This window comes from Engystomops pustulosus, chromosome 5 (assembly GCF_040894005.1).
Source record: "Engystomops pustulosus chromosome 5, aEngPut4.maternal, whole genome shotgun sequence".
Taxonomy (NCBI): Eukaryota; Metazoa; Chordata; class Amphibia; order Anura; family Leptodactylidae; genus Engystomops; species Engystomops pustulosus.
Genome location: NC_092415.1, coordinates 199,167,337 through 199,311,515, shown reverse-complemented (window position 1 = coordinate 199,311,515; position 144,179 = coordinate 199,167,337). Strand labels below are relative to the sequence as shown.

Sequence of the window (144,179 nt, the reverse complement as noted above, 5' to 3'; positions counted from 1 at the left end):
GCTGGCAGGATTCAGGGCTCCATAGCTGGCAGGATTAAGGGCTCCATAGCTGGCAGGGTTCAGGGCTCCATAGCTGGCAGGATTCAGGGTTCCATAGCTGGCAGGATTAAGGGCTCCATAGCTGTCAGGGTTCAGGGCTCCATAGCTGGCAGGATTCAGGGCTCCATAGCTGGCAGGATTCAGGGCTCCATAGCTGGCAGGATTCAGGGCTCCATAGCTGGCAGGATTAAGGGCTCCATAGCTGGCAGGGTTCAGGGCTCCATAGCTGGCAGGATTCAGGGTTCCATAGCTTGCAGGATTCAGGGCTCCATAGCTGGCAGGATTCAGGGCTCCATAGCTCGCAGGATTCAGCGTTCCAGACCTGGCAGGGTTCAGGGCTCCATAGCTGGCAGGATTCAGGGCTCCATAGCTGGCAGGATTCAGGGCTCCATAGCTCGCAGGATTCAGGGTTCCAGACCTGGCAGGATTCAGGGCTCCATAGCTGGCAGGATTCAGGGCTCCATAGCTGGCAGGATTCAGGGCTCCATAGCTGGCAGGATTCAGGGCTCCATAGCTGGCAGGATTCAGGGCTCCATAGCTGGCAGGGTTCAGGGCTCCCGCAGGCTTCAGGGCTCCATAGCTGGCAGGATTCAGGGTTCCAGACCTGGCAGGGTTCAGGGCTCCATAGCTGGCAGGGTTCAGGGCTCCATAGCTGGCAGGATTCAGGGCTCCATAGCTGGCAGGATTCAGGGCTCCATAGCTGGCAGGATTCAGGGTTCCAGACCTGGCAGGGTTCAGGGCTCCATAGCTGGCAGGGTTCAGGGCTCCATAGCTGGCAGGATTCAGGGCTCCATAGCTGGCAGGATTCAGGGCTCCATAGCTGGCAGGGTTCAGGGCTCCATAGCTGGCAGGATTCAGGGTTCCATAGCTGGCAGGATTCAGGGTTCCAGACCTGGCAGGGTTCAGGGCTCCATAGCTGGCAGGATTCAGGGCTCCATAGCTGGCAGGATTCAGGGCTCCATAGCTGGCAGGGTTCAGGGCTCCCGTAGGATTCAGGGCTCCATAGCTGGCAGGATTCAGGGTTCCATAGCTGGCAGGATTCAGGGCTCCATAGCTGGCAGGATTCAGGGCTCCATAGCTGGCAGGATTCAGGGCTCCATAGCTGGCCGGATTAAGGGCTCCATAGCTGCCAGGGTTCAGGGCTCCATAGCTGGCAGGATTCAGGGCTCCATAGCTGGCAGGATTCAGGGCTCCATAGCTGTCAGGATTCGGGGCTCCATAGCTGGAAGGGTTCAGGGCTCCCGCAGGATTCAGGGCTCCATAGCTGGCAGGATTCAGGGCTCCATAGCTGGCAGGATTCAGGGCTCCATAGCTGGCAGGATTCAGGGCTCCATAGCTGGCAGGATTCAGGGCTCCATAGCTGGCAGGATTCAGGGTTCCAGACCTGGCAGGGTTCAGGGCTCCATAGCTGGCAGGGTTCAGGGCTCCATAGCTGGCAGGATTCAGGGCTCCATAGCTGTCCGGGTTCAGGGCTCCATAGCTGGCAGGGTTCAGGGCTCCATAGCTGGCAGGGTTCAGGGCTCCATAGCTGGCAGGATTCAGGGCTCCATAGCTGGCAGGATTCAGGGCTCCATAGCTGTCCGGATTCAGGGCTCCATAGCTGGCAGGGTTCAGGGCTCCATAGCTGGCAGGGTTCAGGGCTCCATAGCTGGCAGGATTCAGGGCTCCATAGCTGGCAGGGTTCAGGGCTCCATAGCTGGCAGGATTCAGGGCTCCATAGCTGGCAAGAGTCAGGGCTCCATAGCTGGCAGGATTCAGGGCTCCATAGCTGGCAGGGTTCAGGGCTCCATAGCTGGCAGGATTCAGGGCTCCATAGCTGGCAGGATTCAGGGCTCCATAGCTGGCAGGATTCAGGGCTCCATAGCTGGCAGGATTCAGGGCTCCATAGCTGGCAGGATTCAGGGCTCCCACAGGATTCAGGGTTCCAGACCTGGCAGGGTTCAGGGCTCCATAGCTGGCAGGATTCAGGGCTCCATAGCTGGCAGGATTCAGGGCTCCATAGCTGGCAGGATTCAGGGCTCCATAGCTGGCAGGGTTCAGGGCTCCATAGCTGGCAGGATTCAGGGCTCCATAGCTGGCAGGATTCAGGGCTCCATAGCTGACAGGATTCAGGGCTCCATAGCTGGCAGGATTCAGGGCTCCATAGCTGGCAGGATTAAGGGCTCCATAGCTGGCAGGGTTTAGGGCTCCATAGCTGGCAGGATTCAGGGCTCCATAGCTGGCAGGGTTCAGGGCTCCATAGCTGGCAGGATTCAGGGTTCCATAGCTGGCAGGATTAAGGGCTCCATAGCTGGCAGGGTTCAGGGCTCCATAGCTGGCAGGATTCAGGGCTCCATAGCTGGCAGGATTCAGGGCTCCATAGCTGGCAGGATTCAGGGCTCCATAGCTGGCAGGATTAAGGGCTCCATAGCTGGCAGGGTTCAGGGCTCCATAGCTGGCAGGATTCAGGGTTCCATAGCTTGCAGGATTCAGGGCTCCATAGCTGGCAGGATTCAGGGCTCCATAGCTCGCAGGATTCAGCGTTCCAGACCTGGCAGGGTTCAGGGCTCCATAGCTGGCAGGATTCAGGGCTCCATAGCTGGCAGGATTCAGGGCTCCATAGCTGGCAGGATTCAGGGTTCCAGACCTGGCAGGATTCAGGGCTCCATAGCTGGCAGGATTCAGGGCTCCATAGCTGGCAGGATTCAGGGCTCCATAGCTGGCAGGATTCAGGGCTCCATAGCTGGCAGGATTCAGGGCTCCATAGCTGGCAGGGTTCAGGGCTCCCGCAGGCTTCAGGGCTCCATAGCTGGCAGGATTCAGGGTTCCAGACCTGGCAGGGTTCAGGGCTCCATAGCTGGCAGGGTTCAGGGCTCCATAGCTGGCAGGATTCAGGGCTCCATAGCTGGCAGGATTCAGGGCTCCATAGCTGGCAGGATTCAGGGTTCCAGACCTGGCAGGGTTCAGGGCTCCATAGCTGGCAGGGTTCAGGGCTCCATAGCTGGCAGGATTCAGGGCTCCATAGCTGGCAGGATTCAGGGCTCCATAGCTGGCAGGGTTCAGGGCTCCATAGCTGGCAGGATTCAGGGTTCCATAGCTGGCAGGATTCAGGGTTCCAGACCTGGCAGGGTTCAGGGCTCCATAGCTGGCAGGATTCAGGGCTCCATAGCTGGCAGGATTCAGGGCTCCATAGCTGGCAGGGTTCAGGGCTCCCGTAGGATTCAGGGCTCCATAGCTGGCAGGATTCAGGGTTCCATAGCTGGCAGGATTCAGGGCTCCATAGCTGGCAGGATTCAGGGCTCCATAGCTGGCAGGATTCAGGGCTCCATAGCTGGCCGGATTAAGGGCTCCATAGCTGCCAGGGTTCAGGGCTCCATAGCTGGCAGGATTCAGGGCTCCATAGCTGGCAGGATTCAGGGCTCCATAGCTGTCAGGATTCGGGGCTCCATAGCTGGAAGGGTTCAGGGCTCCCGCAGGATTCAGGGCTCCATAGCTGGCAGGATTCAGGGCTCCATAGCTGGCAGGATTCAGGGCTCCATAGCTGGCAGGATTCAGGGCTCCATAGCTGGCAGGGTTCAGGGCTCCATAGCTGGCAGGGTTCAGGGCTCCATAGCTGGCAGGATTCAGGGCTCCATAGCTGTCCGGGTTCAGGGCTCCATAGCTGGCAGGGTTCAGGGCTCCATAGCTGGCAGGGTTCAGGGCTCCATAGCTGGCAGGATTCAGGGCTCCATAGCTGGCAGGATTCAGGGCTCCATAGCTGTCCCGATTCAGGGCTCCATAGCTGGCAGGGTTCAGGGCTCCATAGCTGGCAGGGTTCAGGGCTCCATAGCTGGCAGGATTCAGGGCTCCATAGCTGGCAGGGTTCAGGGCTCCATAGCTGGCAGGATTCAGGGCTCCATAGCTGGCAAGAGTCAGGGCTCCATAGCTGGCAGGATTCAGGGCTCCATAGCTGGCAGGGTTCAGGGCTCCATAGCTGGCAGGATTCAGGGCTCCATAGCTGGCAGGATTCAGGGCTCCATAGCTGGCAGGATTCAGGGCTCCATAGCTGGCAGGATTCAGGGCTCCATAGCTGGCAGGATTCAGGGCTCCATAGCTGGCAGGATTAAGGGCTCCATAGCTGGCAGGGTTCAGGGCTCCATAGCTGGCAGGATTCAGGGCTCCATAGCTGGCAGGATTCAAGGCTCCATAGCTGGCAGGGTTCAGGGCTCCATAGCTGGCAGGGTTCAGGGCTCCATAGCTGGCAGGATTCAGGGCTCCATAGCTGGCAGGATTCAGGGCTCCATAGCTGGCAGGATTAAGGGCTCCATAGCTGGCAGGGTTCAGGGCTCCATAGCTGGAAGGATTCAGGGTTCCATAGCTGGCAGGATTAAGGGCTCCATAGCTGGCAGGGTTCAGGGCTCCATAGCTGGCAGGATTCAGGGCTCCATAGCTGGCAGGATTCAGGGCTCCATAGCTGGCAGGATTCAGGGCTCCATAGCTGGCAGTATTAAGGGCTCCATAGCTGGCAGGGTTCAGGGCTCCATAGCTGGCAGGATTCAGGGTTCCATAGCTTGCAGGATTCAGGGCTCCATAGCTGGCAGGATTCAGGGCTCCATAGCTCGCAGGATTCAGCGTTCCAGACCTGGCAGGGTTCAGGGCTCCATAGCTGGCCGGATTCAGGGCTCCATAGCTGGCAGGATTCAGGGCTCCATAGCTCGCAGGATTCAGGGGTTCCAGACCTGGCAGGATTCAGGGCTCCATAGCTGGCAGGATTCAGGGCTCCATAGCTGGCAGGATTCAGGGCTCCATAGCTGGCAGGATTCAGGGCTCCATAGCTGGCAGGATTCAGGGCTCCATAGCTGGCAGGGTTCAGGGCTCCCGCAGGCTTCAGGGCTCCATAGCTGGCAGGATTCAGGGTTCCAGACCTGGCAGGGTTCAGGGCTCCATAGCTGGCAGGGTTCAGGGTTCCATAGCTGGCAGGATTCAGGGCTCCATAGCTGGCAGGATTCAGGGCTCCATAGCTGGCAGGATTCAGGGCTCCATAGCTGGCAGGGTTCAGGGTTCCATAGCTGGCAGGATTCAGGGCTCCATAGCTGGCAGGATTCAGGGCTCCATAGCTGGCAGGATTCAGGGCTCCATAGCTGGCAGGGTTCAGGGCTCCATAGCTGGCAGGATTCAGGGTTCCATAGCTGGCAGGATTCAGGGTTCCAGACCTGGCAGGGTTCAGGGCTCCATAGCTGGCAGGATTCAGGGCTCCATAGCTGGCAGGATTCAGGGCTCCATAGCTGGCCGGATTAAGGGCTCCATAGCTGCCAGGGTTCAGGGCTCCATAGCTGGCAGGATTCAGGGCTCCATAGCTGGCAGGATTCAGGGCTCCATAGCTGTCAGGATTCGGGGCTCCATAGCTGGAAGGGTTCAGGGCTCCCGCAGGATTCAGGGCTCCATAGCTGGCAGGATTCAGGGCTCCATAGCTGGCAGGATTCAGGGCTCCATAGCTGGCAGGATTCAGGGCTCCATAGCTGGCAGGATTCAGGGCTCCATAGCTGGCAGGGTTCAGGGCTCCATAGCTGGCAGGGTTCAGGGCTCCATAGCTGGCAGGATTCAGGGCTCCATAGCTGTCCGGATTCAGGGCTCCATAGCTGGCAGGGTTCAGGGCTCCATAGCTGGCAGGGTTCAGGGCTCCATAGCTGGCAGGGTTCAGGGCTCCATAGCTGGCAGGATTCAGGGCTCCATAGCTGGCAGGATTCAGGGCTCCTTAGCTGGCAGGGTTCAGGGCTCCCGCAGGATTCAGGGTTCCAGACCTGGCAGGGTTCAGGGCTCCATAGCTGACAGGATTCAGGGCTCCATAGCTGGCAGGATTCAGGGCTCCATAGCTGGCAGGATTCAGGGCTCCATAGCTGGCAGGGTCCAGGGCTCCATAGCTGGCAGGATTCAGGGCTCCATAGCTGGCAGGATTCAGGGCTCCATAGCTGGCAGGATTCAGGGCTCCATAGCTGGCAGGATTCAGGGCTCCATAGCTGGCAGGATTCAGGGCTCCATAGCTGGCAGGATTCAGGGCTCCATAGCTGGCAGGATTCAGGGCTCCATAGCTGGCAGGATTCAGGGCTCCATAGCTGGCAGGGTTCAGGGCTCCATAGCTGGCAGGATTCAGGGCTCCATAGCTGGCAGGATTCAGGGCTCCATAGCTGGCAGGGTTCAAGGCTCCATAGCTGGCAGGGTTCAGGGCTCCATAGCTGGCAGGATTCAGGGCTCCATAGCTGGCAGGATTCAGGGCTCCATAGCTGGCAGGATTCAGGGCTCCATAGCTGGCAGGATTCAGGGCTCCATAGCTGGCAGGGTTCAGGGCTCCATAGCTGGCAGGATTCAGGGTTCCATAGCTGGCAGGATTAAGGGCTCCATAGCTGGCAGGGTTCAGGGCTCCATAGCTGGCAGGATTCAGGGCTCCATAGCTGGCAGGATTCAGGGCTCCATAGCTGGCAGGATTCAGGGCTCCATAGCTGGCAGGATTAAGGGCTCCATAGCTGGCAGGGTTCAGGGCTCCATAGCTGGCAGGATTCAGGGTTCCATAGCTTGCAGGATTCAGGGCTCCATAGCTGGCAGGATTCAGGGCTCCATAGCTCGCAGGATTCAGCGTTACAGACCTGGCAGGGTTCAGGGCTCCATAGCTGGCCGGATTCAGGGCTCCATAGCTGGCAGGATTCAGGGCTCCATAGCTCGCAGGATTCAGGGGTTCCAGACCTGGCAGGATTCAGGGCTCCATAGCTGGCAGGATTCAGGGCTCCATAGCTGGCAGGATTCAGGGCTCCATAGCTGGCAGGATTCAGGGCTCCATAGCTGGCAGGATTCAGGGCTCCATAGCTGGCAGGGTTCAGGGCTCCCGCAGGCTTCAGGGCTCCATAGCTGGCAGGATTCAGGGTTCCAGACCTGGCAGGGTTCAGGGCTCCATAGCTGGCAGGGTTCAGGGCTCCATAGCTGGCAGGGTTCAGGGCTCCATAGCTGGCAGGATTCAGGGCTCCATAGCTGGCAGGATTCAGGGCTCCATAGCTGGCAGGATTCAGGGCTCCATAGCTGGCAGGATTCAGGGTTCCAGACCTGGCAGGGTTCAGGGCTCCATAGCTAGCAGGGTTCAGGGCTCCATAGCTGGCAGGATTCAGGGCTCCATAGCTGGCAGGATTCAGGGCTCCATAGCTGGCAGGATTCAGGGCTCCATAGCTGGCAGGATTCAGGGCTCCATAGCTGGCAGGATTCAGGGCTCCATAGCTGGCAGGGTTCAGGGCTCCATAGCTGGCAGGATTCAGGGCTCCATAGCTGGCAGGATTCAGGGCTCCATAGCTGGCAGGGTTCAAGGCTCCATAGCTGGCAGGGTTCAGGGCTCCATAGCTGGCAGGATTCAGGGCTCCATAGCTGGCAGGATTCAGGGCTCCATAGCTGGCAGGATTCAGGGCTCCATAGCTGGCAGGATTCAGGGCTCCATAGCTGGCAGGGTTCAGGGCTCCATAGCTGGCAGGATTCAGGGTTCCATAGCTGGCAGGATTAAGGGCTCCATAGCTGGCAGGGTTCAGGGCTCCATAGCTGGCAGGATTCAGGGCTCCATAGCTGGCAGGATTCAGGGCTCCATAGCTGGCAGGATTCAGGGCTCCATAGCTGGCAGGATTAAGGGCTCCATAGCTGGCAGGGTTCAGGGCTCCATAGCTGGCAGGATTCAGGGTTCCATAGCTTGCAGGATTCAGGGCTCCATAGCTGGCAGGATTCAGGGCTCCATAGCTCGCAGGATTCAGCGTTACAGACCTGGCAGGGTTCAGGGCTCCATAGCTGGCCGGATTCAGGGCTCCATAGCTGGCAGGATTCAGGGCTCCATAGCTCGCAGGATTCAGGGGTTCCAGACCTGGCAGGATTCAGGGCTCCATAGCTGGCAGGATTCAGGGCTCCATAGCTGGCAGGATTCAGGGCTCCATAGCTGGCAGGATTCAGGGCTCCATAGCTGGCAGGGTTCAGGGCTCCCGCAGGCTTCAGGGCTCCATAGCTGGCAGGATTCAGGGTTCCAGACCTGGCAGGGTTCAGGGCTCCATAGCTGGCAGGGTTCAGGGCTCCATAGCTGGCAGGATTCAGGGCTCCATAGCTGGCAGGATTCAGGGCTCCATAGCTGGCAGGATTCAGGGCTCCATAGCTGGCAGGATTCAGGGCTCCATAGCTGGCAGGATTCAGGGTTCCAGACCTGGCAGGGTTCAGGGCTCCATAGCTAGCAGGGTTCAGGGCTCCATAGCTGGCAGGATTCAGGGCTCCATAGCTGGCAGGATTCAGGGCTCCATAGCTGGCAGGATTCAGGGCTCCATAGCTGGCAGGATTCAGGGCTCCATAGCTGGCAGGATTCAGGGCTCCATAGCTGGCAGGATTCAGGGCTCCATAGCTGGCAGGATTCAGGGTTCCAGACCTGGCAGGGTTCAGGGCTCCATAGCTGGCAGGATTCAGGGCTCCATAGCTGGCAGGATTCAGGGCTCCATAGCTGGCAGGGTTCAGGGCTCCATAGCTGGCAGGATTAAGGGCTCCATAGCTGGCAGGGTTCAGGGCTCCATAGCTGGCAGGATTCAGGGCTCCATAGCTGGCAGGATTCAGGGCTCCATAGCTGGCAGGATTCAGGGCTCCATAGCTGGCAGGATTCAGGGTTCCAGACCTGGCAGGGTTCAGGGCTCCATAGCTAGCAGGGTTCAGGGCTCCATAGCTGGCAGGATTCAGGGCTCCATAGCTGGCAGGATTCAGGGCTCCATAGCTGGCAGGATTCAGGGCTCCATAGCTGGCAGGATTCAGGGCTCCATAGCTGGCAGGATTCAGGGCTCCATAGCTGGCAGGATTCAGGGCTCCATAGCTGGCAGGATTCAGGGTTCCAGACCTGGCAGGGTTCAGGGCTCCATAGCTGGCAGGATTCAGGGCTCCATAGCTGGCAGGATTCAGGGCTCCATAGCTGGCAGGGTTCAGGGCTCCATAGCTGGCAGGGTTCAGGGCTCCATAGCTGGCAGGATTAAGGGCTCCATAGCTGGCAGGGTTCAGGGCTCCATAGCTGGCAGGATTCAGGGCTCCATAGCTGGCAGGATTCAGGGCTCCATAGCTGGCAGGATTCAGGGCTCCATAGCTGGCAGGATTCAGGGCTCCATAGCTGGCAGGATTCAGGGCTCCATAGCTGGCAGGATTCAGGGCTCCATAGCTGGCAGATTCAGGGCTCCCCCAGGCTTCAGGGCTCCATAGCTGGCAGGATTCAGGGTTCCAGACCTGGCAGGGTTCAGGGCTCCATAGCTGGCAGGATTCAGGGCTCCATAGCTGGCAGGATTCAGGGCTCCATAGCTGGCAGATTCAGGGCTCCCCCAGGCTTCAGGGCTCCATAGCTGGCAGGATTCAGGGTTCCAGACCTGGCAGGATTCAGGGCTCCATAGCTGGCAGGGTTCAGGGCTCCATAGCTGGCAGGATTCAGGGTTCCATAGCTGGCAGGATTCAGGGTTCCAGACCTGGCAGGGTTCAGGGCTCCATAGCTGGCAGGATTCAGGGCTCCATAGCTGGCAGGATTCAGGGCTCCATAGCTGGCAGGGTTCAGGGCTCCCACAGGATTCAGGGCTCCATAGCTGGCAGGATTCAGGGTTCCAGACCTGGCAGGATTCAGGGCTCCATAGCTGGCAGGATTCAGGGCTCCATAGCTGGCAGGATTCAGGGCTCCATAGCTGGCCGGATTAAGGGCTCCATAGCTGCCAGGGTTCAGGGCTCCATAGCTGGCAGGATTCAGGGCTCCATAGCTGGCAGGATTCAGGGCTCCATAGCTGTCAGGATTCGGGGCTCCATAGCTGGAAGGGTTCAGGGCTCCCGCAGGATTCAGGGCTCCATAGCTGGCAGGATTCAGGGCTCCATAGCTGGCAGGATTCAGGGCTCCCACAGGATTCAGGGTTCCAGACCTGGCAGGGTTCAGGGCTCCATAGCTGGCAGGGATCAGGGCTCCATAGCTGGCAGGATTCAGGGCTCCATAGCTGGCAGGATTCAGGGCTCCATAGCTGGCAGGATTCAGGGCTCCATAGGTGGCAGGATTCAGGGCTCCATAGCTGGCAGGATTCAGGGCTCCATAGCTGGCAGGATTAAGGGCTCCATAGCTGGCAGGGTTCAGGGCTCCATAGCTGGCAGGATTCAGGGTTCCATAGCTTGCAGGATTAAGGGCTCCATAGCTGGCAGGATTCAGGGCTCCATAGCTGGCAGGATTCAGGGCTCCATAGCTGGCAGGATTCAGGGCTCCATAGCTGGCCGGATTAAGGGCTCCATAGCTGCCAGGGTTCAGGGCTCCATAGCTGGCAGGATTCAGGGCTCCATAGCTGGCAGGATTCAGGGCTCCATAGCTGTCAGGATTCGGGGCTCCATAGCTGGAAGGGTTCAGGGCTCCCGCAGGATTCAGGGCTCCATAGCTGGCAGGATTCAGGGCTCCATAGCTGGCAGGATTCAGGGCTCCATAGCTGGCAGGATTCAGGGCTCCATAGCTGGCAGGGTTCAGGGCTCCATAGCTGGCAGGGTTCAGGGCTCCATAGCTGGCAGGATTCAGGGCTCCATAGCTGTCCGGGTTCAGGGCTCCATAGCTGGCAGGGTTCAGGGCTCCATAGCTGGCAGGGTTCAGGGCTCCATAGCTGGCAGGGTTCAGGGCTCCATAGCTGGCAGGATTCAGGGCTCCATAGCTGTCCGGATTCAGGGCTCCATAGCTGTCCGGATTCAGGGCTCCATAGCTGGCAGGGTTCAGGGCTCCATAGCTGGCAGGGTTCAGGGCTCCATAGCTGGCAGGATTCAGGGCTCCATAGCTGGCAGGGTTCAGGGCTCCATAGCTGGCAGGATTCAGGGCTCCATAGCTGGCAAGAGTCAGGGCTCAATAGCTGGCAGGATTCAGGGCTCCATAGCTGGCAGGGTTCAGGGCTCCATAGCTGGCAGGATTCAGGACTCCATAGCTGGCAGGATTCAGGGCTCCATAGCTGGCAGGATTCAGGGCTCCATAGCTGGCAGGATTCAGGGCTCCATAGCTGGCAGGATTCAGGGCTCCATAGCTGGCAGGATTCAGGGCTCCATAGCTGGCAGGATTAAGGGCTCCATAGCTGGCAGGGTTCAGGGCTCCATAGCTGGCAGGATTCAGGGCTCCATAGCTGGCAGGATTCAAGGCTCCATAGCTGGCAGGGTTCAGGGCTCCATAGCTGGCAGGGTTCAGGGCTCCATAGCTGGCAGGATTCAGGGCTCCATAGCTGGCAGGATTCAGGGCTCCATAGCTGGCAGGATTCAGGGCTCCATAGCTGGCAGGATTAAGGGCTCCATAGCTGGCAGGGTTCAGGGCTCCATAGCTGGAAGGATTCAGGGTTCCATAGCTGGCAGGATTAAGGGCTCCATAGCTGGCAGGGTTCAGGGCTCCATAGCTGGCAGGATTCAGGGCTCCATAGCTGGCAGGATTCAGGGCTCCATAGCTGGCAGGATTCAGGGCTCCATAGCTGGCAGGATTAAGGGCTCCATAGCTGGCAGGGTTCAGGGCTCCATAGCTGGCAGGATTCAGGGTTCCATAGCTTGCAGGATTCAGGGCTCCATAGCTGGCAGGATTCAGGGCTCCATAGCTCGCAGGATTCAGCGTTCCAGACCTGGCAGGGTTCAGGGCTCCATAGCTGGCCGGATTCAGGGCTCCATAGCTGGCAGGATTCAGGGCTCCATAGCTCGCAGGATTCAGGGGTTCCAGACCTGGCAGGATTCAGGGCTCCATAGCTGGCAGGATTCAGGGCTCCATAGCTGGCAGGATTCAGGGCTCCATAGCTGGCAGGATTCAGGGCTCCATAGCTGGCAGGATTCAGGGCTCCATAGCTGGCAGGGTTCAGGGCTCCCGCAGGCTTCAGGGCTCCATAGCTGGCAGGATTCAGGGTTCCAGACCTGGCAGGGTTCAGGGCTCCATAGCTGGCAGGGTTCAGGGTTCCATAGCTGGCAGGATTCAGGGCTCCATAGCTGGCAGGATTCAGGGCTCCATAGCTGGCAGGATTCAGGGCTCCATAGCTGGCAGGGTTCAGGGTTCCATAGCTGGCAGGATTCAGGGCTCCATAGCTGGCAGGATTCAGGGCTCCATAGCTGGCAGGATTCAGGGCTCCATAGCTGGCAGGGTTCAGGGCTCCATAGCTGGCAGGATTCAGGGTTCCATAGCTGGCAGGATTCAGGGTTCCAGACCTGGCAGGGTTCAGGGCTCCATAGCTGGCAGGATTCAGGGCTCCATAGCTGGCAGGATTCAGGGCTCCATAGCTGGCCGGATTAAGGGCTCCATAGCTGCCAGGGTTCAGGGCTCCATAGCTGGCAGGATTCAGGGCTCCATAGCTGGCAGGATTAAGGGCTCCATAGCTGTCAGGATTCGGGGCTCCATAGCTGGAAGGGTTCAGGGCTCCCGCAGGATTCAGGGCTCCATAGCTGGCAGGATTCAGGGCTCCATAGCTGGCAGGATTCAGGGCTCCATAGCTGGCAGGATTCAGGGCTCCATAGCTGGCAGGATTCAGGGCTCCATAGCTGGCAGGGTTCAGGGCTCCATAGCTGGCAGGGTTCAGGGCTCCATAGCTGGCAGGATTCAGGGCTCCATAGCTGTCCGGATTCAGGGCTCCATAGCTGGCAGGGTTCAGGGCTCCATAGCTGGCAGGGTTCAGGGCTCCATAGCTGGCAGGGTTCAGGGCTCCATAGCTGGCAGGATTCAGGGCTCCATAGCTGGCAGGATTCAGGGCTCCTTAGCTGGCAGGGTTCAGGGCTCCCGCAGGATTCAGGGTTCCAGACCTGGCAGGGTTCAGGGCTCCATAGCTGACAGGATTCAGGGCTCCATAGCTGGCAGGATTCAGGGCTCCATAGCTGGCAGGATTCAGGGCTCCATAGCTGGCAGGGTCCAGGGCTCCATAGCTGGCAGGATTCAGGGCTCCATAGCTGGCAGGATTCAGGGCTCCATAGCTGGCAGGATTCAGGGCTCCATAGCTGGCAGGATTCAGGGCTCCATAGCTGGCAGGATTCAGGGCTCCATAGCTGGCAGGATTCAGGGCTCCATAGCTGGCAGGATTCAGGGCTCCATAGCTGGCAGGGTTCAGGGCTCCATAGCTGGCAGGATTCAGGGCTCCATAGCTGGCAGGATTCAGGGCTCCATAGCTGGCAGGGTTCAAGGCTCCATAGCTGGCAGGGTTCAGGGCTCCATAGCTGGCAGGATTCAGGGCTCCATAGCTGGCAGGATTCAGGGCTCCATAGCTGGCAGGATTCAGGGCTCCATAGCTGGCAGGATTCAGGGCTCCATAGCTGGCAGGGTTCAGGGCTCCATAGCTGGCAGGATTCAGGGTTCCATAGCTGGCAGGATTAAGGGCTCCATAGCTGGCAGGGTTCAGGGCTCCATAGCTGGCAGGATTCAGGGCTCCATAGCTGGCAGGATTCAGGGCTCCATAGCTGGCAGGATTCAGGGCTCCATAGCTGGCAGGATTAAGGGCTCCATAGCTGGCAGGGTTCAGGGCTCCATAGCTGGCAGGATTCAGGGTTCCATAGCTTGCAGGATTCAGGGCTCCATAGCTGGCAGGATTCAGGGCTCCATAGCTCGCAGGATTCAGCGTTACAGACCTGGCAGGGTTCAGGGCTCCATAGCTGGCCGGATTCAGGGCTCCATAGCTGGCAGGATTCAGGGCTCCATAGCTCGCAGGATTCAGGGGTTCCAGACCTGGCAGGATTCAGGGCTCCATAGCTGGCAGGATTCAGGGCTCCATAGCTGGCAGGATTCAGGGCTCCATAGCTGGCAGGATTCAGGGCTCCATAGCTGGCAGGATTCAGGGCTCCATAGCTGGCAGGGTTCAGGGCTCCCGCAGGCTTCAGGGCTCCATAGCTGGCAGGATTCAGGGTTCCAGACCTGGCAGGGTTCAGGGCTCCATAGCTGGCAGGGTTCAGGGCTCCATAGCTGGCAGGATTCAGGGCTCCATAGCTGGCAGGATTCAGGGCTCCATAGCTGGCAGGATTCAGGGCTCCATAGCTGGCAGGATTCAGGGCTCCATAGCTGGCAGGATTCAGGGTTCCAGACCTGGCAGGGTTCAGGGCTCCATAGCTAGCAGGGTTCAGGGCTCCATAGCTGGCAGGATTCAGGGCTCCATAGCTGGCAGGATTCAGGGCTCCATAGCTGGCAGGATTCAGGGCTCCATAGCTGGCAGGATTCAGGGCTCCATAGCTGGCAGGATTCAGGGCTCCATAGCTGGCAGGGTTCAGGGCTCCATAGCTGGCAGGATTCAGGGCTCCATAGCTGGCAGGATTCAGGGCTCCATAGCTGGCAGGGTTCAAGGCTCCATAGCTGGCAGGGTTCAGGGCTCCATAGCTGGCAGGATTCAGGGCTCCATAGCTGGCAGGATTCAGGGCTCCATAGCTGGCAGGATTCAGGGCTCCATAGCTGGCAGGATTCAGGGCTCCATAGCTGGCAGGGTTCAGGGCTCCATAGCTGGCAGGATTCAGGGTTCCATAGCTGGCAGGATTAAGGGCTCCATAGCTGGCAGGGTTCAGGGCTCCATAGCTGGCAGGATTCAGGGCTCCATAGCTGGCAGGATTCAGGGCTCCATAGCTGGCAGGATTCAGGGCTCCATAGCTGGCAGGATTAAGGGCTCCATAGCTGGCAGGGTTCAGGGCTCCATAGCTGGCAGGATTCAGGGTTCCATAGCTTGCAGGATTCAGGGCTCCATAGCTGGCAGGATTCAGGGCTCCATAGCTCGCAGGATTCAGCGTTACAGACCTGGCAGGGTTCAGGGCTCCATAGCTGGCCGGATTCAGGGCTCCATAGCTGGCAGGATTCAGGGCTCCATAGCTCGCAGGATTCAGGGGTTCCAGACCTGGCAGGATTCAGGGCTCCATAGCTGGCAGGATTCAGGGCTCCATAGCTGGCAGGATTCAGGGCTCCATAGCTGGCAGGATTCAGGGCTCCATAGCTGGCAGGATTCAGGGCTCCATAGCTGGCAGGGTTCAGGGCTCCCGCAGGCTTCAGGGCTCCATAGCTGGCAGGGTTCAGGGCTCCATAGCTGGCAGGATTCAGGGCTCCATAGCTGGCAGGATTCAGGGCTCCATAGCTGGCAGGATTCAGGGCTCCATAGCTGGCAGGATTCAGGGCTCCATAGCTGGCAGGATTCAGGGTTCCAGACCTGGCAGGGTTCAGGGCTCCATAGCTAGCAGGGTTCAGGGCTCCATAGCTGGAAGAATTCAGGGCTCCATAGCTGGCAGGATTCAGGGCTCCATAGCTGGCAGGATTCAGGGTTCCAGACCTGGCAGGGTTCAGGGCTCCATAGCTGGCAGGATTCAGGGCTCCATAGCTGGCAGGATTCAGGGCTCCATAGCTGGCAGGGTTCAGGGCTCCATAGCTGGCAGGATTAAGGGCTCCATAGCTGGCAGGGTTCAGGGCTCCATAGCTGGCAGGATTCAGGGCTCCATAGCTGGCAGGATTCAGGGCTCCATAGCTGGCAGGATTCAGGGCTCCATAGCTGGCAGGATTAAGGGCTCCATAGCTGGCAGGGTTCAGGGCTCCATAGCTGGCAGGATTCAGGGTTCCATAGCTTGCAGGATTCAGGGCTCCATAGCTGGCAGGATTCAGGGCTCCATAGCTCGCAGGATTCAGCGTTACAGACCTGGCAGGGTTCAGGGCTCCATAGCTGGCCGGATTCAGGGCTCCATAGCTGGCAGGATTCAGGGCTCCATAGCTCGCAGGATTCAGGGGTTCCAGACCTGGCAGGATTCAGGGCTCCATAGCTGGCAGGATTCAGGGCTCCATAGCTGGCAGGATTCAGGGCTCCATAGCTGGCAGGATTCAGGGCTCCATAGCTGGCAGGGTTCAGGGCTCCCGCAGGCTTCAGGGCTCCATAGCTGGCAGGATTCAGGGTTCCAGACCTGGCAGGGTTCAGGGCTCCATAGCTGGCAGGGTTCAGGGCTCCATAGCTGGCAGGATTCAGGGCTCCATAGCTGGCAGGATTCAGGGCTCCATAGCTGGCAGGATTCAGGGCTCCATAGCTGGCAGGATTCAGGGCTCCATAGCTGGCAGGATTCAGGGTTCCAGACCTGGCAGGGTTCAGGGCTCCATAGCTAGCAGGGTTCAGGGCTCCATAGCTGGCAGGATTCAGGGCTCCATAGCTGGCAGGATTCAGGGCTCCATAGCTGGCAGGATTCAGGGCTCCATAGCTGGCAGGATTCAGGGCTCCATAGCTGGCAGGATTCAGGGCTCCATAGCTGGCAGGGTTCAGGGCTCCATAGCTGGCAGGATTCAGGGCTCCATAGCTGGCAGGATTCAGGGCTCCATAGCTGGCAGGGTTCAAGGCTCCATAGCTGGCAGGGTTCAGGGCTCCATAGCTGGCAGGATTCAGGGCTCCATAGCTGGCAGGATTCAGGGCTCCATAGCTGGCAGGATTCAGGGCTCCATAGCTGGCAGGATTCAGGGCTCCATAGCTGGCAGGGTTCAGGGCTCCATAGCTGGCAGGATTCAGGGTTCCATAGCTGGCAGGATTAAGGGCTCCATAGCTGGCAGGGTTCAGGGCTCCATAGCTGGCAGGATTCAGGGCTCCATAGCTGGCAGGATTCAGGGCTCCATAGCTGGCAGGATTCAGGGCTCCATAGCTGGCAGGATTAAGGGCTCCATAGCTGGCAGGGTTCAGGGCTCCATAGCTGGCAGGATTCAGGGTTCCATAGCTTGCAGGATTCAGGGCTCCATAGCTGGCAGGATTCAGGGCTCCATAGCTCGCAGGATTCAGCGTTACAGACCTGGCAGGGTTCAGGGCTCCATAGCTGGCCGGATTCAGGGCTCCATAGCTGGCAGGATTCAGGGCTCCATAGCTCGCAGGATTCAGGGGTTCCAGACCTGGCAGGATTCAGGGCTCCATAGCTGGCAGGATTCAGGGCTCCATAGCTGGCAGGATTCAGGGCTCCATAGCTGGCAGGATTCAGGGCTCCATAGCTGGCAGGATTCAGGGCTCCATAGCTGGCAGGGTTCAGGGCTCCCGCAGGCTTCAGGGCTCCATAGCTGGCAGGGTTCAGGGCTCCATAGCTGGCAGGATTCAGGGCTCCATAGCTGGCAGGATTCAGGGCTCCATAGCTGGCAGGATTCAGGGCTCCATAGCTGGCAGGATTCAGGGCTCCATAGCTGGCAGGATTCAGGGTTCCAGACCTGGCAGGGTTCAGGGCTCCATAGCTAGCAGGGTTCAGGGCTCCATAGCTGGCAGGATTCAGGGCTCCATAGCTGGCAGGATTCAGGGCTCCATAGCTGGCAGGATTCAGGGTTCCAGACCTGGCAGGGTTCAGGGCTCCATAGCTGGCAGGATTCAGGGCTCCATAGCTGGCAGGATTCAGGGCTCCATAGCTGGCAGGGTTCAGGGCTCCATAGCTGGCAGGATTAAGGGCTCCATAGCTGGCAGGGTTCAGGGCTCCATAGCTGGCAGGATTCAGGGCTCCATAGCTGGCAGGATTCAGGGCTCCATAGCTGGCAGGATTCAGGGCTCCATAGCTGGCAGGATTCAGGGTTCCAGACCTGGCAGGGTTCAGGGCTCCATAGCTGGCAGGATTCAGGGCTCCATAGCTGGCAGGATTCAGGGCTCCATAGCTGGCAGGGTTCAGGGCTCCATAGCTGGCAGGATTAAGGGCTCCATAGCTGGCAGGGTTCAGGGCTCCATAGCTGGCAGGATTCAGGGCTCCATAGCTGGCAGGATTCAGGGCTCCATAGCTGGCAGGATTCAGGGCTCCATAGCTGGCAGGATTCAGGGCTCCATAGCTGGCAGGATTCAGGGCTCCATAGCTGGCAGGATTCAGGGCTCCATAGCTGGCAGATTCAGGGCTCCCCCAGGCTTCAGGGCTCCATAGCTGGCAGGATTCAGGGTTCCAGACCTGGCAGGGTTCAGGGCTCCATAGCTGGCAGGATTCAGGGCTCCATAGCTGGCAGGATTCAGGGCTCCATAGCTGGCAGATTCAGGGCTCCCCCAGGCTTCAGGGCTCCATAGCTGGCAGGATTCAGGGTTCCAGACCTGGCAGGATTCAGGGCTCCATAGCTGGCAGGGTTCAGGGCTCCATAGCTGGCAGGATTCAGGGTTCCATAGCTGGCAGGATTCAGGGTTCCAGACCTGGCAGGGTTCAGGGCTCCATAGCTGGCAGGATTCAGGGCTCCATAGCTGGCAGGATTCAGGGCTCCATAGCTGGCAGGGTTCAGGGCTCCCACAGGATTCAGGGCTCCATAGCTGGCAGGATTCAGGGTTCCAGACCTGGCAGGATTCAGGGCTCCATAGCTGGCAGGATTCAGGGCTCCATAGCTGGCAGGATTCAGGGCTCCATAGCTGGCCGGATTAAGGGCTCCATAGCTGCCAGGGTTCAGGGCTCCATAGCTGGCAGGATTCAGGGCTCCATAGCTGGCAGGATTCAGGGCTCCATAGCTGTCAGGATTCGGGGCTCCATAGCTGGAAGGGTTCAGGGCTCCCGCAGGATTCAGGGCTCCATAGCTGGCAGGATTCAGGGCTCCATAGCTGGCAGGATTCAGGGCTCCCACAGGATTCAGGGTTCCAGACCTGGCAGGGTTCAGGGCTCCATAGCTGGCAGGATTCAGGGCTCCATAGCTGGCAGGATTCAGGGCTCCATAGCTGGCAGGGTTCAGGGCTCCATAGCTGGCAGGATTCAGGGCTCCATAGCTGGCAGGATTCAGGGCTCCATAGCTGGCAGGATTCAGGGCTCCATAGCTGGCAGGATTCAGGGCTCCATAGCTGGCAGGATTAAGGGCTCCATAGCTGGCAGGTTTCAGGGCTCCATAGCTGGCAGGATTCAGGGTTCCATAGCTGGCAGGATTCAGGGCTCCATAGCTGGCAGGATTCAGGGCTCCATAGCTCGCAGGATTCAGCGTTCCAGACCTGGCAGGGTTCAGGGCTCCATAGCTGGCAGGATTCAGGGCTCCGTAGCTGGCAGGATTCAGGGCTCCATAGCTCGCAGGATTCAGGGTTCCAGACCTGGCAGGATTCAGGGCTCCATAGCTGGCAGGATTCAGGGCTCCATAGCTGGCAGGATTCAGGGCTCCATAGCTGGCAGGATTCAGGGCTCCATAGCTGGCAGGATTCAGGGCTCCATAGCTGGCAGGGTTCAGGGCTCCCGCAGGCTTCAGGGCTCCATAGCTGGCAGGATTCAGGGTTCCAGACCTGGCAGGGTTCAGGGCTCCATAGCTGGCAGGGTTCAGGGCTCCATAGCTGGCAGGATTCAGGGCTCCATAGCTGGCAGGATTCAGGGTTTCAGACCTGGCAGGGTTCAGGGCTCCATAGCTGGCAGGGTTCAGGGCTCCATAGCTGGCAGGATTCAGGGCTCCATAGCTGGCAGGATTCAGGGCTCCATAGCTGGCAGGATTCAGGGCTCCATAGCTGGCAGGATTCAGGGCTCCATAGCTGGCAGATTCAGGGCTCCCCCAGGCTTCAGGGCTCCATAGCTGGCAGGATTCAGGGTTCCAGACCTGGCAGGGTTCAGGGCTCCATAGCTGGCAGGGTTCAGGGCTCCATAGCTGGCAGGATTCAGGGCTCCATAGCTGGCAGGATTCAGGGCTCCATAGCTGGCAGGATTCAGGGTTCCAGACCTGGCAGTGTTCAGGGCTCCATAGCTGGCATGGTTCAGGGCTCCATAGCTGGCAGGATTCAGGTCTCCATAGCTGGCAGGATTCAGGGCTCCATAGCTGGCAGGATTCAGGGCTCCATAGCTGGCAGGATTCAGGGCTCCATAGCTGGCAGGATTCAGGGCTCCATAGCTGGCAGGATTCAGGGTTCCATAGCTGGCAGGATTCAGGGCTCCATAGCTGGCAGGATTCAGGGCTCCATAGCTGGCAGGATTCAGGGCTCCATAGCTGGCAGGATTCAGGGCTCCATAGCTGGCAGGATTCAGGGTTCCAGACCTGGCAGGGTTCAGGGCTCCATAGCTGGCAGGGTTCAGGGCTCCATAGCTGGCAGGATTCAGGGCTCCATAGCTGGCAGGATTCAGGGCTCCATAGCTGGCAGGATTCAGGGCTCCATAGCTGGCAGGATTCAGGGCTCCATAGCTGGCAGGATTCAGGGCTCCATAGCTGGCAGGATTCAGGGCTCCATAGCTGGCAGGATTCAGGGCTCCATAGCTGGCAGGATTCAGGGCTCCATAGCTGGCAGGATTCAGGGCTCCATAGCTGGCAGGCTTAATGGTGCCAGACAATGGCAGGGTTCAGGCTTTCAGAGCTGGTAGGGTTCAGGGTTCCAGCGCTCCAAGAGTTCAGGGTTCCAGACCTGCCAGGGTTCAGGGTTCCAGAGTTTAGGGATCCAGAGCTGGTAAGATTCAAGTAAGAAGAATACAAGCTGGAATACCCCATGTCCTAGAAGTGCCTTATTAGGTCAAGGCTCACTAGGGTACATTCATCATGTGCCGGGGCACAGTGATAAAGCCGCACTACCAAGCCGGATACATCTGGAGGCTTAGACCTCATGATCTATCCGCGAATGCACCAAAACATTTAGCGGTGAAAGTTTGCTGTTGTTTTGAAAGTGCGCAGGCACGGGGCAGGAACGCGGGAGCCTCACATACAGATAGTCACCATCTGTATGTGGCCCCTGGTCTAATATATCCCTGCTGTATTTATATACATAACATGGAATAAGCAGCAGGATCAACATCTTTATCACCTGAGGTTTATTATGTCCGGCAGCTTCTGCTTATTCACATATTATGTTACTAGGTTGTTTGTGTTGTTCATCAGGAAACTGGTAAATAGATATTATTACTGATAGAGAAGTCATCACATCATGTATAATGGCTGGAAAATGAGACTATCCGGGTGTTATACTGGAGAGAGATTATTGTTGTTATAAATGTGAGAACAGATCAGTACAGAATAAAAATACTGATAGTTATAAACCACCTTCTGCTTATGTATAGTTATATCTAACCAAATAACAGAGTCACATACATGACATTACTTATCCTGTACTGATCCTGAGTTACATCCTGTATTATACTCCAGAGCAGCACTCACTATTCTGCTGCTGGTGCAGTCACTGTGTACATACATGACATTACTTACCCTGTACTGATCCTGAGTTACATCCTGTATTATACTCCAGAGCTGCACTCACTATTCTGCTGCTGGTGCAGTCACTGTGTACATACATGACATTACTTATCCTGTACTGATCCTGAGTTACATCCTGTATTATACCCCAGAGCTGCACTCACTATTCTGCTGCTGGTGCAGTCACTGTGTACATACATGACATTACTTATCCTGTACTGATCCTGAGTTACATCCTGTATTATACCCCAGAGCTGCACTCACTATTCTGCTGCTGGTGCAGTCACTGTGTACATACATGACATTACTTATCCTGTACTGATCCTGAGTTACATCCTGTATTATACTCCAGAGCAGCACTCACTATTCTGCTGCTGGTGCAGTCACTGTGTACATACATGACATTACTTATCCTGTACTGATCCTGAGTTACATCCTGTATTATACCCCAGAGCTGCACTCACTATTCTGCTGCTGGTGCAGTCACTGTGTACATACATGACATTACTTACCCTGTACTGATCCTGAGTTACATCCTCTATTATACTCCAGAGCAGCACTCACTATTCTGTAGTTTCATGTCTCAGTCCAATACCGCCTTAGTGGTTACCCTTTTCTAAAGTTTTAGGGGCTCGTCATGATGTTACAAAGATGCTTTTGTAAGATTTGTTATATTCTATTATTGCATTTGTAAAAATAGTATGTGCCTCGTATCCAAGTAACTGCTTGCAATGAACAGCCGCTGGATACATGACGAAGAATCATCCAAGCAATGAATTATTACGGGAGTTCAATATAAATTAAACCTGTTCTGATGAATAATATCTCACCAGCTTCATCTGACCTTGTCGGAGCGTTACCTGGAACACAATGTATTCTTCTTGTGTTACGTGGGACGGGACCTCTCACAATGTAACGCACAGCATGATCCCGCAGATTACGTTTTTATAGAACATCTGTAATTTATACTTTATTTCATGTAAATCAAAAAATATCAAGGTAACATTTTCAAGTAAGTCTTTTTCAGTTCCTCCTCAAAAACCTATTTGTGGTGGTTTTTAGAAGATATGGGTAGGGACGGAGTGGACCAGCAGAGGATCCTCCAGGCTGCAAGATAGTAATGGTCTCTACAAATGCAGCAAAAAGGTTCCCAATGTGGAGGTCACTTGGTTTTAATTTTTCTGGTTGGGCCCCAGAAGTGTTTTACAAGGTGGTCCCAAGGAACTCCAGTCCAGCACTGGACTCTATTTTTGGGACACCTACTATGTAAGGCCAAGTCTGTCTATAGGTCAAGCACCCGGTGGAGTTTATCCTTCTCTATCGTCATTGGTCATCACTTTCTTGTGTTTTATTATACAGTTTTATTTTTGTGTAAGGTGTTTTTCTTTTCCCCCATTTTTGGCAGCAGATACATGGCCACCGTTTCAGATAATTGACTGATGGCACCATGTTACTGGAGACCATGGGGCAGATTTACTTACCCGGTCCATTCGCGATCCAGCGGAGCTGGATCCAGTGTTCTCTGCGGTGAATTTGGGTCAGGACGAGATTCACTAAGACAGTTACTCCGACATCCACCAGGTGTCGCTGCTGCGCTGAAGAGCATCGGAACGCACTGGAGTTCACCGAGCCATCCTGGATGATGGTAAGCGCATTTTTTTCTTAAATGCAGCGTTTTTTCCGAAACCGTCAGATTTTTTTACGGCCACGCCCCCCGATTTCCGTCGCATGCATGTGTCCGCCGATGCGCCACAATCAGATCGCATGCGCCAAAATCCCAGGGCAATACAGGGAAAATCGGTGCAAAACGGAAAAATTCGGTTAACCCGTTGCAAAAAGGCAAATCGGGACCTTAGTAAATGACCCCCCATGGCTGTGGTTTCCTCATGCCAGGTCTTGGCATCAAATGTTTAGCTACAGCGTTTTAGGGTTGGTTTCTAAAATCTCTATATAAAGACAGGTTCTGGCTCTGACATGGTAAGAGTTGGGCAGGTGCCTGTAAGGTACAGTTGAGGTTGAGGTTTTATAGGGTAGAGAAGACGCAACAACAGTGGACTTTACCAACACAGGGACAGAGATTCTTCTTGATGTACACAGTGAGGAGGGTGTTAAAGGGGTTGTCCAAGAGTTATGAAAATAAACTAAAGGTGGCTGCTTAAAAAAATAAAGATCTACTTACCTTCCGGTGCCCTCCGGTGTGCTGTGCTGCTATTGCTCCGGTCCGGGTGCCATGTAAACAAACATGGCCGCCGGAGCAGCTCTGGATTCAGCTTCCGGTCGGCCGTGGCCGGGCACACCTATCCGTCCCTATACACAGCATTGTGAATGCGGGCCGGAAGGTTGCCGGGTCCAGCTGAAAGCTAAGTCCATCGCTGCACCGGCGGCCATGTTTGTTTACATGGCGCCCGGACCGGAGCGACAGCAGCGCGGGACACCGGAAGGTAAGTAGATCTTTATTTTTTTAAGCAGCCCCCTCCGGCCACCTTTCGTTTAGTTTCATAACTCTCGGACAACCCCTTTAATGGAATTTGTTGTCACATTGGCCTAAGACAAAAAGGCCATCTCGACTAAGACAGTTTCATGTGGTGTGGAGTACCATGCCTTGCTATCCCTATTATCGAAACCTACAACCACCCACCCCCCCCAGGGGTCCCTCAACAATCAACTGTAATCTACGAGGAAAGCTAATATCAAGTGTTTAGTTTCCCTGCGGTGCCCCCACAGGGCATACTAAGCATTACATGTTGTTTATTCATATCAATGGGTTGTCCAGGTCTCCCTGAACCTCTTCGTAACCACTATACACTCAGACATAAGTTATCGACTCTTAATATTAGAAAACTCTATTAAGCAGGTTTCATAAGACTTGTAAGTATGAATATTAAGTTATGGTACATGTACTGGGTGAACGGTGCACCATTATGTATTACAACCTCTTCGTGGTGACTGATGTCATGTCCTTCAGTCCAGATGGAGATACCTCCAGTACAGAGGCCCCATTAATAAAATAACTGGGAGAGAGTCTAAAACCCACAGGTCTGATATTGATGGCCAGTGTCGGACTGGCCCACCAGAATACCAGAGGATCCTCCGGTGGGCCCTGGCTCAACCCAATACTGAACCCCAGAGGTCCATCAGAAAACAATACAATTTGGAGGCTGCTAGAGTATATTTCCTGGGGGATAATGAAGAGAGGGCCCCCAGATTGATTTTCTCTGGTGAGCCTAAGGAAACCCAGTCCGACACTGGTGATGGCAAACCTTTTAGCGACCAAAACTACAACCAAAACCCACTTATTTATCTCAAAGTGCCAACATGGAAATTTAAGCAGTAACATATTCACAGCTTTCAATCGTATTAGCATCCTGAGGACACCAATACAGTAGAAACAAGGAGTACAAATTCAGGGTCCCCTGAAGAGGAAGTATTGTCAGGTCTGGAGAAGGAGCTACAACGATAATCCGCCTTTGTCTGCACCTCTCCACTCCTCCTGAAGTCCCAGGCAGGACTGTCGCTTCAAAATAGGATTGTATCAGCATCCTGAGGACACCAATACAGTAGAAACAAGGAGTAAAAAATTCAGGGTCCCCTGAACAGGAAGTATTGTCAGGTCTGGAGAAGGAGCTACAATGATAATCCGGCTTTGTCCGCACCTCTCCACTCCTCCTGAAGTCCCAGGCAGGACTGTCGCTTCAAAATCAGTGCCAGCCCCGATCGCGGGTGTTTGCATGTCGATCGCCGCCGGCAATGCTGTCACCGGCTTCAAAAAGATGGTGGTGCATGGGCCGCCATCTTGCCTAGGATCGTCGCTCCCCGTGACGTCGTCAGGGAGCGGTGATCTGTTGCCATGACAGCTTCGTGGCTCATGGAATATTAAATACCGTCACTATGAAGTGCAATTAACTACGCAAAAAATAAACCGTCACAGAGCTAGTTATGTGGAAAAATTTAAAAGTTTTTTGAAGGTGGTGAGTGAAAAATGGAAGTGAAAAAACTAAAAAGGGCCAAGTCGTTAAGGGGTTAAGTCAAATTTCCTTAATAGGTTGAGTGACCCCAAAAAAGAGATATGAGTTTGAAATGACTCAAAAATGGTGACCTCATTGTTTGATGTCTTTCGCAAACTGTTATATTTTTTTTTTATGCCATGTTTTTTTTTTAATGGAGGGCAACTAAAGCGCATGCGCAGATGAACTGAGGTAAATAACACTTCAATCTATCGCGTACGACATATACGGACAGGATCCTTTTAGATCTTCACCAGAAACTCACTAGTCCTACACCACAGCAGTCTATGGACATGCTGCAGGTATACAGGCCCGAAAGTTGTTGACAGGTTCCGTTTTAGACAAAATCCTGAGGTAAAAATTCTTTGTTTTTGCCCAATTTTTACTTTTTTATACAATATCATAGTATTTGAACATTGATGTAATAGAGGAAGCCTCCGAAAACCTCAGAAAACTTCCTACTCGGGAGTAAGTCATTTCCATAAGACGCGGTCTCGGCCCTCACACTCCGCAGCTGTCTCCGTGATTACAATATTTTACATAAGAATTTATTTGCATAGTTTATCTTTTTTTTTTCCCTCTAAAGGAGCCGAATAACAATGACCGAGAGTAGTGACAAGAAAATAATGGATAATTACCACTGGGAAAGAAAAAAAGACAAAAAATATAATGCGATGTCGGGGAGCACGATAATTGATAATTCATAAAAACAGTAATATTTTATGTTGTCATTATGAGGCGTAGCGGGGCGGCGGTACACCAGGCTTCCCCCCGCAGGAACAGAAGTGGCGTACAATACCATAATATTCCAATAATGTGGGCTGTGTGGAAGTTTCTTTTAAAGGGGTTGTCCACTATGAGCTGAAGAAACTTCCTCCTTTAATTCTGCATTTTCTTTTAACAACGGTATGAAAGGTGATAAATGGGTGGTCCAGGACCCTAACATCTGATCTGGGAGGGGGATTCCCCACTGATCGGCTATTGTCGATCAAATGAACTACGCATATTCCATGGCTTATAATGACCAAAGAATCTACGGGGTTTATCACACACAATGGGGGTCATTTACTAAGGGCCCGATTCGCGTTTTCCCGACGTGTTACCCGAATATTTCCGATTAGCGCCGATTTTCCCTGTATTGCCCCGGGATTTTGGCGCACGCGATCGGATTGTGGCGCATCGGTGCTGGCATGCACGCGATGGAAATCGGGGGGCCTTGGCCGAACGAAAACCCGACGGATTCGGAAAAACCACCGCATTTAAAAAAAAAAAAAGTGTTTTGCGAAACTTGCACTTACCTTCACCAGGTATAGGCCGGTGAACTTGAGTGCATTTCGGCGGACTTCAGCGCAGCAGCACCACCTGGTGGACGTCGGAGGAACTACCTTAGTGAATCCCGGCCGGACCCGAATCCACCGCAGAGAACGTGCCGCTGGATCGCGAATGGACCGGGTAAGTAAATCTGCCCCAATCTGAGTAATTTACAGTCTTTTAAGATTCCATTGCTTGTCAGCGATGTCAGAGTGTCCTGAGCCTGATTTCCCCCAATATGTGTAGGGTGGACATCAGGAAAGGGTTAAATTGCTTGGAACAAGGGGTTATCTGGATACGTTTGCTTTAAAGAGAACCGGTTAAACTAACCCATACTAACCAAACATATACTTGAAAACTGCTTTTTATGTCAGTGCAACTATCCCTATATTGTTCCTCTCCATGCCTGTAAAGATCCACAGTCCATGGAACAAATAAGCCTATGTAAGTTTGATCTTCGTCTTTTCTTGGAGATGAAAAGGGGTGTTCCCATTACAGGAAATTAATGTTATTGGTTGTATTATAAAAAGTTATACAATTTCCAAATATACTTTCTGTATCATTTCCTCACAGTTTTCTAGATCTCCGCTTGCTGTCATTCTATAGAAAGCTTCTATGTTTACTTCTAGTGGACAGAAATCTCTCCATGGTCACACAGGTGCACAGCTCGTTAGCATCACTGAGAGTAATCAGAGCTGTGTGATATAACGAGCCGTGCACCTGTGTGACCATGGTCAGATTTCTGTCCACTAGAAGTAAACATAGAAGCTTCCTATACAATGACAGCAAGCAGAGATCTAAAAAACCGTGAGAAATTGATACAGAAAGTATATTGGAATATTGTATAACTTTTTATTGTACAACCAATAACATTTATTTGCTATACTGGGAATACCCCTTTAAAAATCTTCTGCTTTCTCTTCCGCTACATCATGTAAACTATGTACAAATAGTTTTCCCCCAGGGGATCAATAAAGTTGTATCGTATCATATTGTATCATTCCAAGGAATGAGAGAAGACGCTTGTGTGTGTCTCACTGAAGAGAATTCCTGAGGGAGGGGGAATGAGGTAGCAGAGCCGAGTTGGCTCAGCTGAAGAGATAACATTCTCCTTCCTGAAGGTGCAGCTGAGCTGGAAGAACATGGATTTGCATAGATGTTTAATCAACATTATAAATGAATTATGGAACTTTACAAGCATGGGGAGGAACAATATAGGGATAGTTGTAGTTTTCAAAGATATGTTTGTTAGTGTGGGCTAATTTAAATCACAGGTTCCCTATAAGTGATTGATCGGTATTGGTGCACTGTCACACCCCGTGATCAGTGGGCTTTCTGGGCCAATCAAAACCTAGGGAATAGATATTTATTGAACCCACTTGAATATGAAAAACTTTCTCTTGTATTACAATAGATATATAAAGAATGCTGGTTGTTTAGGGGTTAATAAAGCGATTCGCTATATATTTGCTTTGCTGTAACTTTCCACTTTCACAGACAAACTTCTACCACGCAGTGACGCACCACTGAGCACCCCCCCCCTTCTCCCGTCGCCATCCTTATCGCAACCATCCTATAAAAATAGTAAAAAAAAAAAAAAAAGAAAAAATTACATTCTATCAAATCTGCGGTAAAGAGACAGATCAAAGCCGGGAATAACAATGGGCTCTCGCGCAGCCGGCTCACTCCCCACATCCAAAGATCTGAGACTGTAGGACACTTCAGCGCCATAAACACATTATACAGTCATTTAAATTCTCGGATTCCAAAAAAAACCCCGTAAATCGCAGCACCGGCCGCGGCAGATGAAAGGAAGCGCAGCCCCTGCTTCTCCATTCCATGGACCCCCCACCCATAACATTCATCGCATTTTATTTCCAAAGCGTCTGCGTTGCGGTGTATAAACATTCATATATGGAGGGGGTCGAGGAAGAGCCGGAGTGAGACCCTATTAATAGAGGACGTTGTAATTGCGATGTGTTTACCGTGTACGGTGCCGTCCATTATCTTATTCAAGTGGTGGGAGAACTTTCCGAGGGGTCATCAGTTCAATGACATCACTGGAAACATTGGTAGTTTTTTCACAGCCTATTCAGTTTTCGCTAATTATATGATAATGAACAACATCGGCGACAATGTAATCGTAAAGATTAGAATTAATTAAAGGGGCTGTCCAGTTATAGCAAGTTAGGCCCTTTCCACAGTTTTTTGGGGGTTTTACGTAGAGAAAACATTGCTACATAGAAAGTTTTCATTTTATAAGCCACTCCCATTATCCCGCCCCCTAATCAACATATTACCCGCCCCTAACCCTCCTCCTATGGTGTACCAATATCTTATAAACCCCACCTTACACCATGCCGCAAAAGTGATCCCCAAAAAGTACAAAGCTCCTCTTACTTTGACACCCACCCTGTATAATGCCCCCTTCCTGTGGCCCCGATGATCCTTCCTGTCTAGGGATCAGCAGACCCAATAGTCGGGTTCGACCCGGACATATTGCTGGATTGGCGGCCGAACAGCCAATCTGGCAAATTGATGCTATTAGCAACTAGCTATGACTAAAATAGACTGGTAGGACGCCCCGTTGCCAATCATAGCCATGGCTAGCTGCTAGGGGACACTCATTGGCCAATCATAGCCATGGCTAGTTGCTAGGGAACACCCGCTGGCCAATCATAGCCATAACTAACAGCTATGGGCGTCATTTTGCCAGAATGACTGTTTGGCCGCCAATCCTGCAATATGTCCGAATCAGTCAGCCGAACCCGATCATTGGGTCCACTCATCTCTGATCCTGCCCTCATGCCACACCCCCACTTACACACCCCCACTTAATGTGATCCATCAACTTAATTAGCCAATCACTATCACCTAATAATGAACCCCAGATGGAGATGATTCCATATACAGACGGTCCCCTACGTAAGAACACCCGATTTAAAAAAGACCCCTAGTTAAAGACGGACCCCTCTGCCCCCTGTGACCTCTGGTGAAGTCTCTGGGTGTTACTATAGTCCCAGACTGCAATGATCAGCTGTAAGGTGTCTGCAATGAAGTTTTATTGATAATCCTTGGTCCCATTACAGCAAAAAATTTTGTCACTGGGGCAAAAAATATTTTTGTCTGGAACTGCAATTATAAAACATACATATTCGACTTACATACAAATTCAACTTAAGTACAAATCTATGGAACCTTTCTTGTACGTAACCCAGGAAACTGCCTGTATAGGGAAACCTGGTAGTAGGTGTTTAACCTCCCTACAGCTCCCCCGCAGGGGAATTTAGGTATTACAACAAGAACATTCTATGGGTTATGTGTAAAATGTAGGACAGGACCTTCAGAGCAAAAGATATACTTTACAGCTACCAATCCGGCCAAGAAATGAAGATCCCCATATGATATCTCTAGACGGGGAACATATAATAGTCGCTAGTAGTACAGGCACAAATTGATGGGTTTAATGGAATGTCTATAAGCCTTTTCCAATATCCTTCACTTTCCTCTTCATTTATCACAGGTCAGTAACATTTACACAAATCTCTTCTGTATTCTACAAGGATTAACTGGACTACACAGGAAAATACAACTATTACACCCACCAAAGAGGAGAGGATATAATATTATAGTAGTTATATTCTTGTACATAGGGGGCAGTATTATAGTAGTTATATTCTTGTACATAGGGGGCAGTATTATAGTAGTTATATTCTTGTACATAGGGGGCAGTATTATAGTAGTTATATTCTTGTACATAGGGGGTAGTATTATAGTAGTTATATTCTTGTACATAGGGGGCATTATTATAGTAGTTATATTCCTGTACATAGGGGGCAGTATTATAGTAGTTATATTCTTGTACATAGGGGCAGTATTATAGTAGTTATATTCTTGTACATAGGGGGCAGTATTATAGTAGTTATATTCCTGTACATAGAGGGCAGTATTATAGTAGTTATATTCCTGTACATAGGGGGCAGTATTATAGTAGTTATATTCTTGTACATAGGGGGCAGTATTATAGTAGTTATATTCTTGTACATAGGAGGCAGTATTATAGTAGTTATATTCTTGTACATAGGGGGCAGTATTATAGTAGTTATATTCCTATACATAGGGGGCAGTATTATAGTAGTTATATTCCTGTACATAGAGGGCAGTATTATAGTAGTTATATTCCTGTACATAGGGGGCAGTATTATAGTAGTTATATTCTTGTACATAGGGAGCAGTATTATAGTAGTTATATTCTTGTACATAGGGGCAGTATTATAGTAGTTATATTCCTGTACATAGAGGGCAGTATTATAGTAGTTATATTCCTGTACATAGGGGGCAGTATTATAGTAGTTATATTCTTGTACATAGGGAGCAGTATTATAGTAGTTATATTCTTGTACATAGGGGGCAGTATTATAGTAGTTATATTCTTGTACATAGGGAGCAGTATTATAGTAGTTATATTCTTGTACATAGGGGTCAGTATTATAGTAGTTATATTCTTGTACATAGGGGGCAGTATTATAGTAGTTATATTCCTGTACATAGGGGGCAGTATTATAGTAGTTATATTCTTGTACATAGGGGCAGTATTATAGTAGTTATATTCTTGTACATAGGGAGCAGTATTATAGTAGTTATATTCTTGTACATAGGGGGCAGTATTATAGTAGTTATATTCTTGTACATAGGGGGCAGTATTATAGTAGTTATATTCTTGTACATAGGGGGCAGTATTATAGTAGTTATATTCTTGTACATAGGGGGCAGTATTATAGTAGTTATATTCTTGTACATAGGGGGCAGTATTATAGTAGTTATATTCTTGTACATAGGGGGCAGTATTATATTAGTTATATTCTTGTACATAGGGGGCAGTATTATAGTAGTTATATTCTTATACATAGGGGGCAGTATTATAGTAGTTATATTCCTGTACATAGGGGGCAGTATTATAGTAGTTATATTCCTGTACATAGGGGGCAGTATTATAGTAGTTATATTCTTGTACATAGGGGCAGTATTATAGTAGTTATCTTCTTGTACATAGGGGGCAGTATTATAGTAGTTATATTCCTGTACATAGGGGCAGTATTATAGTAGTTATATTCTTGTACATAGGGGGCAGTATTATAGTAGTTATATTCTTGTACATAAGGGGCAGTATTATAGTAGTTATATTCCTGTACATAGGGGGCAGTATTATAGTAGTTATATTCCTTTACATAGGGGGCACTATCATAGTATTTTTATTATATAATACACAGATGCCCTTTTGGAATTTTTATTAGTTAAAATCTAGTTAAAACCTACCTCCACTAGCAGCAAATTCAGTTCTTTTAAAATTTTAAAAAAAATCTAGAGCTCTATAACCTAATCTGTAATATAATGCTAAATTTTATAAAGTATCAGCACCGTATAAATGTAATAACTCAGACAGAATTCTAGATTTACAACTGTCAGTAAGAAAGAGACATGAGAAATGAGAGGGAAGGAGATTTGGGAGATGTATAGACCTAGAGGGAGTGAAAAGGATTAGTGGAGTCGGATACATGTTTTATGAATGTGGGAGGCCCCGAGACAGGATTATAATCTTGTGATAAATGACTCTTCACCCGCCTGAAGTTGTTTCAGCTTTACACATGGAGGATTGTATATGATCAGCCATGACACTAAATCGGAAGGATCTGAGACTGTGACAAGGGACGAAATCGGAAAGGGGGGTCAAGGCACAGAGGGGTCAGAGCGCCCATGCTGACCCCTGACCACTGCTGGCTATGATAGAAAGGTGTCAGGACACACAGGACATGGCAGCTCGCTGTGTATGGGAGGTGTAGTCACAGAGGGGTCAGAGCACCCATGCTGACCCCTGACCACTGCCGGCTATGATAGAAAGGTGTCAGGACACAGGACATGGCAGCTCGCTGTGTATGGGGGGTGTAGTCACAGAAAGGTCGGAGCGCCCATGCTGACCACTGACCACTGCTGGCTATGATAGAAAGGTGTCAGGACACACAGGACATGGCAGCTCGCTGTGTATGGGGGGTGTAGTCACAGAGGGGTCAGAGCGCCCATGCTAACCCCTGACCACTGCTGGCTATGATAGAAAGGTGTCAGGACACACAGGACATGGCAGCTCACTGTGTATGGGGGTGTAGTCACAGAGGGGTCAGAGCACCCATGCTGACCCCTGACCACTGCCGGCTATGATAGAAAGGTGTCAGGACACAGGACATGGCAGCTCGCTGTGTATGGGGGGTGTAGTCACAGAAAGGTCGGAGCGCCCATGCTGACCACTGACCACTGCTGGCTATGATAGAAAGGTGTCAGGACACACAGGACATGGCAGCTCGCTGTGTATGGGGGGTGTAGTCACAGAGGGGTCAGAGCGCCCATGCTAACCCCTGACCACTGCTGGCTATGATAGAAAGGTGTCAGGACACACAGGACATGGCAGCTCGCTGTGTATGGGGGTGTAGTCACAGAGAGGTCAGAGTGCCCATGCTGACCCCTGACCACTGCTGGCTATGATAGAAAGGTGTCAGGACACACAGGACATGGCAGCTCGCTGTGTATGGGGGGTGTAGTCACAGAGGGGTCAAAGCTCCCATGCTGAACCCTGACCACTGCTGGCTATGATAGAAAGGTGTCAGGACACACAGGACATGGCAGCTCCCTGTGTATAGGGGGTGTAGTCACAGAGAGATCAGAGCGCCCATGCTGACCCCTGACCACTGCTGGCTATGATAGAAAGGTGTCAGGACACACAGGACATGGCAGCTCGCTGTGTATGGGGGTGTAGTCACAGAGGGGTCAGAGCGCCCATGCTGACCCCTGACCACTGCTGGCTATGATAGAAAGGTGTCAGGACACACAGGACATGGCAGCTCGCTGTGTATGGGGGGTGTAGTCACAGAGGGGTTAGAGCGCCCATGCTGACCCCTGACCACTGCTGGCTATGATAGAAAGGTGTCAGGACACACAGGACATGGCAGCTCGCTGTGTATGGGGGGTGTAATCACAGAGGGGTCACAGCACCCATGCTGACCCCTGACCACTGCTGGCTATGATAGAAAGGTGTCAGGACACACAGGACATGGCAGCTCGCTGTGCATGGGGGTGTAGTCACAGAGGGGTCAGAGCGCCCATGCTGACACCTGACCACTGCTGGCTGTGACAGAAAGGTGTCAGGACACACAGGACATGGCAGTTCGCTGTGTATGGGGGTGTAGTCACAGAGGGGTCAGAGCGCCCATGCTGACCCCTGACCACTGCTGGCTATGATAGAAAGGTGTCAGGACACACAGGACATGGCAGCTCGCTGTGTATCGGGGTGTAGTCACAGAGGGGTCAGAGCGCCCATGCTGACACCTGACCACTGCTGGCTGTGATAGAAAGGTGTCAGGACACACAGGACATGGCAGCTCGCTGTGTATGGGGGATGTAGTCACAGAAGGGTCAGAGCGCCCATGCTGACCCCTGACCACTGCTGGCTATGATAGAAAGGTGTCAGGACACAGGACATGGCAGCTCGCTGTGTATGGGGGGTGTAGTCACAGAGGGGTGAGAGCACCCATGCTGACCCCTGACCACTGCTGGCTATGATAGAAAGGTGTCAGGACACACAGGACATGGCAGCTCGCTGTGTATGGGGGGTGTAGTCACAGAGGGGTCAGAGCGCCCATGCTGACCCCTGACCACTGCTGGCTATAATAGAAAGGTGTCAGGACACACAGGACATGGCAGCTCGCTGTGTATGTGGGGTGTAGTCACAGAGGGGTCAGAGCGCCCATGCTGACCCTTGACCACTGCTGGCTATGATAGAAAGGTGTCAGGACACAGGACATGGCAGCTCGCTGTGTATGGGGGGTGTAGTCACAGAGGGGTGAGAGCACCCATGCTGACCCCTGACCACTGCTGGCTATGATAGAAAGGTGTCAGGACACACAGGACATGGCAGCTCGCTGTGTATGGGGGGTGTAGTCACAGAGGGGTCAGAGCGCCCATGCTGACCCCTGACCACTGCTGGCTATAATAGAAAGGTGTCAGGACACACAGGACATGGCAGCTCGCTGTGTATGGGGGTGTAGTCACAGAGGGGTCAGAGCACCCATGCTGACCCCTGACCACTGCTGGCTATGATAGAAAGGTGTCAGGACACAGGACATGGCAGCTCGCTGTGTATGGGGAGTGTAGTCAAAGAGAGGTCAGAGCACCCATGCTGACCCCTGACCACTGCTGGCTATGATAGAAAGGTGTCAGGACACACAGGACATGGCAGCTCGCTGTGTATGGGGGTGTAGTCACAGAGGGGTCAGAGCGCCCATGCTGACCCCTGACCACTGCTGGCTATGAAAGAAAGGTGTCAGGACACACAGGACATGGCAGCTCGCTGTGTATGGGGAGTGTAGTCACAGAGAGGTCAGAGCACCCATGCTGACCCCTGACCCCTGCTGGCTATGATAGAAAGGTGTCAGGACACAGGACATGGCAGCTCGCTGTGTATGGGGGGTGTAGTCACAGAGGGGTGAGAGCACCCATGCTGACCCCTGACCACTGCTGGCTATGATAGAAAGGTGTCAGGACACACAGGACATGGCAGCTCGCTGTGTATGGGGGGTGTAGTCACAGAGGGGTCAGAGCGCCCATGCTGACCCCTGACCACTGCTGGCTATAATAGAAAGGTGTCAGGACACACAGGACATGGCAGCTCGCTGTGTATGGGGGTGTAGTCACAGAGGGGTCAGAGCGCCCATGCTGACCCCTGACCACTGCTGGCTATGATAGAAAGGTGTCAGGACACAGGACATGGCAGCTCGCTGTGTATGGGGGATGTAGTCACAGAGGGGTCAGAGCGCCCATGCTGACCCCTCACCACTGCTGGCTATGATAGAAAGGTGTCAGGACACACAGGACATGGCAGCTCGCTGTGTATGGGGTGTTAAGGAGGTCGCACTGGTTTCGGACGCCATCTTGACTACTGTCCGCCATCTTAGATACAGCGGCCACCTTGGGGGGGGGGGTATGCTTCCCTCTTAGAAGCTATAGGGTTAAATGTTTTAATTCAGCTATTTTTCTCATTTAAACTGTTGTTTGCCTTTTCACAATATCCTTGGCATTTCTTACCGTCCTTCGGGCCTCTGTATTCTTGTTATTTATTTTGGTTATGAAGAAGCTTCTAGGAGCCATTGTGTAGATAAGCATGGCTGTAAACAAGGCCTAGTCATTTTTCTCAGAATGTGCTGGTACAAAAGCATAATGGCCAATAGGATCTAGGTATCTTATCAACACCCCAAATGCTGATCTTCATGTGTTAAAATATAGCTGTATCTGTTTGAAATAAACAGTTTGATTTGAGTGCATTGGAAGACCGACTGTGTTTTTCATTTTACTCTGTCAGCTCGCTGCCGGCAGCTATCTCATCCTCCCACAAAGGGTTAATTAGGACTCACCTTACAAAAGTCAAGAGGGCTGTTGGGGCCCTGCATAAAAATCCCTAACAATATTTGGCGTGTCCCTGGTTGGGCTTAGAAGTAAACAACAACACCGAGACAGCCTCCGTGAAGTGTCCCCGCCGGCTCGGTGAACAGAACTGACCAGAGCGCTCTCAGGGTAAGAGATTAATTTTTTCTTGTCTACCTTGATATGTCACTTCTGGTTCACTGGTTGGACGGACCGGGTAAGACTGTCTCTGTGTTATGTATTTGCCACTGTTGTTCACTGTAACCTAAGCTCAGAGTTTTTGGCAAAGAACCACTTTGTAAGGTGATGGACAGAGACTGGACAGTGACGGATGGTCAGACAGTCTGTGGTGTTAGCTGAAGCTGTGAGACGGGAAGGAGTAACCCTTAGATGTCTGCAATGCTACAGTGGGAGAGTGGGAGATATTCTGTTGTGATGATCATAGTGTCTAGTACTGTTTGACTGGTGCCAATAGGGTTACCCATAGAGGTATAGAGCTCAATTTGTGCACGTGCAGCGGAGACCCGCTCTGATCAAGTGTGTGTTTAGCTTTCTTTTTTTTTGGGAGTCTGAACAGCCTCGTGGGACTGTAAGAACTAGTAGTGACTTAGTAAAGAGTCGGTAAGAGAGTGGACTTGGTGTAGTCGGTGAAAGAGTAGTGACAGGTCAGAGTTGACTTGGTGTAGAGTCCTCTGTGGAAGTCTGGTATCTAGTTTCTTTGGGGTCAGTAAATCGAGGTGTTGGCATTCGCTGTGTCTGTGGGGACAAGTTTGGTTGTGTTGCAGTAGTAGGCATTTATGATGAGTTGTGAATTGGAATTGAGCCAAGTGCATTGCAGACAAAAAGATGTAGGTAGACAGAAGATTGGCATGATGTAAGTAGACAAAAGGTTGTTGAGTTAAGTAGAACTGATGGAAAAGTGCAAGTTGACATGATCGGACATAAGGGCTGGTAGTTTTGTGTTGAAATGAAAAGTAGTATTGAAGGTTTTGGGATGTGTCAGATGATCTGATGATTGTACAAGTGAGAAAACTTTGGAAACAGACACTTAGAGCCTCTGACTGACGGACGGACCAGGACAGAGTGACAGGGATCCTTCAGAGTGCCCAATGAAGAAAGAGACGGGCGATAAGGGACATTTCAAAGTTTTTGATGTGGAAAGAATTTGAGAAAAAGAGATTTTATTATATTTTCCTTGGAGTGAAAAATGGCCCCTGTAATCCAGACTCCACCCCTGTATCTGGTGGTTAGAGAAGATGACACGCCCTGCCATCCTTCAGTGGCGGCCATCTTAAGTCAGTTTATTTTTCAGTGGCGGCCATCTTAAGTCAGTTTATTTTTCAGTGGCGGCCATTTTAAGTTATATTCCCTTCAAGTCGATGAAAGTTGATTGCTGTTGGCAGCCATAAAGGCTGGTTGTGGGGCTTTGTAGGATAACAGCTGACCATGCTTGGGGCATCTGCTAGGGGTCTGCTAGTGAGGGATGGAGGTTGTTTGAGTATTATTAAAATTTATTGATCCTGACAATTAGAGAAAATTTACTATGAAAAAGTGTTACAATGTCTCCGGCACCTGCTTTCTGGCATTTAAGGGGTTAACAAAAGGGTGGGGGCTGTTGGAGCTGCGTTTTGTTTTGTAAAGGACTGACATGTAAGTCTAAGGACTTGCCTGAATGCTGTGTCTGTCTTATGTGACCTTGATGTTCACGGAAAACTGAATTTCTCCATATTGAGTTGCTTGAAATCTGTGTCCTGTTATCTCGTGGTTTACAGGCTAGTGAGAACATTTACATTTGGGAGGGGTAGATCGCTGCGTTTGGACTTCTCCCTGACAATCTAGGAAGGACTTGAAGAAATTTATTTGGTTGTGGAACAGGGATACAGTATGATGTGATGTCCTCCTGTGTACCCCATGAACAGACTAAGCAAGAACAAGCCCCCCAACTGTATTACAGAGCCTATGACTGACTTTTGTTCCTTTTTGATTAAAAACCATCTTAAGTGTACCTGGATTTTATTGAGACGTTGGAGTCTGGCCAGAACTTTATAGGTAGCACAGAACACTGGGCTGGAGATGTGGTGGAGGGACTCTGACATTGACGTTCAGAGGGAATAGAGGATGTTTCACAGACCACGCCAAAGTGAGATTGACAACATCTCCGGAAGTCTCAACCGACCAACCCAAGTGGGCGTTGCGGGGAGGAGACATTACTGTAGTGAGTGGCGGAGACGGCCCCGACAGGGCAAGACAAGGGGGGTGGTTACGAACAAGAATGTTAGCGAGAACAGTCCCCCTTCTGAACAGCCCCCCCACACAGAGTTATCGCCTTTCATTGTAGAACTCTCCCCTGCTGGTCCGATGATGATTTTAGCCCATTCCCGGTCAAGAAAAGACTCAGAAAGAGCAGCCGGATACATGTAGGATGGTCCATGACCTCTAAGCTGCCAATGAGTGTACTGAAGCCCAGTGGTCCCTAGCCCAAACTGGCAGCAGTCCCTGAGAGTGACATATTATTCACTGTTATTGATTTGGCAAATGTTTTCCTCTCTGTGCCCCTACATGAGGATTACCAGGACCTATTTGCCTTTACCAGTTCAGTATTCCAGTATACCTGATGTAGATTTCCACAAGGGGGGGTAAAACTCACCCAGCCAGTACCCCATGGCCCTACAGGGAGTAGACTGGCAGACTAGCCCCTTACTGAATGTTCTGCTTTCCAGTATGTGGATGACCTACTGTTTTTGTTTGCCAGGATGCATTTATTGACCTTATGTGTTTTCTGTTCCAGAAGGGTTGCAAAGTTCCCAGAGACAAGCTCCAGTACTGCCAGGAGAAGGTGGTCTTCCTAGTCCACTGCTTCTCAGCCACAGGCAGATACCTGGCAGAGGGAAGAAAGCTGGCAGTCCAGAATGTGCCCCTGCCCTGAGGCCCCAAGCCTCTTCACATGTTTCTAGGACTGGCCAGCTCCTGCAGCCTGGGATAAGGTCTGCTGCCTCCAGCCTGATGCTGCCCCTCTATGACTGCATTGCCTCTTCCCCATTTGCCCTTAGTCAGGAGGCAATTGATGCATTCCATAGCCCTAAGCTGGCAAGTCTGCCCCGGCCCTAGGCACATGCCACTGAGCCAGACCTTTTATTTTATTTTGCACTGAGTATCTAGGTCAAGCCCCAGGTGTCCTAGCCCAGGAACGTGGTGGCCTCCCCAGTGACCTACTCTTAGGCCCGGTTAGACTCAGTCGTGTGGGGAGCCCCTCATGTGTTAGTAGCTGCAGCCAGCAATCTGCTCAGCAAGGCCAGTAAGCTGATCCTAGACCCTAGATCACTCAGTTACTGTGCAAACCCCACATACCTTGCACAGTGTCCTCACCCAAATACAGCCCAAGCATCTGAGCAAAGGGCAGACAGCTCAGACTCCAGTGTGCACTCCTGATGCCCCAGGATACACTGATAAGGTGCACAGCTCTGAATCCTTCATTCTATCACCAGTCTTCCAGGATTCAGAGGGGGGGAGAGAAGGGTGATTAACCCAGATGTTGAGTTTTTTCTCATAGATGGCTCCAGGTCTGCAGGAGAAGACAGACGGTTCTATGCTGGATATACAGTGGTCAGTGGTGCACATGAGGTAGTACAAGCAGAACCACTCCCTCCACACAGGTCAGCGCAGGAGGTGAAGTGATGGCACTCAGGGAAGTGCTACAGCTGGTGGAAGGTAAAAGGGCAAATATCTATACTCAAGGTATAGTCCTGGGGTCTAAACACGACTATGAACCCATATGGAAGGCTAGAGATTTCCTCACCTCTGCAGGGACCCCCTTTAAGCATGGCACGCTGGTTAAAGAGCTCATGGATGCTCTCTTACTTCCACAAGAGGTGAGGATAATAAAAGTTAAACCACACAGAATTTGGTAACTCCACAAGCCAAGGGCAAGTATGTGGCTGACGGGATGGCGAAGGCAGCTGCACAGATGGAGCCCGGAGACTGTCCTGAAGTCTCAGCGGTGAGTTCTGAGCTAAAAGTTTGATCCACAGGTGTTCCAGTCCCTGGTGGCCCGAGAGTCATCAGAAGTGAAGGAAGAGTGGAGGAAAGCTGGAACCCAGATTCCGATGGGACCTGGATGCTGGGAGAGAGGGTGTGCCTGCCAGGAGCCCTGCACCCGACAGTAAGTCAAGTATCCCACGGACACACACACATATCCAAAATGGCCATGCTAGTGCTCATAAGCCGCAAGTGGTTTGCCCGGGCATTACTACCCGTCACTAGACTAGTGAAAGCCTTTATAGTCTGTGCCCGCCACAACCCGGGTAAGGTGGTAAAGACCCCACAGAAGGTGACACCCAAGCTGCTGTATCCCTTCCAAAGACTGCAGATGGATTTTATCCAGCTACCAAAAAGTGGTACGTAGGAGTACGTGCCTGTGTGCATTGATCTCTTTCCAGGGTGGCCAGAAGCTTCTCCCATGACCAAGGCTACTGCCAGAGCTGCAGCCAAGAAGTTGGTGAGTGAGATTTTTCTGCAGGTTTGGACTTCCAGAGACCATAGAGTCCGGTGGCAGAGCCCACTTCACTAGACAGGTAAAGACCTGAAACCTTGTCCCTCCTGGGTGTAGAACAGGCCCTGAACACCCCTTAGCATCCCCAAGTTAGTGGTGGGATTGAAAGACTAAACTGCACTCTTAAGTTAGAGATCCAGAAGGCCATGGAAGAAACAGGGAAACCATGGCGCGAGTGCTTTCCTGCTGACCACTATTCAGTTAGGACCACACCCAACAGAAAGATGGGATTGTCCCCCTTTGAAGTACCTTTAGGCTGTGCACCCAGACTAGCCCCTACTTCCCACAGACCCTATAACTGATGGCAGGAAACCAGGTGGAACATGTCACACAGCTGAGCCAGGCCTTGAAAAAGGTCCGCAAAAGTGTTTCTGATTCCTTTTTCAGATGCAGACAGAGACCTCAGGACGCATAACCTGAAGCCTGGAGACTACGGGTGGTGAAGAGACACCAAAGAGAGAGTCTGGAGCCTCGCTACGATGGTCCTTTCCAAGTCCTGCTGACCAGTGCCACGTTTGTGAAGCTAGAGGGAAGTCAGCACGCTTCCACGCTTTCCATGCTTTCTATTGTAAACTTACTTCTTGCTAGCTGGTCTCTTCTGACTGACTGTATGCTCAGGGACACCCCAACCATGACTATCACTGTATCTATAGGGCTGACCAGGATGCCTCCAGGGTAGGAGACTTTACCTACGGTTGGTGCAACAAGACAATGACCTTCTTTAACACTGACAGCACAGGTAGCCCTGTATTAGCAGTGTCTGATGTGTACTGGATTTGTGGGGATAGGAGAGTCAGGTCAGGCCTAGAGGCTGGGAAGGTGAGTGCACGGTGATAACACTTGTGTATTCCTTCCTCGTGATCCCCAGGGATAAGGTTGATCAGACACATAAGAAAAGGTGGAGAATCCCAAAGGATTCTGGAGGTCTGAGAGAAGCACCTAGATGACAACGTTTATATAGATACAGTGGGAGCACCAAGGGGGGTCCCAGATGAGTACAAGGCCCACAATCAGATATGGACAGGTATTCCCCATGACTAGAGTCCATTATTTCCCAGATAGCTATGAGCAAAGATGTTGGTTGGGTAACTGTTTTTTATTGTAATCAACAGAGATTTGTGAATTATATCGGAGATGCTTCCCAGAACCGCATGGCTTTGGACATGACCCTTGCTGAGAAGGGAGGAGTCTGTAAGATGGTGGGAGTGGCTTGTCGCATATACATCCCAGATGACATCGCCCCCTATGGATCCATTACCCATGCTCGTGAAAAGATTGAAGGACTGTCCAGGGAACTCAAGAGAAACTCTGGGGTGGACACTTTGTCCTTCACTTTGTGGTTGGGGGATTGGAAGGGTTTCCTTTAAGTGGGGGTAATATTGGGGATTGTGATTTTGCTCTTGTCACTTATTGCGCGTTGTGTAGTCCCCCTCATCAAGTCCACCATGTCCCAGATGGCCGTCCAAGCGGTAAGAACCACGACAGGAGAAGTGCCCGGAGCGGAGGATGATGCTGCCTGTTTAAAAACCTATGGACTATGAGAACTCAGTGATGTGATTTGAGTGTGCAGACCTTTAACCCTTTTAGTGACTGGCCTCTGGGGGATCTGGTGAAGAGTTAACAAGTCCAGCAGGTACGGGCTTAGCCTACCTGTATGTACCTGGAGCTTGAGGAGGTCGCTTTGAGAGGTTGTAGGTCTGCAGTCTCAAACAAGGGGGGAATTGTTAAGGAGGTCGCACTGGTTTCGGACGCCATCTTGACTACTGTCCGCCATCTTAGATACAGCGGCCACCTTGGGGGGGGGGTATGCTTCCCTCTTAGAAGCTATAGGGTTAAATGTTTTAATTCAGCTATTTTTCTCATTTAAACTGTTGTTTGCCTTTTCACAATATCCTTGGCATTTCTTACCGTCCTTCGGGCCTCTGTATTCTTGTTATTTATTTTGGTTATGAAGAAGCTTCTAGGAGCCATTGTGTAGATAAGCATGGCTGTAAACAAGGCCTAGTCATTTTTCTCAGAATGTGCTGGTACAAAAGCATAATGGCCAATAGGATCTAGGTATCTTATCAACACCCCAAATGCTGATCTTCATGTGTTAAAATATAGCTGTATCTGTTTGAAATAAACAGTTTGATTTGAGTGCATTGGAAGACCGACTGTGTTTTTCATTTTACTCTGTCAGCTCGCTGCCGGCAGCTATCTCATCCTCCCACAAAGGGTTAATTAGGACTCACCTTACAAAAGTCAAGAGGGCTGTTGGGGCCCTGCATAAAAATCCCTAACAGGGGGATGTAGTCACAGAGGGGTCAGAGCGCCCATGCTGACCCCTGACCACTGCTGGCTATGATAGAAAGGTGTCAGGACACAGGACATGGCAGCTCGCTGTGTATGGGGGGTGTAGTCACAGAGAGGTCAGAGCGCCCATGCTGACCCCTGCTGGCTATGATAGAAAGGTGTCAGGACACACAGGACATGGCAGCTCGCTGTGTATGGGGGGCAGGTGTAGTCACAGAGGGGTCAGAGCGCCCATGCTGACCGTTGACCACTGCTGGCTATGATAGAAAGGTGTCAGGACACACAGGACATGGCAGCTCGCTGTGTATGGGGGCTGTAGTCACAGAGGGGTCAGATTGCCCATGCTGACCCCTGACCACTGCTGGCTATGATAGAAAGGTGTCAGGACACACAGGACATGGCAGCTCGCTGTGTATGGGGGGGTGTAGTCACAGAGGGGTCAGAGCGCCCATGCTGACCCCTGACCACTGCTGGCTATGATAGAAAGGTGTCAGGACACACAGGACATGGCAGCTCGCTGTGTATGGGGGGTGTAGTCACAGAGGGATCAGAGCGCCCATGCTGACCCCTGACCACTACTGGCTATGATAGAAAGGTGTCAGGACACACAGGACATGGCAGCTCGCTGTGTATGGGGGGTGTAGTCACAGAGGGGTCAGAGCGCCCATGCTGACCCCTGACCACTGCTGGCTATGATAGAAAGGTGTCAGGACACACAGGACATGGCAGCTCGCTGTGTATGGGGGGTGTAGTCTCAGAGGGGTCAGAGCGCCCATGCTGACCCCTGACCACTGCTGGCTATGATAGAAAGGTGTCAGGATACACAGGACATGGCAGCTCGCTGTGTATGGGGGGTTTAGTCATAGAGCGGTCAGAGTGCCCATGCTGACCCCTGACCACTGCTGGCTATGATAGAAAGGTGTCAGGACACACAGGACATGGCAGCTCGCTGTGTATGGGGGATGTAGTCACAGATGGGTCAGAGCACCCATGCTGACCCCTGACCACTGCTGGCTATGATAGAAAGGTGTCAGGACACACAGGACATGGCAGCTCGCTGTGTATGGGGGGTGTAGTCACAGAGAGGTCAGAGCGCCCATGCTGACCCCTGACCACTGCTGGCTATGATAGAAAGGTGTCAGGACACACAGGACATGGCAGCTCGCTGTGTATGGGGGGTGTAGTCACAGAGGGATCAGAGCACCCATGCTGACCCCTGACCACTGCTGGCTATGAAAGAAAGGTGTCAGGACACAGGACATGGCAGCTCGCTGTGTATGGGGGGTGTAGTCACAGAGGGATCAGAGCGCCCATGCTGACCCCTGACCACTGCTGGCTATGATAGAAAGGTGTCAGGACACACAGGACATGGCAGCTCGCTGTGTATGGGGGGTGTAGTCACAGAGGGGTCAGAGCGCCCATGCTGACCCCTGACCACTGCTGGCTATGATAGAAAGGTGTCAGGACACACAGGACATGGCAGCTCGCTGTGTATGGGGGGTGTAGTCACAGAGGGGTCAGAGCACCCATGCTGACCCCTGACCACTACTGGCTATGATAGAAAGGTGTCAGGACACACAGGACATGGCAGCTCGCTGTGTATGGGGGGTGTAGTCACAGAGAGGTCAGAGCGCCCATGCTGACCCCTGACCACTGCTGGCTATGATAGAAAGGTGTCAGGACACAGGACATGGCAGCTCGCTGTGTATGGGGGGTGTAGTCACAGAGGGGTCAGAGCGCCCATGCTGACCCCTGACCACTGCTGGCTATGATAGAAAGGTGTCAGGACACAGGACATGGCAGCTCGCTGTGTATGGGGGGGGTGTAGTCACAGAGGGGTCAGAGCGCCCATGCTGACCCCTGACCACTGCTGGCTATGATAGAAAGGTGTCAGGACACACAGGACATGGCAGCTCGCTGTGTATGGGGGGTTTAGTCATAGAGCGGTCAGAGTGCCCATGCTGACCCCTGACCACTGCTGGCTATGATAGAAAGGTGTCAGGACACACAGGACATGGCAGCTCGCTGTGTATGGGGGGTATAGTCACAGAGGGGTCAGAGCGCCCATGCTGACCCCTGACCACTGCTGGCTATGATAGAAAGGTGTCAGGACACACAGGACATGGCAGCTCGCTGTGTATGGGGGGTTTAGTCACAGAGAGGTCAGAGCGCCCATGCTGACCCCTGACCACTGCTGGCTATGATAGAAAGGTGTCAGGACACACAGGACATGGCAGCTCGCTGTGTATGGGGGGTGTAGTCACAGAGGGGTCAGAGCGCCCATGCTGACCCCTGACCACTGCTGGCTATGATAGAAAGGTGTCAGCACACAGGACATGGCAGCTCGCTGTGTATGGGGGGTGTAGTCACAGAGGGATCAGAGCACCCATGCTGACCCCTGACCACTGCTGGCTATGAAAGAAAGGTGTCAGCACACAGGACATGGCAGCTCGCTGTGTATGGGGGGTGTAGTCACAGAGTGGTCAGAGCGCCCATGCTGACCCCTGACCACTGCATGACATACATTACATGGAATATTATGGGGTGCAGGTCCTAATGTGGCTCTGTAAATGGAAAAATTAAAAAAGCTGTGGCTTTTGAAGCGCAGTTGGTAAAAACCCAGTCTTCGAGGAGTTACATAAGTGATTGGAGCACCGGCTTCGGGAGGAGCTTTAGTCCCCCTGTTCCACTAATCCCCAGTGTTACCTGTATTCAAAGCCTCAGTGCTCTGTAGCTTAATAGGACAACCCCTTGAAGGCACAGTTGGCAAGTTAATTGCATATCCGTTGGAAATTACTGGAACTCCCCTTTAAGATGCACTAGAGGGAAATAGCACACACATAGTATTCACACACACAATATATTCATAATATAGTCATAGAGCTAATAACACAAACGACTAGCGAGGTATTATGACCCCTCCGGCGCCCCGTACACAGCCGGTTCCGCTACTCTCTGGAGTCCTGTACACGTAATCACTGTGTGTTGGCAGTGACAGCAGCGGAGGATCCGCACCGCCAGCATGGACCGGGGAGGGATGAAGCACCGGGAAGGCCGCCCGGAGATGAGCGGTTACAGCGTGTACGAGGAGGAGAACGAAAGACTGACCGAGAGCCTGCGGATGAAAGCCAGCGCGCTGAAATCTGTGAGTATAAAACTGAGCCGCCCGGGCCTCCGTACCTCAGAGCAGCTGGAAGCCTCCGGATGGACTACAAATCCCGTCATGCATCTGTGCTTACTCTGAATGTTATAAGAGGCGCAAGCATGATGGGAATTGTAGTTTTTATCACTTTCTCTTCGGTTTATTATTATTTTTGGTTAGTGGAGGTGTAAATCACAGAGTTATGTAAATGTGGAACCTCATACAGGCCCAGCAAGTGCTGCAGGCCTTAAAGGGGATGTCCATTTGGGCTAAATGTTGTTTCGCTGGCTAAAATTTAGGCAAAATATCCATGTCACTTATTAAGGATCAGCAATGCTGTCGCTATAGGCAACTACTGCCCCAGAGGCCCAATTATGGGGCCTACAATTTAGAAGTACACTAAGCCTTAATATAAAGGGGTGAGACCTATAGATGTAGCAGAGTATGTAGCGTAGAGGTTATAGTCTGTGGGGTGTCGTCAGATGGACTGTGGGGGGCAGTAAGTATATACCGAGTATATCTTACAGACCGTTTACATATACCCGGTATATACTTACTTACTGCTCCCTACCGGTCCATCTGGTGATCTAATATCAGATGAGCCAGGGGTAAGTAATGTAGCTGTAGCAGGGCTGAGTATGTAATGGAGTAGTAGACATAGTTAAGAATTGTCAGAAGAGGTGGTAGTAAGGTAGATGTAGCAGTGCTGAGTATGTAGTGTAGTTGTAGCAGTCAGGAAAGTATAATAAAATCAAAAAAGGGGGTCGGTAACTTGGATATAGCAGAGCCGAGTATGTAGTATAGTAGTAGTCGGGTGTATACTGGGATAAGCAGGAGAGGAGCTGAGCTGGGTGTATGATATAGGAGCAGTAGTCTGGTTACTTATTCTATAATCCATGTACATCTGATGTCAAACTTGCACATTGCTGCTTCCTGACAACTGGGAGGGGCCTCTCTGGCCATTGCCCCTCACTGATAACATGGGTGCTCGGCCATAGTCCTGTGTGCAGAACTCAGTCACTATTGATCAGTCTCGTTTAGCTATTCCCTTTCCACCGTTGTGTCTCACCTGCACCAAGCATGCGTGTACATAGAGAGGCCTGAGGGAATAACCCTAGTATATTAGCAATGACTCAGGGTGACATCTCCTATTCTGCAAGACACATATCTACCATGTAAATAATTGAATTAAAGGAATCCTTCATGTGGGTCCTAAAAACAGGTCTCAGCCTTATAACCACTTACCATTGGATGATATAACTCCGGGGGAATCATTTTACGCTGTAAAAATTTTTAAATACCGATCGCTTGCACTTCCATATGCACTTGTAAACGCAGCACTAGCGCCACGTGTGACTGCGTCCTTAGGATTCTGGTGTAATCACAACCAAAGGCACCGCTTATTCTGGAAAGACTGCGCCGATACACTGTAACGAACCCTGCAGCTGTGTCGGAATGACGTGGTTTGGGATCCGTTCCTTAGGGCGCGTTCACATGTGTTGTTTTGAATTTGTTTTTAAACGCATTGGAAACACAAGTTGGAGACGTTAGGCTGAAGCGCGTGCGTTCGGTAATGAGCACCACATGTCCTGCATGTAAGTTAAAGAAAACATTGGGGGCTCATTCCAAAAACGCAAGCATTTTGGTTGAAACCCACTTCGGTTTTGGATGCGTTTTAAAAAGGCATCCAAAGTGCCACACGTGAACCTACCCGAAAATAACAGATTCCTTTCAATCACAGCAAGCAGATATCTTGGAACAAAAGACGTTTATTTATGTCCTCATTGAAATTGACCCTTAAAAAAATCCCTTTTAAAGGGAACCTGTCATCACGAAGGGCATTTTTTCAGTAATGGCAGGTTCCAAAAGGGCAAGTAATGCTTCATATAAATCATGTTTTGGGTAGTCCTTAAAGTGTTTCATTTCTTTACAATCCTTTAGTTTATCTTACCTAGCTCCCTGCCAGAATCCTGCACTGTGTCCCGGGGGGAGAGGCACTTAAAATGTAAATAGTCGTCTGCAGGGGGAGGGAGGAGGAGAGAGAGGATGTGGGAGGGGTTGAAGGGGAGTGAGGAGCAATGCTGAAGGGAGGAGGGATGCAATGGACCAGACGATTATTTAGATTTGAAGTCCCCCCCCCCCACGGACTCAGCACAGGATGCTGGTGGGGAGCCAGGTAAGATAAACTAAAGGATTGTAAAGAAGTAAAACAATGAAACAACTACCCAAAACATGATTTATATTGAGCATTTCATGCCCTTATGCATCCTGTCATCTTTGAAAAATTCCCTTCTTGATGACAGGTTCCCTTTAACTTCTTTGTGGCTGATACACTTGTAAGATTTGTAATAGACACAAGAAAGAAGAGATATATAAATATGAAATTTCTGAGAACAAAAAATTTGGGAAAAAAGTGGGAAAGATATAAATAGATACTTATCATGTGGATCCTATTATGTTATTGTGGATATTAAAAAAAAAATTTTACAAGTTTTTCCTTTATTAATTTTAAATAAATTTACTGGAATTTTTTTTTTTCTATAGCTTTCGATCGATATTGGGACTGAAGTAAAATACCACAATAAACTCCTCAACGAAATGGTGAGTAGAAGCTGCCAGCAGGGGGCGACTTCATCAGTCTGTGATAGGTGACCCCTCAGGAAATGTTTGACTCTTAAAGGGCACCTGTCGCCAGAGTCACTAATAAGCCGAATAACAAGTTCCCATAGCCCTGTGCTAACTTGTGCCCACACTGTTTTTAGCTAAAAAAAAAATGCATATTTCCTATCCCTAGAAAATGAAGTTTGTAAGCCCACCTGGCACCACTGCGTGAAGAATGGTGTGTGCTATTCATGCAAGGCAGTGCTTCTCTCACCTTATGTCTGCTCCAACCCCCTTTCCTCCTGCTGCGTAAAAGCAGAGGATCACTCATAAGTCCAAAGGAGAGGGAGAAGGGACTTACCTGCAGGCATGAGGTGAGAGAAACACTGCTTTATATGGATAGCATACACCCTTGGGAAAACCTGCTCCCTTACACAGGGTGCCAGGTATGCTTACAAACTTCATTTTCTGGAGATAGGGACTATGCATTTTTAGCTAAAAACAGTGTGGGAATAAGTTAGTATAGAGCTATGGGAACTTGTTATTAGGCTTATTAGTTATACTGCCCCCCACTATAATACTGCCCCATATGTACAAGAATATAACTACTATAATACTGCCTCCTATGTACAAGAGTATAACTACTATAATACTGCCTCCTATGTACAAGAATATAACTACTATAATACTGCCCCTATGTACAAGAATATAACTACTATAATACTGCCCCCTATGTACAGGAATATAACTACTATAATACTGCCCCCTATGTACAAGAATATAACTACTATAATACTGCCCCCTATGTACAGGAATATAACTACTATAATACTGCTCCCTATGTACAAGAATATAACTACTATAATACTGCCCCCTATGTACAAGAATATAACTACTATAATACTGCCCCCTATGTACAGGAATATAACTACTATAATACTGCCCCCTATGTACAAGAATATAACTACTATAATACTGCCCCCTATGTACAGGTATATAACTACTATAATACTGCCTCCTATGTACAAGAATATAACTACTATAATACTGCCTCCTATGTACAGAAATATAACTACTATAATACTACCCCCTATGTACAAGAATATAACTACTATAATACTGCCCCCTATGTACAAGAATATAACTACTATAATACTGCCCCCTATGTACAAGAATATAACTACTATAATACTGTCCCCTATGTACAGGAATATAACTACTATAATACTGCCCCCTATGTACAGGAATATAACTACTATAATACTGCCCCTATGTACAAGAATATAACTACTATAATACTGCCCCCTATGTACAGGAATATAACTACTATAATACTGCCCCCTATGTACAAGAATATAACTACCATAATACTGTTCCCTATGTACAGGAATATAACTACTATAATACTGCCCCCTATGTACAAGAATATAACTACTATAATACTGCCCCCTATGTACAAGAATATAACTACTATAATGCTGCCCCCTATGTACAAGAATATAACTACTATAATACTGCCCCCTATGTACAAGAATATAACTACTATAATACTGCCCCCTATGTACAGGAATATAACTACTATAATACTGCTCCCTATGTACAAGAATATAACTACTATAATGCTGCCCCCTATGTACAAGAATATAACTACTATAATACTGCCCCCTATGTACAAGAATATAACTACTATAATACTGCCCCCTATGTACAGGAATATAACTACTATAATACTGCCCCCTATGTACAGGAATATAACTACTATAATACTGCCCCCTATGTACAGGAATATAACTACTATAATACTGCCCCCTATGTACAAGAATATAACTACTATAATACTGCCCCCTATGTACAGGAATATAACTACTATAATACTGCCCCCTATGTACAAGAATATAACTACTATAATACTGCCCCCTATGTACAAGAATATAACTACTATAATACTGCCCCCTATGTACAAGAATATAACTACTATAATACTGCCCCATATGCACAAGAATATAACTACTATAATACTGCCCCCTATGTATAAGAATATAACTACTATTGTGTTGTTGGTGTTATTACCTATTACAGTATATAGGACATTATTAGTTTCTCTGTGTATTGTACTTTCTTTGTCTTTATTACATCTATATCATTATTTATTTTAGGACTCTGATTTTGACTCCACCGGTGGTCTCCTGGGGTCTACGATGGGCAGGCTGAAGGCTCTCTCCAGGGGCAGTCAGGCCAAGCTGTTCCTCTATATGATGCTCTTTGCCTGTTTTGTCTTCTTTGTCATCTATTGGTTTGTGAAGCTCAGGTGATGGGACTCGTGTTCTCTTTTTTTGTTTTATATTGTGACGCAATTCTCAAAAATAATCCATTACTTTGTGATGCGGTGGTCTGCGGTCTCCCAGGACATGCTGGGGGTTGCAGTATCGCCTCAGATCGGAGCCTGGAGCACTGGTAGAGGGCCATGTCCTCCTATACATTTTGTTGAGACTGTGAGACTCTTCCCATCCGGCCACCAGTGATCCGCGGCTTTCATGTCCCTCGACATTCATTCCAATAAATCCATAGGCGTAGGATGATGAAAGCGGCAACTCCCAGACGAAGAGTTAATGATCCGAGAAGATCCATGGAGGAACGTTCTCTGTTAATCATTTTCTAATTATGAGAACGTCGCGTCGCGGAGGATTCATCCTTATGGAAGGAAGTGCACAATCTCCGGGCTCGGATGCGTCCAATTCCTCTCCCGCTCCATGTGGAATTGACATTGTCGAAAGATCTCAAATTCTTTGGTAGTAAATAAAACTTTTTGAATGGACATTAAACGGCACTTTTAATTTATCTGTGAGATGTGTGGTCATTTCATGTGGGGACATGTAGTGTCATCAGATTGTGCCTTACCTTAAAGGGATCACCTGGGGGTAGTGGTAAAGAGGAAAGCTTGTCCAACTTTAGTTCCCTCTTTTTATGGGGCACTCCTTATTGGTTCGGGAAGGTCTCGAGGTCATGTTCCCGCCATGTTGGTCAGGAATGTCTCATGGTCCTGGTCATGGTCCTGCCATGGGGGTCGGGAAGGTCTGGTGGCCATGGTCCCCGCCATGTTGGTTGGGAAGGTCTGGTGGCCATGGTCCCCGCCATGTTGGTCGGGAAGGTCTGGTGGCCATGGTCCTGCCATGTTGGTCGGGAAGGTCTGGTGGCCATGGTCGCGCCATGCTGGTCAGGAAGGTCTGGTGGCCATGGTAGCGCCATGCTGGTCGGGAAGGTCTGGTGGCCATGGTCCCGCCATGCTGGTCGGGAAGGTCTGGTGGCCATGGTCCCGCCATGTTGGTCGGGAAGGTCTGGTGGCCATGGTCGCGCCATGCTGGTCGGGAAGGTCTGGTGGCCATGGTCCTGCCATGTTGGTCGGGAAGGTCTGGTGGCCATGGTCGCGCCATGCTGGTCGGGAAGGTCTGGTGGCCATGGTCCCCGCCATGCTGCTCGGGAAGGTCTGGTGGCCATGGTCCCGCCATGTTGGTCGGGAAGGTCTGGTGGCCATGGTCCCGCCATGTTGGTCGGGAAGGTCTGGTGGCCATGGTCCCGCCATGTTGGTCGGGAAGGTCTGGTGGCCATGGTCCCGTCATGTTGGTCAGGAACGTCTGGTGGCCATGGTCCCGTCATGTTGGTCAGGAACGTCTGGTGGCCATGGTCCCGCCATGTTGGTCAGGAACGTCTGGTGGCCATGGTCCCGCCATGTTGGTCAGGAACGTCTGGTGGCCATGGTCCCGCCATGTTGGTCAGGAACGTCTGGTGGCCATGGTCCCGCCATGCCCAATTGCTCAGGTTAGGCCACTGAGGGTAAACACAGCCCAAGACTGGAAAATCCCTTTAATGTAATACAGTAAGTCCATATTGGACAAACAAACACATTCTATAGTTGGGATCAGTCATCAATATGTTTGACCCATGAGACTGTAAACCTGATCAGTAGGATGATGATTAACCCCTTCACTGATGTGTGAATGGTAAGGGGTCCAACTTGTGGGTCTAAAGGGATGAGCGACTGCACTGCAGGACCCAACCTCAGTACTACAGCTCAGCCCTACAATGTTGTGGGTACCACCTTTAAGAGGACCTCCCTCCATCTATTCCACATTTAATAGGCGCACCTTCACCGATTCTGGCGTTGTTGGCGTAATGGGGTGCGCCTCATGTGGGTATGTAATATTATGTCTAGATGTTAGATCTGTCTTGTATCAGTTGTAGTCAGTGACCACCGAGCAGACAGCGCCATTCTCTGTGTAGTGGCTGAGCAGAGTCACTGCAGTTTTGCTGCTCTGACCTGCAGTACCCTGCTCTGACCACCGCACTGGGAACAGCGCTGTCTGCTTCCTGTTCTGATATCAATTACATATCCTTAGAATGGTCCTCAATATTTTTGGCCCTGAAAACCCCTTTATGTATTTGAAATGTTCTCTGAAATAGGACCCCCCCCCCCCATTAAATCTCATTATACTGCATATTCTGGTAAATTATAAAGTTTATTAAAGGAATCTGAATCCAGGGACATTACTCATAGATCCAGGCACCGGGACTGTGATAATCATCTTATATTTGTTATCCATGACCTCCTTCCTTCTAAAATCAACTTTTATAATTATGCTAATGAGGCAGAAGGACTGTAGATTCAAAGGCTGAAACACTGTGTAGGGGCACTTCCCCCTCACACTGTGTAATATTATGCGCAGTGTAACAGCCTCTGCAGCAACAGCATGGAGGGCCTCGGGTAACACCCCCTAGAGCCCATCTGGTCATTAGCATATTTTTATAAGTTGATTTTAGAAGGAAGGAGGCCATGGATAGCAAATATAAGAAGATACCACAGTCCCGGTGCCTGGATCTATGAGTAATGTCCCTGGTTTATCATTGATTCTGATGGGAGATTACCTTTAAGTTCTGGGGGTGGGGGGGTCCCTATATAAAGGAAAATTCTCCCGTTTCCTGTTTCCTCCACATATTGCCAGTATTTCAGAAACCAGTCTCTCGGGACCTAAACTTTTTGCAGTAAATAATGTGATTTTTGGGTAATTAGAGCATTTTTTTTTTTGGCCTTTTCCCCTCCTCGCCCCTCCCCCCCGCCCGGTGCTGGTGCCGGCGGCAGATGGTTCTTCTCTGATCGGGGCTTCTGTATCAGCAGGGACCGTATATAATAAGCTCCATGCTGGTCGAGGATAATTGGTCTCCATATAATTAGGGAAGGTAACGCCATTCATGCGCGACGTGGATTTCCCGATCAACAAACTTACCGCGCACTGAGAACAGAAATGTAGCAAAGCGCTTGAGGGAACCTGTCACCAGAATTCATCTCATTAACCCCTTAATGACCGCTCTGTTTTTTTACCTTGCCGGGCCCAGCGCTCTGCTCCTGACCCTGCTGTGCAATGTTATCACATCTCTGGATAACACATCTCTGAACCTGGGTGTTTAACCCCTTACACACCGAAGTCAAACATGGCCCACGGTATCTAAGGGGTGCAAAGTGAGTGAGTTCCCTCTGCACCTATTGGTAACCTGCAGCATCTATAGGCTTATGATGTCATACTGCAGCCTGGGGTCTTCTAAAGGACCCCCGGGCCACCTGTGTTAAATTTTTATTAGCCCAGGCCTGACGCTAACAATATATCGCACTGCATTGTACAAGAGATCAAAAGATGTCATGTTAGGGTCTAATTGTGAGACAAAGTAATACAAAAAATGTAAAAAAAAAAAAGCCTTTAAAAAAAAACACAAAAACACCCAAGAATCAACCCCCCTTTTAAAAAACAAAATTGAAATAATAAAATCGCACATTTTGTGGTTTCGTACCTGAACCAACCCAGGACAGAAATTTATGATAGTATTTATTCCGTATGACAAAGAACCTTAAAAAAAAATCTTAATTTGCCCTTCATTTTCCTTCCTATATTAATTTTTTTTATCATCCATCACACAAAAAATTTACATTAAACTCAATCAAAAAGCTTTATGAACCCCAAGTGTGTACGAATAAAAAAAAATTGAGTTTTTTTTTCAAAAAATAAGCCAAATTGACCAAAAAAAAAACAAAACTACATTTCGTACCCCAAAAAAAAGGACCCCTCATTAAGCTTTAGGGATCGAAAAATTTTTAAAAAGTTATATCTTGTAAAAGGCATCCACAAAAAAAAAAAGAGGAGGAATATCCTGGGGAAAAACAAGCAGCCCCCTGGTTACAGCTTGTGGACTTCCTTTGCACCTGAGCAGGGGTGGGACTTTTACTACTGCATCTTCCATTAGCTCCACCCCCGCTTATTTTCCATTATATTGGACTGGCTATCCATACACAAAGCATAACCATTAGCGGGAGGAAACACAGCTGCAATTTCTTCTAAGTATCTTTGAAAAAGTCGAGTCAATTAAAGACACACCTAGTGCGCCATTTATCACCGCGCCATCACTCGCTACGTAAATGGGAGATTGCCCCCCTGTAAATGCTCTGAGATGATGGTCTTGTGTCTGGAAATGAAGATAAATATCCATACAAGGTTTTGTTTAGTGTTCCTTTCCAGGGGCTGGAGCAGGAAGCTTCTCTTAAAGGGAAAGTCCTATCCGGGCACTGCCTTTCCATGTGTCCTAAAATGGCATCTGACCCCTGAGACTCTGGAACACATCCGGCCACTGAATATATAGTAATACACACACCTGGGGGTTTGCTAGAGAAGCTTACAGCTGTTTAGCTCACAGAGTATTGTCTAGATTGGATACAATTGTCTGCAATTCTGAGAGCAGGACTAGCCATGAACAAGTATGTTACATTGTATCAGTCTGGAGTCCAGGCCGTGGAGCTTACAGAGCATTGTCTAGATTCGATACTGTTGCCATGAACATGTGTGTTACAATGTATGAGTCTAGAGTCAGGACTGTGCAGCTTACAGAGCATTGTCTAGATTGGATATACTTCTCGGCTCATAGCAGGACTCGCTATGAACAAGTTTGTTACATTGTATCAGTCTGGAGTCCAGGCTGTGGAGCTCACAGAGCATTGTCTACACTGGGTACAATTGTTTCCACTTCTCGGCTGAGAGCAGGACGCTCTTTTTCCCGAGTTGACAGTCTTATCCAGTGTAGAAAATGCTTTGTGAGCTAAACACATCAGCAGCGGTACCTCCTAAGTCCAGGTTTTTTTTTTAGCTCACAGAGCATTGTCTAAGCTGGATACAATTGTCTCTACTTCTGAGTGCAGGAAATTATGTAGAGAATTACTAACAAGAGTCTTTGCATTCACTGACAGCACTGACACTGAAAATATTAAAAATGATTGAAACTGAAAGCGGAAGATGTATACACCCTGGAGTAAAAGGCACCAAAGAGTCACATAAAATTCTGAAATCTTTAACCTCCTCCCAATGCAATACATGCAGGTTTACAGGGTGTAGCATAGGTAATCGATAGCAGATTGGGGTGAGGCACATATCACTCAATTTCATAAATACAGATTAGACTGGTAAGAACAGCTCCATTCTCTGTTTAGTGGTTGAACTGTGCTACTGCGCCTCAGCTCCTTATATGAAAATGATGGAAAATCCCTTTAATCCGTAGCTTATCATACGGTAGTAATATATAGGGGGGGGGGCGTTATACACATTGATTACTTTACCAAACTTTTGTATCTTGGGGTCCTACAACACTCCCTTCCCGTTAATGACCCCCAGGGCTGTGGTAGTTGTCGCCCTCCTCGGTTAATAAGCAATGTACAGGCTGCGGTTATACTAGGATATATTCTGCGGTCACGCAGCCTCCGCAGGAGCCATTACCAGCTGATTGAATGTCTGGGTAAGGAGACCCCAGCGGATACTACCGAAAAGGCTTTGATGCCATAACTCTGATTGAATGGTCTCCCCGGCCCACCCCGACCTCCTCCAACCACTGAGCCCATTTATTCTCAGACAATGTTCTCTTTTATGCTGTGTAAACAGCGGCGGAGATTGAGCTGATGCTAAAACCTCTGTGTCGTGGCAGTGAATTGTTCTGTGACTGCGTTCCGGGGGTTAGATATTAGTTACAGCGATGAACGTAGAGAATATGCTCCATAACTTCATGATCAACTTGTGTCTGTATGTACATGGTCCCTTTAAGGGTGAAAAACATGAGTAGGCGCTACCTGAGGCAAGCGTCTCAAGGGAGTGTATGCAAGATAAACACATATCATGGGAATAACATGAGAGATCAACTGAAAAGTACACAAAAGAGGAACAGAAGGACGGGAAGTGGGGTATATGCTAGAGAAAATAATATCATGGGGCAAACACAGAAGAAGAGAACCCCCCGAGGCAGGAGTAAAGGGCAGAGGGAGGGGCAGGGGTAAGCACAGAAAGGTTGTATCTTAGAGGCAGATCCCTTTAAAGGGGTTTTCCCACAAAGAAAAGTTAGGCCCTATCCCGTGGAGAGGGCCTAACTTGCTAATCAGTGGGGTCTCCGTACAGAGACCCCCACAGATGTCAAAAACGGGAGGGTATAGGCAAGTCTAACTTAGCAGGATCATAACTGGGCAGACCCATAAAGGAGGGTATCCAAGGCCTAAGAAGGGGGACCAGTGTCAGACTGAGGTTTTTTGAGACCACCGGATAAAATTTTTACACCCTTTATCATCCCACTGGTAAAAAGTTGCCACCAGGGCCCACCGGAGGACCCTCTGATGCTCCGGTGGGACAGTCCGACACTGGGTACACCAATGGTGGAAGTAGAAGGTTGAGCAGATTTAAGACTTATAGCGGGCGCATAAAAAGGAAACATACCGTATATACTCGGGTATAAGACGAGTTTTTCAGCACAAAAAATGTGCTGAAAATCCTCAACTCGGCTTATACACGAGTCAATAGCGAGCCCAGCACTTAAAAAAAATAAATTAAAAAATTATATACTCACCCTCCGGTGGCCCCGATGTCCGCGCTGCTCCTCTTTTGTCTTCTATCTTCTTCTGTCTTCCTCAGGGCACCTCCATGTTTCCTGGGCGGCAGGCGCATAGTGTGAAGCGGCTGCTGCAGACGTCACACTATGCGACGGCCGGGAGAAGGACATGGCGGCGCCCTGCGGAAGACAGAAGAAGATAGAAGACAGAAGAGGAGCAGTGCGGATATCGGGGCCACCGGAGGGTGAGTATATAAGGTTTTTTTTGGTTTTTTTTTTACTGCTGGGCTGGCTGTATACTTAAGGGGGAGTCTGTAATTAATGCATTTCCCACCCTCGGCTTATACTTGAGTCAAAAGGTTTTCCCAGTTTTTGGTGGCAAAATACTCAGGTCGGCTTATACTGGGGCAGGCTGGGCTGGCTGTATACATAAGGGGGCAGGCTGGGCTGGCTGTATACATAAGGGGGCAGGCTGGGCTGGCTGTATACATAAGGGGGCAGGCTGGGCTGGCTGTATACATAAGGGGGCAGGCTGGGCTGGCTGTATACATAAGGGGGCAGGCTGGGCTGGCTGTATACATAAGGGGGCAGGCTGGGCTGGCTGTATACATAAGGGGGCAGGCTGGGCTGGCTGTATACATAAGGGGGCAGGCTGGGCTGGCTTTATACATAAGGGGGCAGGCTGGGCTGGCTGTATACATAAGGGGGCAGGCTGGGCTGGCTGTATACATAAGGGGGCAGGCTGGGCTGGCTGTATACATAAGGGGGCAGGCTGGGCTGGCTGTATACATAAGGGGGCAGGCTGGGCTGGCTGTATACATAAGGGGGCAGGCTGGGCTGGCTGTATACTTAAGGGGGCAGGCTGGGCTGGCTGTATACATAAGGGGGCAGGCTGGGCTGGCTGTATACATAAGGGGGCAGGCTGGGCTGGCTGTATACATAAGGGGGCAGGCTGGGCTGGCTGTATACATAAGGGGGCAGGCTGGGCTGGCTGTATACATAAGGGGGCAGGCTGGGCTGGCTGTATACATAAGGGGGCAGGCTGGGCTGGCTGTATACTTAAGGGGGCAGGCTGGGCTGGCTGTATACATAAGGGGGCAGGCTGGGCTGGCTGTATACATAAGGGGGCAGGCTGGGCTGGCTGTATACATAAGGGGGCAGGCTGGGCTGGCTGTATACATAAGGGGGCAGGCTGGGCTGGCTGTATACATAAGGGGGCAGGCTGGGCTGGCTGTATACATAAGGGGGCAGGCTGGGCTGGCTGTATACATAAGGGGGCAGGCTGGGCTGGCTGTATACATAAGGGGGCAGGCTGGGCTGGCTGTATACATAAGGGGGCAGGCTGGGCTGGCTGTATACATAAGGGGGCAGGCTGGGCTGGCTGTATACATAAGGGGGCAGGCTGGGCTGGCTGTATACATAAGGGGGCAGGCTGGGCTGGCTGTATACATAAGGGGGCAGGCTGGGCTGGCTGTATACATAAGGGGGCAGGCTGGGCTGGCTGTATACATAAGGGGGCAGGCTGGGCTGGCTGTATACATAAGGGGGCAGGCTGGGCTGGCTGTATACTTAAGGGGGAGTCTGTAATTAATGCATTTCCCACCCTCGGCTTATACTTGAGTCAAAAGGTTTTCCCAGTTTTTGGTGGCAAAATACTCAGGTCGGCTTATACTCAAGTATATACAGTATTTGGGCAAGGCAGAAAAGAAACTGGCACAGAAGGAGAAGGTTCAGAAGGGGATGGTTTAAGAGGCTGGCCACTATTACAATACTTTTCTAGTTTAAGTGGAGGACCCTAATATGGTCACCCATATGGTACTTACCCTGGTGAAGCTTATGTAAAGCCACTGGGACTGGTGGGTCATTGGGACTTCCTGTGCTGGAGTGGGAGTGGTTATGATGGGGGGAAGTGCAGACATTAATGACTGTATGACCCCTCCCTTTGCTGGAAGCGAGCAGGACATGGGATGTCACAGGAAGTTCCGAGTCCTGCTGCCCAGTGATCACAGGACCCACAAGTTCCAGCAGCTTTACACAAGCTTTACTAAGTGACTACTTTATGGTCTACCTACCCTAGTAAAGGGTGGCCAACCCCTTTAATATCCAAGACAATCACAGAATAGACCAATCCCACATAACTATATAAATAAAGAATTATTATTATAATATACAGAAAGGTGGGAAGTACTTAGGGTGGGCACAAGAGGTAGTATATCTAAAGACAAATACATGGGGCAGGCACATAGGGTAGTATAACTAAGAGAGGTGCATAACAAGGACACCCCTGAGGCAGGTCCAAAAGGGGGCAGACCTGGGGCAAGCGGAAACGGTCACCCAACCGGAACTGACACAATGGGGCACATTTACTTACCCGGTCCATTCCCGTTCCAGCAGGCGGCTTCTCGGACGAGCGTTCGGGTTTTCCGGCGATTCATGAAGGTCCTGCGCCCGATGTCCACCAGGTGTCGCTGCTGCGCCAAGGTCCGCCAAGTTGCGTCGGAGTTCACTGATCTCTTCCTGGTGCATGTGAGTATGGCCAGTGCGACCATTTTTTGGTTTTAAATGCGGCGGTTTTTCCGAATCCGTCGGGTTTTTGTTCGGCCACACCCCCGATTTCCGTTGCATGCATGCCAGCGCCGATGCGCCACAATCTGATCGTGTGCGCCAAAAACCCGGGGCAACTCATGGAAAAGCGGCGCAAATCGGAAATATTTGGGTAACACGTCAGGAAAACGCGAACGGGGCCCTTAGTAAATGACCCCCAATAATGCCCACCTCCAGCAAGTTTGAGATTTTCTAAATGGTGTAGTACCTCACCTCTCCTGCGGAGGCACTGCAGTTATATCACACCGTTACTGATCTGCTTACGGTTCTGCCATTATTATAACAAATACAAATGATCTTCAATTCATGGATGACAACTTTTACTATCAATCTGTTAACTTATTCGAGAAATCAGATAAAAACATTCAAACATTTTTTGAAAAAGTCATCAATTATTCAAATATTTCCAAAAATTAACCGAAAACAAGTTCTTCTAGGATAAATCGTTGTAGTGCAAATCCTTCTGGAATCTTCATTCACCAATTATTGTTATTTTTTTTAACCCAATCTCTATTATTAGGACGGAGAATGATGGGACGTAGGACAAATATTTGCATTTCCTTCCGACCCGGACGCCTGTTATTCCATTAGTCTTTGATTGTGACCCAGTTTTTTATAATTCTACATTTTATTTTCCTTCTGGAAGGAGGTTAATGGGATTGGACGGATCTACTTTTTACTTGGAAGTGTTCCCATATATTTGCATATAATGGCGAGCATGACCTCGTCCGCCCCGGCTCCGATAGACAGCAGCCTGGAGTCTCTGCGGGAAAAGAAAATATACAAATATCAGGGGGTCGATCAGGAATGTGGTGACAGCACAAGTCATAAAATAATCAGCAAAAAAAAAAAGGAAATTACAAACTATTTTTCATTCCAAATAACATTTGTTAGTTTCCTGACTGCAGGTTCTTTGTAAATGTCAAGACAAAGAGGAGAAAACAGAGAAAGGGGAGGAGGGGGATGGAGCTGCAGTCTCTCTGCCTCAGTGATGTGTACAATACAGGCTGCTAGGGGGAGGATTGAAGAGCGCAGAGAGGCAGTTGATTGGTCAGCACTTATCTGACATCACACCAGGAGGAGCCCGCCCACAAAGTACAACTACAGTGTTATCAGTGTGTTGGGGGTATTCCACGAGAAAGGGGGTTATTACACAGTATGGACTCACATGGACTCTTTATATGATATGAAAGTTTGGAAGTATGTGGCTCTTTCTCCTTCTCTATAACAGATAGGACACTATGTACAATCTACTCAGCTCCACTTGCTCTATAACATGCTGCCTGCAGATATGACACTATGTACAATCTGCTCAGCTCCTCCTGCTCTATAACATGCTGCCTGCAGATAGGACACTATAAAATCTGCTCAGCTCCTACTGCTCTATAACATGCTGCATGCAGATATGACACTATGTACAATCTGCTCAGCTCCTCCTGCTCTATAACAAGCTGCTTTCAGATAGGACACTATGTACAATCTGCTCAGCTCTTCCTGCTGTATAACATGCTGCCTGCAGCTAGGACACTATGTACAATCTGCTCAGCTCTTCCTGCTGTATAACATGCTGCCTGCAGACAGGACACTATGTACAATCTGCACAGCTCCTTCTGCTCTATAACATGCTGCCTGCAGACAGGACACTATGTACAATCTGCACAGCTCCTCCTGCTTTATAACATGCTGCCTGCAGAGAGAACACTATGTACAATCTGCACAGCTCCTCCTGCTCTATAACATGCTTTCAGCAGATAGGACACTATGTACAATCAGCTCAGCTCCTCCTGCTCTATAACATGCTGCCTGCAGATAGGACACTGTATAATGTGCTTAGGATATAAATATAAATATGAAGCTGTTATCCACCACATCTAGGGGGCGCTGTACAGTCAATCCACCTGTGCAGGACCAGGGCTGATATCACACGGTGTAGTAGACAGATGCTCTCATTATAAAACCGTCACTTTACATTTAGAAGAATATTAATTTTATGTCCCGCTGCTCCACAAGCCAAACATCACATCATCCGGGTCTGCCCGAGGTCAGGGCATTCCGGAAATGTACAAAATGTGAAAAGAACATTCAATTATTGGAAAACAAGAGGAATCCAAGTCTCCTGACCTCATCCGCATGTCCAGTGATACAACCCAATGAATGAGCCGCTTCATAATTGGCTCATGCACTGATGATGCCCAATGATTCCGGTGTCGGAAGAGGCATCGGAATTCCCAGGTTGCATAAAACAGGTTCACAATGTGTCACAGCCAAGAGGTGGAATCCAAGTCATTTACAGTCAAAAGGATAGAAAAATATTTGTAGACTGAAGCATGAAGAAGGACCCCCGGGGTGGCGAGGTAGGAGGGGAATGGAGGAGGCCGTGCCAGGCACATGGTATACGGAGCCATCCTGGAATGTGTGAGGAGATGGAAAACCCGAGCGATATCAGAACTCGTGAGATTGTGCAACTGGCATCCGACCAGGGAATGTCTCCTTCACGTTTATAGAGGATCGGTCATGATGTAGAGGCTAAAGTCATAAATTATACCCCTGCCCGCATGCACACATCTAACAGTACCATCATTACTGTATTAAAGGGGAGCTCTGTAGTGGACAGTCCCTGCTTAGTAGAGACATAGGCCCACATTTATCAAAACTAGTGCAGTCTGTAATATGTGCAGTTGCCTGTAGAGTGTGCAGGGGGCACCAGATTCCTGTTATATGTTGCATGTCCTTGATGAATCTGGCGCCCCCTGCACTGCTCCAATGCACCATTTTTTTTTCTGGTGCTGTTTCTTTATGCTTTAGAATGGTGGCATGTGATCCAACTGTGCACCGGAATGCCCCTTTAAGTGCACATTCTTGTCGGAGACCGTGCAGCTGTGACACATATCGATGCAAACACTTCTTATATACATGCGCAAGCAGTTTGCACGTTCTTTCTAGAGCAAAGTCCGACAGAAAACTGGTGCAAACACTTATAAAGTGTTTGCACCGGTTTTGTGGGCCAGATTCCACTCATCAATCGGGTGTAATCTATAGGGAAACCTGGCAATAAGGGTTTCATTTCCCTGCAGCGCCACCACAGGTGAAATAAGGTATTGCACCATGTCCGGGTGTGTTGCACGTTAGGAGATGAGCAGACCTGATAGTCGAGTTTGGTGACCTGACCCAGACATGTTGCCGGATTGGTGTCACCCTTGCCAATCACAGCCTTGACTAGTTGCTAGGGCGTCGATTTGCTGGATTGATTGTGGTGTCACCAATTCGGTAATATGTCCGGACGCTGAACCCAACCAACGGGCCCGCTCATCTCTAGGCATCTAGTAACCCAAAAATCCCTAACATGCTATATGAACATCAGTGTGAGGACAAACCTCAGTGCAGAAGGGGAATGGCCAAAAACCAAAGTTAAGTCCATCAAATGTTCCTTTAAGAGAATGACATACATAATATTATTTTCACTAATCAAAATATCGGTAATAAACGAGTATGAGACCAGGTACCAATGGACTAACCTGTAAAAGCGACTGACGAGAACTTCGTTTGTGAATCCCATCCCCCCCCAGAACTGGAGGCAGCTGTCACTCAGCTCTCTCACCAGGCGCCCGGCCTTTAGCTTGGCCATGGAGGCTAATCTGGTAACGTCATTGCCTTCAACATACAATCCTATAGGGAAAAAAACACATTAAACTCTCTGGAAGAAAGAAGGCCGGGTGTTCCCACAGTAATTATTCTCTGGGGGTCTCTATAAGGAGTCCCTGCTGCCCACGTGTAGCCACACAGCGACATTTAGGTAGAATAGAAACGGAGTCCATCATAATGTTTCCATCAAAGTCTACGGCACTGGTAGAAAAAGATGGCTCAATGCATGACGCTGTCCATGGGTTGGGGTGGATTTGGCATTTTGGGGGCCACCAACCTTATGTCGTGCCCCCCTCAAATGCTAAACTCTGCCCCTGTGATACAGTACTGCCAACACCGCTCTTCTGACTTCCACTCATTATCTCATCTATTCTGCTGCTCTTAGGCCCGGGCCACCTGTCCGCTCTTAGGCCCGGGCCACCTGTCCGCTCTTAGGCCAGGGCCACCTGTCCGCTCTTAGGCCAGGGCCACCTGTCCACTCAGAGGTCAGGACAGACCTCCACAGTTGAAATCAAGAAGCAATAAAATTCTACAAAAGTGTAGCCCCACTAATATTGTGCAGACACTGAACCAGCAGGGATAGGGGCAAAGTAATACAGGCTGCATGTCATAGGAAACCAACAGAAATGTGGAGAAACCTAGAGGGGAATTCCTTTAGGGAGGAGTATGGTGACACATAGTAGGACCTACCTACGGTGCGATGCAGCAGGGACCGCAGAAGCTCCACCTCGGTGCTCAGCTCCGCCAGGCGGAAGTGCACAATCTGGTTGTTCAGCAGCGGCTGATTGAAGATTTTCCTTTCATTTGTGTATTTGATGGTTTCTTGTATGATGTTTTCCATGGGAGTCAAAACTAAGAGTCAATAAGGACGGTTAAGAAAAAAGGGTTAACATAATGTTCTCCAGAAATCCCGCTGGCAGCTCGACCTGTGCCAGAAGGGACAGAATCATCACACACTGTATACAGTACATAACCTTTAGAGATTCAGGGAACAGCCACGGAAAGAACAAAAACAGCCTGAAGTGTCCAAAAATGGGGAAATATTAATGAAAATGAAGGCAAAAAAAGATTTAGCACCGAGCAGGAACCATAAGTACATTGTGTGCAGATTGTTGTAGAGGATAAGAACTCTCCAGCTGTCACTTTTGGGGTAAGTCTGGACCGGTCTCCATTGATTTCCTACTTTCCTCCCTGGTAACAATACACAGAAGACGTAAGAAGTCGGAGTAATAATTATAAAAAATTGTTTGGTTTTTAAGCTATAAACAAGAAAACAATAAAAACAGAAAATTCCCACAAAGTATCATTCAGAATTTGTATACTGGATGATAGCGGGTGCATAAATTGTGCTTCTCTGGCTTCATTGTGGTCACAGCAGGTAACGTCTTTCACAGCCTCATTTTTAAAGGATCTTTCAGCAACTCTAATTCTTTGCCTCCTTTAATAGTCACCACTCCTCTGATGTCTGAGCAGTTGGAATTTTTTCTCTAGCCTTCACCATTCTTGAGTTTCTTCTTAGTTTCACCACCCGATTTATCAATCTGGCTCTCAATTGGGCGGTTCTGGGGTGGAGCAGATAGTCTGGCACCACCCACTTATAAAAGGGTGTCGAGTAAGCTTATTTGTACTGATTTCTCAGGAACGGTGAGGGCTAGAGAAAAAATTCCAACTGCGTCGGAATCAGTGGAGCGGTAACTATTAAAGGAGATCTAAAGTTATCTGGTGCAGGATCAAGTACAGGTTCCCCCTGCTTGGAGATCCCAGAAGAAGAAAACCCCTGGTGTTACATCTAAGCTAGGATATAAAGACCTGTGGTGAAAAGACATGGTAGCCATCAAGGGGTTAAAAAATTGGATATTAAGAGACCATTTTAGAGAAGAAAATAGAAGAAACCAGGAAAAAAAAACATAAAAAAAATAGTTGAAAGATTATTGTGAAGGGTTAATCATTATCTGGGGTTGGGTTGGGGGCATCCATCTGCAGCACAATGAGAATAAAACATGTCACCTCCAGCCTCCGCTGTGTACCGGATCGGTAGCTCTCACGGGAGGCGCAGCCCTGGCTCGCTGTGACGCGGGGCCCTTTAAGACTTCTTACTACTTCATAACTTTCCTACTTAGATCCGACAGATATTCCCCGGACGCCGACTGCTCAGAGGATCCACGGACGTCACTGCTCCTATTATTATCCCACCTGGAAGAGGAGGCGTCTCACGTCCATCGCCTCCGGGGGCCACATTTAGTATTTCTGGGACTCTAAGCAAAGCCATATCCGAGGGCCCCTATGAATACACCGCCCTGTTCTGAACCGTTCCCTTATGTGGCGTAGCATTAACCCCTTAGCCCTTTCCCGCTTTCGCATTTTCAGTTATTGAGAATGGAAAAAAAAAATCTTGAATCTTGAATCTGATCATTTGGAGGGTTTTTCAGTTTTTTCCATTCATCGTATGGGATAATTATTTGTCATATGTAACAACTGATAAATAATAATCCTGACATTACAACTGGTCGCTTGCTCAAGTGATTTTTTAATGGCGTTATCAATGTGTGCAACGTTTCGGCCCCCTTGAGTCCTTTGTCAAGCACTGACTGCCACTGGCAAGGGAAAGCGAGCAAAGGGGTGTGAAGAGCGTAAGGTGAAGAGCACAAATGTCCTTAGGAATCATCTTCATCAGCGCTCTTCACACCCCTTTGCTCGCTTTCCCTTGCCAGTGGCAGTCAGTGCTTGACAAAGGCCTAAAGGGGGCCGAAACGTTGCACACATTCATACCGCCATATAAACTCACTTGAACAAGCGACCAGTTGGAGTGCCAGGATTATTATTTATTTGTATAGATGGGGTTGGATCCCTATACTTGGCACCCACAAAAGGAGTGCGACCAAGATATTGATATATGTAGCAACTGATCAGCACCCAAGATGGCGGCACCCATGATTGGCTCTGAAAAGGTTAACACCCATGATCGTTGCACACACTGATTGCAGAAGTAGTGGCGGGTGTCTGTTGTTAAATAGAGAAGACACCAACCATGTATGGAGATGAGCGATCTCCATGCAGGGTTAATGACCATGAGCCACACAACCTACATGTGCTTTTAAAAGTTAAATTACATTGGGGTCCCAAGGATGTCAGAGTGGGGCCCCCTTACTTATTGTGGCCTAACCTGGTTTCAACTAAAGGCTTACTTGAAATCATCAATCATCAACTGAAAAGATTTAATTGATAGACTCCTATTTTTCAGCAGCCACCACTAGAGGGAGTTATGGAGCTCCCAGAATACAATCAGTGTATACAATATAATCTTAACGGAATATCCCAGAGATTTTAATGTATCCTTCATAGTATCATAGTTTATACGGTTGAAAAAAGATACATGTCCATCAAGTTCAACCAAGGAAGGGATTGGATGAGGATCCTTGATCCACAGGAGAGGGAATTCATTCCGGCTCCACCCCCACTTTTTTTAAACACTGCGCCCCCCCCCCCCTCCAAAAAAAAATGAAGTGATTGATATTTCCCGCTAACCAACAGTGTATCTCCAATCCTTGCTGATCACACCATTCTGTGGGGTAAACACTTAGACTACATTGGGATTACTCTCCGGGCCCCCAAGCAATTTCATGGGTTGCATTATGGGTAAATCCACTCCTGATCACGCCCAAAATATGATAACATTTAACAAGCTTTATCTCTTTACCATAGGATAGGGTCCCCGACCTGGAATCTACAACTTACATGCTGGGAGTTGTAGTTTCCCAGCAGTGGGAGTCATGTATAATAATCTCCACTTACCGTTCGCCACCCCCCACATCCTCTCCTCCTGGAACTGCAGCATCTGGTAGATGAAGCCCATTCCCTCCTCGCCGATCAGATATTTACTGGGCACCCTGACATCCTCGAAAAATATCTGAGCCGTGTCCGACGACTTCATGCCCATTTTGTCGATTTTCTTTGTGACATGAACACCTGGAAAGTACGGAGAGATTGGAATGAGTTAATTCCTGCTCATTGAATGGCACCAACCTATAGGGAAGTGCTGTACACACATTGGATGAATAAGTTAAAGCGAGAGGAGCGGTTCAGGTTCTTCAAGCGCTGTACATATTATAGTGGCCACACCTGGTATCGCAGCCCTTTCCAATTCAAATGGGCTGCAGAAAGTCCATGTGACCGGTGGGTGCAACCCCTTTAACTAAAGGGTTACTGGAAATCATCAGTCATCATTATCCATCATCAATCACTCCTCATCCATCATCAATCACTCATCATCCATCATCAATCACTCATCATCCATCATCAATCACTCATCATCCATCATCAATCACTCCTCATCCATCATCAATCACTCATCATCCATCATCAATCACTCATCATCCATCATCAATCACTCATCATCCATCATCAATCACTCATCTATTCAAAAGTTGAAGCAAAAGTTTCTTAAAGTTATGAAATTCTGTTTTTCTGCAACCACCACTAGGTGGAGTGCTGGAGCTCCCTGCATACAATCGGCGTATACAATATGTGCTTAAAGGAGTATTCCACAAATTTAATTTTATCCCTGATCCAGTGGAAAGGGAACAAATAACTGATCCACCTATCAGGAAAATATATTTTTTTTGTAAACACCCTGCAAAATTAAAGTGAAGGGAATTTACCACTGCTTGCTGATCATTGGGTGACCCCCTCCCCCATTACACCATTATTTTGGGTAATGGGGGGTATGAGCACCTCCAATAGCTCAAAATCACCTGCATAGACATTGCGGCTCCCTCTAGTGGTGACTGTGCACAGTCAGAATTATACAGTTTATTTCCATGTCTGCAGAAAAGTCAGAAAAGTAGAATTTTAAGACCTAAATTGGACATGATCTCATATAAAGATCTGAATGAACCATTGTCTTGTAGTGTTTGCTCGCCCCCCATGTGCGTATCTATATACTATTACTCAATGTAGTACATTACTGCACAATGCGTCATCATGGAATAAGCTGGCAGAGTAGAGATGAGACGTGGATACGTGGATCAGGAGATAATCCAGATTCTGGGAATCTATAGGCAGGATGGTCATGTGACCACCAGGATCGGTGCCAGATCAGTAACCTGTTATATATGAGTCACTATGAGTCACGCCATCAGTGGTGGTGAGACGAGGGAATACAATGTGGCACTGACCATACAACAAGCCTCTCCTGTTACCTGCAGATTGTGGTTGGGGGTTCAAGGCAGCAGCACATTATGAATGATCCCTTTAACTGCGGCTCATATGGCTCAGTGTATATAAATGGGTCATACAATATACTACTTTTTATCACTAGTCAGTCATTATCTTGTACTTTCAGATGATTCATTCCTCACTATTATAGAGATGGAGCTCTGCCTGCATTGCCTTCCTGCAGGGTCAACCAGAACAGGAGGAGCTGCAGAGGGATCAATGGAAACACCGGACATGGATTTCAGGACTACCACAGACTTCCCCAGACAATGCAGGTCAAGGGTCGGTAACTTATTAACAAACTTTGCATAAATCAGTAGTAGACATGATCACATAATAGTGGGGATTGTGTCTTCCTTTGCTGAATTCCCTCTTGCTAGCTACAAGACGATAGCTCATTGAGAAGTCACTTTACATAGAAGCCTATGGAGAGGGAAGGGGGAGAGTGAGTTAAAGCGGCTAAGTCTCCATCCAACTGCTCAAAGAGAACGGAAATTTCTAGAAAATAATTACTTTAACCAGTTTTACTTCTCAGGTCAGGGACAGATTAAGGTTGGTGGAGGCCCCTGGGTGCAAAATTTGGGGGGTGGGGCACTGCATGTAGCCCAGACAGTGGTACACATTACTAAACTATTCTAAACTTTCTCCTACTTACATGTTATACTAGCTGCTGGCGCAGTGGCAGTGGTGTTAGGCTAGCTGCTGGTACCGTGGCAGTGGTGTAAGGCTAGCTGCTGGCGCAGTGGCAGTGGTGTAAGGCTGCAATTGAGTACGGCTGGGGGGACACCCTCTCACTGAGTCACTTCCACAGCTTGGAGGCAGATGCACGTGCGGCACGGTGGCACTGCTGCTACACATCACTCCCAGAGACAGTGACATTGCAGGCCCCCTATAAGTAGAGTGGTGGGGGCCCTGGGGTGCGCACCCCTGGAGCCCTCCCAAACATCCTGATCCTGACACAAATTGGACTAATGATATCTGCAATGTTTGTTCAAAGGTTAGGTACACTGTAATGATAACACCGACTCCAGTATACAATGGATTCCAAAATTAGAGCAGGTAAGTAAATGTGCCCTTATGTGACTGTCCTGATGGCAGAAACGGGCCCGTAGTTCTCCCCAGGAATAAGAGTGCGACTGAAAGGACCCAAAACCAATGCGGTTGGACCTCACTCATTTACAAGATACCAGATCTCCACTAGATCACAGGAAATCACCGGATCCCCCTTTATATACAGATTATTTCTAATAGAAAGATGACACAGAACACAAGAGTCCACATCTCCTGCAAGGATGAACTTACCGGGGGTCTTCATGGGGAGACAGATCAGCGATTTATTTTTGTGCGAGGGTCCAGCACTTGTGTTTGTGAGAAGACACATCCAGTCGGCTTGGCAGCCATTAGTGATCCACATCTTGCTCCCATTTATGATATAATCGTCCCCCTTCCTTTCAGCCTTGGTCTTAATACCTTCAGGAGAACGAAGATGATTTGTATCAACATATCACATTTACTGATAGACAAGATCACAGTCTGATCCATTCTAGGCAATGCTCTGTGAGCCAGACACATCAGCAGCAGCTGCAGTAGCAAAGCTAGTTTGTTACATTGTACAGTATGAGTCTGAGGTCCAGGCTGCTGAGCTCACAGAGCATTTTCTACACTGAATACAATCATCTCCAATTCTTGACAATACTCTGTGAGCTGGACTCCAGACCGATACATTGTAGTACCCTGTACAGAGCTAGTTCTGCTCTTACCCAATACAATAGTATCCAGTCTAGACAATGCTCTGTGAGCTGGACTCCAGACCGATACATTGTAGTAACCCTGTACAGAGCTAGTTCTACTCTCAGCTGAGAAGTGGAGACAATTGTATCCAGTCCGGACAATGCTCTGTGCGCTGCTGGTCTTCTGACTGATACAGGCTCCCCAATCTATACATAGCAATGTACTGGTTGGCTAGAATGTATCAGTCTGGAGTCCAGGTAGTTTAGCTCGCAGAGCATTGTCTACACTGGAAGCAATTGTATTAGATGAGAGCAGGTCTGGCTATGTTGTGGTTAGTTATAATGTATCGGTCTAGAGTCCAGGTAGTTTAGCTCACAGAGCATTGTTTAGACTGGATACAATTGTATTGGATTAGAGCAGGTCTTGCTATGTTGTGGTTAGTTATAATGTATCTAGAGTCCAGGTAGTTTAGCTCACAGAGCATTGTCTGCACTGGATACACTTGTATACAATGTGTATCTGGTTACTGCAGTATTCTCTACTGTTCCACCCGGTTAGTAGCTTCATGGACACCAGTCACCCATCGATGATGACGATGATTTCTAGCGCATTTTCTGTGAATTTACTAGAAACATTGCTGCCTTTCATAAGCATTGCTACTTCATTACCTACTTGCTACATCAGATCCTGCTCCGCTCTCACTGACTCCCAGACAGGCCACTACATCTCCAGCTATGGTTGGTGCCAAGAACTGACGCTTCAATTCATCGCTGCCAAACCTTCAAGAAAGGAAACAAGATAATATAAACAAGATAAATCAGGGATAATAAACATAGTCATCTCAAAGGACTAAGATATCATAGTGAGCTGCTAATGTAAACTGTCATGTCTCAGGACACAATGGGGCTCATTTACTAAGGGTCCGAATCGCTCATTTCCGTTGGGTTTCCCGAATTCTTCCGCTTTGCACTGAATTCCGCCAGGATTTTAGCGCACGCGATTGGATTTCGCGGCAATCCCACCGGCTTTCACGCGACAGAAATGGGGGGGGCGTGGACAACCCGACAGATTCGGAAAAACCGCGGAGTTTAAAAAGCGATTTGTGTGGCAAGATCAAGCACTCACATGCACCAGGAAGAAGCAGGTGAACTCCGGCGGACCTTGGCGCAGCAGCAACACCTGCAGGAACTCGAGCGCGCGATCTTCGTGAATCCTCGTCGGAGAGCGCGCCGCTGGATCGCGACTGAAGCAGGTAAGTAAATGAGCCCCAACGGGGTCCAAATGCCGCACTTTCGTCAAGTTTCCCGAATATTTCCGTTTTGCCAGGGGATTTTGGCACACGCAATCTGATTGCGTCGCATCGGCGCCAGCATCGGCATCGGGGGCCATGGCCGTTGGACAACCCGACGGAATCGGACAAATTGCGGAATTTAAAAAAGGATATGTGTCGCAAGATCAAGCACTCACATGCACCAGGAAGAAGAAGATGAACTCCGGCGGACCTCAGCGCAGCAGTGACACATGCAGGAACTCGGACGCACAACGTTTGTTCCATTTTTAGAGAAAATGAACCACAGGCACTTTATAAAGGAGCTGCCATATAATGTACCTACTACACAGAGGCACAGCGCTTGGTGGTACAACAGTTAATAAAGTTGCAGAGTAACAAAGTCACAGCTTTACCATAGAGTTACTTTGCTCTACCACACTACAATTTCGTTACAATGTAACAGTGAGAACCTCGCTCCGTGCACGTTTTCTTACAGATTAGAAGAAAAAAAGGTACAAATTATTCCGTCGCGTATTATCCGCACCCTTGATTTTTTTTTTTTGCATAAGCAAAAACAGGGAAAGAAGTAATTTTCACTTACTCGGCGGTGTCATTGGTATTATGCAAATTACATTGCAGATCTGACCTTTAAAATAAGTGAAGGGACGGATAACGTCTAAATTAGCGGATCAGACTTGTCAGCTCTTTCCCGGAGACCTACATTGCAGGGATGGAGCCGGTGGGGGAGGGGGAGTCATCCTGTGTATCTGCTCCGAACATCTTCAATTTATTTTCACATTCCGGGTTTCTTTTGCGGCTCGTGAATTAGCTGGTCACACGGACAAAAGAGCAGAACTATTATCCCGCGTCGCTTTCGGAGCTTATTAACGAGCCTGGAATGTTATTATGTCGCTCACAACAATGTGCAGGCCGGATCTTGTAATGAAAGCCTCGCAGCGCCGGGGAAGAAGTTTACAGAATATAAACTTTGCAGGAGGGTGATTGTACACCGAGAGATGTATTAAAGGGGTTGTCCAGACTACACAGCCAGACTGCTGTTATAGGGGGAGGTCCAGACTACACAGCCAGACTGCTGTTATAGGGGGAGGTCCAGACTACACAGCCAGACTGCTGTTATAGGGGGAGGTCCAGACTACACAGCCAGACTGCTGTTATAGGGGGAGGTCCAGACTACACAGCCAGACTGCTGTTATAGGGGGAGGTCCAGGCTGCACAGCCAGACTGCTGTTATAGGGGGAGGTCCAGACTACACAGCCAGACTGCTGTTATAGGGGGAGGTCCAGACTACACAGCCAGACTGCTGTTATAGGGGGAGGTCCAGACTACACAGCCAGACTGCTGTTATAGGGGGAGGTCCAGACTACACAGCCAGACTGCTGTTATAGGGGGAGGTCCAGACTACACAGCCAGACTGCTGTTATAGGGGGGGTCCAGACTACACAGCCAGACTGCTGTTATAGGGGGAGGTCCAGACTACACAGCCAGACTGCTGTTATAGGGGGAGGTCCAGACTACACAGCCAGACTGCTGTTATAGGGGGAGGTCCAGACTACACAGCCAGACTGCTGTTATAGGGGGAGGTCCAGACTACACAGCCAGACTGCTGTTATAGGGGGAGGACCAGACTACACAGCCAGACTGCTGTTATAGGGGTTGTCCAGACTACACAGCCAGACTGCTGTTATAGGGGGAGGTCCAGACTACACAGCCAGACTGCTGTTATAGGGATAGGTCCAGACTACACAGCCAGACTGCTGTTATAGGGGAAAGTCCAGACTACACAGCCAGACTGCTGTTATAGGGGAAAGTCCAGACTACACAGCCAGACTGCTGTTATAGGGGGAAGGTCCAGACTACACAGCCAGACTGCCTTTATAGGGGGAGGTCAAGACTATAGAGCCAGACTGCTGTTATAGATTAGGGTCCAGACTACACAGCCAGACTGCTGTTATAGGGGAAAGTCCAGACTACACAGCCAGACTGCTGTTATAGGGGAAAGTCCAGACTACACAGCCAGACTGCTGTTATAGGGGGAGGTCCAGACTACACAGCCAGACTGCTGTTATAGGGGGAAGGTCCAGACTACACAGCCAGACTGCTATTATAGGGGGAGGACCAGACTACACAGCCAGACTGCTGTTATAGGGGAAAGTCCAGACTACACAGCCAGACTGCTGTTATAGGGGAAAGTCCAGACTACACAGCCAGACTGCTGTTATAGGGGGAGGTCCAGACTACACAGCCAGACTGCCTTTATAGGGGGAGGTCAAGACTATAGAGCCAGACTGCTGTTATAGATTAGGGTCCAGACTACACAGCCAGACTGCTGTTATAGGGGAAAGTCCAGACTACACAGCCAGACTGCTGTTATAGGGGAAAGTCCAGACTACACAGCCAGACTGCTGTTATAGGGGGAGGTCCAGACTACACAGCCAGACTGCTGTTATAGGGGGAAGGTCCAGACTACACAGCCAGACTGCTATTATAGGGGGAGGACCAGACTACACAGCCAGAGTGCTGTTATAGGGGAAGGTCCAGACTACACAGCCAGACTGCTGTTATAGGGGGAAGGTCCAGACTACACAGCCAGACTGCTGTTATAGGGGGAGGTCCAGACTACACAGCCAGACTGCTGTTATAGGGGGAGGTCCAGACTACACAGCCAGACTGCTGTTATAGGGGGAGGTCCAGACTACACAGCCAGACAGCTGTTATAGGGGGAAGGTCCAGACTACACAGCCAGACAGCTGTTATAGGGGAAGGTCCAGACTACACAGCCAGACTGCTGTAATAGGGGGAGGTCCAGACTACACAGCCAGACTGCTGTTATAGGGAGATGACCAGACTACACAGCCAGACTGCTGTTATAGGGGGAGGTCCAGACTACACAGCCAGACTGCTGTTATAGGGGTTGTCCAGACTACACAGCCAGACTGCTGTTATAGGGGGAGGTCCAGACTACACAGCCAGACCCCTGTTATAGTTGAAGAAGCAGACGGAGTAACCAGACTACACAAACACATTTTTAAACAGCTAAGGTTATAGTCCAAAACAACAATCTCAGCCCCATCCATTGCTCAGCTATAAAGTTGATCATTTATAATGTGTTGGAGATAAGTTGCGGACCAGTCGGTTTGGGTTTCCCTTTAAATGTGAATAATGTAACAGAATAATAGTGCAGTGTCTGGTCAATATGTTATCCAGGGTCTAATAGAGAGTAATTGTAGGAGGATTGTGAGGAGTCTTCATAACCCCAGCAACACAGAAACCAAGCAATCTCTTTAATGAAGCAAAACAATCTCTGCACTTACATCATTAGTCATTTGGCTGTTGCGGCCGTCTCCCCCGAGCCGGCTTTATAGAGCGCCATTACTGGGGGAGACTAGCGGCCTGGCATCAATCCCAAACCATAGACTTGATTGATTTCTTTGGAAACCCAAAAGCAAGCGCTGATATATGAGCAGCCACAGCAATGGTTTTAATGATTCAATAAATGAGCCGAATAAAAGTCCTGATCTGATAAGGATCATCCCACTACTCAACACACAAGAGGTGGAATATGTCTTCAAGATGCTACGTGTAAGGATGGGCTTGTGGTCCTAAGAGTTTTTAGTGTCAAATGAGATGTGGTGGCGAGTAGTGGCCACAGGTTCCAGGTGGTCAATTATGTAATATGTCCATAGGGGCTAGAGGTATATGGCGGCCAATTGTGTAACCGATAATCATGGTGGCCAGTGATACATGGTGGTCAATTATGTGATCGGTTCCCGGTGGCTAGATCAATCTGTGGTCATTGATGTTCTCTGTGTAGAGGTACATGCTCAATAATGTAAATAATGTTCCTAGTGACCAGAGGTACCCGATGGTCAATTATATAATCAGTGTCGTTGGTGGCCAGAGGTACTTGGTGGTCAATGATCTACTCAATGTTCCTGCTGGCTATAGGTACCTGGTGCTCAATGGTGTATTCCATTCTTGTTGGCTAGAGGTACCTGAAAGTCAGTGATGAATTCCGTGTTCCTGATGGCCAGAGCACCTGGTGGTCAACGATCTAATCAATGTTCTTGGTGGCTAGAGGTACCTAGTGCTCAATGATGTAATCTGTTCTTGGTGGACAGGGGTACCTGGTGGTCAATGATCTAAATCAATGTTCTTGGTGGCTAGAATTACCTAGTGCTCAATGATGTAGTCTCTTCCTGGTGGCCAGAGGTACCTGGTGGTCAATGATGTAATCAATGTTACTGGTGGTCAGTGATATAATCAGTGTTCTTGGTGGCTACGAGTCCCTGGTTGTTAAAGAGCCAATTCGGGCTCCTGCCGGTTAGATGTACCTGCCATGTTGGACACGAAAGTGATCAATGTTCCTTGTGGGCAGTCTTATAATCCATGTTCTTTCTGATTATTGATGTAATAATGAATGTCCTTCATTGTGGTGGTAAAAGTTATCTGATGGTTAATAATGTAATCTATGTTTATGGTACATGGGTACCCGATAGGTAAGTGATAAAATCTATTTTCTTGGTAACCAGTGTTCAGTGGTATAATCAATGTTCTTGGTGATCGGTGGTACCTGGTGGTCAATGATCCAATTGATTTCACTGGTGGCCATAGCCAACTGGTGGTCATTGATCTAATCAATGTTCCTGGTGGGCAACAATGCAATCATTCCTATTGTTCACCAATGGTACCTAGGGGTTAGTGATGTGATCAATATTCTTGGTGACCAATGGTTCTTTATGGATACTGTTATAGTCATATCTAGTTCTTGGTGGTCCACCCAGAGATACATGATAGCCAATAAATCCATCAAGGTTCCTTGGGCCAGAGTTGCCTGGTGGTCAATAATATAATAAATATTCCTGGTTTCCAGAGGTGGTCCATGTAAATCTTACAATCTCTCATATTTTGTAGTAGATGATCCATGCATCCATCCAAACTACTCCTTACAGTTTCTGTATCGAGTTGTGATGAAGACAGTGGCCATTAATATCTGGAGGTAAGTGACACATCCCATGTGAGGCTCAGATAAATTTCCACAGGTTCTGGCAACACAATGAAGAATAGAACTGATCGGCGTCACTTCTAATGTTGGCAAACCAGGTATCAACGAAGGGAGGACAATGACAAGTATGTATTACTGTAGTTACTCCTTCCAAATCACTTTGTATGAGACTGTACGTTACCTGGTGAGAGCCGGAGTGGCCATGTCAGACTGAACTCCTATGGCCATGGGTATCCCACCACAGTTTATATTCCCAAGTTCTTCTGCGATAGCAATGCTATAGGAGAAGTCCAATCCCATCCCACCATATTCTGAAAAACACAAAAGTGAAAGTAATGAGCACATACAAGTATTTCTCACAATAACAAAACCTCGATGTCCAACCCGAGTCATTCCAGTCTAGCACTTTTTGTGTTTCCTAAAGATGAAAAACACTATTTAGTGTTACAAGATGTGACTTGAAGTGTCTTGAGTCTGCTTGGTGGTTACATGGTTAGTCACCTTGTCGACCCAAAATATGGTGGGTCACCTTCAGTGGGGAATAGATTGAACCTAAAGTCTCCTCCTGCTTGGGCTTCCAGTGAATTTGTGAGGAAGCGTAAAAGAAAGTGTTCCACTTCCCTACAGCACCCCCGCAGGGGAAAAGACGAATTACACAGTGTCCATTCAAACCCAAAGATTGACTGAGTAACACAGGACAGGTCCTATAGAGAGATATGGGAAAGCATGCAAATGAATCCAAACCAGCAGACACATCCACCTGAGAGCAGCTGTCTTGGAGCTCTTGTCTCTCATCAGTACAGGGAAGGGTTGGTTGGACGCAAAGCCTTAGGAGAAGGGTGGGGGGAATATTTCCTCAATAACCAGCCACTGCAGTGTATGGTAGATTATTCTTCAGGCAATGCCCCATGGAAAAACATGCTGCCTGCGGATAGGACACTATGTAAGATCTGCTCACCTCATCAGGCCCTATAACATGCTGCCTGCAGATAGAACACTATGTACAATCTGCTCACCTCATCAGGCCCTATAACATGCTGCCTGCAGATAGAACACTATGTACAATCTGCTCACCTCATCAGGCCCTATAACATGCTGCCTGCAGATAGGACACTATATACAATCTGCTCAGACCCTCCTGCTCTATAACATGCTCCCTGCAGATAGGACACTATGTACAATCTGCTCAGCTCCTCCTGCTCTATAACATGCTGCCTGCAGATAGGACACTATGTACAATCTGCTCACCTCATCAGGCCCTATAACATGCTGCCTGCAGATAGGACACTATATACAATCTGCTCAGACCCTCCTGCTCTATAACATGCTCCCTGCAGATAGGACACTATGTACAATCTGCTCAGCTGCACCTGCTCTATAACATGCTGCCTGCAGATAGGACACTATGTACAATCTGCTCAGCTCCTCCTGCTCTATAACATGCTGCCTGCAGATAGGACACTATGTACAATCTGCTCAGCTCCTCCTGCTCTATAACATGCTCCCTGCAGATAGGACACTATGTACAATCTGCTCAGCTGCACCTGCTCTATAACATGCTGCCTGCAGATAGGACACTATGGGGCAGATTTACTTACCTGGTCCATTCGCGATCCAGCCGCACGTCGTCCGACGTTGATTTGGAGCTTGCCAGGATTCACTAAGGTCGTGCGCTCGATATCCACTAAGTGTCGCTGCTGCGCTGAAGTCCGCCGGAGTTCACCTCCTCCGTCTCGGTGTATGTGAGTTCTATTCTTGCGTAACAAATTTTTTTTTTTTATTCCACAGTTCTTCAGAATCTGTCAGGTTTTCCGACGGCCACAGCCTCCAATTTCTGTCACATGAAAGCCGGCGCCGATGCGCCACAATCCGATCGCGTGCGCCAAGGTAGGTAGGTAGCTGAGTTGGTGGTCACTGAAGGAATACAGGAAGAGCGGTAATTATTGTTTAAGATGATGTAAATTATTTTATGTATATGTAGACGTTATATGTTATTATATGTTGTATATATTGTGGCGAACACCATTTCCCCATGTGGGATTATCAAAGTTTTATTATATTATATTATTATATTTTATTATATTATTACATTATTATATTATATTATTATATTATTATTTGGACTCCATTTCCAGCTGACTTTCTCCATGTCGCTTTTAGCACCGAATAATTACACAGATCCAAAACCCACTCCGCAGACGATAGGAGAGAGAAGGGGTCGTGACATTTTTGGAGAAAGTCTCGAGTCAGGAAAAGTGGAGTGTGCGGAGCTGGACGTCCCCGGTCCCTTTCTAATCATCAGCTCGTAGATTGGGGTCGGGTCAGGGAGCTCCGGAGACTTTGGAGAATTTTCTGCTGGAATCAGCGATGCACCTGCTGCCCGGAGCCGCGGACATGACCGGACATGACAGATTGTCAAACCTCCAGATATTTAATTAGCAATTTTTGATACGTGAAATTACAGAGAGACGAGAAGATGACTAACTATTCCTACGCATCAGGGGGGAGTAATAATTGAGAGAAGAACGAATGGGATTAACCCTTGTGTATCCAAATTCTTGTGGGACAGTAAGAAGCAGTTACTCTATCCAACCGATTCCAGATCTGCGCTCATCGATTAACCATTTATGAGACCCATAGTGGGAAGAACCTCCCTCCGAAATGTTCTGTCTTCAATGGAGATGACATTGAGCTGAGATCATAAGTTGTACATCATTGGTCTCAACCTACACTCACCGGCCACTTTATTAGGCACACCATGCTAGTAACGGGTTGGACCCCCTTTTGCCTTCAGAACTGCCTCAATTCTTTGTGGCATAGATACAACAAGGTGCTGGAAGCTCCTCAGAGATTTTGCTCCATATTGACATGATGGCATCACACAGTTGCCGCAGATTTGTCGGCTGCACATCCATGATGCGAATCTCCCGTTCCACCACATCCCAAAGATGCTCTATTGGATTGGGATCTGGTGACTGTGGAGGCCATTTGTGTCCAGTGACCTCATTGTCATGTTCAAGAAACCAGTCTGAGATGATTCCAGCTTTATGACATGGCGCATTATCCTGCTGAAAGTAGCCATCAGATGTTACAGGGTACATTGTGCTCATAAAGGGATGGACATGGGCAGCAACAATACTCAGGTAGGCTGTGGCGTTGTACCAAGGGGCCCAAAGAGTGCCAAGAAAATATTCCCCACACCATGACACCACCACCACCAGCCTGACCTGCTGATACAAGGCAGGATGGATCCATGCTTTCATGTTGTTGACGCCAAATTCTGACCCTACCATCCGAATGTCGCAGCAGAAATTGAGACTCATCAGAACAGGCAACGTTTTTCCAATCTTCTACTGTCCAATTTCGATGAGCTTGTGCAAATTGTAGCCTCAGTTTCCTGTTCTTAGCTGAAAGGAGTGGCACCCGGTGTGCTCTTCTGCTGCTGTAGCCCATCTGCCTCAAAGTTGGACGTACTGTGCGTTCAGAGATGCTCTTCTGCCTACCTTGGTAGTAACGGGTGGCGATTTGAGTCACTGTTGCCTTTCTATCAGCTCGAACCAGTCTGCCCATTCTCCTCTGACCTCTGGCATCAACAAGGCATTTCCGCCCACAGAACTGCCGCTCAATGGATGTTTTTTCTTTTTCGGACCATTCTCTGTAAACCCTAGAGATGGTTGTGCGTGAAAATCCCAGTAGATCAGCAGTTTCTGAAATACTCAGACCAGCCCTTCTGGCACCAACAACCATGCCACGTTCAAAGGCCACAAATCACCTTTCTTCCCCATACTGATGCTGGGAGAACTGCAGGAGATTGTCTTGACCATGTCTACATGCCTAAATGCACTGAGTTGCCACCATGTGATTGGCTGATTAGAAATTAAGTGTTAACGAGCAGTTGGACAGGTGTACCTAATAAAGTGGCCGGTGAGTGTATGCGTCAGTATCTACTGAAGGCCTAGCATGATATTCAGAGGAGAGACCCTTCTCTATGATATCTATATTACGGTATCTAACAGGACACATAAGCCGACCACAATCCTTCATGGGCCGGAGCAATGATATTTTCATGGATGGTATTTCTACATTTTTCACACATACAACTAGTGACAGGTTCCTATAGAGCCCCATTACCTATATGCCACCATTTCTTTAGCCAAAAGTTGGTTCCTTACATCCCTACAAAATCAACTTTGTTATCTTATCTGGCATCAGGAGAAGGGGAGTCTAACAGCTCCTCCTCGTGTCACATGCCTCCCTATCACCATTCAGGACTTTATGTCATGTGACCAGGGTGATGTCATCCAAGGTCCTTTACCTACTAACTTTTGCCAAATCTACTCCATGTATGTATCTGCCACCATGGACCACAGCAGCCTCCATGGACCTCTATTCCATCCCATCCTTCATGGAGGCTGCTGTGATTTCATGTGATCAGATACATACATGAGGTAGATTCTGCAAATGTTACTGTTAATGTTGGGTAAAGGACATTAGATGATATCACCCTGATCACATGGGAAGGAGTAGAAGAGATTGAGGATGGGTGAATACATCCCTTCTGACTTGCCGCTGGAATCTGGCTGTATGTCAGGTAAGATAAAGTTCATTTTATGGGGATGTGAGGCAATCAATTTTAGCTAAAAGAAGGGTGTCAGTTAGTTAATAGGGTTCTATGGGAACCTATTACTCGTTGTTTTTGTGAAAAATGTGGTTACAGGTTCACTTCAATCAGTGTCGGACTGACCCACCAGAGAATTGGAGGATCTTCAGTGGGCCAAGGATATAACCCAATTCTGAACCCCAGAGGTTTAGCAGAAATCTATGAAATTTGTAGGCTACTAGGGTCTATTACCGAGAGGGTGGCAGAGGCTGGGCCCCCAAATGATTATATCTGTTCGGCCCAATGAACCCCAACACGATACTGTACCAGAAGTCACATAGCTCCAAGAGTGACTGAGGAAATCAGTGATAACAACGTCACAACAACTGTGATCATGATGTCATCACCCAAAAAGGAGCAGATACCAACGCTGAAACGGGGGAGATTGAAACGTGATATATTCCCATTTATTTTATAAAAATATGCTATATTTATAGGGAAAATATTTGCCCAAATATCCTATTAAGCCAATACAGGCAGTTACGTACATGATAAGTTCTGTAGGTTTGTCCTTAAGTTGAATTTGTATGTAAGTCGGAACTGTATATTTTATCATTGTAATCCCAGCCAAAATTTTTTGGGTTTCTGTGACAATTGGATTTTAAAAATGTTGGGTTGTCATAAGAACCAGGATTAACACTAAAGCTTCATTACAGACGCCTGTGATAACTGTTATAGCTGTTTATTGTAGCCTAAGGATAAGGTACAGTAAATTACCAACATCCAGAGGTCCGTCTGTAACTAGGGGTCGTCTGTAAGTCGGGTGTTCTTAAGTAGGGGGCCACACTTCTTTTGTTTTCAAGTTGAGCCAGAAACTTCTAATGTTCTAGGAAATGTTGTCCGTGGACCATTTGTGTGTGACAAGGACACAGCGTGATGTACAACACACGGAGATTCTCTTCTTTATGAAAGGCTTTTTTTAGCTTTGAGGAAAATACAATGTCAGAATATTATCACCGAACCTCCTCGAGATTGTTGCCGGAGATAAAGCAGCTGCTCAGATGCCGCTGAATGTCTTTCCCTCGACGTCTAATCCCATAGAAATGGATTTCGGAGATTTCCTAACAGCTGCACAATCGGCAATTTTACCAAGTTTGGATGAAAATAAGATCATTTTTCAATCACGCCGCAAAAACACACATTGCCGCGGAATCGGGAAAATGTCATTTGACAAATGTCACCTACAGAAAAGATATCTAAAAAAAATAACCCCACTCACATCAATCTTATTGTATATGAAATTCAGAATTTAAAGGGACACTCCAGCTCCAAAGTACAAATGTTACTATTCATAGCAATGTACTGGAGACCCAGTGTTCTCCTTATTAAAGTGTCCATTGAAGGTCCCGACTAGAACTGTCCTTCACGGTGCCCCAAAAATATAATATTCCTGCACAATGTGCCCCTGCACTGTGTCACTGAGTAAAGTAAACTTACTCTACATTGTACCCATCAGTAAGGATGAGGTTCAGGTTCGAGGTCGTCTGAACCAAATTCAGCTCTGGGTCGGGTATGGAACCCGAATGCTCACCCACACCATTAAAGTTATCCCCTATCCAATGGCGTAACTTAAAGCTGATGGGCCCCAGTGCAAAGTCTGTGCCAGGCCCCCGACTATAATGTATGGTTTGTAGTACTAGTCTTCTCATATGGGAAAGTGACACCATAAGGGCCCCCTAAACCTCTTGGGCCCAGTTGCGACCGCACCCTCTGCACCCCCTCAAGTTACGCCCCTGCCCCTATCCACGGGATATTGCCTAACTTGCTGATCAGTGGGGGCCTCAGTCCTTATACCCCCACTGATCGTGAAAACGAGGGGTCCGATGGGGTCCCACGTACCTCGGTTGGACCCCTCGCCGCTCCTCAGACTCTATGGTAGTGATGGAAATTGCCGAGTGTCGCGCTCACCGATCTCCGTCAGATCCATAGAGATGAATGGAGCAGAACAATCATGTGCGGCCGTCTGGTCCATTAATCGGACGTGGGGTCCGACGGAACCTTTGTTTTTGGGATCTGTGGGGATAACAGCACTGAGACCCCCACTGATCAGCAAGTTAGGCCCTATCCTGTGGATGGGGCCTAACTTTTTTTCGTGGGAAAACCCCTTTAAGACTCGACCGAGAGTGTTATATAGTTACATATAGATGTAAAAAAAGACACATGTCCATCGAGCTCTAGTAGAGACCTACTTACACTTTAAAGGGCACCTACCACCCCGATTCTACCTATAAAGGTAGAAGGGGTGGTAGGTGGATGGATGGGACATGAGGATAGCCCTTTTTTGGGCTAATCCTCACGTCCCGGGCGTCTTTTACAAAACTTTCTTACATCTATATGCAAATTTTTTTATGTGGCTACTGGGGCGTGGAGTAGCCGGACATGAGGCTACTAGTCGCGGCTACTCCACGCTCCAGTAGCCTTGTTACTCCGCCTACCAGATAATCCTGGTAGCTGCGCGCCCTCGTCCGGGTCCCCTGCGTTCTGCTGCGCGCCGAAGATTTCCTGGTAGGCGGAGTAACGCGGCTACTCCACGCCTAGTAGCCTAATGTCCGGCTACTCCACGCCCCAGTAGCCGCATAAAAAAATTTGCATATAGATGTAATAAAGTTTTGTAAAAGACACCCGGGACGTGAGGATTAGCCCAAAAAAGGCTATCCTCACGTCCCATCCATCCACCTACCACCCCCTTCTACCTTTATAGGTAGAATCGGGGTGGTAGGTTCCCTTTAAATGCCACTAGCAAAACCAATGGTGGTACCTATCACGGCTGTTACCGTTTGGGGGTGAACCCGAACTTCAGGGACCCAAACTTTGCATTATCTGCAGAAATATGCTGTCAGAAATGGTAACAAACTGATTAGAATCCTACGGTTTTGTATTCAAATCTCCTTTACCGATCTCCACGTCTCCATAGTAACAGACTACAAACAAACTCCCTGCAGTCTGATCATGTAGTCATCCTCTCTTCATAGTGGTAGTGTAAGATATAGGAGCAGATGGAGATAAAGATGCATCTGACAATGTGATTCTCAAAGTAAAAAAAGTATGTGCCCCCCCGCGCTCCGGTCATGATATTACAGTCTAGGATTGTGCGTTATGGGTCGTGCAGAGATTATTTAGTTCCCCAGACACGAGTATGCTATAGCGCGCCCGTCCTTTCTGTACAGATACATTTCTATTATCGCTGCTTCACACGTTACATCTTCTCTTCGGGGATTTGGCGCTGTAGATAACGCGGATGAAAGTGGAAAGGTACAAGAAGAGTGATGACCAGACGACAGGCGGCGGCGCCGCCCCCTCGCCACCGCACTAAATCACACAAAGCAGGTAACACCGGCCGCTACACGAAGGCAAATGGATTTTCCCATCATGCGCTAAACATAATAAAGCAAAATCCCGGCTCCGCCAACTCCACAAAATCAATTTCTTCCTCACTGATGGAACGTTTTATGAGTAAATCACACGCTAGAAGAATGAAGCAAACGCCTTTCGGGGGACACTAACTGTGTAAATCGTGTCCATTAACCGAGGAGCAAGGAGTATTTGCAAAAAAAAAAAAAAAGTTCTGAAGAATTTTTCAGCTTAAAATCTTAAAGGAAAGCAATTTTAAAGCAAATTATTATACAATACCAGTGCGGCTGTAACTCAGGTGTCCAGAAGTTATGGTATTGCAGCTTACATATCTATCTGTCTATCTATCTCATATCTATCTATCTATCTCCTATCTAATGTCTATATCTAATATCTATCTATCTATCTATCTATCTCATATCTATCTCATATCTATCTATCCATCCATCTAATATCTATATCTAATATCTATCTCTATCTCCTATCTAATGTCTATATCTAATGTCTATATCTCATATCTATCTATTTCATATCTATCTATATCTAATATCTATCTCATATCTATCTATCTATCTATCTCTATATCTATCTATATCATATCTATCTATCTATCATATATCCATCTCATATCTATCTATCCATCCTCCTTGCACTATTTCTGATCATTCAGAACAGGGCACCAAGCTATGCAAATTTTTGGTGCTGCTGTGCTGGTGGAGGGGCTTCTGGCAGAATCAGTCTCCTTCCACCTCTGGCAGCTAATAATACTTCTCATGTAGGAGGAGCCTTCTAAGCTATTCTGAAATAGGCTGCAGAAAATCTGCTCCTGTCCTAACAAGCAGGGCAAGCTGCCATTTCTATTGGCTACACAGAAGTGGTCCTGGGAAGGGACAAAGCACGGGTTTCTTCCAGCATTAATTAAGGAATTTGTTGGTTATATATAAGAAAATTTACTAAGCTTTGTACATTACCCTAATAGGGTTACTCATATTGTAGTTACTCTGGAAAACTTTGTACTTCCGCAACAAGTATCCCTGGGCCACATGACCAGCCAACAGCTGCGGTCGAGACTTCCTGGAATGACCCAGGGGTCCGGGGCTCATTACTGAATACATGACCCTTCTGTAAATACCATAAACATGTCGCTGAAGGGACGTGACCCCTGACACGAGGGAAGTCCACAGGACAATGGACTTCACAGGAGGATCGGAAAGAGGCAGAAGGGAGAAGATTACCATCGTAAGTAAATTCAGATTGGTGGCAGCCAAATACTTGGCACCTCCATAAATCAGCAGTAGAGATAGAGAGAAGGTCAGGTTCAGGTCAGGCCACTTGACCTGGACATATGGACATCATCTGGCCAACCATAGCCATGACTTGTGGCTAGGGGGGGCTTCAATTTGCCGGATTGGCCAAGTGACCAAACTTGACCATCGGGTTGGCTGGTCTCTAATGAGCAGACAATGCACAGTGAATGAAACAGGAAGCAGACAGCGCACGTCTCTGTGTAGTGGCTGAGCCAAGTAATAGCGGCTTATCCTCCCATCCATGTGAAAAGGTGCTGATTTGCAGTAACCTGGTCTGAGTTGCCTCTTGACCTGTGTGGGTGCCAGTTGCCGGTCCCCCACCAATCTGATAAGGACGACCCATTGGAACTCATTTACTAAGGGTCCGAATTGCGCATTTTCATTGGGTTTCCCGCCGATTTCCGATTTGCACAGAATTGCCCTGGGATTTTGCCGCACGTGATCAGAGTATGTCGCATCGGTGCCGTTTTTCACGTGACAGAAATCAGGGGGCGTGGCCGTCGGACAACCCGATGGATTCGGAAAAACCACAGAATTTAAAAAAGAATTTGTGTCGCAAGATCAGCACTTACATGCCCCAGGAAGAAGAAGGTGAACTCCGGCGGACCTCGGCACAGCAGCGACACCTGCTGGATATAGGGCGCACGGACCTTAGTGAATCCCAGCAGACCCGAATCAGAGTCGGACAACGCGCCGCGGGATCACGACTGGACCGGGTAAGTAAATGTACCCCATTGTTTAGTTCTGAAAACCCCCTTTAATTTTTAGGCAATCTCTATAAAAATTTGTGCGTGAACAGAAGTTCAGCTCTTTGGACGGCTAATTGGAGTCTCCATAATCCTGCGAGTTGTGAGTTTCTGATTTTTTCCTGACTCAGTTTTTCTCTTGTCATTTTTGACCTTTCACTTATCATTGTTGTGAAGAACAGATAATGACGGCAATCACCGGCATCAAGTCAGCTAGAAAATCCAGGCGGCAGCGAGTCAGGCGTCAATTACATAATTCTGTGAGACAACCACAAGGCAATTATCGCCCCCAAATTAAGGTTTGATTTTTATTTTTTCAGGATTTTTTTTTTTTCTAAAGGTGATCTTTACACCTCATTGTACTCGTCTGTAATTTATGGGCAATTTGAGATAATTGTTACATCAAACCTTGTTGCGATGTTGACTCGTTTATGGTAAATTTATGCTGCGAAATCAAATTTTCGATAGGAAGCAAGTTGTGCTCTGGATTAAGGGGTTTTTGGAGAGAAAGGGGTGGGGTAGGGGCAGATTTTAGGCAGAAGTAGAGGAAAAACATACAGATATTAACTCACGCGTTTCAAGTGGGGGCTCTCCAGTCTTGAGGACTTCCAATCCCGTTTGATGGGAAGCAACAATGTAACGTTCATTGTGATGTGACATCCGAGCCTTCTCCTACGTGAATGACCAGGGATTGGCTGAGCCTTCACTTGTACAATAATGTATGACAAGACCACCTCCTTTCCGAGGAGTCCAGAATAAGAGGATATTTCTTCTTCTCCTTTTTATACAACCCTCAGATTTTATGTCAAAAAATCTGAGAAAACCCCTTTAAAGCTTATAAATAACTCTGTTTTTCAAACAGAATACCAAATTTAGCAAAAAAATGAAAAATTCTGGCTTTCTGAATCCAACACTAGAGGGAGCTCTGGAGCTCACTGCATACTGTTTATCTATTGAACTTAAAGAACATCTATCATCAGATCAAAGATTGTAAACCCAGCACACTGACATACTGGTGCGCGCCCCCTCTGGCATGATCTGTTCTTCTTTTAGCTTCTTATGCCCTGGTTTTTACAAAAAAACGACTTTTAGAATTATGTAAATGAGCCTGAGGTTCTCCAGGCTCCATAGGAGTTAAATGGAGCCCCTCGGCTCATTTACATAATTTTATGTAAATTATGTAACAGCATAAGAAGCTAAACGAAGAGCAGAGGGGCCGCGCACCAGTATGTCAGTGTGCTGGGTGTACAATCCTTAATCTAGTGATACTTAACAATAACTCTGTATGCAGGTAATTCCTAAGCTCCTCCTAGTGGTCACTGGTGGCACACGGAATTCGGTCTTATTCAACAAATGTGGATTTGCATTTCAGATTCATAAAAAAAAAAAACAGTGCAGGTTGATACACATATAACTAAAAAAAAAAGAAATAAAAACAGAGTAATGCAAAAAGTACAAATTGTACCTTACATGACGCGACACAATGATCTCATTGTAAACAGAACACGAACAGATGTTAGTCTGCTTTGGGCCAATAAACAAAACAAAAGGATAAACCAAAAATCACAGAAACATTTTTGCAAATTTAGAGATTCAAACTTTCCATTCAGGTTCGGGTGCCAATTTGACATATTAACGCCCCTAGCAACTAGCCATGGCTTTAATTGGCCAGGAGTGTCTCCATGGTAACAGACTACAGGTTGATCTTGTGTAGTCAGATCTTGTAGTCACATTGGATCATACATACAGTTGGCTGACAAAAAAAAAAAATGAAAAGAGGGTATTGGGGAATCTTAAGATAGGAACAGAGAAGATAGAACTGTAAAATAGAAGATTTACAGTTTGAGAAATTCCACAATATCCTGCGGGAAAAATCTGATATCAATATAAATTCTAGATCAGTGATATCGCAAGGGATCATGGGATGAGCTGTGAACCACTTACATTTTTGTTCATTACAGGCAGTTACATACAAGATAGGGTCCATAGGTTTGTTCTCAAGTCGAATTTGTATGTAAGACGAAACTGTATATTTTATCATTTTAGATCCAGACAAAAAAAATTAAAAAATTTTTGCCCCAGTGACAATTGGAGTTTCAAAATTTTGGGCTGTAATGGGACCAAGGATTATCAATAAAGTACAAGGTATAAAGACTATAGTAACATCCAGGGAGGTCACCAGAGGTCACATGGGGCAGAGGGGTCCGTCTGTAAGTCGGGTGTCCATAAGTAGTGGACCGTCTGTATTTTACAGTAAAAAAATTTTGTAAAAAATTCAGTGTTCTGTGACTTTAAGAAACTATTGTATGAGTAAATATCTTCAATGTGCTCATGCAGTGGATCTCCACAATCCCCCCCTGAATATTGTCTCACTCTCCGCTCCCCGATGCGCCGGTCCGGGTTGTATAATGCGGCTTGTCATCTCTCATACTCCTAAGCCTCGGAGGACTCAACGAGACGAGCGAACAATATTTTTGGCTCACGTTCCTGACAGCTGGATGGTGATGTAATATTTCAAAATGCCCAACATCAGGAAGTATATTCCTACTTTATACCTGTGTTTTATCTTTAGGATATTTCTTTTTCGTGAAGCTCGTTCCTTCGTTTTTTATTTTGTTCGTGGCTTTAGATTTTTATTTTTTTATAGTTATACTTTTTTACAGGTTTTATTAGGTTAATATTATTTTTTGCATTTTTTTTTACATTTCAACTATTTAGATTCTATTTAGTATTTTTATTTTTTTTGCACATTTTCTATTTTGGTTTATTTTTTCACATTTTTGATTAATTACCCATATATACTCGAGTATAAGCCGACCCATGTATAAGCCGAGGCCCCTAATTTTACCACAAAAACCTGGTAAAACCTATATTTTCTTTACTTGAGTATAAGCCGAGTTTGGGTTTTCAGCACATTTTTTTTAAACTGAAAAACTAGGCTTATACTCGAGTATATATGGAATTTATATTCTATTTAGTATTTTTTTGCACATTTTCTGTTTTGGTTTATTTTTTTACATTTTCGATTAATTAAGACTTTTTTGTTTTGGTTTAATTTTTTATTTTTAATGTGTCTAGTTTCCTTTTTTATTAGTCTTGTGTCAACTTTTTTTTAATTTATATCGATCGTTTTTCTACTGGGCAACAATTTAAAATTTTTCGTTTTTGGTTTTTATTGTTTGATTATTTTTTAACTATTTCTTTTCTGTTTGTGTTATTTTTTTATGTTTTTTTTTTATGTTTTCTTGTGTATAGAGGGGGGCTGGAATTCTTTGCATTTTCACATGCTCGCAGATGTTTCCTTTGATCAGTAAATGTTCTAACATTGTACAAAAATATTTGGAGCATAAAGGAAAGCTGATACACAACAAGTCACTGACACTTGACAGGAGAAAATAACAGGCTCGCAGAACAAAAGATGAGCTCGTCCACGGGCCAAGAAAAACGAAACCGGATAGATTTGAGCAAAAGCAGGAACAACATATTTCTCTCATTACAGGATGGCTGGGGAACAGATTACGACAATGAATCTGTGTCCCCGGCCAAAACCTGTGCAGCGAAATGGTCAGGGGAACATTTTTGCCTTCCAACGTTTTTGTAATAAAAATTGTTAATGTTGCAGTAGGGTGCTCAAGGTCCTTCCACTCTTCTTCTATTAACAACCCAAATGAACTTTTTACACCTGATTATTTTGGCCTTGAATCCAATGGTCCATTTACTATTTTATTATTTTTTTTTTGTAATTCTTTTTGCTAGACTTCATTCTCAACAGAGAAAAAAAAATCAGATTTGTCCAATGTTAATTCTAACTAGAGATGAGCGAGCACTAAAATGCTCGGGTACTCGTTATTCGAGACGAACTTTTCCCGATGCTCGAGTGCTCGTTTCGAGTAACGAGCCCCATTGAAGTCAATGGGAGACTCGAGCATTTTTCAAGGGGACCAAGGCTCTGCACAGGGAAGCTTGGCCAAACACCTGGGAACCTCAGAAAAGGATGGAAACACCACGGAAATGGACAGGAAACAGCAGGGGCAGCATGCACGGATGCCTCTGAGGCTGCTTAATCGCACCATTATGCCAAAATTATGGGCAACAGCATGGCCATGACAGAGTGACCGAATGAAGCTAGATAGCATCTAAAACATCCAATAATTGACCCTGACACTATAGGGGACGGCATGCAGAGGCAGCGGCAGCAGCGGCAGGCTAGAGAGTGGCATGGCGACATACCCTAAATGGACTCAGGCTTCAAACCAATGGGTGGCAGAGAGGAACCAAAGGAGGTGAGCAAGAAGCGCTCAAATAATATCGGTACATGATAAAAGTTTGCCAGTATATTTTGTGGATTACACAGCAGGGTGGCAACAAAGTTAACATGGAAGCCATGAAAACAATCCAAAATTCTGCCTGACACAGCTCGTTTGATAAGGGGACCATGTATGGAGGCAGTGAACTAGTAGTAGATTAAAGGTGCTGCAGTTAAAACGATGTTAGTTGGATCTTGGCATGGAGCTGGCGCTCCGCTGCCAGGCGAGCTTTCGCCAATCCAAGCCCCTGTCTCTAGGCTACTCCCCAAACAGCACTTCTAAGAACCTTTTGTATAAGATCAAGTGTAGTAGCGTTCTTATAAGTTTAGGATATGGCGGGTGAGGGGAATGTAAACAGATGCGCAAGAAGCGCTGAAATAATATACGTAAATGGTAAAAGTTTGCCAGTGTATTTTGTGGATAACACAGCAGGGTGGCGACAAAGTTAACAACTTTGATGTGGAATCCATGAAAACAACCCAAATTTCGGCCTGACACACCTCGTTTGATAAAGGGACGATGTATGGAGGCAGCTATATGGACGACTTTTGGAGGTAGCAATGGAGACAACGAGTGGAGGCTGCTATGGAGACAATTCAATTTGGATAGTGCCTGTATGTGGCAGTCCAAAAAAGTTTTCAAACCAGAGGAGCAGGTAGGTGGCCCTCCAGAAAAATGGAATAGATTGAGTGCCTGTATGTGGCAGTCCAAAAAAGTTTTCAAACCAGAGGAGCAGGTAGGTGGCCCTCCAGAAAAATGGAATAGATTGAGTGCCTGTATGTGGCAGTCCAAAAAAGTTTTCAAACCAGAGGAGCAGGTAGGTGGCCCTCCAGAAAAATGGAATAGATTGAGTGCCTGTATGTGGCAGTCCCAAAAATTGTTTAAAACAGAGGACCGGGTAGGTGGCCCTGCAGTAAAATTAAATGCATAAAGTACTATAGCTAGAGCCAGTGGGCCCTGTCAAAAAATAGCCAGTTTCCTCTGCTTTACTGTACAAAGAGGAGGAGAAGGAGGAAAATGAGGAGGAGGAGGAGTGGATAAATTATTCAGGTTGAGCTTCCTTCACCTGGTGGAGATTGGAAATTAGGAGAAATCCAGGCTTTATTCATCTTGATAAGCGTCAGCCTGTCAGCGCTGTCAGTCGACAGGCGTGTACGCTTATCGGTGATGATGCCACCAGCTGCACTGAAAACCCGCTCGGACAAGACGCTAGCGGCAGGGCAGGCAAGAACCTCCAAGGCGTACAGCGCCAGTTCGTGCCACATGTCCAGCTTTGAAACCTAGTAGTTGTAGGGAGCTGTGTGATCATTTAGGACGATGGTATGGTCAGCTACGTACTCCCTCACCATCTTTCTGTAAAGATCAGCCCTATTCTGCCGAGACTGGGGACAGGTGACAGTGTCTTGCTGGGGTGACATAAAGCTGGCAAAAGCCTTGTAAAGCGTACCCTTGCCAGTGCTGGACAAGCTGCCTGCTCGCCTACTCTCCCTCGCTACTTGTCCCGCAGCACTACGCACTCTGCCGCTAGCGCTGTCAGAAGGGAAATACTGTTTCAGCTTGTGCACCAGGGCCTGCTGGTATTCATGCATTCTCACACTCCTTTCCTCTCCAGGGATGAGAGTGGAAAGATTTTGCTTGTACCGTGGGTCCAGGAGAGTGAACACCCAGTAAATCGGTGCTGGAATAAATTCTTTGAACGCGAGGGTCACGGGATAGGCACCTTAGCATGAAATCTGCCATATGCGCCAGAGTACCAACGCGTAAGAATTCACTCCCCTCACTGGCCTGACTCTCCATTTCCTCCTCCTCCAACTCCTCTTCTTCTGCCCATACACGCTCAACAGTGAAGGACTCAACAATGGTCCCCTCTTGTGTCTCGCCAACATTCTCCTCCTCTTCCTCCTCATCCTCCTCCACCTCCACCTCCTCCGATATGCGCTGAGAAACAGACCTAAGGGTGCTTTGGCTATCAACAAGGGAATCTTCTTCCCCCGTCTCTTGTGAGGAGCGCAAAGCTTCCGACTTCATGCTGACCAGAGAGTTTTTCAACAGGCCAAGCAGCGGGATGGTGAGGCTGATGATGGCGGCATCGCCACTGACCATCTGTGTTGACTCCTCAAAGTTACTCAGCACCTGACAGATATCAGACATCCACGTCCACTCCTCATTGTAGACTTGAGGAAGCTGACTGACCTGACTACCAGTTCTGGTGGAAGTTGACATCTGGCAGTCTACAATCGCTCGGCGCTGCTGGTAAACTCTGGATAACATGGTCAGTGTTGAATTCCACCTCGTGGGCACGTCGCACAACAGTCGGTGAGCGGGCAGTTGGAGGCGGCGCTGCGCTGCCCTGAGAGTGGCAGCATCTGTGCTGGACTTCCTGAAATGCGCACAGATGCGGCGCACCTTCGTGAGCAAATCAGACAGATTGGGGTATGTCTTGAGGAAACGCTGAACTATCAGATTTAACACATGGGCCAGGCATGGCACATGTGTCAGTCTGCCGAGTTGCAGAGCCGCCACCAGGTTACGGCCGTTGTCACACACAACCATGCCTGGCTTCAGGTTCAGCGGTGCCAGCCACAGATCAGTCTGCGCCGTGATGCCCTGTAATAGTTCTTGGGCGGTGTGCCTTTTATCGCCTAGGCTCAGCAGTTTGAGCACCGCCTGCTGTCGCTTAGCGACGGCACTGCTGCTGTGCCTAGAGCTACCGACTGATGGCGCCATGCCCACGGATGGTCGTTCGGAGGAGGAGGTGGAGGAGGGGTGGGAGGAGGAGGAGGCATAGTAGGCCTGAAACACCTGGACCGAGGTAGGCCCCGCAATCCTCGGCGTCGGCAGTATATGACCAGCCGCAGGGTCAGACTCGGTCCCAGCCTCCACCAAGTTAACCCAATGTGCCGTCAGCGATATATAGTGGCCCTGCCCGGCAGCACTCGTCCACGTGTCCGTGGTCAGGTGGACCTTGTCAGAAACGGCGTTGGTCAGGGCACGGATTATGTTGTCTGACACGTGCTGGTGCAGGGCTGGGACGGCACATCGGGAAAAGTAGTGGCGGCTGGGGACCGAATACCGAGGGGCGGCCGCCGCCATGAGGCTGCGAAAGGCCTCGGTCTCTACTAGCCTATAGGGCAGCATCTCCAGGCTGAGCAATCTGGAGATGTGGACATTAAGGGCTTGGGCGTGCGGGTGGGTTGCACTATATTTGCGTTTCCGCTCCAGCGTCTGGGGTATGGAGAGCTGAACGCTGGTGGATGCTGTGGAGGATCGTGGAGGCGACGATGGGGTTTTTGTGGCAGGGTCCTGGGCAGGGGGCTGACTATCAGCTGACACAGGGGAAGGAGCAGTGGTGTGCACGGCCGGAGGTGAACGCGCTTGTTGCCACTGAGTGGGGTGTTTAGCATTCATATGCCTGCGCATACTGGTGGTAGTTAAGCTATTAGTGGTGGAACCCCTGCTGATCCTGGTTTGGCAAATGTGGCACACCACAGTCCGTCGGTCATCCGGTGTTTCCTTAAAGAACCTCCAGACTTCTGAAAATCTAGCCCTCGCCTCAGGAGCCCTCGCCACGGGAGCTTCACTAGTTGACACATTTGGCGCTGATGCACCAGCTCTGGCCCTGCCTCTCCGTCTGGCCCCACCACTGCCTCTTCCAACCTGTTCTTGTCGAGGACTCTCCTCCGTCTCAGAAGCACTGTGTTCACCCGGCCTCTCAACCCAGCTTGGGTCTGTCACCTCATCATCCTCCGATCCCTCAGTCTGCTCCCCCCTCGGACTTCCTGCCCTGACAACAACTTCACCACTGTCTGACAACCGTGTCTCCTCATCGTCAGACACCTCTTTACACACTTCTTCCAGTACGTCAACAAGGTCATCATCACCCACAGACTGCGACTGGTGGAAAACCTGGGCATCGGAAAATTGCTCATCAGCAACCGGACAAGTGGTTTGTGACTGTGGGAAGGGTCCAGAAAACAGTTCCTCAGAGTATGCCGGTTCAAATGCCAAATTTTGCTGGGAGGGGGCAGACTGGGGGGGGAGGAGGCTGAGGTGCAGGAGCTGGAGGAGTGCCGATTTCGGTGACATGGGTGGACTGCGTGGAAGACTGACTGGTGGACAAATTGCTCGAAGCATTGTCGGCAATCCACGACATCACCTGTTCTGGCCTCAACAGTGCTCTACCACGAGTCCCAGTAACTTCAGACATGAACCTAGGGAGTGTAGCTCTGCGGAGTTCCCCTGCTCCCTCATAAGCAGGTGGTGTCTCACCCCGCCCAGGACCACGGCCTCTGACCCCTGCAGTAGTTGGACGCCCACGTCCCCGCCCTCGTCCTCTACCCCTAGCCCTCGGGTTAAACATTTTGAAAATGAGAGTTATAACTTTAATTTTTTTTTTTACTTTTTTTTGTGGTTTTTTTTTTTGTGTGTGTTTTTTAGTTTTTAAAACCAAACGATGCTATCCTATTGCTATGGCTATTTTCTAGCCAAGTATTAAAGCACACTGCTATGCCAGATGAGATGACGCTGTAAAAAATAAACGTAAAATAAAAAAGGAAATGGCAGACTGTGCCTAATTGAAATACAACCCCGGGCCCTAATAAATTTTCCCACTTCGGTCTTTGCGATGGATATGTGCGTCACTAAGCGCTAAGCACAGCGGTCGCAAGTCTCACTCCAAATTGCTCACAATTTGCTAGTAGATGCACTGCAGCAACTACAGCCACCAGCAGATCAACCAGAAATCAAATATATATAACGCTACTGTAGGAGTAAGTAAGCCGTTTGGATTCTCCTATGGCTATTTTCTAGCCAAGTATGAAAGCACACTACTATGCCAGATGAGATGACGCTGAGTTATGAAAAAAATAAACGTAAAATAAAAAGAAACTGGCAGACTGTGCCTAATTGAAATCAAACCCCTAATAAATTGTCCCACTTTGGTGTTTGAGGTGGATATGTGTGTCACTAAGAGCTAAACACAACGGTAGCAAGTCCCCCTGCTAATTCCTCACAATATGGTACTAGCTGCACTACTAGTGCCAGCAAGCCCAGCCACAAGCAAACAAAAAAAAAAAGTATAACATTATTGTAGCCCTAAGAAGGGCTGTTGGGTTCTTGTAGAATCACTCCTGCCTAACAGTAAGCTAATAGAACACCCTAACGCTTTCCCTGACCAGCAGCAGCTCTCTCCCTAGCGGCATCCAGACAGAGAATGATCCGAGCAGCGCGGGCAGCGGCTAGTCTATCCCAGGGTCACCTGATCTGGCCAGCCAACCACTGCTATCTACGTGTAAGGGTACCACGTCATGCTGGGTGGAGTGCAGAGTCTCCTGGCTTGTGATTGGCTCTGTTTCTGGCCGCCAAAAAGCAAAACGGCGGGAGCTGCCATTTTCTCGAGCGGGCGAAATACTCGTCCGAGCAACGAGCAGTTACGAGTACGCTAATGCTCGATCGAGCATCAAGCTCGGACGAGTATGTTCGCTCATCTCTAATTCTAACCAAACTAAATAAAAATGTAATACCTTATTTTTCTAATTTATGTGAATAATTTTGGTCCGGCACATGGTCCATTTTTGTGCATTGAGGGGGTTGTTATGTGTTGAGGGTGTACAGGGTAGATCTTCTGTCACTATAAAAGGTGGTACCAATAGCCAAGATGTCCTCCTAAACAGAGCCCCAAAGGAAATCTACCATCAAAACCCATCCTGATAAACCAGGGACATTACTCATAGATCCAGGCACCGGGACTGTGGAATCTTCTTATATATGTGACCTGTGGCCTCCATCTGTCTGTCATCAAATTAGGTTAATGAACCAGAAGGGATTCTGGGTGTGTTACCAGAGCCCCCCTGTTTTGTAGCTGTAGGAGCACTTCCCTCTTCCATTGTGTACTAGAACTCCCTGCTGCCTTGAGATAACAGCAAGCGATAGGAGGGGGAAGTGCTGAGGGAGCAGGGTGAGGGGTGAGACATGCTCCAGCACAGAGCAAAAGCAGTGCAAAAAGGCTCTGGTAACATCCCACAGAGCACTTCTGACACATTAGCATAATTGTAAAAGTTGATTTTAGAAGGAAGGATAACAAAGGCCTTTAAGCCAATCACAATGGACCAGATTAGTCAATAGTCATTGTCTGTTCTGCCTAAGTAGTTGGGTTTAGATTGTAATTCAGTTCTCACGTCTGTGACTTGTCTAAATCTGAAATCGAGCGTTTTTTTGTTGTGCATGTGATCCTCTTGGGTCATTTCAGTCCAATAACCTTAGATAATGTTGTACGACACAATTAGGTTTTCAAGGATTGTTGAAAACAAACCACATGTCAAAGTGATATGACAAGACTGCGAAAAAGACATGTCCCAGGACTTTACACCTCCGGCCATGGGAGGCCACACCAGGTGGATTGTTTCAGAAAGTCATTGTAAGGAAGACTGGGACTCCAGAAGGTGGAGAGGACAGTGAGCCCTAAACTTAGCCCCAAAACTGATTACTGCCTATTGCCTCAACATGTCCTAGTGACACAGGACAACTTACAGACAATCTCTTACGAGCTCTTTGCGCAGACGCAAAACAAGACAAACAAACAAAAAACAGGTCAGCGACTGCGAAAGCATAAATTACAGAATCAATACCCAAAAAGAAATTCAGAGGTTCAGGCTACAAGTAAAAAAACGGAAGATAATCAGAGTCTACAATCAGAACACTTGTGAATAGAGCCAGGCAGAAATTTGTCCAGAAGTCTGTGGCCAGTGTCTCCTCAAGCTACTAGCACGAATTGAGGAAGATGTCAACACAGGCGTGGCAGTCTGACCAGTGGAGCTAGGTGACGGCCGGTGATGCCAAAGGGAAGGGGGTTGGGATAGCGGGGCTCTGCTGGCCAGGAGCAGGAGGTACTGTTACAGCGAGCAAGTCCTGCTGGACATCTACCATCAGTCAAACTCCAGTCGGGGCCCTGGATGTCTCACTTGTCCTGGTTTATGGGTTTTCACCAGTTTGCCAAAATCTTAAAAAAAATTTGGTACAGCTAGTGATGAAGTTGACTCAAATCTATTTGTTCATCTCTACAAAAGACAAAAGTTTTTAGAAAAATATTAAAAATACTGAACCTAATGAATAATTTACCATTGTAGCCACCCTGGTGGTTGTCTCCTTATACGGTGACCTTGTAGTATATTCGATGGTCTAGACTGCGGCATGGTTCAGTCATGGTGTAATTTTACTATGTCTCACAGGTGACGCTCTGGACCTCTGCCACCATGGATCTGTCAGCACTCACAACTAATACATTGCTTCGAATAATGACTCATCTTGAAGCTTTCATCAAGTAGTTGTAGCCCAGTCTGAAGATGTCTTGGCGCTGAATGTTCATAGCCTGGAGGCATCTCAATGGAATGAAGCAGTTGTTGGGATGTTCACTAAATACCCATTCCACGTACACAGGTAACAAGAGGGTTCAATTATTTACAAGATGAGTTGTTTGCTTTTTAAAGCAGGAGAGTTATGGACGTGTTCCCTCTCTGCCGGAAGGGGGTCGAAGATTAACCACACAACTTCCAGGCTGGCATCCAGGTAAATAGTTTATATAAAATTCAGATAAATAGTCTTATAGATTCTACAAAAAAATACATTAACAAGATATTTACATCTAAGGAGGTCTATGGCAGAGAAGGGAGTAAGGTCTGTATTCCTAGAGGTCTAGAGTAGGTCTAGAATGGAGAAGTGGTTGCAGTCATCATTCATGGTGGACTAGGGCAGAAAATGGTGTAAAGTCTGTATTCCTAGAGGTCTAGAGTAGAGAAGTGGTTGCAGTCATCATTCACGGTGGTCTAGGGCAGAGAAGGGTGTAAGGACTGTATTCCTAGAGGTCTAGAGTAGAGAAGTGGTTGCAGTCATCATTCATGGTGGTCTAGGGCAGAGAAGGGTGTAAGGACTGTATTCCTAGAGGTCTAGAGTAGAGAAGTGGTTGCAGTCATCATTCATGGTGGTTTAGGGCAGAGAAGGGTGTAAGGTCTGTATTCCTAGAGGTCTAGAGTAGAGAAGTGGTTGCAGTCATCATTCATGGTGGTCTAGGGCAGAGAAGGGTGTAAGGTCTGTATTCCTAGAGGTCTAGAGTAGAGAAGTGGTTGCAGTCATCATTCATGGTGGTCTAGGGCAGAGAAGGGTGTAAGGTCTGTATTACTAGAGGTCTAGAGTAGAGAAGTGATTGCAGTCATCATTCACGGTGGTCTAGGGCAGAGAAGGGTGTAAGGACTGTATTCCTAGAGGTCTAGAGTAGAGAAGTGGTTGCAGTCATCATTCATGGTGGTCTAGGGCAGAGAAGGGTGTAAGGTCTGTATTCCTAGAGGTCTAGAGTAGAGAAGTGGTTGCAGTCATCATTCATGGTGGTCTAGGGCAGAGAAGGGAGTAAGGTCTGTATTCCTAGAGGTCTAGAGTAGAGAAGTGGTTGCAGTCATCATCCATGGTGGTCTAGCGCAGAGAAGGGTGTATGGTCTATATTCCTAGAGGTCTAGAGTAGAGAAGTGGTTGCAGTCATCATTCATGATGGTCTAGGGCAGAGAAGGATGTAAGGTCTGTATTCCTAGAGGTCTAGAGTGGAGAAGTGGCTGCAGTCATCATTCATGGTGGTCTAGGGCAGAGAATGGTGTAAGGTCTGTATTCCTAGAGGTCTAGAGTAGAGAAGTGGCTGCAGTCATCATTCACGGTGGTCTAGGGCAGAGAATGGTGTAAGGTCTGTATTCCTAGAGGTCTAGAGTAGAGAAGTGGCTGCAGTCATCATTCACGGTGGTCTAGGGCAGAGAAGGGTGTAAGGACTGTATTCCTAGAGGTCTAGAGTAGAGAAGTGGTTGCAGTCATCATTCATGGTGGTCTAGGGCAGAGAAGGGAGTAAGGTCTATATTCCTAGAGGTCTAGAGTAGAGAAGTGGTTGCAGTCATCATTCACGGTGGTCTAGGGCAGAGAAGAATGTAAGGACTATATTCCTAGAGGTCTAGAGTAGAGAAGTGGTTGCAGTCATCATTCATGGTGGTCTAGGGCAGAGAAGGGTGTAAGGTCTGTATTCCTAGAGGTCTAGAATGGAGAAGTGGTTGCAGTCATCATTCATGGTGGTCTAGGGCAGAGAAGGGTGTAAGGTCTGTATTACTAGAGGTCTAGAGTAGAGAAGTGATTGCAGTCATCATTCACGGTGGTCTAGGGCAGAGAAGGGTGTAAGGACTGTATTCCTAGGGGTCTAGAGTAGAGAAGTGGTTGCAGTCATCATTCACGGTGGTCTAGGGCAGAGAAGGGTGTAAGGTCTGTATTCCTAGAGGTCTAGAGTAGAGAAGTGGTTGCACTCATCATTCATGGTGGTCTAGGGCAGAGAAGGGTGTAAGGTCTGTATTACTAGAGGTCTAGAGTGGACAAGTGGTTGCAGTCATCATTCATGGTGGTCTAGGGCAGAGAAGGGTGTAAGGTCTGTATTACTAGAGGTCTAGAGTAGAGAAGTGATTGCAGTCATCATTCACGGTGGTCTAGGGCAGAGAAGGGTGTAAGGACTGTATTCCTAGAGGTCTAGAGTAGAGAAGTGGTTGCAGTCATCATTCATGGTGGTCTAGGGCAGAGAAGGGTGTAAGGTCTGTATTCCTAGAGGTCTAGAGTGGACAAGTGGTTGCAGTCATCATTCATGGTGGTCTAGGGCAGAGAAGGGAGTAAGGTCTGTATTCCTAGAGGTCTAGAGTAGAGAAGTGGTTGCAGTCATCATCCATGGTGGTCTAGGGCAGAGAAGGGTGTATGGTCTATATTCCTAGAGGTCTAGAGTAGAGAAGTGGTTGCAGTCATCATTCATGATGGTCTAGGGCAGAGAAGGATGTAAGGTCTGTATTCCTAGAGGTCTAGAGTAGAGAAGTGGTTGCAGTCATCATTCATGGTGGTCTAGGGCAGAGAAGGGTGTAAGGTCTGTATTCCTAGAGGTCTAGAGTAGAGAAGTGGTTGCAGTCATCATTCATGGTGGTCTAGGGCAGAGAAGGATGTAAGGTCTGTATTCCTAGAGGTCTAGAGTAGAGAAGTGGTTGCAGTCATCATTCATGGTGGTCTAGGGCAGATAAGGATGTAAGGTCTATATTCCTAGAGGTCTAGAGTAGAGAAGTGGTTGCAGTCATCATTCATGGTGGTCTAGGGCAGAGAAGGGTGTAAGGTCTGTATTCCTAGAGGTCTAGAGTAGAGAAGTGGTTGCAGTCATCATTCATGGTGGACTAGGGCAGAGAAGGGTGTAAGGTCTGTATTCCTAGAGGTCTAGAATAGAGAAGTGGCTGCAGTCATCATTCATGGTGGTCTAGGGCAGAGAAGGGTGTAAGGTCTGTATTCCTAGAGGTCTAGAATAGAGAAGTGGCTGCAGTCATCATTCATGGTGGTCTAGGGCAGAGAAGGGTGTAAGGTCTGTATTCCTAGAAGTCTAGAGTAGAGAAGTGGTTGCAGTCATCATTCATGGTGGTCTAGGGCAGAGAAGGGTGTAAGGTCTGTATTCCTAGAGGTCTAGAGTGGACAAGTGGTTGCAGTCATCATTCATGGTGGTCTAGGGCAGAGAAGGGTGTAAGGTCTGTATTACTAGAGGTCTAGAGTAGAGAAGTGATTGCAGTCATCATTCACGGTGGTCTAGGGCAGAGAAGGGTGTAAGGACTGTATTCCTAGAGGTCTAGAGTAGAGAAGTGGTTGCAGTCATCATTCATGGTGGTCTAGGGCAGAGAAGGGTGTAAGGTCTGTATTCCTAGAGGTCTAGAGTGGACAAGTGGTTGCAGTCATCATTCATGGTGGTCTAGGGCAGAGAAGGGAGTAAGGTCTGTATTCCTAGAGGTCTAGAGTAGAGAAGTGGTTGCAGTCATCATCCATGGTGGTCTAGGGCAGAGAAGGGTGTATGGTCTATATTCCTAGAGGTCTAGAGTAGAGAAGTGGTTGCAGTCATCATTCATGATGGTCTAGGGCAGAGAAGGATGTAAGGTCTGTATTCCTAGAGGTCTAGAGTAGAGAAGTGGTTGCAGTCATCATTCATGGTGGTCTAGGGCAGAGAAGGGTGTAAGGTCTGTATTCCTAGAGGTCTAGAGTAGAGAAGTGGTTGCAGTCATCATTCATGGTGGTCTAGGGCAGAGAAGGATGTAAGGTCTGTATTCCTAGAGGTCTAGAGTAGAGAAGTGGTTGCAGTCATCATTCATGGTGGTCTAGGGCAGATAAGGATGTAAGGTCTATATTCCTAGAGGTCTAGAGTAGAGAAGTGGTTGCAGTCATCATTCATGGTGGTCTAGGGCAGAGAAGGGTGTAAGGTCTGTATTCCTAGAGGTCTAGAGTAGAGAAGTGGTTGCAGTCATCATTCATGGTGGACTAGGGCAGAGAAGGGTGTAAGGTCTGTATTCCTAGAGGTCTAGAATAGAGAAGTGGCTGCAGTCATCATTCATGGTGGTCTAGGGCAGAGAAGGGTGTAAGGTCTGTATTCCTAGAAGTCTAGAGTAGAGAAGTGGTTGCAGTCATCATTCATGGTGGTCTAGGGCAGAAAGTGGTTACTCTCATTATCCCTTTTGGTCTCGGCCAGAGAAGAGGTTAGTCTCACAATTCCTTGTGTTCTAGGGCAGATATGTGGTCATTGCCGTGGTTCCTCGTGGTCTAGGACAAAGAAGTAGTTACTCTCATAGTTCCAATTTCTGGACGTCTAGAGCAGAGAAGTGGTTACTCTAAGGCAAGTCTCTCAGATACTCATGCTCAAGGGCGTATAAGTGATTACCGTCATGGTTCCTGATAGTCTAGGACAGAGAAGTGGATACAGTCCCAATTCTTGGTGGTCTAGGGCAGTGAAGTGGGTACTCTCATTATCCCTGGTGGTCCAGTAACCGATTGGCTACATATCCCTTACTAGAAAATAGGGGGATTTGCTGTAGAGAGTGATAGTTATGTTGATTTACCTGAACCACAACGGTGGAATTGTGATAGGTAAATATAGCCGTTCTATAAAATAAGAGGTCCTTGACCTGCAATTTAGCAGGAAGTAAATGACTCATTCCTGGAATGTTGATACCTCAGGTAAGATCACACATTGATTGCCAACCTTACCGGAACGTATAATAGGTTCCTGGAAAAAGGGAACATGTCCTGGAGTATAGATACATCTTCCAAGTATAGTAACCTGACATGACACTCACCTGTCCATGTTCCTGCAGATTTCTTTACTCTTCGGGACATCCTCATGGTGCACGGCTGGAGGGTGCATGGTGCACGGCTGGAGGGTGCATGGTGCACGGCTGGAGGGTGCATGGTGCACGGCTGGAGGGTGCATGGTGCACGGCTGGAGGGTGCATGGTGCACGGCTGGAGGGTGCATGGTGCACGGCTGGAGGGTGCATGGTCCATGGCTGGAGGGTGCATGGTCCACGGCTGGAGGGTGCATGGTGCACGGCTGGAGGGTGCATGGTGCACGGCTGGAGGGTGCATGGAGCACGGCTGGAGGGTGCATGGAGCACGGCTGGAGGGTGCATGGAGCACGGCTGGAGGGTGCATGGTGCACGGCTGGAGGGTGCCTGGTGCACGGCTGGAGGGTGCATGGTGCACGGCTGGAGGGTGCATGGTGCACGGCTGGAGGGTTGTCCTAGTGCAGGGTCTGGCATCAGGACGTTGTTTGGTGTCGCATTGAGGAATGGGAAGAGGTGAATGACTGCCGAGTCTGATCTGCTTTTATCTAGGGGGCCTGGAGTCTATATTCACATGTTTAGTCAAGTCTAAGGTCCGTTCTACTTTTTGAGGATCCAGTCTGGGTTTTGTTTTTATAATCTTGTGGATCTGCTGTCTGAATTTGTTCATAGACTCTGACCTGGGGGTTTGTATCTGTTAGTGTGGTCTAATTTGGAGACTGTACTTGTTTCAGGGATTTGGTCTGGGGGTTCGTATTTATCTAAGAGTTTTGGGTCATTAGTTTTGGAGTCAGTTAAGCCTGAGGTCTGTACTTTGATGATGGGTCCAGTCTGAGGTTTGTATTTATTTAGGGAGTCTGGTCTAGGGTCCTCATTTGTTTAGGAAGAATAGACCAGGGTTTGTTTTTATCCACACAGTTTGGTCTGGGGTCTATATTTGCCTAAGCAGTAAATTCTACAATCAGTCTGCGGGGGAAGGGGGTTACATTTATCTTGGGGGTCTGGTGGGGATTTGAGTTTGTTTATATGATCCAGTCTGGGTTGTATAGGAGGTTCAATGGGGGTTTGTTTTTTATGTAGGGGGTTAGAGTTGGGGTCCTTTTTTTTAAGGGCATCTGGACAGAGGTTTGTATTTCTCTAGGAAGTCTGGTTTGGGGTCTGTATTTGCTCATGGGCTGGGGATTGTCTTGGTTAATAGTCATTCTGGGCTTTGGTGGGGGGGGGGGGGTGTCAGCATTTATTTGGTGTAAATTTCTTAAGGAGATATCCAATGACAATGAATAGATTCAATGGGGCAGATTTACTTACCCGGTCCATTCGCTATCCAGCGGCGCGTTCTCTGCGGTGGATTCGGGTCTTCCGGCGATTCACTAAGGCAGTTCCTCCGACGTCCACCAGGTGTTGCTGCTGCGCTGAAGTCCGCTGAGGCCCGCCGGAGTCCACGATCCATTGCTGGGTGTCAGCGACACTTTTTTTTCTTTAATGCGGCGGTTTTTCCGAATCCGTTGGGTTTTCGTTCGCCACGCCCCCCGATTTCCGTCACGTGCATGCCGGTGCCGATGCTCCACAATCCGATCGTGTGCGCCAAAAACCCGGGGCAATTCAGGGAAAAATCGTCGCAAAATGGAAAAATTCAAGTAACCCGCCGTAAAAACGTGATTCGGCCCCTTAGTAAATGACCCCCAATGAGTCAACCAATTTATACTTTATATTTTTAGTTTTTTTTAAAATTCCCCTTAAAAGAGTTTCTAAAGGGAATTCCAAATTCCGATATATTTAAAAAGTTTATCCTAACAGTAAAAAGTGTGTATAAAACAAAAAAAAATAGCAAATCACTAAGGTGCAGCCTGTGGGGGCGGCCTAACTGTACACACATCAATCTTCCTGACGTTAACTTTTTGAGAAGAAGCCACAGGAGTTCTTCAAACCTAAGTATTTATGTAGAACACCTCTAGGCGTCTGTGTGGGATGAGAAGACGACGCATCAATAGTTTTCCTGCTTACTAAATTATAAGCAGGAAACAAGGAAAATGATGAATCAAAGTTTTGTAAAGTTCCTCAGAACCAGAATGGGTCGTAAAGTTTTTGTTTTGTAACTTCCTTTCGAATAAGAACAGGGTTATGTAATGTGTAATGACCAGTGGGATGTGAACCCACCGTGCCACAAGACCCGGGGCATTAACCAGGTGACTCTGTCTGTTTTCACTCTTTCACACCTATACTGGAGTCTGGTTATTGCTGGAAATGGATCAATAGGCAGCAATCTCTCATAATAGTCCTAATACTGGTGGGTTACAAGTTAGGAGTGACCCGTGTGAAGCACAAGACAGTCAGGAAAGGAATAGTCAGAGATAGGCTGGGGTCAGGGCAGGAAGCAGTCAGGCAGAAGTCCATGTACAAGCCTAAGGTCAGGGCAGGCTGCGACAGTTCAGAGTCAGATCAATTCAGGGTCAGACTAATGGACCATGGATTTCAGAAAATAGAGCCGGATTGCTTTTTAAGTTCGGGTCTGGGGTTCAGGTGCGTCCAGGACACATTGCTGGATTGGCAGTCGTGCGGGCAATCCGGCAAATTGATGCCCCTTCCTACTAGCCATGTCTGTAATTGGCAAAGGACATATTGCCATTCCGTTTGGGTCGAGTGTGACGCAACCAAATCCGGGACTTAAAGGGTTTTGCCCATGAAAGAAAGTTCTCAAATTTTAAGCCCCTAGTGATGTTTACACATTAAAGATCATTTGTAACCCCTTACTTTACAATTTTACTAATTTTTATTGCTGTTTTAGCCCTTATCACTGAGTGATGGTCATTATTCCAGAGTGTGGGCGGGGAAGCTCTAAACAGACACTTCACGATTCCTCTGTGCTATGAGATGCTGTGTGCTGACGATGTGCTTAGATTATCAGGGTGCAGGGTTTATCTACACTTTAGCTTCTGAACATTCACTACTATCTGACACATAGAAAAAGAGAGATGAGATCAGAGATGATGAGATCCATGAGATACATATAAAACACAATGACACTCTCAGCTCAGCTAACTCACTTATAACACAGTCAGTTTTGCTACATGCCTCCCTCCCAGGTAAAGACCTTATCTTGCTTCTAGAGCAAGTCTCTACAAGCTGCTTGCTGGGAGGAAGTGCCTGTGTCTGAGCTGGTAATGTGGGAAGTGGGTGCAGGAGTCAGAGAGCATGCAGTGTGCAGATAAGAGAAGCTATTCATGACAGGAATCCAACTATAATCAAAAGATTTATGGTCCTATGCAAGAACAACCAAAATTGTATACACTAAGACTTATAGAGACATAATTCCAACCTATCTTTGAAATGCTGCATTTTTGTTAATAACAGTGAATTAGAGAATGTGTTATTTTGTCATCCTGAGTATATTTACATTTACACATTTACTAAGGGTCCGTGGGAGGCATTTCCGCCGGGTTTCGCGATTTCTTTCCGATTTGCCCTGAATTGCCCCGGGTTTTTGGCGCACGCGAACGGATTGTGGCACATCGGCGCCGGCTTGCATGCGACACAAATCGCGGGGCGTGGACGTCGGACAACCTGCAGAATTTAAAAACCAAATTGTGTCGCAAGACAACGCACTTACATGCACCCGGAAGAAGAAGGTGAACTCCGGGGACCTGAGCGGGGAAGCGACACATGCAGGATAACGGGCGCAGCTCCGAATCCTCGACGGACATTCCAGATCGGCGGCGTCAACGGGACGGCTAAGTAAATGTGCCCCAATGTCTCTAGTAAATGTTATTAGAGGGCGCTCTGATCTACTTAAAAGCAATTCTCTAGATATTTTCATTGGTCAAAATCTAACTATGGCACAATAGATGTATACTAGTGCAACATCGCCCACCGGGGCCTGGCCTTTTTCTCTTGGGGCCTGGAGGCAGCCGGGGCCCAGAATACCGGAGTGGCTGGCGGTTGAGGCCTAAGCACGCTGTGGTGACGGCGCTTGGTATGGGGACTGGAGGGCTGCAGGTCTCCAGCAGGTGGTATGTGCAAGAAATGATATGGAGGGAGAGGCTGATAAACTGGTTCTCCCTGGGGCAACCCCTGAGTGTCTGTAAGATAGGTCCCTGGGTGATGGATGGGGAAGCCTGTGTTGGTGATACAGCTGTATCCAGGGAATAGACGGAGGCAACGTTGTGCAAAAGTAACTCATGGTTCTTTATTGAACAACTGCAGGAAACGAGCCAAACGATCTGGTTACAGATTCCGGATTACAGCAGGATTTTGGATTACTGGAGTGGTCATGGAGAGTGATCCTCAGGAGTTGGATCACCAGCCTCGTAGTAGGTGCAGGCTGGGAGGTAGCTGTGTCCAGTATTGGATGCTGCAGCTTGTCCTGGGTGTTAGTTCTATGTGTGGCACTGCAGGTGTGCGTCACACTATCTCTCTGGTCACTGACAGATGATGTGCTCTATGGGAGAGCTGGGGCCTAGAAGGCCTGTGGTAAGAGAGCTGGGTTTCAAGATGTGCTCCTGTGTCAGGAGCTGGGGCCTAAGAGCTCCTCATGTCGTGAGAGCCTGGTCCTAAGAGGACTCTTGCCCCTTCCTGTCCAGGGGTTTTGTTAAATCCTGGTCAGGTGGTGGGTCACCCTCCAATCACACTCCAGTTCACATGATGGAATACAATTGGACAATAACTTTAGAAATCTTAACCCTTGCCTGTACAGGCAGAATCTACAGCTGCTAATTACCTTAATGGACAGCATTACCCTAAAGGTGAGTTGATCAGACTCCCCTAGAGGGGTCCTACAGGTAGAGGGCCTTATTTGCAAGCACTCCTCTGCCCATGTATTGCCAGGGGTGTTGCACTAGGCACAACGTAGGAAGAAATAAGCCACAGTGACCCGAGTAATTCTTGGCGTCTGGAGTAATTCAGAGGTTTTTACATTGAGCAGACGCGGCTGTGCTGATATCCGAGGAATCCCCAGGAGCCATCATACATCTTATACATATCTACTGTATATGTTCTAGATACCAGCCTGACACGTCTGCCGCTCAGATAAGACATCACCCCGCCACACACAGAGGAGGGAGAACATCCAGGGTATGAGAGGGAGATGGAGGTGCGTGGCCCCAACTACTGACAATGTATCCATCACATCCACAGGACAGATACAATGTAATGTCAGCCCAAGGAGCTATGTGTCATGTAAGTGTGAGAGAGATAGATAGATATGAGACAGATATGAGATGGATAGATAGATATGAGACAGATATGAGATGGATAGATAGATATGAGACAGATATGAGATGGATAGATAGATATGAGACAGATATGAGATGGATAGATAGATATGAGACAGATATGAGATGGATAGATAGATATGAGACAGATATGAGATGGATAGATAGATATGAGATAGATAGATATGAGATAGATATGAGATAGATATGAGATAGATAGATATGAGATAGATAGATAGATATGAGATAGATAGATAGATATGAGATAGATAGATATGAGATAGATAGATATGAGATAGATAGATATGAGATAGATAGATATGAGATAGATAGATATGAGATAGATAGATATGAGATAGATAGGAGATAGATAGATAGATAGATAGATATGCGATAGATAGATATATAGATGAGATACATATAAAACACAATGACACTCTCAGCTCTGCTAACTCACTTATAACACAGAGTCAGTTTTGCTACATGCCTCCCTCCCAGGTAAATACTAGATAGATAGATAGATAGATAGATAGATAGAGATAGATATGAGATAGATAGATAGATAGATAGATAGATAGATAAATAGATGTGCATTAGATATGACAAGATATAGAGATGGAGGAATGTTTGGATAGATGAATAGATATGTGTCCGGGCAGATAACTAGGTTAGTCGCTCCTCATCGCGTTGCGCTCAGTCTAATCCTCTTTGTCCTGTAATCTTCGCTCCGTCAGCGTTTTCCCTCCTGCGCTGTGGGATGTAACTGGATTTGTGAGCCGGATATTTCTGCGGTTGCTGCAGCGCTGGAGACTCATCACACAATAAACACATTTCTCTGAACCTCCAGGAACATTTGTATTTCATGGAACTTTCTGTCCCATCTGGTTCCTATCATCCATAGTCCGGATCATCCATAGTGCACAAAATCCATGTTCCCCAGTCCACGGCATGTGATAACCCGGAGGACATTCCCAGGCAGCACCCTGCGGTTATACGGAATATTCTCCATGTATAGGACAAGAAAACTGTGAGGTCTGACTCAGCGCCAAACCAACCCGGATACAACGTATTGTTCGGACTATAAGGTGCACCGGATTATAAGGTGCACCATCAATTAATGCCGGTAAAAAGTCTAGGTTCATATATAAGGAGCACCGGATTATAAGGCGCACCTGATTATAAGGATGAATGACCAGCAGGTGGCAGACCTGTGCACAGTTCAAGGCAGCTGTTGTCTGTCAGTACGATTCATATATAAGGCGCACCGGATTATAAGGCGCACCTGATTATAAGGATGAATGACCAGCAGGTGGCAGACCTGTGCACAGTTCAAGGCAGCTGTTGTCTGTCAGTACGGTTCATATATAAGGCGCACCGGATTATAAGGCGCACCTGATTATAAGGATGAATGACCAGCAGGTGGCAGACCTGTGCACAGTTCAAGGCAGCTGTTGTCTGTCAGTACGGTTCATATATAAGGCGCACCGGATTATAAGGCGCACCTGATTATAAGGATGAATGACCAGCAGGTGGCAGACCTGTGCACAGTTCAAGGCAGCTGTTGTCTGTCAGTACGGTTCATATATAAGGAGCACCGGATTATAAGGTGCACCTGATTATAAGGATGAATGACCAGCAGGTGGCAGACCTGTGCACAGCTCAAGGCAGCTGTTGTCTGTCAGTACGGTTCATATATAAGGCGCACCGGATTATAAGGCGCACCTGATTATAAGGATGAATGGCCAGCAGGTGGCAGACCTGTGCACAGTTCAAGGCAGCTGTTGTCTGTAAGTACGGTTCATATATAAGGTGCATTGGACTATAAAGCGCACCTTTGATTTCTGAGAAAATCAAAAGGATATTTTGTGCGCCTTATAGTCCAAAAAAATACGGTATACGGCCCTGGTCTGTATAAATATTACAGCCCCTACAAGTCTGGAGTCACTTCCTACATCTGGTCCTAGAATCAGCTTCTTGGGGAGTGGAGGATGTGTCCCTTCTGCTGCTTTCAATGTGTGGTTGCAGGACCTCTGGAGGACCTTCAAAGGTCCTGAAATTGCTCTTGTATACATGTGTATTGAGAGCAGGAACAGATGTACAAGAATTTCATTGGTGAAGGTTCCTCTCAGTATAAAATGTGGTGGGTGGTTTGGGTGGTCCTGGGCCCCCTAGATGGCTTGGGCCCCGGGCTACTGCCCAAATCGCCTATATTATAACCCACCGTAAGTTTTGTAATTTGTGACCACCCTGTGTAGCGCTACCTACCTGGCGGCTTGTTGACTCCCAGCATTCCCGCCTTTCCCAGGATCTTGAACACATGATGAGCCGGAAACTGTTCTTCTTTTTCCCACTGGTCCACATAAGGGTTAATCTCGGTGTCTATTATCTGCAAATTAAGAAGTAAACATTTTATTTTAATATTTCCCACTTTTTCCCCCCAAAATCAACAACAGCAGCACAGGGTCACTCTAGTGTCTGGAACGGGGACTCATTGGACCTCCCACAGTGAGATCCCAACCCATCTTAAAGGGATAATATCACATCACAATCACCCCCATAGTAATACCATCATTGTGGGGGGCTCTCCATAGGCTTTCTAGTCCTACCTTTCCTTTTTCCCACGGATCTGTCATTTCTGAGAAAATTCCATTTTTCTCTAGACTCTTGGTGCACTGGAGGCGGGGCTACACCAGTGGATGCACCTGCTTTCCTCTATCTGCACTATAATTCTATGTGAAACATCATATATGGCCCTGCTGGCTAGTGATGACCTCTGCCGCTAGTGATGACAGTATATAGAAGTGCATCAGTAGAAGAGGACCCGCCCCCCAGTGCACTGAAAAGCTAATTTGCATATGTTAAAATGTGCTTTTTCTCTAAACCAATAGATGACTGGGAGAATGTGAACCTTGATGGAAGAACTGGGTGCACCATCTACTCAGGGCGGTCATATACATCCGCAGTGATCGTGTCATGCCCCGCCCCTCACTTATAGGGGGAGGAGCAACCCTCTTTTTTTTGTTTCAGAAAAGACCATTGATGTATAATGACTGATCTCCTCTTACTGGATTACATGGTTCTGTTGAATCTAATGACCCCTCTACTCTTCTAGTGGTCCTGGTGGGCCGGCTGCTGATGGTGTCATGCTCCACCCCCATAGAGGGAGGAGCCTGGCAAAATCTTTTTGAATCTTTTTGAATTTTTCTTAATAGAATTTGATCTGAACTTGCGTGATCACATTGGACGGACCCCCAGGAACCAGAACTGGAATATATTTCGTTGACTTTCCACAAATTTCCAAAAAATTTTGCCTACAACTTGTGTGGGGTATGGGAGTGATTTCGGGTTCTAAGCTCCACCAGGAAATAATCATTTATCTATGAAAAAATATTAAAAATAATATTCTAAGGTCCTGCTGGGCCCGATGGCTCCCCGATGCAAAAGTAATAGCGCCCCCAGAACCATCAATGATGAAGACATTTTGGATTCTTTCCCCCTTATCTTTAGTAAGTGACATTTAGGATGTCGTGTTATTTGTAGGTCTTGATACAACAAAGTGTTAATGTAGGATATAGTGAGCGGTACCAGTTGCCGGCCCATATCCCTGCGCTCCAGAAATCCCTACGGAATATTCACTTTGCATAATTTTCCATATTTTCCCTCAACTTGTCTCCTTTGACAAGTCGCCTGCCGCTCGGGAGAACATCTGCCCTATTTATAGAGTGATTGTTATACAGAGGTATATAGCACCCGGGAGAGGGGTGCACGTCATATATGACACAGTGCTGCCCCCTGCAGTCAGGGCTGGATGAAGCATGGAACCTGTAAAAGTGAATCACACAACATGGAGTACTTCACATACAGATATTACCTTCAACCTATTGATGTAAGACCACCAGGGATTCATTAATTAAAAGCAGTCACTGCCCTAGACCACCAGGGATAATGTATTAGGTTCAATCATTGCAGAAATGTGACCTTCATTCAGTGATCTGGACCACCATGGATAAAGTCATTTAATTCAGTCATTGCCCCTAGACCACCAGGGATAAAGTCATTATGTTCAATCACTGCACTAGACCACCAGGGATACAGATATTACCTTCAGTCATTGCCCCTAGACCACCAGGGATAAAGTCATTATGTTCAATCACTGCACTAGACCACCAGGGATACAGATATTACCTTCAGTCATTGCCCTGGACCACCAGGGATAAAGTCATTATGTTCAATCACTGCACTAGACCATCAGGGATACAGATATTACCTTCAGTCATTGCCCTGGACCACCAGGGATAAAGTCATTATGTTCAATCACTGCACTAGACCACCAGGGATACAGATATTACCTTCAGTCATTGCCCTGGACCACCAGGGATAAAGTCATTCATTTGATTCACTGACATAGAGTAGGAATAAGGCATTAACGTCAGTAACTGCCCTAGATCACCAGGCATACAGACATCATCTCCAATCACTGCCCTGGACCACCAGGGATTTACTCATTCATTTTAGACACCGCCTCAGACCACCAGGGATAGAGCATTACATGCAATTAATTAGGGAAAGAGACTTTAAAATTATTTACTTTGTATTGAGTATGTTTTAGGGGGAAGGAAAGTTTGTGGGAGTTTCGGCGTCGCGGGTTAGGAGGTCCCGGGAGGTGATCATATCACAGTCCTGTTGCTCCTAACAACACAAGCAGAGGTATTATAACAAATCTCTACAGGGCCAATAGCACTGTCTGCAGAGAGAATAGTGCACAGCAGTGTGAGGACAACCCCAGAGCACTTGACGGCTACAATCCTGGAATATAAATCCATATTTGACAGTTCTGCTGCTACTAACAACACACAATACTGTAGGATTACACATCTCTCCAGGGAAAATATTCAACACTGGCTGCAGAAAGCACAGATCACAGCAGTGTAAGGACAAAGGAGGTGGAGAAGCTACAATCCTGGAATATAAATCCAGATATCACAGTCCTGCTGTTACTAACAACATACAAAAATGTTTGATTACACATCTCTCCAGAGACAATACCTAACACTGGCTGCAGAGAGCACAGAACACAGCAGTGTTAGGTATTGACATGAAACCCTATGCCAGTTGATAGAATACAATGTAACTATCAAGCACAAACCTTTTACTCCACACTAAGACTTTACTGCAGCTGCACCTGCTTTCTAGAATGCACTACCCAACAATTTTCCCCTAAAAAGCTCTCTACTTACCTCCCACACCCCTTGCACTTTCTGGCTTCAGTGCCATCTTGTTTAATAAAAGATGGGGGGCCACCATTACCTCGTGTCCCCTATATGCTCCTAGATTGTAAGCTCTTGTGGGCAGAGCCCTCATTATTTGATATGTTGATGGACCCATCAGTTGCCTCATACTACTCATACTAGTCCCCCCCCCCCCCCCCCCCCCGTTGTGTCTATACCCTGCGGTGTATGTGGGGGAGGGGATGATTATTCCGGCAATGATTACAGTTTCCTCTGTAGGGAGACGCAGGATACGATGTCCTGACAATGGAAAAGTCTCCAGACCGAAGATAAACTTCAAAGCCGCGACTCGTGGTCACACCCCATGTACACATCGTACCCCGAGTACACAGCGCCCCAGCGAAAGTGTCACATCTGCAAACAGATATGAAGGAGATTATCCTGCATAGGACAGTCATGGAGCCCGCTAGAGCACTGCGAGCTCAGTATAACAGCACCAGAACCAGTGTGGCTGTACCAGGGACTGCATCTGTATCACCAGAATCTGGCCCAATTATATGGACAGAGAATGAGGACGCTACTGCACCCAGAAACCCCTAAAATTTTCCAGACTTTTCTTGAGCTGCACCAGTTCTCTGGAATGTGTTACCTAGGGCAGTCAGATACCAAACTTCCATAGTTTTAGAGGTACCCTAAAAACACAAATCTTATCATAGCACAGGGATGCGGCATCTGTGACTGATGGTGCAGCGGTCGGGGGTCCTGTGACTAATGGCGCAGCGGCCAGGGGTCCTGTGACTGATGGGGCAGCGGCCGGGGGTCCTGTGACTGATGGTGCAGCGGTCGGGGGGTCCTGTGACTGATGGTGCAGCGGTCGGGGGGTCCTGTGACTGATGGTGCAGCGGTCGGGGGGTCCTGTGACTGAGGGTGCAGCGGTCGGGGGGTCCTGTGACTGAGGGTGCAGCGGTCAGGGGGTCCTGTGACTGAGGGTGCAGCGGTCAGGGGGTCCTGTGACTGAGGGTGCAGCGGTCGGGGGTCCTGTGACTGATGGTGCAGCGGTCGGGGGGTCCTGTGACTGATGGTGCAGCGGTCGGGGGGTCCTGTGACTGATGGTGCAGCGGTCGGGGGGTCCTGTGACTGATGGTGCAGCGGTCGGGGGGTCCTGTGACTGATGGTGCAGCGGTCGGGGGGTCCTGTGACTGATGGTGCAGCGGTCGGGGGGTCCTGTGACTGATGGTGCAGCGGTCGGGGGTCCTGTGACTGAGGGTGCAGCGGTCGGGGGTCCTGTGACTGAGGGTGCAGCGGTCAGGGGGTCCTGTAACTGATGGTGCAGCGGTCGGGGGTCCTGTGACTGATGGTGCAGCGGTCGGGGGTCCTGTGACTGATGGTGCAGCGGTAGGGGGTCCTGTGACTGATGGTGCAGCGGTCGGGGGTCCTGTGACTGATGGTGCAGCGGTAGGGGGTCCTGTGACTGATGGTGCAGCGGTAGGGGGTCCTGTGACTGATGGTGCAGCGGTAGGGGGTCCTGTGACTGATGGTGCAGCGGTAGGGAGTCCTGGAGGGTGTATGGAAACACCGGAAATAACACAGCGCCCCCACTCTGCAGTGGCAGGGGATGGTACTTCAGCTCCGCCCCATTACCCTCCATTGCACAATGGATGGAGCTGTATCTCTTCAGTCACCAGACTGACTGAGGTGCTGGAAGTAGAACCTTTATTGATCCGATGTTAAAGGGGTTGTCCGAGCTATCAAGGTCATCCCCAAGCTTATCGATCTGGGAATCCTTCCCCCCTAAACTTTATTAAAGGGGTTGTCCAAAGTTGAAACATGACTTATTAGCATGAATGGGACTCTACAGCGTGTGAATGGGAGGTAATGTTTCAACTTAAGAGAACCCAAATACCCCCAAAAATTCCATAAATTAAAAAAAAATCCAAAAACTCTAAAATAAAAAAAAATGTGATTTAGCAGAATGTAAGGCAAAGCCTTTGCACACATGACGTAGTCCAGGTTGGATCTGGTACCTTTCTCAGCGAGTCCCTGATGGCGCTGTGCTCCGGGGTGTACAGGGCGCTGGCCGTCTGGTTTCCCCCTTGGCTCGCCGGGGCTGATAGTGAGAGGAGCCGGCACAAAGAGCCGGGCCTGGTCCTGAGAAGCCGGAGGCTGCAGAGTCTGAGAGCCATAACCACAGCGGGGACTATGACCTGCAAAGGAAGGACACAACGTCACGTGCATGTAGCAGAGCTGAGTCTGTGTAACCACAATGTGCATGTAGCAGAGCTGAGCGTGTGTCACCAAAATGTGCATGTAGCAGAGCTGAGTGTGTGGCACCACAATGTGCATGTAGCAGAGCTGAGTCTGTGTCACCACAATGTGCATGTAGCAGGCCGAGTGTGTGTCACCACAATGTGCATGTAGCAGAGCTGAGCGTGTGTCACCACAATGTGCATGTAGCAGGCCGAGTGTGTGTCACCACAATGTGCATGTAGCAGAGCTGAGAGTGTGTCACCACAATGTGATGTGCAGCTAGTACTATACCGCCTAGCGCAGTATTATAGCGGATTTATTAGTCATCAGCAGGGTCCAGTTTATATTGCACTCACTGTGGCAAGTAAACAAGTCTCCGGACTGCAGAAGGTCGCACCACTTCCTGGAGTGTCCAACGTCTGCACCGCCCCCTGACATACAATACATTGTAACTCAGGCTGCTGCTCTTTATGGAGGGGGAGGGGAATGGTAACAGACTGACATGTGGGTTCAGAGCCTCAGCCTCTGGCAACTGCTGCCCGGGGAATATTAGCACAAGCGGAGAGCAGAGAGGACCCCAGGGGAAACAGAGTCCTAAGTGCCAAATATTGACAATGTAATTGTAAATAGGGCCCTATGTTGTGTGTTGGGCTTGGTGCTGCTCCCTGCTGGTTGTGTGTGGGGCTTGGTGCTGCTCCCTGCTGGTTGTGTGTGGGGCTTGGTGCTGCTCCCTGCTGGTTGTGTGTGGGGCTTGGTGCTGCTCCTGCTGGTTGTGTGTTGGGCTCGGTGCTGCTCCAGGCTGGCTGTGTGTTGGGCCTCGGTGCTGCTCCTGCTGGTTGTGTGTGGGGCTTGGTGCTGCTCCCTGCTGGTTGTGTTTTGGGCTTAGTGTTACTCCCTGCTGGTTGTGTGTGGGGCTCGGTGCTGCTCCCTGCTGGTTGTGTGTGGGGCTCGGTGCTGCTCCCTGCTGGTTGTGTGTTGGGCTTGGTGCTGCTCCTGCTGGTTGTGTGTTGGGCTTGGTGCTGCTTCTGCTGGTTGTGTGTTGGGCTCAGTGCTGCTCCTGCTGGTTGTGTGTGGGGCTCGGTGCTGCTCCCTGCTGGTTGTGTGTTGGGCTCGGTGCTGCTCCCTGCTGGTTGTGTTTGGGGCTCCCTGCTGGTTGTGTGTTGGGCTTGGTGCTGCTCCTGCTGGTTGTGTGTTGGGCTCAGTGCTGCTCCTGCTGGTTGTGTGATGGGCTCGGTGCTGCTCCAGGCTGGCTGTGTGTTGGGCCTCGGTGCTGCTCCTGCTGGTTGTGTGTGGGGTTTGGTGCTGCTCCTGCTGGTTGTGTGTTGGGCTCGGTGCTGTTCCCTGCTGGTTGTGTGTGGGGTTTGGTGCTGCACCCTGCTGGTTGTGTGTTGGGCTCAGTGCTGTTCCCTGCTGGTTGTGTGTTGGGCTTGGTGCTGCACCCTGCTGGTTGTGTGTTGTGCTTGGTGCTGCTCCCTGCTGGTTGTGTGTGGGGTTTGGTGCTGCTCCCTGCTGGTTGTGTGTGGGGTTTGGTGCTGCTCCCTGCTGGTTGTGTGTGGGGTTTGGTGCTGCTCCTGCTGGTTGTGTGTTGGGCTTGGTGCTGCTCCTGCTGGTTGTGTGTTGGGCATCGGTGCTGCTCCTGCTGGTTGAGTGTTGGGCTCGGTGCTGCTCCCTGCTGGTTGTGTGTGGGGTTTGGGGCTCCCTGCTGGTTGTGTGTTGGGCTTGGTGCTGCTCCTGCTGGTTGTGTGTTGGGCCTCGGTGCTGCTCCTGCTGGTTGAGTGTTGGGCTCGGTGCTGCTCCCTGCTGGTTGTGTGTGGGGTTTGGTGCTGCTCCTGCTGGCTGTGTGTTGGGCCTCGGTGCTGCACCCTGCTGGTTGTGTGTTGTGCTTGGTGCTGCTCCCTGCTGGTTGTGTGTGGGGTTTGGTGCTGCTCCTGCTGATTGTGTGTTGGGCTTGGTGCTGCTCCCTGATGGTTGTGTGTTGGGCTCGGTGCTGCTCCCTGCTGGTTGTGTGTTGGGCTCGGTGCTGCTCCCTGCTGGTTGTGTGTGGGGCTTGGTGCTGCTCCTGCTGGTTGTGTGTGGGGCTTGGTGCTGCTCCTGCTGGTTGTGTGTGGGGCTTGGTGCTGCTCCCTGCTGGTTGTGTGTGGGGCTTGGTGCTGCTCCTGCTGGTTGTGTGTTGGGCTCAGTGCTGCTCCTGCTGGTTGTGTGTTGGGCTCGGTGCTGCTCCGGGCTGGCTGTGTGTTGGGCCTCGGTGCTGCTCCTGCTGGTTGAGTGTTGGGCTTGGTGCTGCTCCTGCTGGTTGTGTGTGGGGTTTGGTGCTGCTCCTGCTGGTTGTGTGTTGGGCTCGGTGCTGTTCCCTGCTGGTTGTGTGTGGGGTTTGGTGCTGCACCCTGCTGGTTGTGTGTTGGGCTCGGTGCTGTTCCCTGCTGGTTGTGTGTTGGGCTTGGTGCTGCACCCTGCTGGTTGTGTGTTGTGCTTGGTGCTGCTCCCTGCTGGTTGTGTGTGGGGTTTGGTGCTGCTCCCTGCTGGTTGTGTGTGGGGTTTGGTGCTGCTCCTGCTGGTTGTGTGTTGGGCTTGGTGCTGCTCCTGCTGGTTGTGTGTTGGGCCTCGGTGCTGCTCCTGCTGGTTGAGTGTTAGGCTCGGTGCTGCTCCCTGCTGGTTGTGTGTGGGGTTTGGGGCTCCCTGCTGGTTGTGTGTTGGGCTTGGTGCTGCTCCTGCTGGTTGTGTGTTGGGCCTCGGTGCTGCTCCTGCTGGTTGTGTGTTGGGCTTTGTGCTGCTCCTGCTGGCTGTGTGTTGGGCCTCGGTGCTGCACCCTGCTGGTTGTGTGTTGTGCTTGGTGCTGCTCCCTGCTGGTTGTGTGTGGGGTTTGGTGCTGCTCCTGCTGGTTGTGTGTTGGGCTCGGTGCTGCTCCCTGATGGTTGTGTGTGGGGCTCGGTGCTGCTCCCTGCTGGTTGTGTGTTGGGCTCGGTGCTGCTCCCTGCTGGTTGTGTGTTGGGCTTGGTGCTGCTCCTGCTGGTTGTGTGTTGGGCTCGGTGCTGCTCCTGCTGGTTGTGTGTGGGGCTCGGTGCTGCTCCCTGCTGGTTGTGTGTTGTGCTTGGTGCTGCTCCCTGCTGGTTGTGTGTTGGGCTTGGTGCTGCTCCTGCTGGTTGTGTGTTGGGCTTGGTGCTGCTCCTGCTGGTTGTGTGTGGGGCTCGGTGCTGCTCCTGCTGGTTGAGTGTTGGGCTCGGTGCTGCTCCCTGATGGTTGTGTGTTGTGCTTGGTGCTGCTCCCTGCTGGTTGTGTGTTGGGCTTGGTGCTGCTCCTGCTGGTTGTGTGTGGGGCTTGGTGCTGCTCCTGCTGGTTGTGTGGGGCTTGGTGCTGCTCCTGCTGGTTGTGTGTGGGGCTTGGTGCTGCTCCTTGCTGGTTGTGTGTGGGGCTCGGTGTTGCTCCCTGATGGTTGCGTGTGAGGCTCGGTGCTGCTCCCTGCTGGTTGTGTGTGGGGCTCGGTGCTGCTCCCTGCTGGTTGTGCGTTGGGCTTGGTGCTGCACCCTGCTGGTTGTGTGTTGTGCTTGGTGCTGCTCCCTGCTGGTTGTGTGTGGGGTTTGGTGTTGCTCCTGCTGGTTGTGTGTTGGGCTTGGTGCTGCTCCCTGCTGGTTGTGTGTGGGGTTTGGTGCTGCTCCTGCTGGTTGTGTGTTGGGCTTGGTGCTGCTCCTGCTGGTTGTGTGTGGGGCTTGGTGCTGCTCCCTGATGGTTGTGTGTGGGGCTCGGTGCTGCTCCCTGCTGGTTGTGTGTGGGGCTTGGTGCTGCTCCTGCTGGTTGTGTGTGGGGCTTGGTGCTGCTCCCTGCTGGTTGTGTGTGGGGCTCGGTGTTGCTCCCTGATGGTTATGTGTGAGGCTCGGTGCTGCTCCCTGCTGGTTGTGTGTGGGGCTCGGTGCTGCTCCCTGCTGGTTGTGTGTGGGGTTTGGTGCTGCTCCTGCTGGTTGTGTTTGGGGCTTGGTGCTGCTCAGACCCATCATTCTTCTTGTATGTTATAGTATTGAACATATGTCCTATATTAACATTTACAATCTCTCGTATGTATAATAGGGTCCTGGAGAGTCAGCAGCAAGGACCCTGCTTTATACACGATTAAAGGATAGTCCCATCATTGTACCCACAGGAAGCCTTAGAGGCCATGATTTATAGATCCAGAGATCAGCAGGAGGAAGATCTCCTGGTCACTCCCTTGATCTCAGGCTCCAGATGGTCCCACCAAAAAGTAGCAGAGGATGAGGGTTATAGTCCACACTTCCTCAATGCTGCGTCCTGGGAAGTTTCCATTGTGTGATTTTCACTGTAGCTGCATTTTTCTGCAGTTTCACTACAATATTATTAAAGACCATCTGTAGCTCCTGGCGTTGCCCGGGATAGTAAGTGACTGCTCTTAGCTGTAAGAGAAAGGGATGACAAAAAATATTTTATATGTATCTGTAGACTGTCTCTGTCACTGACCATCTCTGTTACTGACACTGTCTGTCTCTGGCAGTCTCTTTCAATTGCGGTCGATCTGGTGAACTCTTATTCGAATGACTGTATGTCTCAAGCACTCTTATTCCAGTGACTGTCTGTCTTGGGCACTCTCATTTCAGTGACTGTCGGTCTCGGGCAGTCTCATTCCAGTGACTGTCGGTCTCGAGAACTTTCATTTCAGTGACTGTTTGTCTTGGGCACTCTCATTTCTGTTACTGTCGGTCTCGGGAACTCACATTCCAGTGACTGTCAGTCTCTGGCACTTTCATCCCAGTGACTGTCGGTCTCGGGCACTCTTATTCCAACGACTGTCGGTCTTAGGCACTCTCATTCAAGGAACTGTCTGTCTCGGGCACTCTCATTTTGCAAAACTTTGTGCACCAGTCACAGTAACTCATCGCTAATGTGTCACAGATTTCTCTCCTATGGCGGTTCTATGGGACATTTGTGCAAGGCCAGAGGTCATCCAGGTTGTCCTCTAAGTCACAGCTCAGTCAATGTGAAGTATTTGTTAAAAAGGCCATCACAATGAAGGGTTAACATATCCCAGGTTGTCAGATTCATGGAAAACCTGGTGGAGAAGTTAGCAACTCAGCACATTGGGTGCTTTGGGGGCGTCTCCATAGAGCTACAAGGATCGGGGTCCTCAGCTGTAATCCTGGCCGGAACCACAAGGACATATCCATCATGGCTGACTTTGGATCGACCTTCCCCTCAGTAGCCGGCTCATCCTGGTAGAAGAATAATTCAAGAAGAGGGAAAAGTTTGCTGCTGACCATCAGGATTAGATCTGGACCCAACACCCCCAAAGGTTCTTGGGGTCACATTTCGAAACTAATGAACCTTAATTTTATGGACCATTGTTTGGGGGAAAGTCAGGATGAAAGCGCCAAAGTGATTACTCTGGAGGGTGAAGCCCACCTGGAAGATTCCTTGTAAAGTTCTTGGGTTTGTACCTACACAACGTGGAGTAACTATTAGGGTGCACTACATTTAATACATTTCATATAAGATGATGAAAATTTTTTTACATTTGCCAAAATATAGCAAAATTTCCCTTTTTTCGGACATTGACTGCTGCTGCACATTTCAGATGCACGACCTTCCAGAGGTGATAACTAATGAGAGAGCGGCTGCTGCCTGATGTAAGATGCAGAAATCACAGGCGAAGGATAAACTATGACCCCTGCAATTATCATGGCCACTCGTGGATCGTCTTCTCAGTAGCCCTTTGATTGGTGTCATGTACAATTATATACCGGAACATTATAGAATATTATCTGATAGTCAGTGATTGTGCTGAAACACACAGCGTCCTCCCCCTGCTCATCTGTGTCCCTGCAGAAATGAGGGTTTCAGATGGTAATGGATGTATCTGTATTTAATGCAACAAATAGGAATATTCTCATTGGAGTATAACATATATGAGCGATAATATAACTACTATAATACTGCCCCCTATGCACAAGAATATAACTACTATAATACTGCACCCTATGTACAAGAATATAACTACTATAATACTGCCCCCTATGTACAGGAATATAACTACTATAATACTGCCCCCTATGCACAAGAATATAACTACTATAATACTGCCCCCTATGTACAAGAATATAACTACTATAATACTACCCCCTATGTACAAGAATATAACTACTATAATACTGCACCCTATGTACAAGAATATAACTACTATAATACTGCCCCCTATGTACAGGAATATAACTACTATAATACTGGCCCCTATGTACAGGAATATAACTACTATAATACTGCCCCTATGTACAAGAATATAACTACTATAATACTGCCCCCTATGTACAGGAATATAACTACTATAATACTGCCCCCTATGTACAAGAATATAACTACTATAATACTGCCCCCTATGTACAGGAATATAACTGCTATAATACTGCCTCCTATGTACAAGAATATAACTACTATAATACTGCCCCCTATGTACAAGAATATAACTACTATAATACTGCCTCCTATGTACAAGAATATAACTACTATAATACTGCCCCCTATGTACAAGAATATAACTACTATAATACTGCCCCCTATGTACAAGAATATTGCTACTATAATACTGCCCCCTATGTACAAGAATATTGCTACTATAATACTGCCCCCTATGTACAAGCATATAACTACTATAATACTGCCCCCTATGTACAAGAATATAACTACTATAATACTGCTCCTATGTACAAGAATATAACTACTATAATACTACCCCCTATGTACAAGAATATAACTACTATAATACTGCCCCCTATGTACAGGAATATAACTACTATAATACTGCCCCCTATTTACAGGAATATAACTACTATAATACTGCTCCCTATGTACAAGAATATAACTACTATAATACTGCCCCCTATGTACAAGAATATAACTACTATAATACTGCCTCCTATGTACAAGAATATAACTACTATAATACTGCCCCCTATGTACAAGAATATAACTACTATAATACTGCTCCTATGTACAAGAATATAACTACTATAATACTTCCCCCTGAGTACAAGAATATAACTACTATAATACTGCCCCCTATGTACAAGAATATAACTACTATAAGACTGCCCCCTATGTACAAGAATATAACTACTATAATACTACCCCCATGTACAAGAATATAACTACTATAATACTGCCCCCTATGTACAGGAATATAACTACTATAATACTGCCCCCTATGTATAGGAATATAACTACTATAACACTGCCCCCTATGTACAAGAATATATACTACTATAATACTGCCCCCTATGTACAGGGATATAACTACTATAATACTGCCCCCTATGTACAGGAATATAACTACTATAATACTGCCCCCTATGTACAGGAATATAACTACTATAATACTGCCCCCTATGTACAAGAATATAACTACTATAATACTGCCCCCTATGTACAGGAATATAACTACTATAATACTGCCCCCTATGTATAAGAATATAACTACTATAATACTGCCCCCTATGTACAAGAATATAACTACTATAATACTGCCCCTATATACAAGAATATAACTGCTATAATACTGCCCCCTATGTACAAGAATATAACTACTATAATACTGCCCCCTATGTATAGGAATATAACTACTATAATACTGCCCCTATATACAAAAATATAACTGCTATAATACTGCCCCCTATGTACAAGAATATAACTACTATAATACTGCCCCCTACGTATAGGAATATAACTACTATAATACTGCCCCCTATGTACAAGAATATAACTACTATAATAGTGCTCCCTATGTACAAGAATATAACTACTATAATACTGCCCCCTATGTACAGGAATATAACTACTATAATACTGCCCCCTATGTACAGGAATATAACTACTATAATACTGCCCCCTATGAACAGGAATATAACTACTATAATACTGCCTCCTATGTACAGGAGTATAACTACTATAATACTGCCCCCTATGTACAAGAATATATACTACTATAATACTGCCTCCTATGTACAGGGATATAACTACTATAATACTGCCCCCTATGTACAGGAATATAACTACTATAATACTGCCCCCTATGTACAGGAATATAACTACTATAATACTGCCCCCTATGTACAGGAATATAACTACTATAATACTGCCCCCTATGTACAAGAATATAACTACTATAATACTGCCCCCTATGTACAGGAATATAACTACTATAATACTGCCCCCTATGTACAAGAATATAACTACTATAATACTGCCCCCTATGTACAAGAATATAACTACTATAATACTGCCCCTATATACAAGAATATAACTGCTATAATACTGCCCCCTGTGTACAAGAATATAACTACTATAATACTGCCCCCTATGTATAGGAATATAACTACTATAATACTGCCCCCTATGTACAAGAATATAACTACTATAATAGTGCTCCCTATGTACAAGAATATAACTACTATAATACTGCCCCCTATGTACAGGAATATAACTACTATAATACTGCCCCCTATGTACAGGAATATAACTACTATAATACTGCCCCCTATGTACAAGAATATAACTACTATAATACTGCCCACTATGTACAAGAATATAACTACTATAATACTGCCCCCTATGTATAGGAATATAACTACTATAACACTGCCCCCTATGTACAAGAATATATACTACTATAATACTGCCCCCTATGTACAGGGATATAACTACTATAATACTGCCCCCTATGTACAGGAATATAACTACTATAATACTGCCCCCTATGTACAGGAATATAACTACTATAATACTGCCCCCTATGTATAGGAATATAACTACTATAATACTGCCCCCTATGTACAAGAATATAACTACTATAATACTGCCCCCTATGTACAGGAATATAACTACTATAATACTGCCCCCTATGTATAAGAATATAACTACTATAATACTGCCCCCTATGTACAAGAATATAACTACTATAATACTGCCCCTATATACAAGAATATAACTGCTATAATACTGCCCCCTATGTACAAGAATATAACTACTATAATACTGCCCCCTATGTATAGGAATATAACTACTATAATACTGCCCCCTATGTACAAGAATATAACTACTATAATACTGCCCCCTATGTACAAGAATATAACTACTATAATACTGCCCCCTATGTACAAGAATTTAACTACTATAATACTGCTCCCTATGTACAAGAATATAACTACTATAATACTGCCCCCTATGTACAAGAATATAACTACTATAATACTGCCCCCTATGTACAGGAATATAACTACTATAATACTGCCCCCTATGTACAAGAATATCACTGCTATAATACTGCTCCCTATGTACAAGAATATAACTACTATAATACTGCCCCCTATGTACAGGAATATAACTACTATAATACTGCCCCTATGTACAAGAATATAACTACTATAATACTGCCCCCTATGTACAAGAATATAACTACTATAATACTGCCCCCTATGTACAGGAATATAACTACTATAATACTGCCCCCTATGTACAAGAATATAACTACTATAATACTGCACTTCTGGAATAACTACAGCGCTCCATTTGGAAGATCCCATCAATTTCCTTGAGCTGTGGGAAAGTGACCTTCAGGATGAGGATATTGGGGTTACCCAGATCCACACCTTTATTTTTAGGGTTTTAAAACATACAGTGTATGGAAGGGATATGGTTATAGCTATAAACCTTTCAAATCCTTGGACACTTGGGAACAATGGATCCAGAATATACAAACAGTGGAGATCAAATGGAGACAAAGAGCAGGAGGTCATGAGAGATGGAGGGTTCCTCGAGCAGATGTGTGGGAAGAGTCCTCAGATCTACTTGACAAAGTCACAAGGTTCAAGTTTGTACTCTCCACATTACCATATCGGACAATGATGTGCTGGGTTGTGGTAGTAGTATAAAGCACAGCTAAATCAACAGTGCGACAAATGTGTGTATAGTTCCAGAACTCATTCTAAAGATGCTCATCTCCTCCTTAAAGGGATCTTTTCTTGCTGTCAATGAATGAGAACACTTTATATAGAAACAGTGGGGCAGATTTACTTACCCGGCCCATTCACGATCCAGCGGCGCGTTCTCTGCGGTGGATTCGGGTCCGGCCGGGATTTATTAAGGTAGTTCCTCCGCCGTACACCAGGTGGCGCTGCTGCGCTGAAAAGCATAGGAACGCGCTGGAATACACCGAGCCGGGCTGAGTGAAGGTTTTTTTGTTTTAAATGCGGCGGTTTTTCCGAATCCGTCGGGTTTTCGTTTGGCCACACCCTCGATTTCCGTTGCGTGCATGCCAGCGCCGATGCGCCACAATCCGATCGCGTGCGCCAAAATCCCGGGGCAATTCAGGGAGAATCGGCGCAAATCGGAAATATTCGGGTAACACGTTAGGAAAACGCGAATCGGGCCCTTAGTAAATGACCCCCAGTGTGACTAGTCCTGCTCTCAGGTGAGAAGTGGAGACAATTGTATCCAGTGTAGACAGTGCTCTGTGAGCTCCACAGCCTGGGATTCCAGACTGATACATTGTAGCAAGCCAGTACACAGCGAGTCCTGCTCTCACCCATTACAACTGTATCCAGTCTAGACAATACTCTGTGAGCTGAACAGCCTGGACTCAACACTAATACATTGTAGCAAGCTGACATAGAGGATGTGCCCAATTGGGAACACTAGGGACCAATTGAAGTGTTCTCTATGCCAAAATTAGTATTGGTGCATGCTTGACCTGTGCTCCTTTCATCTTCATAGGGTTTCTGGGATGGTCACCCTATAAACTCCCATGGGTCTTCAAATGCTGGAAGCCCAAAGCACCTCTTGATTCCTACAATGGTGTTGCAGGTAAACCCACAACTAGGAACCAGAATTCTTAAGTTTTAATGACTCACATATAATGGGGCAGATTTACTTACCCGGTCCATTCGCGATCCAGCGGCGCGTTCTCTGCGGTGGATTCGGGTCTTCCGGCGATTCACTAAGGCAGTTTCTCCGACGTCCACCAGGTGTCGCTGCTGCGCTGAAGTTCCCAGAGGTCCGCCGGAATGCACGATCCTATACTTGGTGAAGGTAAGAGCGTGTCCCCCGACACTTTTTTTTTTTTAAAGGCCGCGGTTTCTCCGAATCCGTCAGGTTTTCGTTCGGCCACGCCCCCCGATTTTCCGTCGCGTGCATGCCGGCACCGATGCGCCACAATCCAATCACGTGCGCCAAAATCCCGGGGCAATTCAGGAAAAATCATCGCAAAACAGAAAAATTTGAGTAACCCGCTGGTAAAACGCGATTCCGCCCCTTAGTAAATGACCCCCATTTTGTTTTGCCTTCCTATGGATCAACATAGTATTATTTTAGGTTGGTTTTGATGGACCTAGGTCCAAAACCAACACTTGGTTCATTAAATAGTATTGTAGGTAAACCCACAACTAGGAACCAATTTTCTTGAACTTTAATGACTTAACTATGAGATTTTTGCCTTTTTCTGGATAAACATTGTATTATTACAGGTTGGTCTTGATGGACATAGGTCTTTTTCTAACCTAGTATAATATCCCATGTTACTATGAAGAATGACCCCCAGCTCTTAAACAAGACCCACAACTTGTCCCAGGTGTCCAAGGACATCATAGAAGAATAAGGTGTCTAGATCTTCTGTGGACAACTCTGTATTGTTAGAAGGTTCCCCTACTAAGAACCTTCACCTAACAGATAGATCTTTGAGGGAACTTCCCTTTAAGGGAACCTGTCACCAGGGACCGCATTTTTCACTAAACACAGATTCTAAAAGCCCATGACACCTGCAGTGCACATCTGCCTCTCTGCCTTTTCTAAGCATTTACATTACTATATAATTGTGTGTTATAACTTACTCTTGCTCCCTGACAAAATCCTGGGGTAGTCACAGGGGTTGGGCTTTGGTTTGGATGCATTTCATAAAGCAACATGTGACTTGTCTGAGCTGCAGGCTGCCTCCATCTTTGTGCTCCTCTACAGCTTGTCCCTCCCCCGCTGATGTCATGTCACCAGGCCGTGACCTCTGAGTAGGAGCAGGAGGAGGGGCTGTGCAGAAGCGCAAAGGTGGGGTCTAAGCTCTGAGGAGTGAGTAAAACAGACAAGTCACATGTTGTTTTTTGAAATGCATCCAAACCTAAGTCTTATCTCTGCACTGCAGTATATATTAATCACATGGTTCTGGTTACCCTCACCATCATAGGTACTTGATTATTTGGGGTTGTCCCAACGTAGCAATGGCCCTGTCTCTGATTTTCAGGAGGACCCACCAATTTTGAGCATGGTCTTAGACACCAGTGAGAACCACACAACCTTATCAAGTTTTTATTCTAGAATACAAGTAATATATTGGATTTACAGACACACATTTTATGAAAACAATCTAGTGCAACCCATAGAGCGACATGTTACACATCGAGTCAAGTTAGACTTTTTTTGGATTCCAGACATTCTTTGTGAGGCGCAAGCCCAAGGTCGGTGCTAGTTCTCGCGGTAGGAGTGCAGTAGGTAAATTAAAGTCTTTCATCCAGTTTCCACACAGTGTAGCACTGGGGTGTATACATGTGCCAGGACAGCCAAGAAAAGACATCTACACCATTGCTCGACTGAAGAAAACAGTCCTAGGGGGGGTCGTCTTAGGCAATGACACATCCACCCTTCTCCTTGAATGGGTTCTTGTCCTCTGGGATCCCCTTTACAAGAGGGTCTTCTCCAGAATTGCCTTCAATATACGTTTTGATTTCTTCACACATTTTGGAGACCTAAATCGGGAGGGAAAAAGATACTCAAGGTCAGGTTGGTGGAGGAAAGCCTTCCTAAAATTGTTATGGTTGCAATTTTATTCCCATCTTAAAAGGAAAAACCTTATTAGACATAGATAAATTGAGAAAGAATTAGGGACTTCCATGCCCCAGCTACTGTCAATAGGGACGCGGCACTCTTTTTTGGGAGTACCCAAAAAAGCCAAGTAAGTGTGGTCCGCTCATTTTGGAATTCCCATTAACAGTCGCTGTGGCAATAGGGTTCCGACGTCCATTCTCCAGGTAAGTGTAGGACCTACATCTATTCCCATATATAACAATGAAGGAAGCCATAGATGTGTGACCACCTCTCTGTTTACAGAGGTCCCTGACCCCCATTATAGAGACAGTTGTGGGTCTCCGAATGGGAACATCAGCATCAACCTAGGTCTTTATCGAGCCTACGATAATCTTCCGTGATAATATGAAGGATGACCCCAGCTCTAGAACAAGACCCACAACTAAAACCCCTTTAACTCCCAAGTGTCCCATACACCGAAGTCTCAGAAACTAAGATATGGGTAGTCATTGTTAAGGATCGTTTTCAAAAGAAATATCCTAAAAATAAGAAATTCCTTGTCTGATTATGGATAAATGTTCATGGTTATGGATGAGTTACTAGAGACTGCACAATAATGGATAAAACATTCTAGATATCCCTAGACATAGTCACATAGTGGGAGATACAATGTATCAGCCGAAACTGCTGCTGCTTCTCCTGAGTGACCTGATTTACACCAAGGAACATATGTCACAGGATAAGGATTGGGGTCTTATAGTAATAGGATTGCGGGTGTGACTGTCATAATCCACACAACAGACTATTATATTATTATCTGCACCGCAAATGAGGTCTAAATAATTGTTATATCTATCTATCATCTATCTCATATCTATCTGTATCTATATCTATCTATCTATCTATCTATCTATCTCATATCTATCTCATATCTATCTATCTCATATCTATCTATCTATCTCATATCTATCTCCTATCTATCTATCTATCTCATATCTATCTATCTATCTATCTATCTCATATCTATCTATCTATCTATCTATCTATCTATCTATCTATCTATCTATCTATCTATCTCATATCTATCTATCTATCTATCTATCTCATATCTATCTATCTATCTATCTCATATCTATCTCATATCTATCTATCTATCTCATATCTATCTTATATCTATCTATCTCCTATCTATCTATCTATCTCATATATATCTATCTATTTATCTATCTATCTATCTATATATCTATCTATCTATCTATCTATCTATCTATCTATCTATCTATCTCATATCTATCTATCTATCTATTTCATATCTATCTATCTCATATCTATCTATCTATCTATCTATCTATCTATCTATCTATCTATCTATCTATCTATCTGTATCTATCTATCTATCTATCTATCTATCTATCTATCTATCTATCTATCTATCTGTATGTATCTATCTAGTACAGACTACGACTTTTACATACAATTACATGGCCTTTAATCTTTCCCAGGAAGAGTCCAGCCTGTAGCCATTTCCTGGGTGTTGACCCCTGGCTGCACCCCCCACCCCTAACTTCCCAGGCGCACACGTCACTTGCTAAAAGCACCAAAGCCTCCATTTATCTCTCAATACAGGAAAACCATATGCACCTCTGTGTCCATTATCTACCAGCACAGCTGTGGCCGGGCTGAGTTTGTCTATCTGCGCTGTGATAACATTCTCCGTTATCCTTCTTATTTTCTGCGTGGAAACTTTTTGAAGTTCCGCAACTTCGAAAAGTTGCAAAAAGAAGCGAATAAACTCAGCTCTGCCACATCTGTAGACAAAGTTTGCAAAGTTTCTTTCAACTTTCATCCCGAGTGTAAAACTTTGCACTCACCAGTTGTCTCTCCAGTTTCACTTCTTTCTTGAGTTGTTCGACTTCCATTTTTAATTTATCTTTTTCTGTTAGATCTTCTATGTTGATGACCGGCATTTTCTGATGGGGGAAAAAAGGGACAATATAGGCCGATGAAGTTTTTCTGGAACTGGTCATAGCATGTAGAGCTCTCTACATGAGGACTTACTTGTGCCGCAGCTCTCCGCTAGCTGAACTCCCTGAAGTAGCAGCTTCCTCTGCTACAGCCTCTTCTGTCCACCTTCCCCAAAGCCTCTCTAAAACAATAGCAGTTAGCTGTAATCTGCATAATCCCAGCTAATCTGCTGTGATCGGGAGCCGCCATCCTCAACATCGCTCCTTCTCATGTCCACAGCCCCATCTACTATACATACACAACCAAATGGAAAAATAATAAATAGTAACAAAATAATAATATCATAAAAAAATAAATAATAATATAAAAGTAACTACACATATATTAATAATAATACAAAATATAATCTTCCATAAAAAATAATATGTAATAATGATGTAGAAATCCTAATGACAATAGTACACACATATATATATATATATATATATATATATATAATGTAAAATATATATTCATGTAGAAACATAGGGGCAGGTCTATCTTTTTCTTGCATTCTTTCTTTTTGTGTTTTAAAGGGGTTTTGCATTTAATTCTTTTTACTTTTCCTGTGTTCTCTGAAGCTCGTCACACTCTGGTATCTTGCTTTGCAACTAGTGGTTAGCATTACCGCCTTGCAGCACGGTGGATCAGTGGTTAGCATTACAGCCTTGCAGCACGGTGGATCAGTGGTTAGCATTACAGCCTTGCAGCACGGTGGATCAGTGGTTAGCATTACAGCCTTGCAGCACGGTGGATCAGTGGTTAGCATTACAGCCTTGCAGCACGGTGGATCAGTGGTTAGCATTACGGCCTTGCAGCACGGTGGATCAGTGGTTAGCATTACAGCCTTGCAACATGGTGGCTCAGAGGTTAGCATTACAGCTTTGCAGCGCTGGGGACCTTGGTTCAAGTCCCAGGGTCAACATCTGCAAAGAGTTTGTATGTTCTCTCCGTCTTTGTGTGGGTTTCCTCCGGTTTCCTCCCACACTCCAAAACATACTGGTAGGATGATTAGATTGTGAGCCCCATTGGGGACAGGGACCAATTTTGAAAACTCTGTGCAGCGCTGCGTAATCTGTGTGCGCTATATAAATAAAGCGTTATTATTATTATTATAATTTATCTTTAAACTGCGCCTGCTACCAGATGTTGGCGCATGATATTTCACTGATTTACGCTGAAGAGGTTGAAAAAAAAAAAAACGCAAATACACACAAAACTGTATTATATGGGTTGCACCAAAAATTGATCAAATTGAGATTTAAAAAATTGCGTAAAAAAAATTTGTGCATAAAACAAACAAGATTTATCTAAAGAAAATCATCCCAATAGATAAATGAAAGAGCAAAGTGCTCCAAAAATAGAGAAAAACACGCGCCAACTGCAAAATTAAAGATATAGCTGCCCCATAATGGTAATAAAATGTAATGTAAAAACATAATAATAATATTGTTGTTATTAATATTATATTCAGCAATAATAATAATACAGGAAATCATAATAACAAAACATATATGGGCAGACTGAGCGCGGGATTTGACTTTCAATTTGTGTCGCAAGACATGCACTCACATACACCAGGAAGAAGAAGGTGAACTCCGGGGACCTGAGCGGGGAAGCGACACATGCAGGATATCGGGCACACGGCACAGCGCATTATACACGGACAATGCACTTTGGATGAACTTTGGGGACCGGGTAAGTAAATGTGCCCCAATAACTCTAATTGATAATCTGTGGGTCCACTATTTTTGGTTGGACCAATGGAAAACTGAACCATTAGTTGGGAAATTCCTTGGACATCCAAGACTTCTGGGTTGTTTTCCCATATTTCTGCTGTTGGCCAAGTATTTACAATGAATAGCAATTAATATTGTGATTTTGCTTTGGTTTTTCTGGATGTGCAGAGAATGACCCATAGAATGAGGAACATCTGGAATGATATAGAGATACAATGTATTTATAGGTTTCTCTCCTCTTTATGAGGGTTTTGTCAATATCCAGTGTCGCTACATTTGGTTAGTTATGGCTCCTCAGCCGCACTGGAGCCGAGAGCCTCACAGAGGTGACAGGACAAGGACCAGGGTCGTATCCGTAGAATTAGGTCACATGGGCATCATAGCCTAATCCATGTATCATGTAGACTGCGTAATCCAGATAAGTACAAACACAAATAGAGCCGGACAGGGGGGTAAATCTGCAGGGCTGCTGTCATACATGACATTAATAGGCTCCAGGAGAAAGGTGGATAGGTAGGTGGCTATGAGATAGGTGTCATAGACAAGGAAGCTATAAAGCTGCTCAATCTTTTTTCTTCTAAGAAAACAAATTGTTTGATCCAAACTCTTATATACAAAGATGCAGTTTCAGCAGATGTCACCGCTCTTTATATGCCACTAACAGAAGGAATCTCGAGATTTGTCTATGCCAGGGGTGCACAGACTTTATTGGTCTGTGGGTCGCATTGTCCTACTGCTCAGGGGGCCGCACTAGTAACCAGCACCTGAGATGCACCAACAACCACAGTACAGCACAAAATGCCACCCCAGAAACCTGGAGACCCCCAGAGCAGGCATATAATACTGGGGACCCCCAGAGCAAACTATAATACTGGGGACCCCCAAGGCAGCGGTACAACACCGGAAACCCCCAGAGAGAACTATAATACTGGACCCCCAGAGCAGACCTATAATACTGGAGACCCCCAAGGCAGAGGTATAATACCATAGACCCCTAGAGAGGACTGTAATACTGGACCCCCAGAGAAGACCCCCAGAGCAGGGGTATTATACCAGAGACACCCAGAGCAGAGAAATAATACTGGAGACCCCCCCCCCCCAGAGCAGACATATAATACTGGAGACCCCCAGAGCAGACATATAATACTGGAGACCCCCAGGGCATAGATATAATACCGGAGACCCCCAGAGCAGACTATAATACTGGACCCCCAGAACAGAGAAATAATACTGGAGACCCCCCCAGAGCAGACTATAATACCGGAGACCCCCCCCCCCTCCCCCCGAACAGACCTATTATAACGGAGACCCCCAGAGAAGACAAATAACTGGTGACCTCCAGAACAGAAAAACGCCCTGGGTACTAAGACTGGCACACAGAACCAGCGTCAGGAGAGGACCCGGGAGCCTTGAGAACATTTCTCGTCATTTCCTCATCTCCATCATTCGCGCACAGCTGATCGGAAGCATCAATTACCAGAGAGTAGTATAAAATTACCCAGAAGCTTCAACTCAGTTCTGCAGATCCCAAAGATCTCTCCATTTCAGGAATTAAATAATACAACACTAGACCGTACAATAAATAATAACATCAACCACGTTACAGGAATAAATAATAATACAGACCCCAGACCAGACAATAATAACAACTACACAGACCCCAGACCAGACAATAATAACAACTACACAGACCCCAGATCAGACAATAATAACAACTACACAGACCCCAGACCAGACAATAATAACAACTACACAGACCCCAGACCAGACAATAATAACAACTACACAGACCCCAGACCAGACAATGATAACAACTACACAGACCCCAGATCAGACAATAATAACAACTACACAGACCCCAGACCAGACAATAATAACAACTACACAGACCCCAGACCACACAATAATAACAACTACACAGACCCCAGACCAGACAATAATAACAACTACACAGACCCCAGACCAGACAATAATAACAACTACACAGACCCCAGACCAGACAATAATAACAACTACACAGACCCCAGACCAGACAATAATAACAACTACACAGACCCCAGACCAGACAATAATAACAACTACACAGACCCCAGACCAGACAATAATAACAACTACACAGACCCCAGACCACACAATAACAACAACTACACAGACCCCAGACCACACAATAATAACAACTACACAGACCCCAGACCACACAATAATAACAACTACACAGACCCCAGACCAGACAATAATAACAACTACACAGACCCCAGACCAGACAATAATAACAACTACACAGACCCCAGACCAGACAATAATAACAACTACACAGACCCCAGACCAGACAATAATAACAACTACACAGACCCCAGACCAGACAATAATAACAACTACACAGACCCCAGACCAGACAATAATAACAACTACACAGACCCCAGACCAGACAATAATAACAACTACACAGACCCCAGACCAGACAATAATAACAACTACACAGACCCCAGACCAGACAATAGTAACAACTACACAGACCCCAGACCAGACAATAATAACAACTACACAGACCCCAGACCAGACAATAGTAACAACTACACAGACCCCAGACCAGACAATAATAACAACTACACAGACCCCAGACCAGACAATAATAACAACTACACAGACCCCAGACCAGACAATAATAACAACTACACAGACCCCAGACCAGACAATAATAACAACTACACAGACCCCAGAGCACACAATAATAACAACTACACAGACCCCAGAGCACACAATAATAACAACTACACAGACCCCAGACCAGACAATAATAACAACTACACAGACCCCAGACCAGACAATAATAACAACTACACAGACCCCAGACCACACAATAATAACAACTACACAGACCCCAGACCAGACAATAATAACAACTACACAGACCCCAGACCAGACAATAATAACAACTACACAGACCCCAGACCACACAATAATAACAACTACACAGACCCCAGACCACACAATAATAACAACTACACAGACCCCAGACCACACAATAATAACAACTACACAGACCCCAGACCAGACAATAATAACAACTATACTGACCCCAGACCAGACAATAATAACAACTATACTGACCCCAGACCAGACAATAATAACAACTACACAGACCCCAGACCAGACAATAATAACAACTACACAGACCCCAGACCAGACAATAATAACAACTACACAGACCCCAGACCAGACAATAATAACAACTACACAGACCCCAGACCAGACAATAATAACAACTACACAGACCCCAGACCAGACAATAATAACAACTACACAGACCCCAGACCAGACAATAATAACAACTACACAGACCCCAGACCAGACAATAATAACAACTACACAGACCCCAGACCAGACAATAATAACAACTACACAGACCCCAGACCAGACAATAATAACAACTACACAGACCCCAGACCAGACAATAATAACAACTACACAGACCCCAGACCAGACAATAATAACAACTACACAGACCCCAGACCAGACTATAATAACAACTACACAGACCCCAGACCAGACAATAATAACAACTACACAGACCCCAGACCAGACAATAATAACAACTACACAGACCCCAGACCAGACAATAATAACAACTATACTGACCCCAGACCAGACAATAATAACAACTACACAGACCCCAGACCAGACAATACTAACAACTATACTGACCCCAGACCAGACAATAATAACAACTACACAGACCCCAGACCAGACAATAATAACAACTACACAGACCCCAGACCAGACAATAATAACAACTATACAGACCCCAGACCAGACAATAATAACAACTACACAGACCCCAGACCAGACAATAATAACAACTACACAGACCCCAGACCAGACAATAATAACAACTATACAGACCCCAGACCAGACAATAATAACAACTATACAGACCCCAGACCAGACAATAATAACAACTACACAGACCCCAGACCAGACAATAATAACAACTACACAGACCCCAGACCAGACAATAATAACAACTACACAGACCCCAGACCAGACAATAATAACAACTATACTGACCCCAGACCAGACAATAATAACAACTACACAGACCCCAGACCAGACAATAATAACAACTATACTGACCCCAGACCAGACAATAATAACAACTACACAGACCCCAGACCAGACAATAATAACAACTACACAGACCCCAGACCAGACAATAATAACAACTACACAGACCCCAGACCAGACAATAATAACAACTACACAGACCCCAGACCAGACAATAATAACAACTACACAGACCCCAGACCAGACAATAATAACAACTACACAGACCCCAGACCAGACAATAATAACAACTACACAGACCCCAGACCAGACTATAATAACAACTACACAGACCCCAGACCACACAATAATAACAACTACACAGACCCCAGACCACACAATAATAACAACTACACAGACCCCAGACCAGATAATAATAACAACTACACAGACCCCAGACCAGACAATAATAACAACTACACAGACCCCAGACCACACAATAATATATATACAGATCCCAGATAAGATAATAATAATTATACAGGCCCTAGATCCAACAATTTATAATAATAAAGTTCCTAGAGCTGACTGTTAATAATTAAACAGAACCTAGTGCCGATAATATATAAAATAGACCCCAGAGCATACAAAAAATTCACAATACAGACTCCAGAGCCCATAATAAATAATCATATAGACCCGAGAGCAGACAAAATATTATACAGACCCGAAAGCAGAGCATCATTAATATTACAGACCACACACCAGACAAAAGATAAGAACATAGACCCCAGGCCTGTCCATATATAATAATATAGACCCCAGGCCTGTCCATATATAATAATATAGACCCCAGACCTGTCCATATATAATAATATAGACCCCAGGCCTGTCCATATATAATAATATAGACCCCAGGCCTGTCCATATATAATAATATAGACCCCAGACCTGTCCATATATAATAATATAGACCCCAGGCCTGTCCATATATAATAATATAGACCCCAGGCCTGTCCATATATAATAATATAGACCCCAGGCCTGTCCATATATAATAATATAGACCCCAGGCCTGTCCATATATAATAATATAGACCCCAGGCCTGTCCATATATAATAATATAGACCCCAGACCTGTCCATATATAATAATATAGACCCCAGGCCTGTCCATATATAATAATATAGACCCCAGGCCTGTCCATATATAATATTACAGACCCCAGACCTGTCCATATATAATATTACAGACCCCAGACCTGTCCATATATAATATTACAGACCCCAGACCTGTCAGTATATAATAAGGCAGACCCCAGGCTTCAGAGCAGTACGGTAATAATAAAATAAAACCCAGATCTATCAGGAAACAATAATACAGACCCCAGACAATAATCAACTACAACATCAAACCATTAAAAGATACAGACCTCAAACCACTGAGTAATACAGACCCCATAGACTTAGTGTCGCTCTGTGCAGGGTCCTGAGGCCTGCAGCAGGACCCAGCACAGAGGAGAGGATCAGGCAGCGTTGGGGGCTTGTATCTGTAAATTATATATCACTGCCCGTCACTCTTTGTATACAGAGGCTGCAGCGGTGATGCCAAGTCTACGGCGAGCGCCCCCTGCAGGACGCAGACAGGTTCGATGGAAGCCAATCATAGTCTGCGCCCTTCACATCCCATCAACTGCTGAAAAGTCATAAAGTGAATATTTCTGATCCGGTCACTTATTATTTGGGTTCAATGAGGCCAATCCTAGATCCAGACCCCAAGGAAGCATAAAAGAAGTGACTGCCTGTAGGATTCCTGGAAGGGACCATATGGAAGAGAGAAGACGTCTGAGTCACTGTCCACCATCTGTGGTGACAGCGCTGGGGGTCCGGGCCCTGGGTCTGAGGGGCTGCATCTCACGGCCGGAGAACTTGGAGAAGTTTGGATAAGAGAAGATTTGTTCCTGACTCACCCAGACAGAAGGGAAAGACTCTCTGCAGAAAGGAAAAGCTCCGCACATGTTTTATTCTTACTCACTGCAAGTTTCTTCATATTAAGGATTATTATTCCAGTGATGCAAAGATTTACTGAAGACCCCAGAGGGGGGGGGGGGGGGGGGGGCCTCGGCCATTGTCTAATTACTCAGAAATTCAATGATCCGTCTATGATGCGCTACAAAAGTTTTCATAATATTTAGACATATTTACATGTATTATATGGATACAATGTTATGTGATAGAGAGACACAAAGTATCAAGTATTGGGGAAGTGCATTCTACTCTGCAGATAGGAGTAGTAGTACTGTGATGTGTCCTTATATACAGGATAGGAGTAGTAGTACTGTGCTGTGCCCATATATACAGGATAGGAGTAGTAGTACTGTAAAGTACTGTGCTGTACCCATATATACAGGATAGGAGTAGTAGTACTGTGCTGTGCCCATATATACAGGATAGGAGAAGTAGTACTGTGCTGTGCCCATATATACAGAATAGGAGTAGTAGTACTGTGCTGTGCCCATATATACAGGATAGGAGTAGTAGTACTGTGCTGTGCCCATATATACAGGATAGGAGTAGTAGTACTGTGCTGTGTGTATATATACAGGATAGGAGTATTAGTACAGTGTTGTGCCCATATATACAGGATAGGAGTAGTAGTACTGTGCTGTGCCCATATATACAGGATAGGAGTAGTAGTACTATGCTTTGCCCATATATACAGGATAGGAGTAGCAGTACTGTGCTGTGCCCATATATACAGGATAGGAGTAGTAGTACTGTGCTGTGCTCATATATACAGGATAGAAGTAGTAGTACTGTGCTGTGCCCATATATACAGGATAGGAGTAGTAGTACTGTGCTGTGTCCATATATACAGGATAGGAATAGTAGTACTGTGCTGTGTGTAGATATACAGGATAGGAGTAGTAGTACTATGCTGTGCTCATATATACAGGATAGGAGTAGTAGTACTGTGATGTGCCCATATATACAGGATAGGAGTAGTAGTACTGTGCTGTGCCCATATATACAGGATAGGAGTAATAATACTGTCCTATGTCCATACTGTACATGCAGCATAGGAGTAGACACAATGGTCACATGGACAGACAGATAGTGCTGTTACCTCTGTACTGTCTGAGGATGCACATAGAGTAGGGACTGACTATGTTGCCCGGTGCAGCTGCACCCTTTGCCCTATGGTGTTACATGTGCTTAGTTGTGTTGTGTTTGCTCCTCTCTATTATATGTCACTTGTCGTGTTGTCTTGCTGCTCATGTATTTCATACTCTTCTAATCGGAAAGTAATATCTTACGTATTTTGGAATAACAATAGCAGCGCACTAATTCTAAGAGAGCGGTGACCTCAGCGGACTCCACCGCAGCTTTGTCTCAGAGGATGTGGGGGCTGGGAGCTTTCCTGATGCGTAATGAAATATTTCCTTTTTCCCTTTCTTTCACGTATGAATCTACTGTAAGAGCAGAGAAAAAACTGTAGTATGAGAGCAGCGCTGGGAGCAGAATCATGATTATATATATAATTCCAAAGTTATTTATTTTTTGGTCATATCATTGAAAATTTGGCAATATATTTTTCTATCTTGTGATACAAGTCAAACAAATAGGTCTAAACTGCAATATCAAATACATCCACTATACGATGTGTGGCGCTGTGCTAGGTAAGGGGTGAGGAGGCTGCATCGTTTGTTTCAGCATCAATTTTTTAGTGGTGCCTGGAGTTTTTGGAACTGATTCTGTTTATGAGATGTTGAGTGTTTTCAGCAAGAAATAAGTGCAACGGAAGAAAGGTACCACGGACGATAGGATGTATGATGCCTGTATCCGGCACTGGCCCTGTCCGGAGTGGACCTGTTCGCCTGGATGAAGCCACCTGTGCCACGAATCCAGCGGCCCCCACACCTATGGTCAATCCCCTGTGGGAGGACATTGGCAGGGAGAGACCTCCCTGGTTTTCACCCTTTAACCTCCATAGCGGATTTTGGTTGTGGGAGACCACCGGGTACTCCTCTTGGAGTAGTGCATTGTGTGTGACTGATATCCGAGGCAGTTCGGGAGACAATGAAATGTCCAACCCCTTCAGAACACTGTCATCAAGTTTGTATCTGTTGGCTACTTGACAATCCGAACTCATTGGATTAGGGTTGAGTTGTTATTTTTGTCCAATGTATGAAGCCAAAGTCAGTTGTCATGTATAAAATCAGGACAAATGGAGAAGAGGTCAGTGGAAAAGCCGCGGTCAAGGCAGGTGGCACAGTCTCAGGACAGATTTGTAAACGGTAAAAGGGGTAAGGTCAGAGCAGGCGACCCGATTCATAAACATGGCCGATGTCGGGAAATTGGATCACACATTTCTGTTCAGGATTATTGATAATACTAGGGACGTCGGCAGAAATTTCGGACGGGTGTTAACAGGTGGGGGAAACGTACGTGTTTGGATACCAAACCCTAACTTTATTGTTATTATTATGTATTTATACAGCACCATTACTATCGGAGCAGTGCAAGGGGCGCCAGATTCATGAAGAACGTGCGCCACAAATCCTGAATCTGGCGCCCCCTGCACACTACACAGGACACTGCACATAGTACACACTGCACTGATCTTAGTAAATGTGCTCCAAGGTGAGGGAGCAATACTTGGCCCATATTTATTAAAGCCCCTACGTCAGTTTTTTGTCAAACTTTTCACTTTCTTTTTAGTGCAAACTGCTCACAAACGCGAACACAAATTCAAACGCGACACAAATTTCTGCACTGAAGGGGTTGATCCGATGCTGAGTCGGACTGTGTGCCACATTTATCATGCAGAGTCTGACAGAATTGTGCCCCACACCCCATGTTAAAGTTGCACCAAAAAAGTGGTGCACTCTGTCGGAGCAGTGCCGGGGGCGCCAGATTCATGAAGAACGGGCGTCACAAATCCTGAATCTGGCGCCCCCTGCACACTACACAGGACACTGCACATAGTACAGACTGTACTCTTTTTGATAAATGTGAGCCGATGTGTGTTGTAGGCAATCCTGAACCGGCGGGTCCTCTCATCCCGACTCCCATGGGTGGGGAAAGATGATCAACATCACCAGCACCTGCTAGTTGCCAGCACTATAGGTGACAGTTATGCTTGTGCCACAGATGAAAAAATGAAGGAACAATGGGCCACATTTATCACAACAGTGCAGTCTGTACTATGTGAAGTTTGCCTGTGTAGTGTGCAGGGGGCGCCATTTTTTGATGCACTTCGTTCAATATTGCAGAATTGTGGCGCACGGTCCCACTAAGCAGTATCAGCCCATTTAGCTGCACATTTTTACTGTCTTGTCTGACACAGAGCAGCCGCGGCACAAAACTGGCGCAGACACTTTATAAATACCTGTACAAGCAGTTTGTACGTTCTTTCAGAAAACTGGCGCAAACACTTTAATAAAGGCAAAAATGGATGCTAGAAAATCCTGAATACGAGCCATCTTATGACTTTAATGTATCTAGCGCGTGTCTCTAGAACAATTCTTACTGAAGAACAATTTATCTGTTCCTTGTCCGACTTCACAACTTCCGCCAGAGTCACCATCCGACATCAGATACTTCATGTCTCATTTCTTAGCATTACTCTACCGCAGTGGACGCCGTTGCTTCTCTTTTTTTATTCTTTATCCTATGTCACTCTTTCGATCTGACAGTGTTGCACATGCTCACTTGGTGACTTTATGGTGTACAAAGGGTATAATATATGCGTCCGAAATGAAAGTTTGATCCAAGTCTGAAATTGAGAAGTAGAGAAAACCAGAGCGAAAGTTCTCCGGCACGACACTTTTACAAAACGAGACCCAAAGTCTATCATCTTAGATGGTGATACTGGAGAAATGCTGAACAAATAAATGAGGAACATATAGGGGCGCATTTACTAAGGGTCCGAACGCCGCACTTCGGCGCATTGGCGCATTGGCGCATTGTCGCATTGGCGCCAGCTTTCATGACACAGAAATGGAGGGGCGTGGTTGTCGGACAACCAGACGGAAAAACTGCGGAATTTAAAAAAGAATTTGTGTCGCAAGATCAGCACTTACATGCACCGGGACGAAAAAGGTGAATTCCGGCGGACCTCAGCGCAGCAGCGACACCTGCTGGATATCGGGCGCCCGGACCTTAGTGAATCATGGCAGACCCGAATCCTCGTCGGAGAACATGCCACTGGATCGCGACTGGACCGGGTAAGTAAATGAACCCCATAGAATTAGATTACATCATAGGAAAGTCGATTGGATAGACACATTGGGGCAGATTTACTTACCCGGTCAATTCGCGATCCAGCGGCGCGTTCTGTGTGGAGGATTCAGTTCCTCCGACGTCCACCAGGTGTCGCTGAATGCACTGGAGTTCACCAAGCCAGGCCGAGTGCAGGTAAGCGCGTGTCCAGCAACACTTTTTTAAAAAAAATGCGGCGGTTTCTCCGAATCCGTGGGGTTTTCATTCAGCCACACACCCCGATTTCCGTCGCGTGGGCGCCGGCGCCGATGCGCCAAAAACCCGGGGCAATTCAGGGAAAATCGCAGCAAAAAGGAAAAATTTGGGTAACCCGCCGTAAAAACGCGATTCGGGCCCTTAGTAAATGACCCACATTGGGGCTTATTTATCATTGGTTTTCCAGGTCTGTAAAAATGTCTCAAAAAAGTGGCATTGAGGCTTTTTGAGACTTTTCACTGCTAAAAGTCTCACGGGACTGTTTCTACACCCATACCAAAAACCAACACAAGACCTCGTCTGGAAGAAAAGGTGGGGGTCGGCCACAGCTTTATTGCTAACTATATATATATATACTAGACCTGTGAGGAACCCAGACCCTTTACCTTAATTTCTCCTCGCATGCCAGACCCCGACTCTGTGGGGGTATGTCCTAGTTGGTCCGTGATTTGGACTAAAAGCCGAGAGGGTCAAGATTCCACCACAGGCCAAGCTGTGACTACCAACAACAACATAGCATCGAAAAACAAACAGGGCACAAAACAATAACCCGCAACTAGGATTACAAAAAAGGGAATTACACAAAGGGGACACAAAGATGAATACAAAAAACTTAGGGAGGGTGGAGCAGTCCAAAGAGGCTAGGCTAGCTCCGCGCTCAGGAATAACCTGCGCCACTGCCCCCCAGTGGCCAGCTAGAATAGCTGACCACGTGACCAGGGGCGTAACTAGGAGAGTCTGGGCCCCATAGCAGACAACAGAATGGGGCCCCCTTACCCCTTCGCCAGGCAGTCTTCTTATCCCAGGGAGGTTGAGGGCACATATCTTTCCAGTGACTGCAGACCACATGGGGGAAATAGATGACAGGTAGCTAGAGATAAAAGATTTCTAGTCCTGTCGTACCCTCCCCCGACATTTCCTATCTGAATTCCTGACTCAGCTGTATGCTGAGGAAGATTTCACTGTTATATACATATCATGCAGTACAATGTGCAGCACAATATGTATATAATGGTGCACATTCCCCAGTCTTTAGTGTGTCAGGTCGGATGCCGGGCCCCCTGACACTGTGGGCCCCATAGCAGTCGCTATGGCTGCTAC

The 144,179-nt window shown here is 47.7% G+C and overlaps 3 protein-coding genes and 1 long non-coding RNA gene across 6 annotated transcripts; 2 read left to right on the top strand and 2 right to left on the bottom strand.

The window, feature by feature from the left end:
- The first annotated feature begins 35,263 nt into the window (after positions 1–35,263).
- LOC140133759 (uncharacterized) lies at positions 35,264–42,513 on the top strand. Its single transcript, XR_011855944.1, has 2 exons — positions 35,264–35,970; positions 38,609–42,513. It is a non-coding gene; the product is annotated as an uncharacterized lncRNA (long non-coding RNA).
- A 2,952-nt stretch (positions 42,514–45,465) lies between these two features.
- BET1 (Bet1 golgi vesicular membrane trafficking protein) lies at positions 45,466–51,245 on the top strand. Its single transcript, XM_072154332.1, has 3 exons — positions 45,466–45,809; positions 48,351–48,407; positions 50,564–51,245. Exons 1-3 carry the CDS (start codon positions 45,687–45,689, stop codon positions 50,717–50,719), a joined length of 336 nt encoding a protein of 111 aa, XP_072010433.1. The 5' UTR covers positions 45,466–45,686; the 3' UTR covers positions 50,720–51,245.
- Positions 51,246–60,207: 8,962 nt separating this feature from the next.
- LOC140133757 (probable acyl-CoA dehydrogenase 6) lies at positions 60,208–116,579 on the bottom strand. Of its 2 annotated transcripts, XM_072154330.1 has the most exons (10): positions 116,335–116,550; positions 115,756–115,935; positions 110,769–110,889; positions 76,971–77,100; positions 71,169–71,275; positions 70,068–70,235; positions 67,344–67,517; positions 64,242–64,403; positions 63,425–63,575; positions 60,208–60,672 (listed from the first exon to the last, which is right to left on the bottom strand). In XM_072154330.1, exons 2-10 carry the CDS (start codon positions 115,912–115,914, stop codon positions 60,579–60,581), a joined length of 1,266 nt encoding a protein of 421 aa, XP_072010431.1. In that variant the 5' UTR covers positions 115,915–115,935; positions 116,335–116,550; the 3' UTR covers positions 60,208–60,578. The 2 variants fall into 2 exon arrangements, with proteins under 2 accessions (XP_072010431.1, XP_072010432.1); XM_072154331.1 differs by lacking the exons at positions 60,208–60,672; positions 63,425–63,575; positions 64,242–64,403 and adding an exon at positions 64,427–64,742 and having other exon boundaries at positions 116,335–116,579.
- An 11,722-nt stretch (positions 116,580–128,301) lies between these two features.
- On the bottom strand, positions 128,302–131,030 carry GNGT1 (G protein subunit gamma transducin 1). Of its 2 annotated transcripts, XM_072154329.1 has the most exons (3): positions 130,871–131,030; positions 130,684–130,782; positions 128,302–128,754 (listed from the first exon to the last, which is right to left on the bottom strand). In XM_072154329.1, the coding sequence occupies exons 2-3, from the start codon at positions 130,777–130,779 to the stop codon at positions 128,629–128,631; spliced, it is 222 nt and encodes a 73-aa protein (XP_072010430.1). In that variant the 5' UTR covers positions 130,780–130,782; positions 130,871–131,030; the 3' UTR covers positions 128,302–128,628. The 2 variants fall into 2 exon arrangements, with proteins under 2 accessions (XP_072010430.1, XP_072010429.1); XM_072154328.1 differs by lacking the exon at positions 130,871–131,030 and having other exon boundaries at positions 130,684–130,839.
- Positions 131,031–144,179: the final 13,149 nt, after the last annotated feature.

What these genes read in the sequence shown, in the direction of transcription:
- BET1 (XM_072154332.1), top strand. Translation starts at nt 45,687, where the DNA reads ATGGACCGGGGAGGGATGAAGCACCGGGAAGGCCGCCCGGAGATGAGC. An exon ending in AAGCCAGCGCGCTGAAATCT is followed by an intron (nt 45,810 to 48,350) that starts GTGAGTATAAAA and finishes TTTTTTCTATAG; the next exon opens with CTTTCGATCGATATTGGGAC. An exon ending in ATAAACTCCTCAACGAAATG is followed by an intron (nt 48,408 to 50,563) that starts GTGAGTAGAAGC and finishes TATTTATTTTAG; the next exon opens with GACTCTGATTTTGACTCCAC.
- LOC140133757 (XM_072154330.1), bottom strand. Translation starts at nt 115,914, where the DNA reads ATGGCTCTCAGACTCTGCAGCCTCCGGCTTCTCAGGACCAGGCCCGGC. An exon ending in GGGAGTCAACAAGCCGCCAG is followed by an intron (nt 77,101 to 110,768) that starts GTAGGTAGCGCT and finishes TGTGTTTTTCAG; the next exon opens with AATATGGTGGGATGGGATTG. An exon ending in GCCACTCCGGCTCTCACCAG is followed by an intron (nt 71,276 to 76,970) that starts GTAACGTACAGT and finishes CCTTTCTTGAAG; the next exon opens with GTTTGGCAGCGATGAATTGA.
- GNGT1 (XM_072154328.1), bottom strand. Translation starts at nt 130,839, where the DNA reads ATGACCAGTTCCAGAAAAACTTCATCGGCCTATATTGTCCCTTTTTTC. An exon ending in TGAAACTGGAGAGACAACTG is followed by an intron (nt 128,755 to 130,683) that starts GTGAGTGCAAAG and finishes CTCCCGATTTAG; the next exon opens with GTCTCCAAAATGTGTGAAGA.